The 144,179-nt window shown below is 41.5% G+C and overlaps 6 protein-coding genes across 7 annotated transcripts; all 6 read right to left on the minus strand.

The window, feature by feature from the left end:
• Nucleotides 1-2,606: 2,606 nt before the first annotated feature.
• Nucleotides 2,607-14,912, minus strand: ldlrb (low density lipoprotein receptor b). Its single transcript, XM_070913047.1, has 18 exons — nucleotides 14,821-14,912; nucleotides 10,534-10,659; nucleotides 9,767-9,889; nucleotides 9,090-9,467; nucleotides 8,639-8,761; nucleotides 8,382-8,504; nucleotides 7,970-8,092; nucleotides 7,688-7,816; nucleotides 7,389-7,560; nucleotides 6,979-7,206; nucleotides 6,713-6,831; nucleotides 6,452-6,591; nucleotides 5,984-6,125; nucleotides 5,743-5,895; nucleotides 5,460-5,657; nucleotides 4,609-4,683; nucleotides 4,311-4,471; nucleotides 2,607-4,196 (listed from the first exon to the last, which is right to left on the minus strand). The coding sequence occupies exons 1-18, from the start codon at nucleotides 14,888-14,890 to the stop codon at nucleotides 4,158-4,160; spliced, it is 2,622 nt and encodes an 873-aa protein (XP_070769148.1). The 5' UTR covers nucleotides 14,891-14,912; the 3' UTR covers nucleotides 2,607-4,157.
• A 6,963-nt stretch (nucleotides 14,913-21,875) lies between these two features.
• On the minus strand, nucleotides 21,876-37,661 carry LOC139301721 (transcription activator BRG1). Of its 2 annotated transcripts, none has more exons than XM_070925194.1 (33): nucleotides 37,446-37,661; nucleotides 36,725-36,857; nucleotides 35,371-35,928; nucleotides 35,068-35,166; nucleotides 33,527-33,785; nucleotides 33,176-33,302; nucleotides 32,903-33,076; nucleotides 32,604-32,777; nucleotides 32,332-32,505; nucleotides 32,160-32,207; nucleotides 31,169-31,299; nucleotides 30,912-30,969; nucleotides 30,724-30,833; nucleotides 30,468-30,615; nucleotides 30,208-30,371; nucleotides 30,013-30,079; nucleotides 29,713-29,823; nucleotides 28,951-29,193; nucleotides 28,733-28,846; nucleotides 28,414-28,521; nucleotides 27,768-27,854; nucleotides 27,541-27,587; nucleotides 27,230-27,396; nucleotides 26,884-27,047; nucleotides 26,002-26,262; nucleotides 25,840-25,917; nucleotides 25,490-25,708; nucleotides 25,096-25,358; nucleotides 24,078-24,186; nucleotides 23,772-23,873; nucleotides 23,091-23,223; nucleotides 22,777-22,916; nucleotides 21,876-21,911 (listed from the first exon to the last, which is right to left on the minus strand). In XM_070925194.1, exons 1-33 carry the CDS (start codon nucleotides 37,659-37,661, stop codon nucleotides 21,876-21,878), a joined length of 5,022 nt encoding a protein of 1,673 aa, XP_070781295.1. The 2 variants fall into 2 exon arrangements, with proteins under 2 accessions (XP_070781295.1, XP_070781286.1); XM_070925185.1 differs by having other exon boundaries at nucleotides 25,096-25,378; nucleotides 25,483-25,708.
• Nucleotides 37,662-39,064: 1,403 nt separating this feature from the next.
• On the minus strand, nucleotides 39,065-48,417 carry atg4da (autophagy related 4D, cysteine peptidase a). Its single transcript, XM_070916220.1, has 11 exons — nucleotides 48,253-48,417; nucleotides 46,509-46,779; nucleotides 46,228-46,311; nucleotides 45,662-45,835; nucleotides 44,986-45,337; nucleotides 44,806-44,870; nucleotides 44,523-44,674; nucleotides 44,299-44,377; nucleotides 42,775-42,851; nucleotides 42,503-42,622; nucleotides 39,065-40,430 (listed from the first exon to the last, which is right to left on the minus strand). The coding sequence occupies exons 2-11, from the start codon at nucleotides 46,726-46,728 to the stop codon at nucleotides 40,251-40,253; spliced, it is 1,503 nt and encodes a 500-aa protein (XP_070772321.1). The 5' UTR covers nucleotides 46,729-46,779; nucleotides 48,253-48,417; the 3' UTR covers nucleotides 39,065-40,250.
• A 4,441-nt stretch (nucleotides 48,418-52,858) lies between these two features.
• LOC139290349 (microtubule-associated serine/threonine-protein kinase 1-like) lies at nucleotides 52,859-87,733 on the minus strand. Its single transcript, XM_070912103.1, has 26 exons — nucleotides 87,723-87,733; nucleotides 86,341-86,429; nucleotides 85,165-85,240; nucleotides 84,517-84,589; nucleotides 80,106-80,266; nucleotides 77,506-77,581; nucleotides 74,447-74,656; nucleotides 73,862-73,963; nucleotides 70,182-70,314; nucleotides 68,343-68,410; nucleotides 68,076-68,152; nucleotides 66,607-66,815; nucleotides 65,515-65,653; nucleotides 64,950-65,082; nucleotides 63,141-63,306; nucleotides 62,677-62,778; nucleotides 61,452-61,574; nucleotides 61,194-61,303; nucleotides 59,462-59,625; nucleotides 57,489-57,733; nucleotides 56,938-57,195; nucleotides 56,611-56,843; nucleotides 56,093-56,215; nucleotides 55,602-55,738; nucleotides 54,717-54,904; nucleotides 52,859-54,576 (listed from the first exon to the last, which is right to left on the minus strand). The coding sequence occupies exons 1-26, from the start codon at nucleotides 87,731-87,733 to the stop codon at nucleotides 52,859-52,861; spliced, it is 5,124 nt and encodes a 1,707-aa protein (XP_070768204.1).
• Nucleotides 87,734-130,401: 42,668 nt separating this feature from the next.
• On the minus strand, nucleotides 130,402-134,322 carry rnaseh2a (ribonuclease H2, subunit A). The gene is made up of 9 exons (XM_070923373.1): nucleotides 134,259-134,322; nucleotides 133,829-133,964; nucleotides 133,513-133,584; nucleotides 133,073-133,199; nucleotides 132,890-132,977; nucleotides 132,155-132,292; nucleotides 131,584-131,671; nucleotides 131,062-131,185; nucleotides 130,402-130,691 (listed from the first exon to the last, which is right to left on the minus strand). Exons 2-9 carry the CDS (start codon nucleotides 133,953-133,955, stop codon nucleotides 130,532-130,534), a joined length of 924 nt encoding a protein of 307 aa, XP_070779474.1. The 5' UTR covers nucleotides 133,956-133,964; nucleotides 134,259-134,322; the 3' UTR covers nucleotides 130,402-130,531.
• Nucleotides 134,323-137,708: 3,386 nt separating this feature from the next.
• Nucleotides 137,709-139,552, minus strand: LOC139298855 (transcription factor SOX-10-like). The gene is made up of 4 exons (XM_070921656.1): nucleotides 139,377-139,552; nucleotides 138,691-138,962; nucleotides 138,385-138,499; nucleotides 137,709-138,324 (listed from the first exon to the last, which is right to left on the minus strand). Exons 1-4 carry the CDS (start codon nucleotides 139,535-139,537, stop codon nucleotides 137,709-137,711), a joined length of 1,164 nt encoding a protein of 387 aa, XP_070777757.1. The 5' UTR covers nucleotides 139,538-139,552.
• Nucleotides 139,553-144,179: the final 4,627 nt, after the last annotated feature.

The raw sequence follows: 144,179 nt of genomic DNA on the forward strand, positions 1-144,179 counted from the left end.
AGTGCTAGATTTGGGAATTGATACAGGAAACCCAACAGAGCTGCTTCATCGCCATCATCTTTCACTGATACAGTAGATCCTCCTCAGTTAAGAGTTTATTAAAATAAACAGATTAAGCTTATCAGTTGCGTCCTCCGGCCTCCTGCAGCTGTGATGAGATGCTGTGGCTCAGCTTGTTTGGCCCTTCGGGTTGTCAGGCAGAGACCTAACAGACTATTGTTGTTACCTTATCATCAGGACAGTTGGTGCCTTGTTTGGTAACCTGACAAGGGAATATCCATCCTCCACCCCACCCCCCTCTCCACTGTCAGTTTTTGAGGACACTCCCCTTCGCTTACGAGTCGGTGGTGTGACACACAACTCCACCCTTTGGCTGCCAGCTGGCCAATGACAAGACAGCGGACATACGTAAATAGTGAGGTGAGGAGAGAGATGCCAGAGAGCATACCAGGGGACAGGTGTCATTTGTCACCTGAGCCTCAGGTGCATCTGCTTATTGCCTAATGGGTGTAGCATACAATGATACTCTAATTTGTTGTGTAACCGTCAAAAGGATGGGGCTACTGATGGAAACATAAGACTTCCACTTGGTGGTGGTGGTTGAAATGACCATTATTTCATCAACGTCAAACACAATCAGAAAGTAAAGTGGATGCACAAAACTACAGATACCATTTTCCTTCATCAGATGTGGCGCTGTTGGGCGGAGAGTCCTTTACGCTGGAATGTGGATCCCAGTTCCTGACAGACGACATACCAAAGCTTTGCGGTGAAATAAGCTAATGGCAGTGCATCGTGTCCCTGAACAGGGACTGTCCCTGACGTCAAACCCATCTCCAACACACACACACACAATAAAGACACACTCATGGTATTCAGGCAACCATTGTCTTTCAAAACCAAATGTGTCATGCAAGATTTGTAATTTTTGTAAAAAGAATATTGTTGTCAACTTTCTTTCTGTGAAACAGTTTCTCTGCAGTCATCTCAGCTGCTTCCTTTTATTGTGTAAACTCTCTCTCTCCATGCCAATTATATTATATACAATAATATTGAATTTGGACATATGTGAACTACGTGAATGTTACTCCTTTGCATTGGATCATCAGCTGAAAAGAGTTCGACAATGATCAGCAACCTCTGGCATGAAAATCCTGCTCCTCTAGTGTCTGGGTCATGCGTGCACTCACCTGAAGCATCTACTTACATGATTTACATCTTGCTTTTATTATTATTATTACTCAAAACCCTTCGTTATTACTCATAATGACTCATGAAATCAATATACCTTCCCTTTCTGTTAGGAGTGCTGTATCTTGTTGATAAATCACTTCCCAGTTGCTATTAATGCTTCCAACCCCCACTGCACTCGGATGCACTGTGGCAGACACAGCACTGCTGGGCCTTTTAGTTTAGAGAGAGGAACCATTATTAGGCATGCATTATGGAGGAGGTTTATTAGATTAGTGAGAGGATGTGTGCTGGTTGTTTGCTGTCATGGGTGTTGTTATGCCCGGCTGGTTCAGGAACAAAGAAGGGAGGTCCACACAGTAACAGCTGACGCAAATGAAAAATGTATTAAGGATAACTCAAAATAAGCCAACTAGGAGGCGTAAAAGGCTACACTGAATACAATCAAAACCCAAACAAAACCAAAGTGGGTGCCCAAAAAAAGACTTTGAGAAGGGAGAGAGAGGGAGCCATCTAAAAGGCTCCAAGCAGGTGACGCCAATCCCTCGATGAGATGGGAGGGACCAGACAATCAGGGAGAATCAGGAACGATTCTAACAGCACCCTTATATGGTCCAACATTTCTCTTTCTTAAATGACTTGTGCTGAATTCCACATTAGTGGGGAAATAGGAAGAAATGTTAGGCGGAGAGATCCGAGTCAGGGATTATGAAAACAGAGAAGTAAAGGGAACTATTCATGACATCTTTTCCAAACCCAAAGCCAAGTCAGTTTTAGTCATTTAAAATTTAAAAAAAACAGAACAAAAGCCACCCACTCGTGTCTTAGTAGCAAAAACATCTTTCCCCTTTGATCAGCAGCAATAATGTAGTCATTCTGGGTACTTTCCAATGAACAACTTATAAAAACACGAAACACACATTCATCATTTGCTTCTGTAATTGAACCAAGATTAGGAGTAGAATTCGGAGTTAATTTATAGGTCAAGACACTGTGGACACTTCGAAACTGCCTTCCTGTTGAAACAAAACCAAGCAGCTGATACCAGCAAACATTCAAACGAGAGGAAACTCATTTGCTTATGTTATCTTTGGCACAAGAATATAAAATCCCCCATCATGCGACAACAAATCTGCTCTTTAGACAAAGGCAAAGAAGCACTCATCCACTATGTGTGCATATTAGTTTTGTGTTGCAGATGCAGAGCAATGGCAACGTTTCCAGGCAACGCAAACAGGTTTCACGGACATCCATTGTACTGAGTCTTAGAATAATTAGCTTTGTCAGTGGAGAGCTCTATGAAACATTTTGAGCTGAGATCAGTTTATACCTCATGTCCTAATATAATCTAATCCTCTGGCTTGGATTAGATGAGACGGTGTTTTTTTCAAATTCTCAACAAAGACAAAGACAGGTTGAGATTTTTTTCTTTTATTCAAAAAAGACCAACACAACCAAACAAAAAGCAATGTGCATTAACAAGCAGGCTGTTGAGCATCAATCCTTGTCCATACATACATTTTGCTGTGATGGAGAAGATCTATAGTATGTGCCTTAATCTCACAGTGAAAACAAAAAGTCAGAGGCAAAATAAGTTACGTGATTTGTCACTGAAAATGAAACAAACTATGGTGTATCGAACAAAGACAGCTTCTTCAGTATTTCTCGGCAACATGTAGCACACTGTTGTAAATGACGAGCACTACTCTGCAGTAGTGTCTCATACAGGAGGTCACACACACAAAAACCAAAGGTTTGACTGAACATAAGTTAAATAACAGCTGTACAATGTAAAAGTTAAGACAGGCTTTACTGGAACCAAAACAATTCAGGTTGGTAGTTGCTATTTATAGTATTACTTACAACAATCAAAAACCATCTCTCATATATTTCCATAAATAAATAAAAGAATCTCTTACATATTTACAACATTTCTTGATTAAAATGTACAAATGTAAAAAGGCAACACCAGAGTGAACTTAAAGAGTGTTTTACGAAATATTTACAGAAACTATTTACATTGATACGACAAGTAATCCCCCACAATCACTTTTAATTAACTATCTTCATTTAAAAAAGAACCACTTCTTCATTTTGGTTGACTTCAGAAAACTCAGCAGCTTTTTCATTTGCAATGTAAACCACCTGTGACTCTCCACACTCAGATTCCTTCTTTGAAGATGGGTCACAAAAGGAAAAAAAAATAATAACATGAGAGTACTGATTTAAATGTGACTTACATTTAAGACACACTTTGATGGATGATGGTAAAGACAAACGCCACAAAACGTGCAACTCTGAACCCAGGAGAAGAGAAGGCCGCAGTATAATTATGAAGGCCATCACTGCCTGGGGCTAAAGCTCTATGGCATTAACTACCACAGAAACTGCTTTGGAAGGTAGTCGAGTGAATAAGGCATTTATGTGCCTCCAATAAACCTTACTAAATTGTGAGCGTGGATGCAAGGCACACGAGTCTTAAGACAATATAGATCGGGCTTTTCAAGTTAAACTTGCAGAACTTGTGTTTAGGTAATCAACATACCGAAGCGATGTGTTGGTGTCCAAGTAAGCAAACATCCGAATCGTGTTAAGTAACAGGATGCAATTTTCAGATAGCTTCAAAAGAGTCAAGGCTCTGGGATTAAGAACATCATCTTCTGAAAGCGTGCATTAGTCCTTCATTGTGAAACCATTTTGTGGTCTGTCTAAATAGTGCTCTGCTTTTACGCTCTATTTTGTCAAACTAAAGTTTCAAAGATCTTTTTCTATTTTTTTTTTTCTTTGTTTTTTTTTCAGTTCTTTCTTTAGACTTGGACGGCATGGTGCTGAGGTCAGAAACATAAGCCACAAAATTAGCTCACCAGCGGGGGAAGGGAAGGGGCTGTTAAGCAGCAGCAGTAGAAAAAAATGGCCTTCGTTACTTTATCACTTCAAATTAACCCAGTGTCTTCTTCATCTTTGGGTCATGCAACGTCCATGTCCTCCATGCTCAGCATTTGCCTCTGCAAAAAAAAAGTAACATAAAATAAGCAAAGCTGTAAAACTACATACATAGTCCATTTTTAGAGACTATATCTAATTAACTATAAAGTGACTTGGTATTAAAGTGAAGATACCTGAGGGTAAACGTAGCCGTCAGAGCCGTTCCTGCAGATGTGGAGCTCATCCTCTGTGGTTTTCTGATACACGGGATTGTCAAAGTGGATGGTGTTGGTGTTCTTCAGACGCCAGTGTCTCCATAGCAGCACTGCTCCAAAGACCAGCAGGGACATGACCACTGCAGAAGAGGAGGCAATTTGTTGAGATCAGGGGAAGATTAAACAGCCCATCAGGTTGCATGTGTGAGTGAGTAGAGCAGCCTGTGTGGTTGAGTATTCAACAGAGAGCAATTAAGTGGTGAAATGTGGAACTTACATATTGGAAACACGATGTAGAGAGCGATAGGGTGGGATGAAGGGGCTTCTTCAGGCACGGCTACCAATCTGTTGCCTGAAAAAGAAGAGAATACAATGTTTTCTTGATATAATTCCATAAAGTTAGAAGATCAATACCACTCTTGTCTGCATGGTGAATACTGTATGAAGCTACAGCCAGAAGAGCTTAGCTTAGCAACCAGTGGAGACTCGCTGCGTCCAGCCAAGAAATTGTCCCACACATAACACTATAGCTTAATATTTACTGTATAGACATGAGAGTGACATCAATCTTCTCATATAACTCTCAGCAAGAAAGTGAATAGCAAGAAATTCTGATCAGCTTGGAAGTGTTAAAATTGTATGTCAGGGTATATTAACTGCAGGTAACCATAGCAACAATACTTCACAGTAAGTAGCACAAGATACCTACCTTACCTGGCTACAAACAAAATGAGACTAAGAGTCTACAGCCATGCTTGCTACTCTTTGAGGCTGCACTCAGGCACAGCGGAACTTTGAGCTAAATGCTAACATACTGATGTTTTGCAGGTATAAAGTTTACATTGTTCACCATCTTAATGTAGCGTGTTAGCATCAACGTACAACTGTTTTTCAGGTATTTGGTTATAAATCAAAGAATTGAACAAATAAAATAATTGACCTGATGACGTCATTGCATGAAAAGTCACCAAAGTATATATAAAGTTGTCAATCAATCCAAAGGGGTCAAACCACAGACTGAGCCACGTGTCTGAGGTACATTTTCTAGACTCTGTTCTGTTGCAGGTATTTAGTCACTTCATCAAACACTGCAGTTATCCAGCACTTATCCAGAACCCCTTCCTGTACCTTGAGCAGTGGCGGCAGGCTGCTGTGTGCTCTGTGTGGGCTGGCTGGACGAGGTAGTTGTGGGTTTTTTGGTAGCCCTGGTGGTAGTTGTAGTTGCAGTGGTGAGGACAGACTGCCTGGGCGTTGTAGGTTCAGAGGGAGCTTTGGGTGGGAGAGGTGCGCCAGTTTCGTTTTCAACAGGAGGGGCAATTGAGGCTGCTGGGGAAGTAAACATGAGGGTTACCGTCATGATTGGATGTTATGTTTCAGTTTATTTGTAGTGCCATGTGCAGGGGACACCTACCTGTCACACATTTCCTCATGTCAGGTCCCATGGTCATGTTGTCAGGACAGGCGCAGGTGAATTTAGGAGAGTGCTGGTTGATCAGAGGGGCAGGGAGGCACAGAAACTCACAACCTCCGTTCATACTGTTACTCTCTCTGCACCAGTTTGTGCCTACAAGAGAGAAACATTAGAAATCATTATATGGTGTTGAGTTTGTTGTTTGTTATGATAGCTCTCAGTTCAAGTTATGTTTCTGTACCGATTGGCTGCTTGAGGTTGTGGTACAGTATGATGTCCTCTGGCTGGTCCAGGTCCATTGCCAACACAGTGATGTCCTTCCCTGTCAGGCGGTTGGCACTAAAAACAGCACTGTTGCTCATGTCTGTCCAAAACACTCTCTCCTGTTTAAAAGAGAAATGCAACTTGAGTAATACAGTGTGACAACATTACTTTGTTTTAACTAATGAATTCTTTTGGTGAAGTTTCCTCAAACACGAATGGATTCATTATAAAGACTGATTAAGAATTAGCACCACTGATCCAAATTTAGAGGGAATAAAGTGCACACTCAGCTCTGACTTTATACTTCTAAACCATTTCAGCCGGATAACGCTGAACTAGATTACTGACTGACTGGGAAACCAGGGAGCAGTACATTTCAGCTTTAACAGCTTTAACCTTCAGTGACTTCATTTCCATCTGGGGATACACTGACTCCATCACTAACCTCAAACACAGTCAGAGAGATGGGGTGGGGGAGCTTTTCCTCGCTGAAAATGAGACTTCGTCGTGTCCCTCCGTTCACATCAATGCTGGACAGAGTGTGCAACTTGGAGTCCACCCAGTAGAGACGCTGGTTGACCATATCTGTCCAGAGAGGAAACAAAGACAGAGATATTTGACTGACCATTGCACCTGTGTGCACATTATACAGTTTGAATGGAAGATATAGGTTTCCACTTGGTGCCTCCACAACGTTAATGCTTACCTAGGGTGATGCCATTGGGCCACACGATGTTATCTGATACCAAGGCAACACGATTCGCTCCGTTCAACCCGCTCTTCTCTATCTTGGCCTCCTCGCCCCAGTCTGTCCAGTACATAAAGCTAAAGACGACACAGATAAACTCTTAAAAACAGAAATCATGAGCCTGAAGACAATCAACAAAAAGCTCCAGTGGATCCCAAACTTAAAGTTTTGGCTATTTTATGAGTCAGTCCCACATCTGCAACCTGCCTGAAACGTTCACTTACTTATTTACGGGGTCGACTGTGATGGCTCTGGGCTTCTCCAGATTTTCTGTGATCAGGGTCTTCCTCTTGCCGCCGTCTGTCGTTGCCACGGAGATCGTCTTCAAAATGCTGTCAGTCCAGTAGATGTTGCCATGGATCCAATCCACCGCAATGTCCTCTGGGGCCTCAATCCCACTGCCAATCACTACAGTATGGTGAGTGGAGTTACCGGCCACGTCTATCTTGGAGCTATAGGGATGCAGTCGAGGGTGGAGAGTTTTACTTTAGAGCAATCTTTTTTTACTTTGATTGACATCTTATCAAATGTAGTATACAGACTTTCTGGTGCAACACAAGCCTAATGGTAAGATCTTACTCCCCTCTACTAAACCATCCATGAGCCAGTGACAGATCAACAAAGTCTTTCTAACCTGTAAATTTTCTTCAGAAACAGGTCAGACCAGAAGATCAATTTGTTGGGCATGTCCATGTCCAGAGCCACCGCATTCTTCAGCTGGGGGATCAGACGGACATACTCGCTGCGGTCCACCGTCATCTTCCTCACCTCATGTTTATTGGTGAAGTAGAGGGTGGGCACCGTGCCTGGAGGACACAGCAGAGAAAAGAAGAAAGTTTTTTTTCAGACAGCACAAAAAAAATCTATCGGTCATGCAATCTGTCAATCTGTCAGATGAGGCAGCGACTCTTGAGTCTGCCTTTCAAACATTACCTGATTCAGCCTTGCATGTCTTGCTCGCTGGGTCGATCTCGTAGCCCTTCTCACAATCACACTTGAAGCTGCCGGGCAGGTTGATGCAGATCTGACTGCAAGTGTCCGGTTCAGCGCATTCATCAATGTCTGCAGGTGGAGCAACAGAAGCAAATTGAGAGATAGCAGTTGTCAAATTGGGAGCTTGTCTTACAAAGTTTCTAAAAAATGACCCAAAGTAGGTCACGGTCTACGTCTAAAATAGACTGACTGAATTTCAAATGTCAGAGTCCCTCCTCTCACCTTCACAGGTTTTCTTGTCCATCTTCAGGCTGTATCCAGCAGGGCAGGAGCAGTTGTAGCCAACCTTCAAATCGCTGCAGAGATGGGAGCAGCCGCCGTTTCCGGTCAAACACTCGTTGTTGTCTGTGGAGACGCAGATATACAGAGATTTCAAACAGTATTCATGACAACCATTTTCCTAATGGTAGCTCAAATCAACGGTAGACTCACTCATTCAAACCACAAACTATCTAGGCCAGTCAGCCGAGGCTGCTCAGCTAGCTGTTCCAATATTTTCCAGGCTGTGATGTGGTTTCACTTTTTTTCTTTCTGTGAGCAGCAATGGAGCTGAGTGTATACCCAAACTCTGACACGCTTCATAGTCTGATGATGTTTAGCTACTTGGGTGGATGTAAAATAAGACCTCACTCACTGCACTCTTTGACAGGTTCATCCGACCAGTCCCTGCAGTCTCTCTGTTTGTTGCACACTTTCTCCATGCTGATACACTCCCCGCTGCGACACTTGAACTTGGTGGGGCCTTCACATACATTATCTGTGGAGAAAGAAGAGTATGAATTTAACCATAATCTAATGCTACAAGAGTGCTTTGCAAAGACCTTAAGACTTTTTCCACGGGTCTTAAGGAAGAAATGATTACAAAGAAGATTGAATCTTTGTAAGAGTCACCTCTGTGGCAGCCGATCTCATCACTGAGGTCCCTGCAGTCGGGCCTTCTGTCACACTGGCGGCTGCCATGGATACAGGCACCGTCATTACACTGGAACTCATCTGGACGACAAGTAGGACGACCTAGAAAAAGAAGACAAATGGATGAAAACGAGTGAGAGGAGACAGAGAGAAACAGGAAGAAGAATAAGATGACATAGACTGAGGAGAAAATCATTGCTGACATGATTTGTTGTGGATCTTGTGTCAATATTGATGATACTGAGGATGAGCAGGTGGCCCTGGATGGCAACGGCATATTATATATGCTCAAGCATAAATAGGCTTCATCTGTTAGGCTCTGAGTCCGAGAAGCTTTATCAGAGCAAAATAGGTTTTCAGAAGAGATGGATGGTATGAAGGAATAAAAGGAATAAAAGGAATAAATAACACTCCAAGAAAGCCAACTCACTGCAGTTGACCTCGTCCGATCGATCCAGGCAGTCCATGCCTCCGTCACACCTCCAGCTGCTGTGGATACACTCCCCGTTTGCACACTGGAACTCGTGGACGCCGCAGCGCGCCGCCGTCTTCTCTGGCTCCCGTCCCACGCAGTTCTCCGGCCACTCATCAGACCCGTCAGCACAGTCCTTGTCTCCATCGCAGCGCCACAGGGCCGGCACACACACGGAGTTGTTGCACTGGAAGGAACGAGAGCTGCAGGTGGGTTTGGGGCAGGACGCCTCATCGGAGCCGTCTGAACAGTCGTTGTCCTTGTCGCAAACGAAGGTGGTGGATATACACTGGCCATTGGCACACTGAAACTCGTCAGCCTTGCATTGTTTAGCCGCTGTGGGGAGGGAGAAGAGAGGAGTTAATGTGATGTTACTACTAGAAATGGATCAAATGTGAATTTCACGTCAAAAACAGGGGAGTGGCTTACTGTTATAATAACCTTTTTAACCTTTTTTTATATTTGCTTCTAAATACCACATTTACAAATTTCATCTTTTGCTGCTGAAATAACTGTATTTAATTATATTAACTCTCCTTTAGACACCACCTGATTCCATTCTTTAAAATGCTATTTTTGTAGAACTGTTGAAACTATTGAAAAGTGTGAAATGATTCAATATATATTAAACTTACTGCAGTTTCTCTCGTCAGCCCCGTTGTCACAGTCAGCTTTGCCGTCACAGTGCCAGCCCTCTGGTATACACTGGTTCGTCGGGGCGCCACAGTTGTACTCTGACTGCAGGCAGGTTTTGCTTGCTGAGAAGAGAAACAGGAAATACGACTCAAATGATTTCATGTATTGACAGATAGATAAGGCCCGTGGCTACAATATTGTAAAACTGAACTGTCATTTACTTGTGGGACCTACTGTCTTACATTCTTCCTGAATGTGTTTTTGAATCACTGTTTAACTGCTGGATGATTTTATGTTATGAGCAGGTCAACAGGTAAACCTAATGGTTCTGCGCTTTATTTCTTTCATATCTGGTGTTAATATGATTTTAGTTCATATTTATGTACATTCACATGTAGAGCTGTGACAAGTAGCTGATTAAACTATTAGGAAATTCATTTTCAAGAAATGTATTCACTATTCTGATAATCGATCAATTTTTTACTTGAAGCAAAAATTCCCATTGCTGGTTTCAGCTTCTCAAATGTGCAGGTTTGATGCTTTTCTTTCTTCATGTATGAAAATCTTTGGGCTCTGGTAAATTATAATTTACATTTTCACTACTTTCTTTTATAGACAAAACAATTAATTGAGAAAATCATTGGCAGATTAATCAATAGTTAAAAATTAGTTTGTTAAAAATTAGTTGCAGTCATCTTCACATGTATTAAAGCTTTTTTTTCAAGGTAGACCAAAGTCATAGGTCCTCCGTGATGAAATAACATACCGCAGGTTGCAGGCAGTTCATCAGTTTTATCTCCACAATCGTCGGTTCCATCACAAATCCACTTTCGGGTGATGCACCTCCCATTTCCACACTTAAACTGAGAGGAGCTGCACGTGAAGGCTGCGTCTGTGGATGATAAAAATTACACGGTTCAATTACAGTCAAACTACTGACATTATCAGCATTTACTGCTCAGTTTACACTTTACCATGTAGTAACATGGGCTTGTGTCAACACAAAAAACTGAGGTTAATATTTAACTGAAAATTACACAGAAATATTACAGTTGAAGGCCATTGATGTTTAGACAACTGACAGTTGTGTGAAAACCACACCTTTTACTCTTTGCTTAACTGAAAGGAGATTACCACATTAAGATAACAAAACTTTGTGGCTCCCTGACTCCTGTTAGAACAAGATATGAAGTAATACAACTTTGATGTGAAGTATTTAGACAGCGGAGGCCTATCTTTCTTTACTCCCCCATGACACACACGTAGTCATACCCATACCACACATACGCAAATTAAACTTTACTTTTGGACATTAAAGTCCATATTGCATAAAAAATAAAGAGAAAACAAGAGATAGATAAAAGAGAAAATAATAAACGGAAGAAAAGAGCATAGATACGAGGAAGAAACAAACTGAAAAACACTTTTAACATTAAATATACTAAAGTGTGTTGCGACCTTTTGACCCTGGTTCATTTTGGTCTCAGAGGTCTCGCCCCCGAGATGATCACAACTCAATGAAACCCGCCAGTCGAAGCAAACGAGAGCATCAACATCATGATCAAGTGTGAGTGTGTGAGTGTGTCATCCTCCATCACCTACTGCACTGCCTGTCCCTCCTGTGACCTGGAGGCCAGCGACATGACCGACTATCCCTTTAAGACAATAGCATGGGAGGAGTTGAACAATCACACCACTAGTAGCTGATTGGTCCCAGAGTGACATTCCTCTTAACAGCATCACCACAGTGACCCACAGGCCGAGGCGGAGACTTGAAACACAAGGAAGTCTGTCAACTTCAGTGTGTCGATGAGTGGTGACAGGTGACATAGGGTCTGACTGATTATGAAAAATAGAGGATGCTTTCTCAATACTGGGCTTGCCTCCAAGAGTTAGTGTAGAAACAAAAACAGAAGTGAGAAGTTGAGTCTCATCTTTTGTAATTCTTGGGAATGTTAAGTCGATTCAGGTTTCAGTGATTAGGGGAAAAAGCTGATCTTGGGGAGGCTCGTCCTGTGTACCCCACACGCTTTCAGGGAAACCACAAACACACAAAAAAATGCTCACACACATGGCGGTGGAGGCCAGGCGTGCCGCCAGCCGGGATTCCAGGAATACAGTTTCCAAAGCACACTCCAGCTGTTCCTGGAGATGTGCGGTGACAAATTTACAACAGAATTTAAGAGTTTCTCAGCAACTCCCACTCACTTTTCCCGTCTTGAGAACTGTTCATTCAATACAGTTTTAGGAGACGACACAAAAGTAGGTCAAACGCTGGCACTTCCTGACCTTCAAACTACCGGTGTTTTCATTTTCCACTGCTAATCTTCCACATATGCGTCACGAGCCTCCCAAGAATACTCTTCAGCTGGAGGAGGTTTCTTTTCATTGCTGACAGTAAGTCTCTTCTGTGGTGAAAGGTTCAGGTTTAGTTTGGCTGAAGAAGATAGTTATTTACTGTTTTGTCTTGAGGATCTTTCATTGGAAACAAGCAGAACCAAATGGGCTGCTTGGTAATCCCATGTAGCACTTTTGGTCTCTTTAGCTACTCTGAAAATGCCAAAATCTCATGTCTCAAGTTCAAAAACTACTGCATCTTAATTAGAACAGCGGAAGAAGCTCCGTGCTGCTGGCATTTACCCCTGCAGACAGACGGAGAGCAGAAAAGACCCCAAACCTCAGGTAGAAAGACCTGTTTTTTTGAAGCAGACTGTGCATCAACTGTTCAGATGCTATTTATAACCACAGTGTGAACCTGACAACCAGCGAACCGCCCGGTCATAACACTTCCATGTAAGGCCATTCAAGTACTGCCTCAAACACGCACCAGACTGCTATGATTCACCTCAAACTTTGTGGAAATACTAAACAAATACTCGTTTGGCAGCAGAAACTGGCCGAATGGATGGCAGATACTCTGGAGAGGTTAGACGAGTCGTCATCACAACGCCGCATGACAACAACCCCCCTTTGTGACCACATGTGACTTTGTCGACTAACAATGCATTCCTGTCTTTTCATGGCGCGTGCATGCAGTACACACACAAGAAAAACCTTCAGAAAGAGGTGCGTTTATTGACTCAAACATACACCCAGCAGTTAATAAATAACTAGGATGTAAGTGCATCACGAATACCAACAGCAGTTTGTACTGGTTCAGTAATCTGTTGTAGCTGTATTGTATTGGGTCCACAGTTCACTGTGGTCACTGGGTAATTCAAATGTAAGACTTCATAATGAGGTCAGACAAATCAAACTGCTGCACATGTCCTCTGCAGCTTTCACTTGATGTCAGTATCTTACCCCTTCAGGTATATGTTGACAACGCACAAAGACTTCAATGAATTCAAAGAAGGATGCAAATGTGTGAGTGCCACCAGCCCTGTAATTGTACGGCATGCCACAGAGGTATTTCTAAATGACTGATGGATGAAAGCACAGAGATGTCTTTGTGAGTCACTGCAGTCTTTCCTGCAGTGTATGGCTGTGTCTCATTTCAGGAGTATGCCAATGAATACATTAAACAAACCAGAGCCAGACTTTTAAACAAAGAAGGCACATGTAAATATTTTCCTCTAACCCTCCCGCACACACGCACACACACACACACACACACACACACACACACACACACACACCAGCAGACCTGATGACTGGAAGTGAGTGCCGAGAAGTGGAAAAAAAAGAACCCCGAGGTTTTAATCTGAAAAGCTCTTGGAGGAGAGTTGTGATTATTGGGGGATTACTGGAGTAGCTGGCAGAATGAGGCTGAAGCCTAATTCTCTGCACATTGTTGGCCTTTTAGGGCATTAGGTCCACTCCTTCACCGATCATGTCATTAGTATTAAAAATAAAGGCACATTGTGATAATCAATTTGTGGCCAAACACGCTTCTCTTCGTCTCCAGAAACTGAATGGTGATGACACGAGACTCAAATTAAACAGGGTTTTAATATTGTATAGTTCATTTCAGCAAGAATCAACTGAATATTCTGATCCGTTTCATAGTTAGGGCCCGTCTATGAAGTATAAATACTTCAAATGCATAACTCACCACTACCACTTAATGTTGGCTCATATGTTAAAGCCTATAATTTACTGTATTTATCTCAGAGAAGCCAAAACAGAGCACATCTTTAAAAAGCATGGTTTTCTTTTGACTTGATTTTATATCATCTTCTGTGTGTCTCCTACCTCCCTCTTTCCCCTTTACTTCTTGCAGTAAAGCACTTTGTAATTTCTGTTTCGAAATATGAATGAAATCTATGAATAAAGTTTGCTTGCTCTTGCTTATAAACCTACTTTTCTCCTTTTTTTGAATGTGTATTATGTGTGTATATATGTCTTGTAATTGGGCTGAGGACCTTTATGTGTAATATGACATTTAAAGGGTGTGGAGGGGGGGGTGGGGGGGGTGTAGCTTATAGCTAAAAGAGAACTGCAGATTTTCCTGCATCTCATTTTCTCCAGCGTGCAGCACAGAGAAGGAGGATGCCAACTCGCTGCTGCTTCAGCCTCACCCTTCCTCGTTGACAACCGTTTGTTTCTGCCGATATGAAACTTGACACCGGCAGCACTGGCGAACGCGATTGGCTGTTCGGTTTGCATTCTAAGCCGAAACGAACCAATCACAGCGCGGTGCGTAAATTCCATTCATATGTGCCGCCATAGAAAGCCACACAGCCTTGTTATTACACATATTAGTTTTACATCAGCGTCCTTATCGTAGTTATTGCAAGCACTGGATTTACAGGAGAGCTGAAAGTAAAATTCAGAATGAAGCAAATGTTTCTCATCTAAAAGTCATTCTCATGAGTCACCGGTCATGTTCTCCGCAAGAGCTCATGGAGACATTTAAGTTTGTGAAGCATAAACAAGCCAACATATTCAAATGATGCCAAAACAAATGTAATTCCAATTTATAGTGACGCATAAATATTGATGCATGGAATTTGCCTGATATTTATATGCGCAGCTACAATAACTCGCCAACCCAGACACAGTGGAGCATCCCTCTGTGTGGTGAGAAAAGGTAGGAAATCTCATTTCTTACCTGCTCGAGGCGGGAAATGAATCAGCATCAGCAGACACAGTCCGGTGAGTCCCCTCCACATCCCAAACATGTCCTGTCCTCCTTTGTTTGTCCGTATGTTTGACAGCTAAAGAAGAGTCAGACAGCGAGCAGCACGGGTTTGGAGGAGTGGGCGAGTTCACGGCAGGATCTGTGCGTAAAAAAGGCTCCGGTTCAGACAGCAGAGTCACGCCGCGGCTGTGCGTAAAAGGCGAGTGCAAGCAAAATATTATGGGGTCCGAGTCACATCTGACTATTTTCTATGAGGCTGACAGGAGGGCGGTGCTACAGTAGTGGTGTGATGTTTGAAACTAGACTTGGGCACCGCCGGGGGGAGGAGCCACAGTGTTGCTGTATCACCGTGTGTGTGTGTGTGCGTGTGTCGTCCTTCCATCACCCCTCCATCCGCCCATCTTCCTCCCAAACCGGTGTGTGTGTGTGTGTGTGTGTGTGTGTGTGAGAGAGAGAGAGAGAGAGAGAGAGAGAATGAATGAAAGGAAGTGGGAAAACCTGACAGGCAGAAATAACAAAGGCAGTTCACATCTTCCTGAACATGTATTGATGATAAAGTCTCTGTAAGAAGCTTTCATATTGATGTCACAAGAGAAACGACATGTCATTAGTAACCACAGGCACACCTTTCAGTCAGGACCGCTGTGATGATTTTACATTAGAAAAGGAAAAAGACAGAAACCCTTTGTGGATATGAAACCACATGTGAGCATGTGCTCACACATGGAGAGGCCTCGGTAGCAGCAGGGGTTTGTGGGTAAACTAAAGGGTGATACATCTCCTACTGTAACTTTGTGTGGAGGCAGATCTTTCCCATCAGCTGCCAGAAAACTCTCCCCATATCATTTCTACAGAGTTTTGTTTTTGGTTTACAGAACCCATCAGTACCAGTATATCAGTATAACTTTATTCCAGGCATTACTATTATTAAAAGGTATTAGGTTTGAATAGTTATTAACACATCAATCCTAAGAGTTGGGAAAAAACAAAAATTACACACTAATAAAAAGCATCTGAATTGCTTTTAAGGTGTCTGGATGTTTGACAGTCATCAGCTGCTGTAGCATCGTACATCAATATTGAACAAGAGCGAGAGAGCATTCAAACGTAGGTTATTAGGTTAATCTGTGTCCACAGTCACGGCACTCTGTTCCTCCTCAAAAGGTCATTTGCAAAACAAAATATCATCATTAGTGAGGATGCCAAACATGGCTTGGAAAGATGATAACCTCTACTGTTATTTTAGCAGCGCTGCAGTTCACAGGAATCAATATGAGTTACAGGGAGGCAGATGCATTGTAGTCCAAGATTGTCAGGAGCGAAGGAAGTGATATTCAGCGGGAGGAAGTGCTCTACATCACTGTCTTCTTATCCCTCCCTTTCTGCTGATTTATGTAGCTCCAACAAGATGAATGGAGAATCCAGGTCCCAAGTGTCTTACCTCAGGACAGTGATTCAGTTTTTAACAGTCAGACTGTTTTACATGCAGGGTTCAGTTTGGATCGTGATAAAAACAGTGGGGTGGTACGACTTCACAGGTCGGAAGAGCATTTATTGGATCTATGGTCTTTGTGCTCAGCGTCCGTTTGGTTTGGAGGACACGGCTACGGAAATATTTATGAGGTGAATCAGATGGAGAAGCCGTTTCCATGAGGGGGGTCCTTTGTGTGTGTAGAGAGAGGGGGGGAGGGCCTTGCCTGGCTCCTGGTAGAAGCAAGTAGAAGAGCTGTGGGAGGTATTCCTGGAATGTCGAAATAGCGGCTGGATTGCATATTCTGCAACACCCACCATCACTACACACGCTGTTAACACACCCACAGGAAGGCACGCTGAAAGTGCTGTGTGTGCACTTGGACGGTACATTTGTAACTACACACACGATTTATAAATTAAACTTTCACTGACTTCTCATGAGGGAAGTAACAAGTCAGTCACATGTGAGTCACTCAGATCTTCTCCGTACGGGCTTCAAACTTCTGCCCCTTTTTCTTTATGTTGTATTATCGATGAAAGATTAAAATCTTGTACCTTTAAGTTCAGTAAATTTTGCATTTTCAGATATGTTGAAGGCCTACATCAGTGGAAAAAAAACCTTAATCTGAGAATTATGAAAAGAGATAATAGGCCTTTATTTTGACTTGTCATAGCAGTGAAAGCACACGTTACTAATAACATTAACAATGGTTCTGTTCTATTCGAATGTCCCAATAAGCCATGACAGTGAGACAGCGAGCCAGCATGCACAACACCAGGACCGTGAAACTGAACCGGCTAAATGGAATTCAGCCATCATTAATTTTATTATTTACACCTGTGCTTTTCCTACTGTGACATGTCAAAATGTCTTCAATTTATACTTATCCTCCTAATCGTCCTAATAAACAGTAGTGGTCTGGATTTGAGCCAACATATCTGATCACTCCTATCTACAGTGTTGATCAGCATGTGCGCTGCATTTGCCCTGTCTTAGCACAGATTGGTAGCCTGTTAATAACACTTCATTCTTATTATTACTACACTTTCAATTGCTGAAAAGAAAATGGGAGGTCTGGTGCCAGGCTAACTCATTAGCTCTTCCTCAAATATTCCTCACTTGGAGATGTCCAGTGCAGAAAACACAAGACACAAAATTACATGAGGACTACATACATGTTGGTCTCTACAAATTCAAAGTATAAAGGCAGGCCTTCATAGAGCCTTATCATCAGGAGTTTTGATCATACTCTTGATATCAACACAAACAGACAACAAGACTCGGTGAGACGTACAGAGAGTATTTACTGTACACACTAATACTGACTGCGTGTGCACAGTATGTGTATGTTTTCTGCTCGTCACTATATGTACCCAGCCACGTGAAAGTCATGTCCAGTGTCTCAAGGCCAACAGATTTGATAGGTCTACACACACACACACACACACACACACACACACACACACACACACACTGAGAGGCCTGAAGGACAGTTGTGGTGATAGTGATAGTAATGATAACTACAGTCTAACAGGCATTGATAAAGTTAAAGCCAACACATCAGAAATGTACACAGACACACACACACACACACACACACACGTTCTATGGGAGCATGACTAAATTTTGTTTTTTAAACTCAAGATCTCACATCTATCAGGTAATTCAGGTCTTTTTACGTAAACATTTAAACATTTGTATGTTAAAGAGTATATAAACTTAGCTAAACACTTTTATTCCTGTATAGAAATTCCTCTGAAGTGGCCTCTGCTGCCCACAAACACAGCGTAGTTACAACTTCCTTTAAAAGATCCTTTATTCAATCTATCTGTAGATTTATTGCTGAAACACAGAAATATAAGCGTCATTATGAGGCTAGTAAAAGGAAAACGCTAGTTTCAGTACAAACGTCTGCTGCTGCATGTGTGTGTGATGTTTTATGGACCTCTGGAGCTGCTTCCCTGCCCCCTCCCCTTGGCAGATGTTAACAGCTGGTTTTGAGTTGCTGTAAAGATCTGGGAGTTCCTAGAAATCAGGAAACCGAGTCTGTCCCCCTCCCCCTATTCCCTGCAAGGAGCAAACACTGCGACCCCCAACACAGACCTCACTGTCGAGGTTCTGTTGAAAACCACACACGTGCCAAGTTCCCTCCTCTGGACAGACACTGTACATTCAACATATTTCTCTCTGTGCCAGCCAACACGCTTATAAAATAAACAGAAATATGAGGGGAATAGCAAGGTTGTTTATGTCTTCTGGATAAAGAGTTTCTGTATTCATTTATTCGCACGACCTTTCTGAGTAGTGAGTCGAGGAGGGATGTTGATTTTATATTTTATGTTATGTTGGAGGCCTTGGGAGGGTGGGAATAAGGTCAAGTTGGGCCACAGCAATATCTAAATGCCCAGGAAGTGATTTTATATTGTAGTGTTATAACTTTTCATTGGTGAAAAGATGTAAATTCAGGGACACTGTTGAGGAAAACTGTTTCTTCAGTAAATATATGAGGTTTGAAAAGGTTGTCCCGCTACATAAGGCAGCAGAGTGATGACAGATTGACCTGTGTTTGTATGAGACCTCCTCCTAGTGATCACACGGAGACACTACATCTCATAGATTTAATGAAGACAGAAGTTTGAGTTGTTGAAGGGTTAATTTGGGCCCAAAATTTAAAGCCCAGTCTGCTAAAAGGCTTTTGTTGTACCCAAAAGATTAAAACCAAATCTGATGAGAGTAAAATGAATGTCACAGCTGTATCACTGATATCACTGGTTTAGATTCTTTGTCAGTCACCTCCAGTTATTAAGGATATATCGAATTCATCTGGAGTAATAAAAGAAATCACATGAGGGCTGTAACTAAGTAATGTCTGTTCTGATTAATCTGCTGATTATTTCCGAATTGTATAAAATGCCAGAAAATGGTGAAAAATTCTGATCACAATTTCCCAGAGCCAAAGGCGACATCTTCAAATAGCTTGTTTTTAATGGCCTAACACTCAAATATATTCAGTTTACAATCATATAAGACAAAGAAAAGCAGCAAATTATCACATTTTGGAAGCTGGAACCTGCATGAAAAAAAGTGACTCATTTATCAGTTATCAAAAATAGTTGCCGATTAATTTCCCTGTCAAATGACTGAATCAATTAATCGACTATTTTATTTCAGCACAAACGACAAATGTTCACTTTTACAGTGATTTATTGTTACGTTTTGAGTTCCAGCGACAATGATACAACACAACACAGACAGATCCCAATAATTCAGTGGAGAAAACGTTGATGCTTTGGTTGGATGTTCTTCTCTCTAGTTGCCTACCATAATGAAAAAAAGTACAGTACTGAACTTGCGAGCTGTACACACGTGCACATGATACTCTAAAAAATGCTCTATACAGTATATCCAACACCATATAGCCATGAGGCATTCACAAGCAGAGAGGAGCCACTGTCCCTCTGGTCCTTTGTCTTGAAATCAAAAACATAAAAAGTGCCAAAGTACATCAAACAGTTCTGAAATCCTAAAATCACCACACAACAACTTGAGGAGAAGCAGTTAAAGTTACAGTACTCATTCATGAATTACGACCTCAATTCTTTAAGTCTACAATCAACAGTTATAAGTGCTTATATTGGAAGTGTAACAGGAAAGCAGCAGCAAGGTGGAGCAGGTTGTCTTTATACTGTACCATATATACAATATTGGGAGAGCGACCTGGACTCAACTCCATTAAACCTCAGTCAAATAACTGTGGCGAGTTGCTAAAGAGCTTCTGAGGAGTCTGGAAACACCCTGCACCCACAGCAGGCCGGATTTACAACTCAAACAGTGAGCGCCGGTCACAAATATGTGATGTACACACACACACACGCGCGCACACACACACATACACACACACACCTCGGTAATCACAGTGGCTCCAAAGCGGCTGACTGTCATTACAACATATTGCCACAGCGAAGCAGAGGTGAAACATCAGGTTTGTTTACATGTATGTCCAGAGGGAAGGTAAGGTGGTAGCTCGGTGAAAACACAGCTCTGTCTGAAAACATTTTTCTGTTTACATTCAATGTTGTTTTCCTCACTTTACTGGTTCCCGCCAGTTCTAACTCCTCAGGTTAGTTAAGGACTTGTTTTTGATTAAAATGTGCCTTAAAAATGAGAAAATCTGGATAAATATTAAAGACTGTTTGGGTTATTTGTAATGTCAACACGTTACTTTAAGTCCCCCTATTTAGCATTTGTGAGCAGTATATAAACATTAAATGGTTTATAAAACACTATAATATAGTTGTAAGCAGGTATTGTGTAGCAAGTGTTTATTCATGTAATTGTTAACCGCTATAACTCCCAGAAGTGGAGTCTTATGGGAGTTATAGTATAGTATAGTGAAGGCCGGTGTATAAACAGATAATGAATGACAATATAATATAACGCAGCTGTAATAATATAAAATAAGTCTTCAAGGGAGAATTATAATCACTGTACATTAATAAACACTTATGATGTCCTTATAGCAACCTCCTTGTAGTATGTTATCAACTATTTATTGCATGTTTATATACTGCTTATAAAGCCTAATAGGATGACTTAAAGTAAAGTGTTACTGTTGTAATTGTTGCTCTTAGATTTGGAAATGTAGAATTACACGTCTTCAGGGCATTTGCAGAACATTTTCGAGCCCAAGTTGAGCTGAAAAAGACTAACACTAAGTAAAGACTGATTATGAACATTTAATAGCACAATTATCTTGGTTGAAATTGTCTCAATATATTATACTATTTTGCAATAATTACTGAAATAGGATTCAAAATCTCTTCCAACGGCATTAAAAAGTACCAAAATGACCGCACAGTGTGTGGGAGCTGTGTCTGTAAGTTTGTTGTGATTGTACTTTGGTTCCCGCTCTTTTTACACATTTCACTTGTTGTCCATCAGCAGCTTTTTTAAAACTGAACAATGTGTCTCTTTTTTCTGTCTCCACCATCTTCTGTAATAAATGTGTATTTTGCTGTGTGAAGTCCACAGTGGGCAGCTCTATCGTGTTTGTTCTTATCGCAGCAATGACCATTTGTATTTTGTATCACAATAATACTGTCATATTGATTATTGTCTCATTATTGCCCCAAACTCTCATAAACAGATTTGTTATAATGTTCATTGAAGTAGTGTTTTAATACCTGTAAACTGACAGCATTCTCAGTAAAACTAAAAAGCTCATTTGATGCCTCTGTGTTGAGACTTCTTCAGGCCGAGCCTCAGCAGAGAAACAGAAAACGTTTGACGCAGTGATGTTCGTAGTCCAGTTAACTTGTGTAATTTATATTTCATGTGTACTGTTTCCACGTGATGTCTATGTGACTAATCAAATAATATTTATCTGTTCCTGTATCGACAGTATTGCAAACCTCCCTTCTATTTCAGTCCTATGACATTTGACTGAGGGTGGATGGAGTTGGCAGAGGCGTGTTTTATTTACTGTATATGTGGTGCTTGAGTTGGTGGAATATCCCTTTATGCCCCTTTGTCTCCCATATTACAGTACAGTTCAGGACTCTTCATCAGTGGCACTGGGGGAGTGCTCCTGGAAAAGAGATAAAAGAGAAAACTAGAGAATGTCTAGAATATTTTTTTTTGATCTGCATCCCCACCCGGATGTGAATCAAAACACACCTGAAAAGACTTACTGATGACAATCATAGGAGATGTGTGTCAGGATTTTTATTTATTCAAGAAAGTGAAAAAGTTCAAAAACACCATCTCGCTATGTGAAGAAACTGCTTTAAAATTCCTGAACGGCTCGTTCCTCGTGGCCTAACTTTCTACCAAGTTTAACTGAAATCAGTCAACAGGTTTTTAAGGTATCCTGCAAACCAACAAACAAACAAACAAACAGTTCCTTAAACATAACCTCATTGGCAGGTATAACTAAGGATGAAGAGAACATAGGCTGTAATTTTAATACATTCTGCATGTTGTCTGGTGTCTGCTAAGATCAAGCAGGTAGAAACATATGACTAAGCCAAGAATGGAAAAGATGTGACCTTCCCACTCATCCTTCAATCAATCCCTTCATTAATACCCATTTTTAAAAAGATAAATATTGTCACTACCTGAATGAATATTTTTAACCTGGCTCAGAATCACAGCCTTATAGTTGTTCTGTCAACAGCAAAAACTTCCCACTGTAAACAAAACAGCAGTGTGCATGAATATGGCAGGTAGGTTCATCTGGGTGTTCACCTAAGTGAAGTGTTTGGCTTAACTTACAGGTACACTGGGCAAAACTATGACAGTAGTGTAGTACCCAGGTTGTAAAAAAAGGAAGTTTCCTGTCAAACTGGTTCTTGTAAGGACAGAAAGAAAGACACACACACACACACACACACACACGTGCGCACACACGCGCACACACACGCACACACACACACACACACACAGTGTGTTACCTCTTCCTGTTCATCCTCAGAGTCATCATCACTAACAACAGGTTTGGCTCTGGTGCGTCCTGTTCGTCTGCTGCGTCCCTTCCCTCGATCTCCACCTTTATCCTTCCTCCCCAGACGGATCTTCACTTTCACAGAGCGAGCTGAAGACACACGCACACACGCACACACACACACACACACACACAACATGTCTATGGTACAAATAAAACAACTAAAAAGACTTATGTAAGTATGAAAAAGCATTTTAGTGTTATTGAAAACTTAAATGTCTGTCTCAAGTGAAAGATGGTCAGAGAGAAAAAGAGCCAGTTTACATTCAGACTCTGATCCTTCCTCCGGCTCCTCTTCCTCTTCCTCACTCTCCTCTCCCTCACTTTCCTCCTCCTTCTCGATCTTTTGCCTCAAACTGGTGAACACTGACTGGAGGACGATGGAGTCTTCATATATCTGCTCACATGAGAGATACACGGCAAACGACTGTTTACTATCAACATCATATACATACAGGTAACACTGGCAGAAAAAAATTGCTTTGAGCATCCACAATTTATGTATGATTACTGACATCTAAGAGAAAAACTGAAACAAGTCGTCTGCCATGTGCGATATAGACGACTGCCGGGCCAATCAGCGACAACATGCATCATTTATCCAGTGACGCAGCAGTTATGGCTGAAGTACTGACCTTTATTTAAAGCTTTCTGATCAAGACAATCAGCGTATGTATGACAAAAAGAATACAGTAAAAAAGTATAATGCCTTCAAAGTTTCATCAATCAGACTTTTGCACCGACCCTCCACGTTTCCCAAATATAGGACAAGTAGTGGCTGAGATATGAAAGTAAGACCCCAGTTTTATTTTTCTGTCACGGTAAAAATATATAAAACCAAGGGAGAGGTGTACACACACTACTCTAAGTGAACAGTATACACTGCAACAAGGACAGCAGGTGTTCTTCTGTGTTCATGAGTGAATCCTTTACAGTGAGTCTCACCAGGGATCCCTCCAGGTTGAAGGTCTGAGCGTTTTGGAAGAGCAGCATGACGTCTCTCTCCAGGTCACCCAGACTGCGGTAGCGATGACCTCGAATCCTCTCCTGCAGTGAAGATACAGTGTGTACATTACTTTGCGTATAAGAGAAAGTAACATGCTATGTGTGTCTGTTATAAATAAATCTATCAATTGTCAACACAAGCCACAATTTTTAGGGTTTTCTTGTCGTCTTTTTTAGTTGTATTGGCCATCCATTGCTGTTGCAGTGACCAGTTTACCCCAGAAGAATAATTTCTTCTGATCTCACCTTGATCTTCCTGAAGTCCACGGGCTTGCGAATCAGTTCGTAGTACTCTGGCAGCTCTTTTCGAGAAGGCAGCTGGATGAACACCTCGCTCAGCTGACGCCCGCTGGTGCTGAAGGAAACGATATCAGACAAAACATCTGAAAGCTCCCCATTAGTGATTGAATTCAGCACATCAAAGTTTCTATTCTATTTAAACACTCTGGGTGAGAGATAACTGACCGTCAGTCAGGAACAGTTTTATAACACAGCTCTGTATAACACTTTTATGTATTAATACAAATGTTAACTTTAGCTTCAGAGATCCAGATCCTCTTCTGTTAAATTGTATTATGAAAACCATACACATTAGTTTCTTCACAAACCATAGCCCCGTGTTTTCATGAATGAAAAACTGTCAGCCAATATATAAAACTCAATTAATAAGCTTAATAAGAGTTAAAGCTCTCAGTCTGTAATTGGTATTCACCTCCCTTTCATAGATTGGAGCTTCACCACAGTCCTCAAGGTGCGAACATTAACAAGCATAATTGTTAAAAAAGGCAGAATGTTTTAATATGTGTAAGTACATGTGGAAACAAAGCATTACAGTCCTGCTAGTAGGGGTACAGATAGTTAGCAGGGTTCATTTAACACTATGCTAACGTGAAATTTGATATTGTGTATTATTTAACTTACACACTTTATGCTGAGTAGCATGCCATTGCAAAGTGCAAAATGTATATAAGATGTTGTGAAAATGCATATTTAGCAACTAATTAATAACTTCTACACAAATATAGTGCTTCTTATACTAGTGTCCATGTGTCTGGTGTTTAAATTTGAATTTAAATACATGATTTAATTGAATCTAGTGAGGAGGTGCTGATGCAAAATACTGCAATAAAAGTAACAATAACTTCTCGCTTTTCATTATACTCATTCTGCAGTGAAAATCAGTTAATATGCACCAGACCTACATAATGTGTGTCACTCAAACAGCACTTCATGTGTCTACAGACACACAGCTCATTCCTGCTACCTGTCTTTATACTTGATGACAGCGTCCACAATCTTCCTCATCTTCTTTGTGAGGGCGGGTGGGTTGGGGGAGAGTTTCTCAGCAGGCGGTCGTCCCCTCTTCCTCTGCCTCTTACCATCTTCGTCTTTGTCCCCTCGTCCTCGTCCTCCCGAGGAAGAGGAGGGACCAGGGAGATCCAGGTCGCGGTCCCGCTTCCTCTTGCGGGTCGTCTTTTTGTGACGTACCTCTTCCTCCACCTCCTCCAGTGTGCCCTCCTCAATCGCCTGCACAGGAGAGACACAGACTGAGATTAACATAAAGGTATTCAATCAATGTTATCCTAGCCTTATTTTATATTTTAATTTAATTTGACATCTGTTTCTCAGCTCTGCCCTTTTCCCATGAGGCCAATGACCTTGAGCCACTGCTTCTCGGTCAGCGAATCGCTGTAGTCCACCTCCTTTCGCTGCCGAGAACCTCGTCCAAACATTTTCTCCTCCTCCTCCTCGCAGGTCAGCCGTTCAACCTCAGCATCGTCCTTCATGATCCAAGTGGGCAGCTCGTCCTCCTCCATCAGACGAGGTTTTCGCCGCGGGTTACGGGCATCCTCACGACGCCGGTCTAGGTCCATACGCTGAGGGAGAGAGAGGAAAGAGGGCAAAAAAAACAAAGACATAGAGGATAGGAGAGGATTTTGGTGGAGTTAGGGCTGCAGGTGAAGTGCTTGTACGAGCTATAATTTATCTTCAAAACACAAACACTGACCATAAACTGGTCGAACTCCTCCTCACTCCTGGCAATCATCTGGTTGACCGTCTCGTCATCTGGCACCTCATCCTCCTCCTGAATACAGCAGACACACATTGGCGAGCAGCACATAAGCAAGCACACTCTTTAAAATTGCGTGTCGCTGGTGCTTACACACACATTAATGCGTAGACACACTTCCTGACCCCAGACCTCGTCTTGCTCCTCGTGTTCCAGGATGGCCTGCAGGAAAGCCCTGCGCTCGTGGCTGGAGGACTTCTGATCGAACATGCCGGCCTGGATGACCTTCTGGTCCACGTTCAGTTTGTACTTGGCAGCGGCCAAGATTTTCTCCTCCACACTGTTGACAGTACAGAGACGCAGCACACGTACCTCGTTTTGTTGGCCAATGCGGTGGGCTCTGTCCTGAGCCTGCAGGTCCTGGAGAGGAGATCAGGAAGGAGGAAGAGAATTAGTGTAGGTTCAAATGTTACTCTGAGAAAAGTATGGCTGGAGAACAAGAGCGGGTTTCCCATTGTTTATAGACGAGTAGGCAGAAGTCAATAAGCCGCCAGTACTGCGGTGGCACCCCACTTGTAAACCCGCATGTAACACTGTAGCATAGAAGAACTCTGACATCAACATCATTCAAATAAAGGGTATACAGTTTTAATAGACGGCGAGACTCTTTTCTGGGTTGTGCTGCTGTCAGCTGCTCCAACCCAGAAACTTTTATAAATCTCCAATAAATCCTTGATGTTGACAAAAGACCGACCAGAAACGTTATTTTGTCAGCTGTGTCATTATCAATTTCAGACTAGTGATTTGAGAATGAATAACTTTCACTTCCACATTTACTGTCGGAGGGGGCCTCTGGTGACATTTCTGTTTCACTGTCAGTGTAAAGCAATCTGAGGTCTCTGGGTGTGCTCAGAGGGTGTGGTCTCTATGTTCATGTCTATCCTTATGTGCATGGTAAGTGTCCTGCAGACACTAGCCTCTAACTGCTTGATTTTTGACGAAATGGTGTCTTTTGTAAATGAAATCAAATGCGTATCACACCTGATGTGGGTTCCAGTCCGAGTCAAAAATGACCACAGTGTCGGCAGACTGCAAGTTGAGACCGAGGCCCCCGGCTCTTGTGCTCAGCAGGAAGATAAAGTACTCTGACCCTGGATCATTGAAGGTCTTCAGTAACATTCCTCTATCCTCAGCCTTCGTAGTGCCTGAGATGTTAGGGAGGTGGGAGAAGAGGAGAAAAGCAGAAGTAAAGGAAAAAACGAAGCAAACGAGGCAGAAGGTAAGCAAAAAAAGGGTTATAAAAGGAACAAGATTTCAGGGAAACAATGTGAATAAAGGGCAAATTCACAAACATTTATAATTTTAATATTTAAGTAAACTGTCTCACCATCCAGGCGCAGATACTTGAAGCTGCGATACGCAAAGTAGTCCTCCATGATGGTCATGAGCGAGGTCATCTGACAGAAGAGCAGCACTTTGTGGCTTGTGGCTCTCAGCTTCGGCAGGATTCGATCCAACACCTCAAACTTTCCTGATGCCCGATACAGGTCAGGACTGACGGCAATGTAGGTGGATTGGGTTACAAGGGTTACAGTTTTTGTGGAAGTGTGTGTGTGTGTGTGTGTGTGTGTGTGTGCGCGTGTGTGTGTGTGTGCGTGCGTGTGTGTGACCTTGACCTAAAGTGGAATTAGCACTTACCCCTGGACTATCCCACCAGAGAATCCTAAATGTTCAGAGAAGGATTCCTGCAAAAACAATCACACCTTTATTCTGTAATTTAGTCACATACACAGTCATTCAGTTAGTGGCTTTAGTTTGAAATTAACCTTGTGCTTCAATGTCACTTGTTCCTTATATTCCGACAAATCTTCTATATAAATATGAAACACAGTGAAACAAAGAACTGGAGGCAAAATGTTTTGTACCTCTATTTGCTGGAACATGTAAGGGTGGTTACAGATCTTCCTCAGCTGCATGATGGTGTTCATCAACGTCTTTGTGCCTCCTTTACCCTGGTAAACACAATGTGCACAATGACTGTAAATCACAGTTTTATTCTTTCAGTCAACATTTACTCATAAAGGCTTGTCCAAGGACAGTTATCAATTCTCTCTCTAGAAGTGTTTAAATGTGAGGTCCAAGGACCTGACCTGAGTGAAAATACAACTTCAGCATCAGCAAAAAAAAAGAAGAACCAATTTCATACTCTCATGTCATGCCAGTCACAAGATCTTGTAAGGCAGCTCCATGTGTTATCATATGAATCATCTTTCAAGGTACCTAAACCAAACATTTCCAAACTTTCAAAGCCTTTATCATCACATCTACATTTTAAATGAAAGTTTACAGAATTCCTTTATACCCACAATCAATGTATATTGTCACTTTGTTTATTTTACCAGCTGTTCATATTAACTTTGATTGTACGTTTTGATCATGATTATTTAATGCTTGGTGAGACGAGATATCCAAGCATATTCCTAACCTTGAAAACACATGGGTTAAAATTAAGCATTTTCCAAACTTTCAATACTTTGTACAAACGCTGTGTCAAAGTGTTTCTGCCCTCACCTTCTTGTCTTTCTCTGATCCATCAGTGAGCAGGACCCCCTTGGCCTGCATGTGCCTGTACAGCACCCTCTGAAGAGACGACATGTCACACTTGATCACGTATTCCACCTGCCGGAGAGGAGGGACAGGTTGAATTAATGAAAGAAGTGGACAAAAAGAGAAGTACGAAGGCTCAAAGACATCAGCTGATTCAAGGCTAGAAACAGATCTGCTATCACATTTACCAGCATTGCAAATATTATATTATAAAAAAATATGTGCTTGTCTGTTCTCATGTGTGTATGTTAGTTTATCTGCTGTGTAAGTAGGTGAAACCTGCCTTCTCTGGAAGCTGTGCCTCCACTTCCTTCTTTAATCTGCGTAACAGGAAGGGGCGAAGCACTTTGTGGAGACGACGGATGATCAAGATGGTCTCCTCTTCATTAAGGTCCACCTGGAGAGGAAAAAAAAGACAGTGTACCTTCTGCCTGTTGTCGTCTCTGACTTTAGAAAATGATGGTGAATGTGATGTGGCTACAGCTGAGTCCTTCTCTCCACCTTCTCTCCAGTCATGGCGAAAGGAGCGTTGAACCACTGTTCGAACGTGCTGCAGCTCTTGAAGATGGTGGGCAGGAGGAAGTTTAGCAACGCCCAGAGCTCAGGAAGTTTGTTCTGCAGCGGCGTTCCTGTCAGCAGGACTCGCCGTGGGGCCAGGTAGTGAGTGTTCAGGACCTGGGTCAGCTTACAGTGGTGGTTCTTCATACGGTGGCCCTCGTCCACGACCATGTACTTCCAACGAATCTGGTGAGTAGAGAGGAGAGGAGAGCATTTGGGTAAAGCTACTACTGCACTGCCTTATCGCATCCAAACCAGAAAGTGCTCATATGGAAGATCTCTTGTCCAGTTTGTCCTCATGACCCATGCTGGCTCAGTCCAAAGCCAAAGCCTTGAGCCACCACATGGGGGGAAAAAACTTGCCTGAACTACAACACCCACCTGTCAGCACAGTCAGGAAGCCTACATGACTACATGAGTGCATAGCAGCATGACGGCCACAGAGGACAGTGGGAGACGCGGTATACAGGCGATGTCAGTGTGTGGCAGCACCTAGGAGAAAGCACTGAGACGCAGCAGAGGGGGGCAGTCAGATTGGCCCAAATACCTTTAGAGGACTTTGGGGATTTAGGGATGAGGGAGCCGACAAACAGAAGCACACGAAACCTCAAGCAAAATCAAATGATTAACAAATAAGATGCAGGCATGTGGACATGTGTTTGTGCATGTCCTTCTGCTTGTGTTTGTTTGTACAGGCCATCTCACCTTGGCCAGTACTTGTTTGTCCTTGATGATGTACTCGTAAGTGGTGAGTAAAACGTTAAACTTGCCACTACGCAGTTGGGGGACAAAGGCTCTTCTGGCAGCAGGAGACCCCTGGAAGACAAAAATATTTAAATGACGTATGTAAAACAAAAGAAAAATGTAAAAATAAAGAAAAGTTAATTGAATGTCTAGCAAAAATACAATACAATTAAATATGTTTGTAGAGACACATGTTCTCTCATTTTGTGTTTATGTAAGTAAGAAACATTCAATTTGGGTGGTGTGGCTGCAAAAACTCACCTTGTAAGATACTTTCACAACTGTCGGTGCCCACTTATCAAACTCATACACCCAGTTAGAAAGAGTTCTGTCAATGAGAGACAGCTCAGTTGTCATTCAACTGTCACTCATTTTCTTTATTTCGCAGTGTTTGTTTAAATAACTTCCCTGATGAAGGATATAAAAATTGTCTGTAGTTAATGTGGATTAGCTCACGAGAGGGGTACAATGATGAGGTAGGGTCCATTGAGCCGTTTGTTCTCCATGAGGTACGTGATGAGGGCGATGGTCTGGATGGTTTTTCCCAGACCCATCTCATCGGCCAGGATCCCATTGAGGTTATTGTTGTAGAGGGAAACCAGCCACTCCAGACCTTTAATCTGACAGACAAGGAAGGGAGAAAGTCTAACATGACAAAGCATTTACCTCCGCATGGCAAGTTAGAGAATAGCATTTAATTGATTGTGCTTGTTTACCTGATACTGTTTGAGTTGTCCATTTATTAACAAACTGGACTGTTTCTCCACCTTCTCTGTGACAGCGTGAGCCACAGAATAATAAGACTGCAGCCCACGGGCAAATGCTGCACCGCTATATTCGTCATCCACATCCTGCTTAGCATTTCTGCAGAAGAAACACGTAAGAGTTTTATGCAAACATGGTATAAAGTCAGTTGGTGGACACCTTTTGTGATACCTGACATCCTTTGTAGTACTCCATGTATGCACTCACTCAATGATGTGTCGGACATCCACCTCTGACACGTCCTCGCAGTCAGGATCTGTAATCTTCTTCTTTTCCTCCACCAGAGCAGACGATGGCTGAGGCTCCTCCTCTTCCTCCTGCCAGACAGCTGGTCAGTGACTGGAGCAGTGAATATGAAACTGGCTTCAAACATGTCATGTGTTCAAACAACCCACCTCCTCCTCTTCCTCCTCCTCACTGTCTTCACTGTCTGAGCGGGGAGCCACCTCATAACTGGACAAGATACATGCGTGCTCAAATTCAATTTCAAAATTTTAGGACTGGTGTTTTAGCCACAACGCCGGATTTGGTCTGAATGCAGCCTAAGAGAGTGTTTTTACATTGTTGTATCGGTACTTTTACTTACTTTCTCTCTTTTCCACACACATTTGCATTAACAAGTCACTCTTCCTCTCTCTCCAACCAGTCTCACCCAGGGTTCATCTCCAGCCAGGTCTCCAGCTGTCCAGCTTTAGGGGCGTCCAGTCCTGTCAGGATGTTCCCACTGTCTACATGGATGACCTTCACAGGCAGGTCACTCATCTGACTCGTCTCATCCAGAGGCTGCAGGGGAGGAGGAAAGTTATCTTTTGGACTGGGCTACTGGTCACTGGGCTGAGTTTAAATGCAGGGGAACTGAAATGAGGCAAAGCTTCAGATAGTTAGGCTGTGTGTACAAGTTTAGCTTACATTGATGACAATAATGTTGCTGTTGGACAATTAAACAACCAATAGGTATCAAGCAAACGTCCAAATCAAGATTTACTACAGACTATGCTGTAAATTAACTTTTTACACACATTTTCTTCCCTCTTTGGGATTTTGTTTGACTGTTATTATATTGTTTGCTATTCCAATTATTGTCACCTGTGACAGATGATTTACTTCATAATGGTCCGAATATGTACTCAGGGTTGCAATGGGCTACAGCCAGTGGCTTTAAGTTTGGTCACCTGCATCGATAGCCATTGTTTTGAGATGTGTATATATGATGTGATGTTTGTTAGTGTCACTTTGTGCCTGATGAAAATCTATTTGATCAAATTGTTAGTGAACAATAACAGTGAACAAAAGATTATTGTGGGAGCACAGAGCAGCATGCAGATTCTACTTTTTGCCATGACAACACGAAAAGACAAAACATTACCCCTAGAAGAGTTATGTGAAATTTGATCTATGCTGTGTTTAAAAGGAGGTCTCCATGGAAACCACAGAAAGCAACAAAACTAAATAATCAGGTTTTCATTGCGAACCCAGCATATTCAAAGAGAGACTATATATTTTGAACAAAATCAGTGACTTTTAATACCTACTCTAACTACCTCTTCCTCAGTGGAATATATATACAGTTATCTATACAAGGTTAATAATAATAACATGGTTTTAATGTCTCTGCCATCACTGCGGCTACTGCATCTGCTCACCTCTCCATCAGGGCCCAAGGCAGGAGTCTGACCCTCAGCAATCTCCAACTGCAAGACAAGAAGAAGTTGACTAAAGACCACTGGTGCTGTAGCTCAATGAATAAATTGGTGAAAAATCAGACTTTCTAATATGCAGACTGTTGATGACATTATCCCTCTCCTACTGTTTTACCTTCTTCTTCTTTTTCTTCTTCTTCTTTTTCTCCTTGAGGGCCTGTGCAGCTTTGTGAGCTCTGACCAGCTCGGTGAGGTTGGCGACATACTCGTCAGTTTGCTGCAGCAGGTAGGCCAGCCGCTTATCCTTCTTCTGGTCAATCAGTTTACGATAGCCCTCCTCATCCTCAGCCTGGGAGGACAGACACATATACAGTGTGTGTGGGAAGGTGTGTTTACTGGTAAGTGCGTAATGTGCATGCTTGCGTAAATGTGTCTGTGTTTTCTTACCATAAGCCTCCTCATCCTCTCTTTCTCAATACGCTCATTCTCTTTCTTTTGCTCCCGTTCAGTGTTGGCATGGTAGGTGGCCACAGCTTTGGTCAGTTTCTGCATTTTACCTGTGATGGAACGGTGGTACTCTTTGAAGTCTTTGGCGTGCTGCAGGATGCTGTTGAGGTACTCCTATGTTGGAGTAAAAGTGTGGGTGAAGGACAGAGAGGACAAAACACAGGAGACAAGAGGCGCCAATCAGAAATACCACTCATAATCTTATCGCGGGTAATGTCACAACTGCATTCGTCTTCTACCTGATGTTTCTGCCTGCGTTTGCGCTCTTGCTCAATCTTCTGCTGTTTCTCCAGTTTCTCCGTGATGCGGGCCTCTCGCAGAGACTGACGCTTGCTTCGCTTGTAGGCCTTGGCATCAAGGGCGGTCTCTAGAGCTGTGTCACGACGCATACACACCACCACCTCTTGACGCAGCTGTGGACAGCCACGCACGTAGACAAACATGCATAAATGTGATGTTGTGAAGGTTAAAGGTAAAAGTGAAAATGTGAAGCTTGATGATGTAGTGCATACCTGTCTCTGGAAGTTAAGCAGTCGGAGGGCTTTGAGCTCTATAGTAGCTTTGGTACGTAAATCACCAGCCAGAGAGCCCGGCAGGTTCTCCAGTTCAGCAATTCGATGAGTGATACGAGCCTGTAACCTGAGGGAGCAAACAGTACTGAGTTTCAGTTATTTCTTTAGGTATTATTCATGATTTGTGTGTTTTGATTTCAAATACCTCTGGGAGAAAATTTAGCAAGAAAACAATGCAGCAATGTACTGTTTATGGTACAATATACAGTAACCTTTAGCCTAAAAAAGTTTAATTCTGTTGAAAGTAAATGACATGGAGGAACTGGTGCATCCCCAAAGGCCCTGGTGTACCTGTACTCCCGCTCCTGCAGTATCTCCACTGGGTCGAGGCCGCAGGGTTTCTGAATGGGGGTAATGCGGTTCTGCTTGGCGTGGTAAGGCATCATGGGAGTAGGCTGTGCCGGCTGGCCGGGGGACTGGGTCTGTGGAGGCATTACTGGGGAAGCAGCGGGGGGAACTGAAGGGGGAGCAGGAGAGGGCCGGCCAGTGGGCTGAGGGGGAATCAGCTTTTGGGGTGCATTGGAGGGGGCTGCTGCATTCACCATGGGACCTGGAGGGAAGTGAAGTGAGGGAATAAGGGAAAAGTCAATACCATGCAGCTGTAAATGCTGCTGTGGTCTACAGTACATGATGGCATTACATCAAAGGTTCAAGCTGACATGAATCTTGAGAATTAATACCAATATTCTTGTACAAAGTTGGTGACCGCAAGTGTGCCAGTACATTTTTTTCACAGCAGACATTTTGACATGTCACAGCAGGAAAAGCACAGATGTAACATTAGTGCTGGCTCTGTTTCATTTACGCCATGACAGTGAGACAACACACACAACACCAGGGCTCTGAAACTGAGACATCCAACTGTTATGCAGCCTTTATTAAAGTTATAATTTACACCAGTGATTTTCCTGCTGTGACGTGAGGATTTCCGCTGTGAAAACCTATATTCAATGTATAGAACATTTATCATTTTCATGGAAAAACTGAATAAAGTGTTTCCCCTCTAATTCTGTTATTGGTTGGGTTCAAGAGGCAGCTCAAACAGCATTTAGACTAGAGGACACTGACACATAAAATCTTCTGCTGCACAGGAAGTTGTGCATGTCATGTTTAAAGGTAACCTGTGGAGTTTATAACCACTGGAAGCACTACGGATTAATGTTTTTAATAGTGGGTCCCTGTATTGTTTGTATCCTGAACACCTGATCAATAATGAAAGGCACCAGGAAACGTAGCAATGCACCAACAAAGACAGGGAAGAAGACGGCTAGCAAGTAAACATTAATGTAAACAATGTAGGATTTGAAAAATGGGGAAAAATCTGCTTTCCAAATGTTTTATGAGACATGAAATGCAGTCAACAAGTTTATTAGACCTCAAGGATACACACAATGCGTTTTGGTGAGATCACTGAATGTAAACAGAACTTTAGAGAAAACTCCACAGGGCACCTTCAAGTAATCAAAAATAGTTTGCGAGTAATCAATATTAGGATAAATACTGGAAGATAGAATAATTGTAAGAAGCTGCAGGCAATGAGTGTCTTTATATTACAGTATATTAGGCCAGGGCCATAAACTCTTATCATCTTAATCAAGAAAAGTTGAAATTATGACTTTAATAAAATTAACATACTGTTCTAATCCTTCCAACTGATTAATTCCCTTACCTGGATCAGGGGTAATAACTGGAATTTATATGGACATACCAGCTCTCACTCTCAGCCTCTCTTCCTCTAATATCAGAGCTCGGTTTCTACAAAGGTACTCACACTAGTTCAGCATCAAAAGAGGCTCACAGGTTTCATAAGGTCTTACAGCAGCACAACATACCTTCAGGCCAGGACTTGGGAGGTCCGTTTGGGTTTTGTCCCTGCATCCCAGCTGGAGTACCTGATGGGCCTGGAGGAGGCATGTTGGGACCCATCATGCCTAAAGAAACAAATAAGAACAGATTCTCTGAAGTCTGATGGATCATTTATAACACAGGTCTTTTGAAATATCAGGAGAGGACTGTGGGAGTTGCAGGTAACTGAAGATTCAATGTTACATACAGGTGTAAATTTCTCTTCAATCACCCATCAGACCCATCAGACCCATCAGAGGATATAGCTTGGTATTCCCATGCATGCTCACCATGAGCTCGACTGTAGCCTGAGCCCATTGGCCCAGGACCTGGTCCTGCTAGTCCACCTCCTGGCCCACCTCCAGCTCCAGGAGCCAGGTTGGGCATGGACTGCTGCTGCTGCATCCCAGGCATCGGCCTCTTCCCTTGGACAGCCATCTGAAGGTGGTCTGGCAGGGGCTGTCCCCGGGCCAGCATCTTATAAGCCATGATCTGGGCTCTGAGTTGGTGTAGCTGGTTCTGGTTGAAGGGAGTAGGGCCACCGGGGCCACCAGGACCAATCGGGCCAGTAGGGCCTCCAGATTCAAGGCCAGATCCAAGGCTGGGGACACTAGGGCCAAGACTGGGTCCGGGGCTGGGTCCCGGGCCGGAGCTACCTGGAGGGCCAGACCGATTATTGGGACCCAGAGTGTGTTGATCTCCACTGGGGCCATCTAAAGGTGTAGAGGCAGAGCCGGGACCACCAGAGGAGGAGGAAGAAGAGGATGATGGCATAAGAGGTCCAGAGGGAGGACCATTTGAAGGGACAGGACTGGAGTGGTCAGAACCACCTAATGGAGAGTGGTAACCTGGAAGGCACAGACAGAAAGACAGACAGGTGGATGAAAGAGGTGCTGGGTGGGTGCTTTCATGGAGTTCTGTCGTCACTGTTGCCAGCGGACACATGATCCCTGCAAAACTACAAAATGACTTGACACTTCAGTTTTTGTGGTTCGTATTAAACAAACGAGACATAGCGTTGGTGAGCTTTAGGGATGCTGGTATTTTGGACAGTGCCTGGGTAGCTGTTTCCCCATTTCCACTCTTTATTGTAAGCTGCTGGCTGTAGCTTCATATTTACCATACAGACATGAGAGTGGTATCAATCCTCTCATCTAACTCTGAATAAGCTGATATCCCAAAATATCAAAAGTATTCCTTTAACAAGCCTGCAGCATAGCCGGATAAACAATGAGTTATTCCCTATTCATATCCCACCAGTCTGTTATTTCATAATGTTTTTAACTCTGATTCACAATGCTAAGCCTGTCTGTCTGACCGTCCGTCTTGTTTCATTCCCTGTACCTCTTTATCTCTTCCTTATAGCATGCAGATGACAAGCTACAAAGCTGCTACCTGACTGTTAAAACTTCCTTTGTGTGAACTAGACTGATCTGTGGCACTGTATGATTTTCAGTATTTTGATATTAAAAGAAACACTTTAAACCGTTTGAAAACAATGGCTCACGGTTCAGTCCATAGCTTGTGACAGCAGAGACACTCCCTATGAGCCAGACAACAGAAGTGTTACACATATAAGAACAAGTCTTACACAATGTTGGAAAGGATGAAATTGCTTAAGATAAGTCTACGTAGCATGCCTACCTTGCGAGTGTTGGTCTAGAGGACTGGGTGGGGGGCCCATACCACTGTGCCCGCCCTGTCTCATGGACAGTCCCTTCATCTGACTGAAGCGGCTCTCCTCACTCATGCTCTTCTCATGCATGCTCTCCATGGGCTGTGGGACAAATCAGACAATGTTATTAGGTAGGTGCAGCTGCAAATGTAATATAGTTCCGCAAGGGGAAAAAGCACATTAAAATAAATAATGAAGCAGTAATAATATCACATCAAATGAGCACATGTCAAGTAGACTGCATTGTGAATAATATGGGAAAGGAGTTTTCAACATGTATAGATTTGATATGCAGCTGCAGGTATTCACAGGTATGCATATCAAGCCAAGCCAGTATGTGTTACAATGTGCCAGTGTCAGCATGTGTTAGGAATTTCCATTAGGAAACGCTAGAGCCATAATTAAAATGTCCTTAACTTTCTTATACACAGAAGAAAAGGAGATAATGAATTGAAAAGTGAAAGTGCAGTCATACACATAAGTCCACAGTTGATCAGGTTTTATGTTTTGCTCCATATAGCTTCATGGTACTGTCAGCAGATGATCCCCTTTCTGTGTGAATGTGATGTTTAAACTCCTTAATATGCATTAATAACTCTAAATCTGTGGGTATGGATTTAAAAAACAACTCTCTGTTGGTCTCAGTGGTGGTGTGTCTCAGTGGGACGTTGGGTGTTTATACGTCCTTACTTTGTGCAGAGGGTGCATGCTGTCCTGGCCGTATCCAGAGGGCCCTGGCTGGGAGTGTCCAGAGGATGGAGGGCCAGGGCTGGGGCCCATCATACTGTGAGAGGAGCCTGGTGAGGGCCCGGGGCTGGGGCCCAGCATGGCCCCAGGGGAGGGACCCGGACCAGGGGAAGGACCTGGGCGAGGGGTGCCTCCCATGGGCGGATCTGGCGTTGACATCGCCCTGGATCTCCTGCTCCTGGATGAGCAGCAGGGACCTGATAGAAAGGAGAGAGATGACAAAGAGAAAGTGTGAGGGAGTGACAGATGGGAGGAAAAAAAATCTTCTCAAATCTCAAAATTCCCAAGTGAGGCAATCTAATGAGCAAAGATGAAGCGATTTGATATGACAAAACTTAAATATAACTCAAACTCTATTAAACTCAAAAATATCTTGACTGTGAAGCCTTCAACAATGCTTTTCTGATGAATGAAGTGGGTGCACAATCTTTGCAGGATTGGGTGAATTTAGTCCAACGACTGTCAGATGAAGACTCTCCTTTCTCCTGCTGCGCTGCACCAAATCACCCGTTGCGCGCATATGCAGTTACAGCTGCAGGGTCTACCACTGCACTTGAACTGAGCACGGGGAAATACTGTAAATTATGCTCATGAGCCCATGCTACTGAGAATGTCCTCACTCAGACCATGAAAGGGTGTCTCGTTAAATATAAAAAAGGGGAATGGCGGACTGTGCTTATGCGACTGACCTACCCGCATCAACAGGACAGGCGGTCCTGGGTGAATTTCTGCGGTGCCGAGTTTATATTAGCGGGAGGTAAAATAAGACGCAGCGGTTGTCGCAATTAGTCCACTCACCCTCTTTGTAATCTACCTTCAAGCGTTGATTTGTTTCACCGACGTGGCTCGAGCGCCCCCTCCACCGCTCCTATGACCGAATGTCTAGTCACGGCTGTCAGGCAGCGCGCATGCGTGCGCAGCGACAGCCAGGCTTTATTCACACTGGGCATGAAGTCTGGATGTAGGCTTATTCAGTGTTTGTAAACAGTCTTTTACAGGTATACTCAAGTGTTGGTTTTATTATACACCTGAAAGAATATAAGGATACGAGTCTGCAAGTTCCATCATGCTTAAGTCAAGCCTTTCAAAAACAAAATACTTTAAATAATAATCAAATCTTAACTTTTCTTGTTCGATTCAATAATTTGTTTCATTAATTAGTACGCATTAGACTGTTAGATCATGATGAATTTGGGTTCAGGAACCGAGTAATGGCAATTATTGTAAATGAATGGTAAAGCATAAAGAATACAGTAAATACAAATAAATTAATACAAATAATGAATAAAATCATCAATCAAATATGACACATTTTGAACAAAAGCAATAAAACTATCAAGACAATATTTTTCAGAAATGCTAGAGTTAATCAAAGGTTTGAGGGCTTGTTTTTACAATTTAAGTACTATAGTATTATTAAATATACACTATAGTATAGTACATTTTGAAGACGAACATTGCAATTTTGTCTAAGAATAAACAGTCAGTGCTTCTTCTGCAACAGAGTAAATATCTTTCAAAATGCAAATCTATTAAGTGTGAGATACGAGTAAAATGTGATTCCAGTGTTTGAAGTTTAATCAGGACATCAAACCAAATAACAGTAGTAGTGCAAGTTGCAGTAGTAGCCTTCACGTGAAAAAGGGACAAACGAAACAAAAATGACACTGCAACAGAAGCATGAAGATCAAAAACTCAGACAAACATTCAGCTTGGGCCGGTCTTATTGACTGTAAAACTTTGCAAAGGAAAACCCAGAACCTGAACTGCTCTGGGTTTTACTTTGCAAATGTATCCAGATAACTTTATAACACTGCGTCATGGGACAAGCCACAGTTTACCAGGTAAAGATACACATCCATCTCTAACTGAACTGATCATTTGTCTTGAGCAGCTCTTTAAGAGATTTCTGAGAGTGTTTTGTATTCTTAATAATCCATAATGTAGAGCCAACTCTTGAGGGAGATCAAGGCCCTGGTCATCTGTGTGATATTCTAGCCAGCCTGAAACTCGAGAATGAATGTACAGCTGCCCAAGATGCTCTTGGAAGTATATGAAATCTCTGTGAAACGCAACGCAATACATCAGAACACTTATTAAAGACAAAACTAATAAACTTCACTAAACCCGCCATCACTCACATACAAACACACATTCATGAACCTGATAAATAACTGTAAAGAATGAAAAATAAAAAGGAGATGCACAGCAGGTGGTATATAATACAAGTCAAGAATAATATCAGGTACGCCCCCCCCCCCTCACCTGACCAGTGACCTAATTAAATATCATGTAGACCACACATCTCCCTCAGTGTGTCCAGTTCACACCAGGACGAAAACACAGTAGTTGAGTGTAATTGTACTTTAAAGCGCTTGATTTTACCCATACATGCTCGACTTTGAGGCTTTTCAGGTGTCATAAAGTGAATCAAGAATACTTCAAGTACTTGAAACATTTCTAACCATGATCCATTTTGAAATCATGCCTTTGCTCAGTAAAATAATGCCCCAGCCAAGTACCCATCAATGCCTGTTAGCTTATAATACCCATCCACACAAAAAGGTGATGACAGAAGCCACATAGTTTTTATTTCCGTTGACCAGTGAAGGCGATAAAGCACAAAAGCGTCATGTCCACCTTGCAGCTGCACCATCAACAGAATCAAGTCCTTCCCTTTGAAAGGAAACGAGGTGTCCTCTTCTGACCCCTATTGGCGAGAGCTGAGAGAGCATCCTCCTCAGTGCCTTACAGGAAGACAAACTCATCACTGTTTCTTCTGTTGTTACTCCTGCCCAGTTTGCCCGGGGGCAGAATGTGGGCTGCAGGTCCACTGTTATTGCTGCTGTGACCCTCGAGTCCATAATCCTGACCCTGGCCCTCTACGAAGGTAAAGATGGGGTACTTCTCCTTCGATGATGACAGGGCCTGCGAGGACAACGAAACCTGGTCAACATAAACTGTCCTACAACACTACAGAACATCTCACAAGCAGACGGATTGAGGGAAAAATGTCATGTCAAGACAGCGCATGAATATCTCAATATCAAATCAAGTCTTTTTATTTTGTTTGTGAGCCAAAGTTAAAACTAGAGCTGGAACCAATGATTATTTTCATTATCAATTAATCTGTCCATTACTTTCACAATTAGTTGCCGTCTTCAAATTGCTTGTTTTATGGTCGACCCGCAGTACGTCAAGCAAAGAATATTCAATTTACAAGATATAAAAGAAAGAAAAGCAGCAAATGTAACTTCTTAAAGAATAGGTTCACGTCAAGAGGGGGTGGGATTGACCTCTCATTCAGGAAATAAAGTCTGTTAATAATACAAGCAGCAGAGAAGGAAGGATGCTGCAGTGAGAGTAAGGACAACGACAGAGTTTAATGACGGTAAAATCTTTGATAAGAACCTGAATAATATACAACTTTGTGGACCGCTGTTGTTAGCCCGCTAGCCCTGCTAGCTCCTGCAGGTTATGTTTACAACCCTACCAACAATATTTCCTAGCCTCACCACACAAATTAATTTTGGCGAATTGTGGACTGATTGCGGCTTAATGGGCTGCAGGTGAGCCACTCTGATTGGCTGAGTGAATTGCGTGAATCATTCACTGTGACCCTGTCCGTGGAAATACAGCAGGCTGAGTCAGAGGCTTCTTTTAAATCTACGCTTAAAACGTACTTTTATCGTAGCGCCTTCACTTGATTTCATCTGATTCTAGTTTCTAATTCTGTTTACTGGTTTTGCCATTTTAAATGTGTTTATGTGGTTTGTTTCATACTTTTATTGCTTTATGTTTTTATGTGTTTCTATGTTATAATGTATGTGTTCCAGCCTGAGCTTAGGTAGGAGAGAGTCTTTTTGTTTACTTTTTGTTTTGAACAGGTAATTCTAGGTTGATTAACTTTAGATTTGTTATTTTGCTCTTAGCCCACCCTGAATCCAAAGTGTCCCTTCATAGTTGTGAGAAATAAATACTTTGTAATCTTGCTGTAATCCTTGTTGCTGGTGGTTCTTAGCTGGGAAGAGGAGAGTGTCATTTTTATATTGCGCCTAAGTTTCCCATTTGCTGGGTCGAAACACCCATATCAACACTGAAACAAGTTTTTCTTGCTGTAATTATTCCTCTATGACCATTAAAATCCACAGTCCTCCTTCTGTACATTTAAATGTTTACTGAACTGAATATAAGGCTTCAGCAGACTGGAACATACCCACTTGATTTAATTATCCCAAAGTTAGTGTTTTAAGCACCACATTTATGTTTTTCTCCCCCCCATCTATTCAAGAGTGGTCTTTTAATTTGAGAGCATGACTTATTGATTTCACGTCCAGATTTTGAAATGCTTTTCCTCAAAACACTGCCCTCACACACAAACAGCCCCTGCTTGTGCTTAGATTTGCTTTGCTTCTGCTGCTCAAACTGTACGCTTGCACTCAATTTGCACTCTATTGTTGCTTGCACAGATTTCCTGCATTTTGAGGGAAAACATAAAATCTGAACGTGAAATCAATAAGTCATGCTCACAAATTTAAAGACCACGCTCTTGAATAAAGATAGGAAGAAAAGCCCCATAAAAATTCCCTCTTTGCTTTTCTGTGGACAGTATTTTCTTACAGAGCTGCAGTGGAGGGAGAGTTACACAGAGAGGACATTTTGTACTAATTTAAGTTTGGGAGATATCCGCTTGGCTAACTCAAACCTCATATTAGCTTCAGATAAACTTAAGAATGCATTTCACAAACAAGGACTGTGGATTTTGTCCCCCATCACTTACATTGGAGGCGCAATGAAAAGGGATCTCTTAATGGCCAGTGTGAACAAGAGGAATGATTTCATTGAGCAAAACCTGTTTAAATGTACATACGAACACAAAGAAAATCGTGATCCTATCCTTAAACAGAATGGGAAGTAGGAGGTGAAATTTTATGTTCTCTTCTGTTCTTCTTATTAAATGCTATAGAGTGAGACTGTGGGAAAAGGGTGTAAAAACTCACCTCACTGACAGCTGAACATAGAGACTCAAAGTCCTTCTTGGTCTTGGCGTAAAAGCCGATAGTGCAGCTGGGATCCATGCGGTTGAAGGGCATCTTTTTGGGAGAGCTACAGTGGAACGACTGGAGCGTGACAGAACGAGAGAGAGGTCACACAATAAAGGTTCAATAAAAGTTCATGACAGGACATATAACCCTAACCCAAGTCCAATATGATCTGAGAAAAAGAGATAAAAAGCCAGCCAGAGTGGAGTGAGACAAATAGTGCAACCAACCTCCAGTGAGAAGTTAACTTGTGAGACATCCACCACAGGCTGGCAGTAGTGAGGGTCCAGATACAGCAGCTGCTCGTCTAATAGACAGGAAGAGGAATTAAAACACATTATTAAAAGTATAAAATCACCAACTGCCAAGTCCCCACAACAGATGAATGGCTCAGTCATATATTTGCTGTTTCCCTATTCTTAGATCTTGTTCCCTGTGACCAAAGCAGCAGCTGCCATTGTTGAGTGATGCTAATGCCAAGTGCCATAAGCTGCACTTTCCTTCACAATCATTAGATGCTGACACCAAAAACATCTACCACTGTATTCAAATCTCTTACAATAATAATGTCTTTCTGCAGCAAGGTTTAGTTTCTACTAAACCTTTTTCACTTCGTCTATTGTGTGTCTTGTTGATGATTTTCAGGGGAAAATCAATGATTAGCAAGAAGTATATTTTGGGGAGTGTTGGTTGACAGGGTTGAATCACAGGCAGCGGTCACACTGTCTGGGTTTTTGCTTTACACGACTCGTATATGAAATAATTAGATAAGGTGTCTTATTAACATTTTAAAACAGGTCTGTGTGCACCCCACAGTGAGCAAACATTTGAAGGAGTGTTTGCTGTACTGAACTGAACTGCAGGAACTGTTCTGGCAGTGTATGTAACAGAGAAAACTCAAGTGTGTCCTCATATACGAGAGTAGCAGATGAGGTGAAGTTTTCCTCACTTGTTTCTGATTGTCATTAAACTTTAAAGCGTATTATTGTGCTTATACCATGGTCATTTGGTAGACCATGTTTAAATCATTGTACTAAGGCTGATCGTAGTCAGTTTAACACATGGATAGGAAAGACTAACACAGTATCACCATCATGCAACCACCGATTCAAAGATTGTTGCGCTGGGAAAGATGCACCACTAGAAAAAGTAGTAGGGAGCGGTCAGAAATATGAAAAAGAGAGCTGGGGGAAAACAGAGGAATCTAAAGAACAGTATATGTGACACAAAAGGATTGTGAAAGGTTTAATCCGCCTGTTCACACACAAGGACATTTCAATTGAGGTATTTTGAAATGAAGAATTTGTATTTTGGTGGAGCCATTATAATGACTATGACAAAAAAAGACCTCTGTATAAACACAACTACAGTCATATGAGGTGGTTGCAGTTTGGTTGTTCCACCGTGGCTTCTTTCAGCCCTGCATCAACAGACTCCTGATGATCACACTGCCGTAAGCACAGGAGTGTTTCTCTGCTGATGTTTACCTAGCCTAAGTTTTCAGTTAACCAACCCTTGAAACGGGAGTCAAGCATGAGACGAACAGGAGCGACTTGATTAAAGGGAGGTAGTAGTAGGAGTGCAACATGTTCAATGATTCCTGATAATACAACAAGTTCCTGTCTAAGGTAGATAGTGCTAAAAAGGTTGGCTACTCTACAGTCCTGGCTCTTGCATGCAGTATCCAAAGAACACAACATCCTTATTACCGTTTTATTTAATTTTTAAAAAAGCAAGAAGAGGCTGGTTCTCACCTTGGAAGCCAATGAAGTAAAGTGAATGCTTCGGTTTGCCCCCGATGATTCCAATACAACAATCCAGCTTCAGGATGTTCTGGAAATGAACACAACAAGTTGTCAATGTGAGTTCAGAGATATGAGAGAGAACTTAAGTTAGGCAACACAATTCCATAGCAAATGTTACTCTGGGGAATACAGAAGGGTCGACGGATGGGTAGCGTGAAGTAGAATATTCAGACCTTGACACATTCGATGTAGGACGGGTTGAGGGCCTCCCCTCCCAGCCGTACAGGCACCAGTATGATAACAGACTTCCAGGCTTGGCTGGACGGATCAGGGGGAGTCTGGCTTAGTGACAGGTCACATAGATTCACCACATCCTCTTTGTACACTGCAGTGCACAGACGCATGAAAATACATGCAGGGAGGTTAGGTTTTATTTCCAAAGGAGTACATGTTGGAGCAAAGCAACAAGCATACTGATACCTCTGAACTGAACTCTCACTGTCTGTTCAATCTCACCTGTACAATCCTGAGCCACATATACAGCCAGGTTGTGGACCGCAGATGTTTTGGCCACCGCTTTCCTGAAAGAAAGAAAGAAAAAAAGGATTCATAATTCCAATCAATGCTGAAATGTGTCAACTATGTAAATCATTTAACAAAATAGTAAAGCCTTGCGTGTAAAAACAAAGCCCTTACCGTAGTATGTGTGCCACTATAGAGGGGCCATACCAGTCTCCAGCCTTCTTCCCTGAACTTTTGCCGATTTCCACCAGCTGGTGAACCCCAAAAGGTGCAGGGGGCTGATCCCCGAACCAGGTGAGCAACCTGTGGTGGATGGGCTCCGCCTGCCTGTCCCTCGCAGACTCAGGTCTCTTTTTCTGGCTGCATTTGGGTGCCTGATCACCTGGCAGGGACTTTTCGGGGGTGTTGGACCCTCGTGGAGAGCCAAAGGAGGGGATGGGGACCCCTCCAGCCCGGGCTGGGGAACGCGGTCTGAACACCTCAAAGTCCACATCGGTTAGCTGCTGAGCATCTGGCCAAGCCCAATCTACAGAATACAAAAAGGCAGGCACTTAGCAAATTTCTTCAGTCTTCAGCTTTAAAACAACCAGAGAGTAAACATATTTTGAATGCCATACTTTTAGCATGGACACACAATGAATGAATTTTTTATAAAAAGACAGAATGAGACAGAGCAGAAGAGAAGCCATGAGACAGAAAAACACTGTCTGTGATGAAAAGAAACAGAAATAAAACAGGATAAGTAATTCATAGAAAATATGTGACAAAAGGGGAGAGATAAACAGTATTAATATTTTACAACAATTTCAGTGGGTGAAGGTAAGTCTGTGTGCGTGCCTGAGAGACAAACCTCTGGGCATCAAATGGACCAGGAGCCCCTGTGCCAGCAGCATCTGCCCACTGCGCAGCATGCAGCCCCAGCCACAGTCTGTGGTCCAGGTGGAGCCCTCCAGCTGAGGGAACTCCCTCCTGTAGGTCAGCCAAATCCTGGACATAAAAGCCAGACGAAACCGCTCCACCTCGTCTGAGAGGAGGAGAAGGGGTAGAGGACAAGACAGAGAAAAAGAAACAGAACCTGAGGGAGAGCTCTTACATTGTGTTGATTCAAACAAACAACTGATTGTGAATCTTATCCCAGGTTTATCTGACATGAGGAAGATCAGTTTACATGTCTGTGAAATAAAAGCGACAGGGAAAGCATTTTTGGTCTACTGCTTTATGTTCTCTGATGTAAACCCAGCAACTTTTCAAACGGAAAAGGGTTTACACCACTGTGGTTAACCAGAACACACATCACTACAACACCTGGGGTCTGCTCTACATGACGTCTCTATTTCTAGAGCAGAAATACAGTATCTGCGCTGACAGGCACTTTTGATGAGAAGGAGATTAACCTTTAGGTTTGTGTGAGCTTACCTTCACTGTTGAGCAGATAGGAGTGTCCCAGGACAGTGACTGGCGATACCTTGTTGAAGGAGGTTTTGGACTTAACAGTCCAACCTACAGAAAGAGGAGCAGGGAAGATGGAAGTTGGCAAAGAAGCCATTGAAGAGAGCTGATTGAGGCTTTGTCAGACGTTTATAAATGTTATTTTGCAACATGTTGAGTTGACCATAAAATACAAATCTTGCCAGACTTCATCACATATATACACAAACACAAACACACCCACATACTCTTCTTTCAAGAGTACAAACCATATTTGACATTGTTCCATGCTGACATCAGTTTGGCTTTCAGTTTGTCCATCTCGTCAGGCTCTCCGGTTGCCTCCTTGCTGGGATCTGAAGTCTGTGGCAGCCTGAGACCAAAGCTTCCCTGCCGTTCCAGGGGCTGCTGCCTCCGGCTCTCCGCCAGCTCATCCTGCATCACTCCCCCTATGTACTGCGCTGCGCTGGGAGAAACGGAGTTCATCATGCCCCTGAGCCCTCAGAGCTGGACTCTGGTGCTCCTCATTACAACACAGAACTGTTGGGGGGGGAAGACAAAGAGAAAAACCGTAAGAGATTGGGTAAATTATTGACTGTTGAGTTCATATTCTTCACTCTGCCTGAAACTCTCACTTAGTACACTTAATATTTACTCAGTATTATGTGTTTTAATATGTAACCTTATATTGGCTAATATTTGTTTCTCCATTTTGTCATTTTACCATTCCTACTTCATCCTGCTGTATATAACACATACTGCATGTCTGTCTATCATGTAAGAGGTATCCTCCTCCGCTCAAGATCAGTATTAGATGGTGCTGTCATGCAGCAACTTTATGTTGTTGTCTCCAGAAGGCAATCAACTTTAAATTCAAGAGGACATAGTAGAAAGGTTGATTCAGTTAGGATTCATTGATCTAGACATTCTTGTTCTCACTTTTTTATGAAGTTGTTACTGAGAGGGTGACCGACCAAGTTAAAGACTGATGTTATAGATTAACTTGTAGAAATTCTGTTTTCTTGGCTGTGAGATTTAAGTACAAACTACTGAATTGTTGACGTGCATGCTACACAAAACCATCAAATCACATGACAACTGAGTATGCCCCACCTGCTGATGAAGACCGAAAGATGGTTGACAGGAGAGATGAAAAGATCAAATAGTCGTATAGTCGATTGGCACAATGTTTAACATTTGCTGCTTTTTATTAATTTTCTATGAGAGTAACCTGAAAAAAAGCTAGTAAGTAGACCTTCAAGTCAAGATTATTTTGATAAACTATATTTCAAAGGCTATGTTGCATACTGTTAAATTCACATGGTTTTTATCATACTGTAAAAGGAAAGCGGCACTACAACCAGTGAGGCAAAACAAGTCCTCACTTCCTGAAAAACTATAACTAAATACAACACTGTCAGTGTAAACTTAAGTCTGTCTGTGAACTACTGATTTCACAATGCACACAACACAAAGGAAAGCACCAGGTGACTTTTCCACCCTGCCCTGAAACTGATGAGTAGCAGTTTCAACAGGGAACAGCAGCGCTGTGTGTAGTCACTGATTGCACAGTTGGGAACATTTTTGTGAGAAAAAAAAAACCCATCATGTGATTAGCATTTGACAACCAGCATGTCGGGCTTTTTCAGTGTCTGTGAAAGTCATCTGATTATGGTGGCTGTCATCATTTATTACTGTTGATCAAGCTGTCAAACACCTAATGCAATTACTCACTGCAGGAAAGAAATGTATCTGTCACGACACTAGTAATGTTTTTTTTTTTATACGTCGCAGGACCGCAAATAAATCAACAGACTTTATGACCAACATCCTCACAGTAATTTTAATGTATTTGTCTTGTCCCTCGACGTAAATACAATACAATAAAGAAGATATGTTTCTTCTAACACAACATATAAGCTTACTAATCAAGTGAGCGCCGTACCCGTGCGCCTCCTTTAAACATAGTTAAGTCACCTAAAATTACAGATTCACCAGCTAACAACTACGTACCTGCTGTAAAAGCCGGTTACGCTGGTCGGTACCTTGTAGTAGGTTGAATCATGTCAGCGATTTCCTCTCTCTTCACTCACGACTGCAGTCTTCACAGATTAATTCAGTGTACTAGCTTGCCAAAGCTAGCTAACAGTTAGCTAGCTTAACCCCGGCGTTAGCTACCTAGCATTCAAGCCGGACTGAACAAAGAGCTTAATGACTTTCAAACAAAACACAGCTGATGTCAGTAAGGTACGCGTTCCTCCATTCAACAAACGAGCTCATTTGTACACACTGTAGCTAAAATATTCCAGTACATAGCAGGGTTTGCTTCCCTGACCAGCCACCGCTTTAGCATCTCCCTTTGACAGCAGAGGCCATCTACTTCCTGTTGTCCTTTCCTGACACAACGCTATTGGTTGAAGTAATCGTTGTGGGAAAGCTGATTGGATAACAATCGATTAATAAACGATAGCAGTGTGCTATTGGTTAATATTAACTCTTAGAGTTATATAATCTGTAACCTAGGTTACAAATCATGTGATAGTAAATAGATATATGCATTTGTTTAGATGTATGTATGCTTCCTAATGTCAGTGACAGGTGCTACATTTGTTCAATATTTTTAATGAATGTTAAATGAAAAAAGATTTTATATACACGTTTAAAATGAATAGGCCTTTTTCACGTTTTAACTTGTTATAACAGCAAAAACACAGGTTCAAGGAATGATATTCATTATTGCTCTCTTTGATTGAGTTGTCTCATTTTTTTTTCTCTTTTTTTGTCATGTCCCCCTAAGGACGTCAAACAAAGGAGTAATGTTTAATTTGTGCAAATAAAAACTGCATGTTAAATTTTACAAATTTTACAAGAGACACAATGACTCTCATCCTATATAAAAAGTCAAACCAAGAGGAAAAGCATTTCCATGTTTTGGATTTGACTGACATGTTAATGATCATTCATTTCTTCTCTGTTAAAAATCTGTCCATCTTGTATCTTTTTCTCAGCAGGCATTTTGACTCGTCACAGGAAAAAGCACAGGTGCTACTAAAAGCATTAAGGATGGCTTCTTTACAGCAAATATTGCAATGCAGCAACTAATAATGTTACGAGTTACAACTGACTTTGAGAAGTCTAAATCCAATGGAAAAAAGGCTCTATTATTATTATTTCCTCTTCTGGTTTTCCTCCTTGCCCGCCCCCTTGTTGGGATGTAAGCCATGTAAGTGAGCCAGATGGACACCAGGGTCCTGGAACAGATCAACCTAAATGGAATACAGCCACAGTCTATGTTGTTAGTTACAGCTGCTGTGACGTACATTTTTCTGCTATGAAAATGGTCTATTAATTTATGATTACCTGCATGCATATTGTAACCAAAATACTGTCTATTGTGATAAGATTATATGAGGGTTTCTGAAGGGTTTCTTTATTACAGATTACAGTCAAAAAAGAGAGCGAGGTGGCAAATTTTGGAACAAATCTCAGATTTTTATTCCACATACTGCACTTCAGGTGTCTGCATTTGAATCACATCTATCACAAACAAAAATGCCCCATGGTACAAATAAATACACTTTCAGTGAACAGAGAATTGTGGAATGTTTTTATATGTGGATTTTTGTGTTCATTTGTAGAATCCATATTTGTTTACAGTATTTTTTTTTTCTTTTTCTTCGAAGTAACTTATAAACAATACCAGCAAATTAAGATTTTTCTTTCAAATAAAGTGCATTTCTACTACTCTCTCTGTCAATCACAAAAAAGAAAAAAGAAATTCTCAAACATGTAACACTAGTAAAGACACCACTGATTGGGAAAAGGCCTGAAAGTGGGCATAATAGCTGTATAAGATTACATTACAGTCAGTTTTCTTAATCAGGTGATCAGTGCTGACCCAATTTATTACATCAATATATAAAAGAACTGCTTCCTATCAGTAGAATATATAAGACAGTATATTCAAAAATGTTAATCCCTATTCCAGAAGATATAATTAACAGTCACGTGAAGAACACAACAACAGAAGAGGAATAAATTCATGTTTCAAGTGTTCATTTGATGATTACTGCAAATATTTTGTCATTAGAAACATAAATGCATATTCAGTAACCCTATGGCTAATAACATCCATTCTGCAGTATTTTGGTGGTCTTGGCTTCGTCACAGAAACTCTCACTCCAGCGGGTTATTGATGAACATTTTATGGAAACATGTTTTAAGGTGGATATTTTGAACCACTGGAGGGCAGTAGAGTACCATGCCAAATAGAAAAACTCAAAAAAGTGGTTGCTGCATGTACTGCAAGGGACTTAAAAATCATTGGTACACCCTCAAACATTATTAGAGTGGAGGATGGATTGCTAACAGAATCATTCTCAAAAATTAAATAGATTAAAATCAATTCATATTGCATTAAAGATGCATTAAGAAATGTTTTTATATTAATGACTGGTTGTGTACTGCCACAAAATAAAACTTATACCACAATAATCACTTTCCCACTTCGTAGCTCTTCGTAGCTTTTAGCCACTTCCAGCTCATTGTTTTGTTTTTTTCAGACAAATAAAACCAAAACAATGCTGTCAGCTGATGTAAAGCAACGAGCAACCGCTCCCAGCACAACTGCACACAAAGCAAACTTGAACATTTAGCAAGTTAAAACTGTTGTTTGAGAGTAAAGTTCAAGAAAATACATTTCAGTCTTTGAACTTCTGCCTTGGTGTCAAGTTGCTGTTGTTGGCTGAATCAGTTTACATTTGCAGAGCTTAGAAGAATCAAAGTCATTTTAATCAAATCGCTGTCAGAAAGTGACGTTTAACAACGCATCGAATCAAAAATTGATTAAATTGTTTAACCCCTTATTTCTGATCAAGACCGTAAATCAACCAGTATCAGTATAGTGACAGCAGTCCTCACACATGACTGTCAGTGGTTTGCATAAGATTATGTACACTGGAAGGTTACTGAGAGTGAACTACTAAGGAGATGAATAAGACCAGAGGGAGAAAATTAAGTTGTTTGTCCTGTGAGCATTTTATCCTTCTCAACACTGTTGCTGAGATCATTGATTCAAATGCCTTTATCAGTATGTTACATAGCAAAATGAGACATTAATCAATCTTGACTACCTAGCTTTTAGTACCTAAAAACACAGTCTTTCTGATTATACTGTGGATACCCTTGTTTTTACAGAAACAGGTTCATTGTGATATACTGTGCCATGCCCACGTCCACAAAACCTACCTCAGCTATAGAGCCCTTTAACAAATTACAGTATGCTACATCCATGACGGTCTGCTTTTCCTGTTTAGGCTCAAAACAACACATGGGTTCACTGTATATGTGCTTCTAATTAGTTTTTACAGACTATATCATCACTGTGCCTGTGTGATTTCTTAATAAAGTAGCAGAGAACTCAGAAAAAGCATGTTCCTGGCTCCTAACTGCTGTCTGTTTATTTCCAGTTTGGTTTATGTCATGACCCTTGCTGAGTCAACCGAGTGTAATTACCCCCCCCCCCCACACACACACACACACACACACACTTCTTAACTCACTCGTAATCATACTCATGTCCTAATTCATGGACCACAGGGGTAAGGATTTAAATGCATGAAGATCAGCTGCTGACACTGCTGCCTCCTGTGGCAATGTGAGGGTGTGTGCATGGGTGTGTGTGTGTGTGTGTGTGTGTTAGTGTGTAGGCTGCAGTCAGGAGCCAAAGGAAAAAATGGCCGTGGTAGCCCTCCTGTGAAGGGGAGATAAGCGCTGAGCCTGAGCTCTGTCAACCTCGCTTTCCTCTGCAGCAGGACACAGACTTCAAGAATCACCAGAAATAGACCCAAGGTGGCTTCGCGCGCACACACACACACACACACACACACACACACACACACACACACACACACACAAAAACATGCACACACATACAATCCCCTGCGACAGACAGAGCTTGATGTGACATCCACTGATAGAGTGCCCGCTTTGCCTTTGTCTGACCGTGCACAACAACTCAGTAAACTGCTGGATGAAGAAGAAATTAGCTTAATCATCTTGTTCCTTGTTTACCCATTGTAGCCAAACTGAGGCTGCGTGTCATTCATGTTGTTTGATGCAAATATTACAGTTTGACTGTGCCTCAGCTCATCCACATGTTTCTTTGTCTTGTTTGATAAGCAGTAAAAGAACAAAGGGCTGGTTGAAAGACAAAATAGAGTGACTGGATTTGGTATTCACAGTATTCAGCATGTTTTGATCGGTAAAGCACTTTTTGACCTTTTTGTAACCTATAATACATGTACAGTACATACCATATGACATGCGTTCACATAGACCCACACACATATACGTCTGATAAAGTGTTCCACATTACATTAAGAGTCTTCTTATTAAATACTTTATAATAGAAAATCAACAGATAATGCACCTTTACAGTATATTATTTTACTCCTGGTTTAAGTTAGAATCAGTCAATGATTGGAATCAATAAATAACATTTTATATACTCTGAAACTGGAATGTACATTGTTTGTAAGTGCTTGACTCCTGTTGCATTGTTCTTCCAAAAAGGCATCTTTTTTTTTTAAATAAAGTCCCATTTAGGGACCCCATGGGGTCACATTTTAGGCAGGCTGCTACCTGTCGCAGCCTTCTCTAGCGGTGAACCAACAGGACTTTGGGTCACCACAGCAGCCCCAACAACCACTCGACCTCCAGCAGGATTGTCAGACTTTCCTGCAGCGCCTCCCTGCTTCTCCTCCGCTGTCTTAGTCTGCTGGTCTTTGCTCTTGGCCCCCTCCTGGGAGCCAAGCTTTATTGGCCCGAGGACGTTTTTGGCCACAGTGGTCAGCTGGCTGACGAAGCTCGTCTTTTCGCCGGGGGAGACAGGACGCGACTTACAGAGGGAAGGTCCGCAGAGGGAGGGGGTGACGGCAGTCGGGGAGGGAGAGGGGGAAGGCGAATGCTCTTCCACCACCTCCAGGCGACATTTGTCCTCCCAGTCAAGAGTTCCCCGGTAGCAGTTTACAGGCCCAAGTCCCTGCCTCACCTTGCCCAGCGAGAGCGGCTGCCCGTGAGGGGGGACGACGGGAGCGAGAACGCGAGCTGGGAGTTTGGGGCTTTTGGAGCCGAGGTCTGGAGTCCTCGAGTCACTGCTCTCCACTCCAGTCTTTCTCATGCTGTCCCCCATACCTGATGGTTTAAAGGTTTTGCTCATATTCAGAGGACCTGCTGTCACTGCCGCGTTGATGCAGATGGATTTATCTGGAGTAGAAGCAGAGCTCCTGGTGAAGGCAGCACCAGGTAAACCAGACCTACTCTTGTTGTTTCCTTCCTGCTTTGGATCAGTTCTGCCCCTCAGCTGCTCCTGGGGATCTTTACTATTAGATAACACACTTTTGGCTGCCTTGTGGTCTTGATGTTTTGGAGTTAAGTCTGCCAGACTCTTTTCAGGCCCCTTCTGACCACCTAGACTTCCTGTTGTTTTGGTAGGGGTACTAGGAGTTGTAGCTTTAGTGGTTTCTGCACTGAGTCTGGAGCTTGGGCCAGCCTGCGAGCTCAAGGGCAGCTCACTTGTATGAGGTCTTCTTGTTAAGGATGACTGGGATAGTGTTGCTCCAACCCGACTCAATCTCTCCAGGACTGTCGCGGTATCAGTCTCCCTCTCTTTCTCCCTCTCCCTCCCTCTCTCCCTCTCTTCCCTCTCCCTCCCGGCCAGCAGTGTTTCCCTGCTAAGCGGGGACTCCTGTCTTCCTAGTCTCCTCACAGGCTTCAGGACACCGGTCTCTGGGGAAGTAGAGGATGAGGGCAGGGGTGGAGGATTAGGAGGCAAATTTTCCCCTTCTGTCTCCAGCAAGCTCTGGAGCCCGAGCTCACAGAGGAAGGCATCCTTACGGTACTCAGAGTGCTGCACCTCCAAGCTGTGCTTCCTCAGCGGACCCCCCAGCCCTCCGGTAGAACTGGACTGGGTCAGAGGCGAGCCCAGCTTCTCTGCTGACTGCACCCGTTTGAGAAGAGGTGATCGAGGGGGTTCAGCACTCTTGGGCCTGGGACGGACCACTGGCGGCGAGGAGTGGAGCTTGACAGGGAAAGACTGGGTGGTGTTGGAGCTCCCCACGGTGTGGCCAGGCAAGGGTGGTGGCGAAGACTGGGTAGGGGAGGGTGTGTGGGCCAGCGGGGACAGGGGGATGTTACCTGCAGACTTACAACGGGCAGAGCGATACTGACGGTGGAGTTTAGGGGAGAGGCCGTGCAGGGAGCTGGGCCTCATGTGCTGAGACGGAGCAGGGGAGTTTGGAGTGCTGGAGGCGGGAGAGCTGCTCTGGGATGAAGCACCTAAAGGAACACACACAGCAGAAAACATCAATTAAGATATACAGTATCCCTGAGGAAAAGGCACAATTTGGATTGAAAGATAAAGAGAATTTTGGCTATTTGAACACTTGAATGTGCATTGGTTATTTCCAGTGTCCTACCCAGGTATGAGGGCTCAGGGGTGGGCCGGTAGCCCTGAGTCGGGGACCGGGCAGACAGGCTGTGAGTTGGGGAGCCAGGAAGACTCTCACTGGAGGACAGAGAGCGATTCAAAGAGGACAGGCTGCGGCTGGTGTGCAGCAGGTTGGACTGCTTTGTGATCTTCCGGAACAAGGAGTTACGCTTCTTACTGCAGGTGGACAAAGAAATAGAAAGATTTGAAATGGGATTAACATATACGCGCACAATACACATTAATCTGTTAATAAATGTGACTATAAAAAAAGAACTATACCAGGGGTTACCATTTTCCAAAGCACACAAAAAGTTTTTTCAAATGCATTTTTTGCATGTTATGTTTTGTCTAGTTACAATGAGAATCAACCTGCAGAAACAGGATACTTTATTTTGTTTTGAAAACTTGTAGTTGCATTCAAGGATGCTGAAACATCTGACATTTTAGGCTCAACTACCGAGTAGCATGAAATTCATGAGCTAAGCAGTTGGAAAATCAAATCCAGCAGACGTTGAAGAATAATTTAAATTTGGCCTTAGTGTCAAATGTTGACTTGTAAAATAACTGACAAAGGACTGGAAACTAATGGCTTTGGATTGCATGAAACTTAAGAAAACTATGTTACGCATAGAAAATGGTCAGCAGTAATGTAAAGTATATAGTGTTTGTAATTGATGGGCTCAAATGTGCAAAACCACTGTCCCTAGGATTGGGATTCTCACCAGATAAACACAGATGTAGTCAAAGACAGAGTTACTCTACATATTGCACTGTATGTAAGACAATACAGACAAACACCTTTACTACTGTATTTTAGTTAATGAGAACATCAGATCAGTAACACTGTCATTGCAGGTGCATAAGCTCCTACCTGTCCTGGCCGTCCTTGCCCATGGTCCTCTTGTTTCTTCGAGCCATCTTACACTTGTAGCTGGCCTTGCGGGCAGGACCCACTTTAATGGAGGTGTTCTCAAAAGGCGTGGTTGTCACCGTCACCTTGTTTCCACTCTGTACGGATCAATGCCATGAAAAGATTTCTACACTGATGCTTACAATTATCCACTGTCAAGCTTATTTACCTACAGAAATCTGACCAGCAAAATGTTACATTTATTTACAGAATTAATTAGCAAACTCAATGTGTATTTGGAATAATTAAAGAGCCAATAAGCTCAGAGTTACATGGAGCTGCAAGCACTTTTTCTAAGTACATGAAAAGCCTTCCCTTGAAATTGATAACTTATGCCTATCTTTATAAATAGATAACTAAGTGACCTTTTGTTGGCAGAAATAGAAGAATTACACAGAAATATTGATATTACAAATATACGATGGAGTATGAATAAGCCTACTGCGGCCTACCTTGAGGATGAGCTCTACCACTTCAGTGTGGACCAGACCATGGACAGGCTCCCCGTTGACATGGGTGATGAGGTCACCGGCACACAGGCCGGCTTCCTGGGCAGGGCCTCTGTCCTCCACATGCTGCCAATTCACACAAAAAAGTTCATAACAGGGAAAAATCCATTACATGTAAGCATCCAGAGTACAGTATTTCAATCTTAGACAGTAATTTGAAAAACTGACAACAACAGATACTAAAATGAGCCTGAACTTCTTCAGCTCAGATGGTCTACATTTGTGTATGGTAAGATTAGAGGAAAGCATGAATTATTTTCCTTTTAGTTTGGCTATAAATAATATTAGTATATGTTTGTTATTATAGGAAAAGTATAACAGGAAGAGAAATAACCCCCAAACTGAATTGAATCAACTCCTGAACAGTTTCTTTTCACATTCAAAAGTTACAGCACAAGCCATCCCTCTTTATGCAAGGTCAAAACATCTCCAAATAGTACATACTACTACAAGCTTCTTACCCAAACAATGTGATGTACGCTGTAGATATCACTGTCTCCAATGTAGACCCTGATGGCCCTGAGAGTAAAGCCGTACTTCTTTCCGGAGCGATGGATGGTGATGGGAGAACGCAGCGCGCTGACTGCAGGGCAGAAATCTCTGCTGGGTGAAGAGTCACGGGACGAGGGGTTGGAGGAGAAAGAGTGGGGAGACATGGGGCTGGCCAGCGGAGAGAAGCCGCCATGCTGCTCCACTGCAGGCAGGCAGGGAGTAAGGAGTGTATTAGAATTAGTGTGCCACAAAGTAATATTTCCAAAAGGATTTCATTGTTTCCTTGTGCCTCTCACCTGATGGTATGATGACAGACAGGGCCGTGGCAGAGGCTGACTTGATGACCTTGTTTCCAGGTCTGGAGTTGCGTTTCTCTCCATCACCAGACAAATGCTGATGGCGAGCCCGGCGGAGGACCAGGTCATTGGTGGCCCGAGGCCCCAGGGGGTCATACAGAGGAGTCATCACATCACGACCGGCTGCTGCAGGACCTGGGGATAATGTGGTGATGGCTGTGGTAACTCCCGGGGTCTCTCCATGTCTAGGGGATTTGTCTGTGAGAATGTAGAGTCAGGTGGAAATTATAGTTATTTCAGTTTAAAGTAGCATTTAGAGGTGAAAATATCAATGTTAAGAATTGTTCAGCTGCCCACTCACTCAGCAGTAACCATCTAATAAGGTATTACAGGTTGCTTTTTCACCTCCTCCGCTCTTACCCCCCTTGCTTTCTCTGTCTGATTTATTCTTTATCACTTTCCCTATTGCCCTCTCGCTTGTTTCCTCTGCTTCTCCCTTTCTACCCTCATAACCTTTCACTACCTCAAGAGACTTCCCCCTGCTAACACACCTGCTCCGTTGATCTCCTTCAAACTGTTCCTCTGCTCCAGGAGGCTCGGTGAGGGGACACTGGTCCCATCCAGTGAGGTTCCACGGACCTTGATGGGCACCTGGCGGGACAGGAAGTCTGGCTCACCGTCTAGAGGTGAGGCAAAACGATGTGTATCCATCAGTGCAGAGAAGCGTCGGCGAGCACCAAGGGGAGGGCTTGCATCCCCGTCCATGTAGAGGGACTCTGAACAAGACAGGCGCTTCCTGCAAGAGAAGGACACAGAATATATTAAGATAATGCAAACAGCGACTTCTCTGTAAGAATCCATTATCCAACAAGATGAAGAGTCAAGTGCTTTGCGCTAAATGCTAATGTCGGCATGTTACCATGCTCACAATGCTGATATGTAAGTAAGCATGGGACCAATTATTATTTTGACCTGATGATGGTGCTAGATGAAAAGTGAAGGGATCACCAAAGTTATTACAATTCATGGGGGGACATGAAGGTCTGTACCAAATTTCATGGCAATCCATCCAATACTTGTCAAGACATTTCATATCTGAACCTCATGGTTGCCCTAGAAGACGTCAGGGGATCCCCAAACTAAACACGATCCATCCTCTGGGGACCGTGAGTATCTGTGCATAACGGCATAGCAATCCATCCAATAGCTATTGAGTTATTTCAATCAAAACCAAAGTGGTGAACCGACCGATTGGCATCGCCATCAGATATGCTCCAATGCGCGGCAAAGGCAGGATAGAAGAAGACTTGTAAAAAAAAGTTGGATTCAAAATCGGCTTTGCTACACCTCAAGGATTCACACAATGTGTCTTGGTGAGAAACTCTGAATGTAAATATAACTTTTCTTTGTTTAAAAGAAAACTCTGAAGGTCACCTTTAATTAAATAAATTAATGGATGTAATGAGCTATAGCCGAAAAGTAATCATAGCTGGCAAGATACTGATAATTCATACTTGATATGGAAGAGGGAAAATCCAATATGTAAGGTAATAGATGAGCCACCTTCACCTTATTAAATTTTCTAACTATTATGATTGCAGAATGTACAAATGACTGATTTTATTTTACATATGAATGTAGAGGGATTGAAATCCAGACACATGCCTCCTAAAGATTGAGGTGAAATCGAGTTATGTGGAGTAATGGAAATCGGTTTCTGCTGTATGCTCTCAATCAGAAATGTGTCAGTTAATAATGTGTAGTCTGGACCCAGCAGGTCGTGGTGTTTGTAAGCAACTTCTAAGCATGTCGAGCAGAGCAACAGAGCAGAATTATGTTTATTGAATCTAGATCCCCGGATGAGAGTACATTTTTCATTTAGGTGCAAGCTATTGAGAGGCAACTTTAATTTTCAATCCAATCTGAATAATCAGAATCAGACAGATGTTGACGATAACAGGAGACGATCAAAGAATTCGTGTCTGTTAAAGGGTACAAATAGTATTAAAGCACCTGTATTCAATAGTCCTAAAATTATCAGTAATTATCCTTTTGTGTAACTTAATTAGAAAATGACACACTGGATTTGAGTGAGACAAGCAGCTCAATGCATTATTGCATTATTTATCCACAAATCATGAAAAAAACTGAGACATCAGAGACATATTGGGTTTCTGTGAGACATGTGAACCAGCCATCCAACTCCACTTTCCTAGTTTCCAAACTTTGTAGAGGTGGGATCCGTTGCCTGTTGCTGACTCAAAGTGAGTGTGAACTCTTGCACAAAGTTTTTTTTATCCAAGAAGTGTCAGAATTGGTGTCAGCAAGACAGAAAGCAGTTATTCAGGAACACTGGGAGACGTGACAGCTAGGCTGGTGAAAGAGAAAAAACCCTCAGGAAACCACCTTCTGAACACAAACGGTCCTATCTTACCCAAGTGTACAGAGCACCCCACCTCACTTACATACAAGAATCACCAACATGCCTCTAAAACCCGCTCCTTCAACAATGCCCACTACTCACATCTCGGGAGACCCAGTCCTCCAGCTCTTGTCTCTCATGCTGAAGCTGCCCAGGCTCTCTCTCTTGGTCACCTTGTCCTCCCGCGGGCCCTTGTGCTCCCGCCGGGACACAGAGGTCGTGGCTTTCTGCTCCAGCTGAGACAGATGCTCCATGCTGCTGTACACCTGCAGGGGGACACAGTCAGATCAATAATCATTAGGTTTGTTAGCAGTTATTAACAGCTCAAGGAAAATGTAGCTGTGAGTGGGGGTTACAGCTACTGTGTACACTTGTTTGCTGTAATTATTTATATTTATGAGGTTGATATTAACTTTACAATAAAACATATATATATATATATATATACACATACACACATACATATATATACACATACACACACACACACACACACACACACACACATATATATATATCTCAGGCAATTGTTGTTATGCACCACTTTATATGATGATTCTCTTCAGTTAAGTTCAGATATATGTAGTGTAAAAACACAAGTCCATTGAAGACATTAGAAGTGCAGGAACTATTCATGCAATGCAGAATATAATAACAGGCTCATAAAAGTAATTATATATTCTGTATTAGAAGTAATGTTTATGTTTATTCAATGTTTATTATAAACCTAACTTTCAGAAACGTGTACCTCTGACCAGTGGGGAGGAATACAACTGAATAAAATAGGAGTACAACTGCATATGTGAAAAAGTTAAAGCCTTTCGTGAACTTGAGAAGCTGAAACAAGCGAATTTCTGGCATTTTGCTTAAAAAATGAATCAAGTGATTAATTATGAAAATAACTGAATTGAAGTGAGTTGAGTAATTCGTTTTCTATCATCAACTAGTCATTGCAGCTCTCCTTCAATAAATTATAACGAATCAAATACGTGTGTGTTCACTGTAGACCTCATTATGTGTGTGTATTCAGAAGAGGTCTTTGTGCACCTGCTTTGCTCGAGCGAGGCCACTCAACAGCCCTCAACTGCAACTTCAAATACATCTCAAATTTAACTGAAGTTGGGCCCTCAATGAGGCACTTTCCAGTTTTCTGAAGAGCTCCTTCAAGACTTCACAACCCAAACATGAGAGGGATGGACCAGGTGAAAGACAGAAGAGAGAAGGCAGACGGAAAGACAGTGCAAGTGAGAGAGAGAGAGAGAGAGAGAGGATGGAAGTGGGAGAGTCGAGAGAGGGAAAAAAGACAGCATGAGGTGAGAAAATCCCACCCGAGAGGAAAAGTGTGACAGAAATAACACGTTGCCACACTGAGAGAGAGAGTCACGGTTCAGAAATAAAAGAGATTTCGCTGTGGAAAGGTTAAATAAGGATGAAAGATTGTCTGGGTCATTAAACACACATCTGTAGAAGGGCAGAGCGAGGCCTCGGCATCAAAGACCTCTGAGATGCTTAAAATAGAAACTGGAGACAAGAGCAATAAGAATGAATGGTTAAAACAGCCCAGTAAGACTTTCTGTGTCCAGCCTCCAGTTGCTGCTCTCTGTACAGGAAGACCTCATTTTATCTAAGACTCTTTTCTCCTTCCTCATCAAACCCTGTCAAGTAATCTCAAGTGCCAAGTGACAACATATAACAGGTAACACTGGAGCACAATGGGATGAATTTTAAAGTAGCTTATACCGCTACAACACAGTGAGACAAAAACAGAGTAAAATGGCAGAGAGGGTAAGAGAGAGATGAAAGAGAAGATGGCGGCAGACAGACAAAGTCAGACCTTGCTGAAGCGAGGAGAACAGGACGAGAACTGTCTGATCTCTACAGGCTCGTCGTCATTGGTGTCATCCTCGTCGTACGTATTGATGTGATGATAACGATCCGAGCGAGCTGGCAGGGAAGGGAGAGAGGAGATAAAATACACGAGCAGTCAGTTCTACAGAAAATGTGTGTGTCAGAAAATGATTGTACAGCCCATGAACCTAATACTGATGCAACTGCTGTACTTTACAGACACATAAATCCAAAGGAGACGCACTATCAAAGTAGCTGGTGTCCTCCTCCGACTCCAGGTGAGGGATGAACTCTGCCTTCTGTCTCAGCAAACTGTTCCAGTCCAGCTCTGTGAAGAACGAGTGCTGCTTCACCTCAAACGCTCCACCTGGTGCCACATTCAAAATACAGTGTGGATGAACACATATACTTAAAGGTGCTTAAATTCATATTTTTATATTAACAGACATGTATGTGAAAGGTGTTAGAAAATCATCATCCCACTCTGCAGTTCCCCTCAGCTCAACAGAGTGTTTTAGCGACTTTCAGCTCATCACTGCTGTCATCAGTGTAGTTTTCAGACGTATCAGGCAGCTGTTTTCAGAGAAAAGGCTCTAAAAACCCACTGTACACCACCTGCCCTTCACTGAACACCGAACAGACAAAGTTAGCAACTAGCTGGTGAACATAGTGGAGCACTTTGGAGCACTAAAGAGAACTAGAGAGAAACAGATGTTTCCTTCAGGAGTTGGTGGAGACCAAAACAGAGCTAATAGGAGAGTAAATATTGGAATACATTCATTACGTGGCAAGAAACGCGACTCCAATTAAATGCTGCTCCATGTCTGCTCGATATGTAAATTGTCTTTGCTGACACTTAATAAGGTGTTTTTATGGCAACGTTGTGTTTACCCCCCCCCCCCCCCCGGTCATAAAGGTTTAAACAAAAATAAAATCTAAAGTTGTATATCTGCGTTCCAACCCTCACCTATGGTCACAAGCTTGGCTAGTGACTGAAAAAATTTGATTGCGGATACTAGTGGCTGAAATGAGTCTCCTCTGAGACCACCTCAATGAGCCAGTTGAGGTGGTTCAGGCATCTGATCGTCCTCCTGGGCGCCTCCCTTTGGAGGTTTCCCAAGCATGACCAACTGGTAGGAGACCCCGGAGTAGATCCAGAACACGCTGGAGAGATTATATATCTCATCTCGCATGGGAACAGCTCGGGATGCTCCAGGAGGAGCTGGAAGACGTTTCTGGGGAGAGGGACGTCTCGACTAACTTGCTTAGCCTGCTGCCACCACAACCCGACCCCGGGTAAACAGCGGAGAATGAATGGACGGATAAAGTCGTATTTGTGGAGTGCTGAGTTCATTTCATGGTGTGACTTAATTGATTTTAACCTAATGTAACCTCTAAACATTCCTAATACCAACGCAAAATGGGTGCAGATCAGAGCTCTGATAGCAAGTAAATGCAAAACTTAGTACCTGTACCCAACCTCACAAGAGGGTTGGTCTGCAACAGGGCAGAGATGAGGTCTTGGGAATCAGCAGGCAAGGCGTCATCACCTTCTGGCCAAACTATATCGTCTAACAGAGACAACAAAGAGAGAGCAAAAGGTCAGAGTAACAAGAAAGAAATTGCTAAAAAAAACTACTATATCTGGAGCAGTACTCACACTCACACTCACTCACGCTGCATCACATGATTGTAATACATGCTATTGAATAGTATATAAGAATGATAACACTTTACTGAGCGTTAAAGCATACATAACTTTGTGGTAGTCTAAAATTGTGTAGTACGCTTACTATGAACCACTTACTATAAAGAAAGACAACGAATAACCGAGCTGAATGAAAATACTTTATGGCTTCTGTGGTTTGCTTTTAATTGCTAAAAATGTAACTTCAAAAAAGAGTAAGCAGGAAGTCTAATACTATTTTCTTACCTGTGATGACCTGTCCAAACAGCTGCTCTGGAGTATCTCCAAAGAAAGGCACGCAGCCCACCAGGAACTCATACAGGATGATGCCCATGGCCCACCAATCCACCGGCTTTCCATAGCCCTGGCGGAGAATCACCTCTGGAGCGATGTACTCGGGAGTGCCACATACCTGAGTGATGGAGAGAAGGTGGAAGCAAGAGACCAACTTGTTATAGTGCATTCATCATTGGCCATTTTCCTCAAATATTCGTTAAAGGTCTCCTCCAGACATGTTGAAAATGCTCTGCATTATATAATGGTTTGTGTCAGATATAGTTTTTCCAAAATAAAAGTTCAATGAACTTGATAAAAAACTCCTAAAAGCATGTCAAATATATATATATATATATATATATATATATATATATATAACATTGTTCATTTCAAAAGTTTAACTACTGAACAGAAGACATCTCCAACTTCATTGGAGTCGATTCTTTTTCAAGGTTTCAAGTTTCCACATCACTTTAACACAGAGACTTTCCCCCCTTCATCGGATAAATGTGAAAACAACCTTCTAATGTCAAACTCTGCTCACACATCATTCTGCACAATAAGCAACACACATTGTTTGAGTGGAGGGGGACTTTGAATAGTCAGATCACAAAAAAACCCAATTTTTTTCACTTACCCCCAGGGGTATCTAGCCACTCAGATTTATCTGAGATTGAGAATTCTGCCACCGTGCGAAAACAAACTGTTTGCACCTTTGCAGATATGGATGCAGAACAATGTCACAATTATTTAGGCTGACGAGTAACTAAAAACAGTGCAAACAGACCATGGTTGAGTTTCAAATGTTATTTCTTTAATGTTGTAAGCACCAAAAAATTGTTATTAATAAAATGAATTTCCTTAGTGTGGCGGCAGAAGTCTCAGAGGCAGAGATTTCAAAACATCAGGAAATAAAACTGAAATTATTTCCATGGCTAAATTCCACTTGAAGTGAGAAGTAGTTTTCTTTTCTGTTTTTGTGACTTGGACAAACCAGCCCTTTAATGCTGGAGGCAGTGAAATGGAAATCTATCTCCTCTGTTCTGTCTTTTACATCCATCATTGATGAGCTGTCATTCTAATAATCATACTGTACAGCATGCAGCTCAGTAATGATGTGCTGTTCAGGAGATCTGAAAGTGTATACAAGATGTATGCACGAGTGTTAGTGTGTGTCTGCGTGTGGGAATGGTTACACATGTCTTACACAACAGACACATCATTACTGAGTGAATGAGAAACACTCCCCTAATCAGACGCTCCGCTAGAAACATGAAAAACAAAGCACTGGTCTGTTTCATCCGCAGATGTGAGTTGATTATTGGCAGACAAACAGATGCCTGCTTCCACCCAGAAGAGCTGGAGGACACGCGGGCCAATCTGACTGATTATGACTGGTTTAATTCAGAGCATAAACAATAACTGTAATTGCAAAATGGGATTGTGATGGAGATGGAGAGCATTAATGACTCACTCATTCAGACGACACAGGAAGCACTGTAATGTGATGTCTTTATTTGGAGATTATTGATTTTGCCGGATGACTTGGCAGGTTGACACACATGGCTGGAGAAGACTAAAAGATGCTGTGAATGCCAGTCGCCTGCTCATCCACCATACATCCGATCTTCACTCATTTTGAATGACTCACACCTCATTCATTCGGCTGCTACTGAAATGTTTCAGACTTTCTTCTTTTATAATGTACTGATAAAGTACTGAAACGAATGTCCGAACACCTTCCATAAATGCTGCTATAAGGTTACAGGTGCTTCTTACCTGCTTATCCAGGAACTCTCTGGCATCTTTCTCAATGTGTCCCTCATACAGGTTGGTGGTGAGGCTCATTAGACCCATCTTTGACAAGCCAAAGTCTGTGAGCTTGATGTGTCCCATGGAGGTGATCAGTAGACTACGTGGAGAGAGAAAACAGGCAATTTGACTTTTCAAGTTCAACTTCTGGCATACTGCAGTAAAATCCAGATATAATGGAGTATGTGGTTATTTTGAAAGTCGTGGTCACGGGATGTCGTTTGTTGTTGTCAATGGTTTGCCATTCTCAGGAGAGCAGATCTTACATAATACTCCAGCGGGAAGAGTGGAGATAGGGACACATGAGAGTGGCGTGCTGCATTCTGTAACCTGGTTTAGTTTCTGTCTGCATCTATTTGTTAACCTGAATGAACTGAAACCACTCTGTTCACCAGCTCGTTGCTAACTTTGCAGTCGGGTGATAATTCTCTGTGAGTCTGTCACCACGAGCGACCCCTTTCACATTACACACAGCCATTTGATCCAATGTGAATAATAAAAAATATTGATTAGTGCAGCTTTAAACACTCACTTGTCAGGTTTGAGGTCTCTATGGACGATACCATAGTTGTGCAGGTATTCCAGGGCTAAAACTGTCTCTGCAAAGTACATCCTCGCCAGCTCCACAGGCAGAGCCCCGATGTTCTTCAGCAACGTGGCACAATCACCACCTGAGAACACAGAAACACCACCAGTTATTGTTGTAAGTGTGAGTGGATTTATTCTTGCTTGAGAAATGTTGAATATAAGTTATTCAGAAGTCTGCAGGATGACGTAACTTAATCCTCTGATGAGACAGAATAGCATCAAACATGTGATTCATAATAATAGTATTCCTATTTTTGTGATGTACCTGTGCTTATGAATGGGCATGAACATTTAATTTGTTATGTTTCTGTTTCTTTTTTTGGCTTGTAATCCACCTTTTGCACCCACTAAACCATGTTTGGCAGTGTCATCACATGAGTCACTCACGACTGCCCTTCATGCCTCAGTGTGTGCACCAACATAAGAGCTGCAGCAGCCACAGACACCCTCCAGAAGATTCTGCACAACTGGAGAGGAAGATGAGTAGAGCTGGAGCAGCAGAGTGAATCTACTGACCTTGTTGGACTTTCATGGTCAAGAATCACTGTGATAGTGAAATAAGAGTCTCATCTGACTGAGAGATTATACTCCATCCTATCGCTTTCATTGTCTGAATCTGAGCATCATCATTTATCCTTTAAGGTCACCATCACTACAAGCAAAAAGTAGTTAAAACTGCTAAGGTCAGGGCCACAGCACCCTGACAAAAGATTAAAAAAAAAACAACTGTGTCTGATTCAGTGAGGATGATTGAAGCTAGAGGTCAGGACATTGGGTAGTTAGCTCAGGAAATAGAAGCCAGAGAAAAAAGGCTGACAAATGTTGCTGCTACAAACCTGATAGAAACCTGACCTAACGTTCCCTCAGACACCTGACAAAGAAAAAGGAAGGAAGGGTAAAAGGAACAGGAAAAGACCAAGCCACCCATTCAGAGTGGCCTCATAAATCATAAACGTCTTTTCCATTTGAGTCCACCCTTGGTGTACTAAAAGCCTGCAAGTAGTCTGCCAACAAAAACCTAATCCGACTCCCTTACCCTCAACATATTCCATGACCATGCACAGATGCCTCCTCGTCTCGAAGGAACAGAACATGGAGACGACAAACGGGTTCTCTGCGAAGGTGAGGATGTCCCTCTCTACGAACGCCTGCTGGATCTGGTTCCTCAGGATCAGATTCTGCTTGTTGATCTTCTTCATGGCAAAACGCTGACGTGTCTCCCTGTGGCGCACCAGGTAGACAGCGCTGGAGAGATGGCAAGAGAGAAGAGCCAAGAGTGAGGAAAGACAGCAGGGGGAGACCATTATGGAGGGTATTGTATAATGTAAAGGATATTCCATCTGCTTGTAGAATTTCACACTGTGGATATTAAGACTTAAAAACCCCGGGACACAATGTCAAGCCCCAAGCTACTAACCTTTGAGTTTTTCTAATCCTGAACTGAAATTTTGAGGCCTAACTAAGAAATATCCCTTTTTGCTTACATGGGCAGATAATGGGGGAATAATGCTGGATTCACTGTTGCAATTCTCTCCTTTCTGAGATACCCAAGCCAACTTTAGATAAACTGAAGATCTATATAATGCAGCAACATGTGCACTGATTAAGACCAAAAGGAGACCACATGTTATTTTATTGTAAAATCCCTACTGACTGCTTGTCAGTTGTAGAGTACATTTTAAGTTTACGCCACTGGCTTTCAAATCATTCAAGAAAACACCTTTTTTTTCCCCCCTTAAAATTCCTTCAGATGTTGGTGCTTTAATTATTCTCTGTGCCAGGATGAAGGACAGGAAGACTGCTTTTGGTGTCTATATTAGTTATTTAGTGTTGTCAAGCCAAATAAATTATCCATCCCACATGGGATTACACATATTGGTGGGTTCTCATGTTTTAGTGTGTTATGTATGTTACATTTCCACTGATCAGAATAGTAATATGTTTTTAGTCAGGCTTCTTTCATTCATTATTATTATTATTACAGTGTTACAGTAGTATTATTACGGTAGTTTTATTCCAGTTTCCACTCTAGTGTTGCATCTTTTATTGATATTTTTTTATCAGTTCTTCATCAGAATCAGAATCAGAAACTGTTTATTGCCAAGTAACATACATTACAAGGAATTTGCTGAATAATTAAAGCACCAACATCTGAAGGAATTTTAAGGGGGAAAAAAAAAAGGTGTTTTCTTGAATGATTTGAAAGCCAGTGGCGTAAACTTAAAATGTACTCTACAACTGACAAGCAGTCAGTAGGGATTTTACAATAAATTTCATGTGTCAAAATTTCATGACACACATTAAATCTTGCAGGAAAACCACTGTGTGATATTGAGCATGAATGTTGACCTTGGAAACAGTAGTTTGAACAACAAATCTTAACTCGAGGCGGATTGAGGTTAAGTTGAGATTCTTTACTTGTTCAGAACAAAACATAATAATATAATAGTTTCATTGGATTTGATTTATTTTCTATGTGGGGTCAATGAGGTTTCCATTACTTACCCATAAGCTCCATTGCTGATCAGTTTGATGCTCTGAAAATCTTCTTCACTCGGTGGCTTGATGGCTCTCCCTTTTCCCTGGTGACACATTCAACATTTTAAAACTATAAAGGCGGTTTAAATGATGAATGCTCAAATGTCATTGTGTCTTTGATGATTTTGATAGCTGTGTGTGTGCGTGTGTTTGAATGGTTGTGTGTGTATATGTAGTCATTTTGTATGTGAATGCATGTAAACACAGATCTGTCTGTGTTTATTTGCTCTTCACCTCTGCTGAGTCATCAGTCTCTGGAGTATGTGGACCCTCACTGTCATAGCTGTCAAGGCTCACGATTTCTGTTGAGAAACATGTTAGTTAACAAGCAAACCTGGTGTCAAAATGAAAAGAGAGAGTTCTTCATGCTAAAACACCAGGCCTCCCACACTGCTGTGAACAGATAACACATTTGCAGCTGCTCAGACATCTTTAACAAAACAGCTATTCAAGTTTCAAAACAGCTGAAAGGCGTGTCAGATCACAGAAAGAAAAACACAAGAATTAAAATAGCTTCTTCCTATTAATTTTTCTTTTCTCCGTCAGCTCTCCCTCCCTCTCACTTTGTACTTCCTCCATCCTTGAGCAGCACTGGCAGCTAATTCTCAGTGTTCTTCCACTCTTGAATGTGACAGCTGCTAGAATACATTGATTACAGCATTGTTTTGTTTAAGTAGGGAAATAATTGAATGATAATTAACTTTGCAAAGCGTTTACAAAGCCGCTCTGTAGATGTTAACATCATGTAAAATAAAAGTCACTGAGTTGACAATCGTATATTCAGTCGGTTTCTGTTTGACGCTGAAAACAACTGATCTTGTCTCTGTGAGGAGCCAAGAAGAGAAACAAGAGTGTGAAAGTGTGGACGTGCAAGCAGCTACGTGGGTGTGCATGTGTGTCTATGTATGACAATGTAGGTGCAAAAGAAACTGCAAGATCAAGATATCAAGTGGCACATTGTTAGCAGAGATTAACTGAGACAGACCAAGTAGGTTCATATTTGTCATGAATTCAGAAATAAAACCGCGGCGGTTTATTGTGAAAAGTCATTCTGGGCCATTAACCCATCAGCTAATGAACAGCTCCTGATGGATTAGACTGAGCAGATGTGAATTAAAGCTGTGAGTTTGAGGGACGAGTTTGAGCCACGATGATTAATGAAAGACAGCAAAGTCACCGCACCACCAGCCAGCTAAAGATCCAGCCAGTCCAAACTCTACATCTCGAACATCCTCATGCTGAACATCCAGAAAAGCTGATTGATAGTTTAAAGCAGGGCAACACCCCCTGTCAACCCCTGGGGTGCACATTTTTGTCTGTATGTCCACAGGTTTTCAACACACGGCAAATATCAGTATATCATAGTATATATAATTATTATTTGTCTTAGTTAGATTATGGGCATAATCATGCTCTGAGTTTTGGAACTACAGTTCCCATAATTTGGGGGCTTTGGTGGATGTAAACAGAAAGTATAAAGTTGCCAGTCAGTTAGTCAGCTGTGTGCTACAACTTTTTTCCATTTTTTTTTTTCCTTTATTTCTTTGCATTTTGGCAGATTGGCACCATTAAGAGTATTAGCAGAATTAGCTATTAGCAGTTCCTGTTTGCAACGTACCCATGAACGTACAGATAACTATCACCGGATTACTTAAATACTAAAGAAAACTTCTGGAAAAGTTCTGGAGTTATAAGGGCCATCTTCTTCTTCTTTTCCTAGAATTTCGAAGCGGATTTATGGACATTTATTTTCGACATAATGGCATCCTCAGGAAGTGTAAATCGCACTAATCTATAAGTGTGTGTATCATGGCTGTATGTAAAAACTTTTAGTTGTGAATGTTTACGTAAATTGCCATACTTTTTCTCATCTAACTCTTGGAAACAAAGTGGATAAGTGCATTTCCCAAAATGTTCCAAAAAATTCCTTTAAGTGTTTTTTTGATTTGTTTGAATTCAACACAAGACCACTGTTAACTCCTCAGTCTAAAAATACCAGTCTCTTTTTCTTTGTCTACAGGGAACCAGACATGTCTAACAGAGAGCATTGCAGCAAATGGAAAACTCTGTTACCCTCCAGTGGGTCTCTGGTCAGCCCCAACTGGCCGATGATGTATCGTGGGATGTCTGCCTTCATCAGTTGTCCCTCCTTGGCGTGGTCCTCCGCTGCCTCCAGCAGATGGTAAAACTCTTCAGGGTTGAACTCCTGGATCATTGGAGGAAAAAAAAAATTGAAGTGCCAAAGAAAGCTACAATATAAATGCATCTTAAAGCTTAAACTGCCGCAGCTGAAGATCTTCCATCAGTCAAAAGACTGAATTCAAAATGTAGTATTCAGATGTACCTCCAAAGGTACTGCAGCAGGAGCCAAAGTAACACGGTGAACACAAGGTATTGTGTGCAGCACAGCAAAATTATCACTGCTTATTTAACATTCAGCACTATAAAACACTATTTTTTTTAGTCTTAACACCTTTAGAAAGGTTTGAAGACTAACGATGGATATACTGTATATATCATCTCTACAAGTAAATTCACAAAACTTTAATCAGCTCCTGTCAACACACGAGATAACTGTCACTCTAACAAATCATCAAGACAAAGTTACAAGGGACTGAACGATTTTAAATGACTGCACTGCTGATTAAGACTGGTTACCTGTATGTAACTCATAATTATAAAAGACTTGCATGATATTTTGCACAAAATGATGATGGTATCACGATATAGGTGTTATTGTGAGTCAACTGTCTACTAGAAATAATAATATATTTGGAAGTGAAGAGTAAATATATCCAAGTGGCGTCTTCAAATTGCTTGTTTTAACGACCAGCAGTCAAATTTCAATTTACTATCACAGAAGACTAAAAAACTAATACCACATTTGAGTAGCTGGAACCGGTAATGTTTGGGGCATTTTAAAGAACTTAAAAGATTGATCAATTACCAAAACTGCCGATTAATTTGATCTCGGTTGACAAATCAAGTAATTGACTAATCATTTCGGCTCTAACAGTATTTATTGCCTGTCCCAATAATTAAATGATCGCAGATATATCGGTGTCGGTATATATGTCGACCGACAAGTGACAAGACAAGAAATTGCAGTTCAGAAATGCCAAACTAGGTTTGAGGTCATTTAGAAACAGTCTCACCATTACATCGTTTGTCAAAGAGAGAGAACTGACAAATGTCCCAGTCAGTACGTATATTGATCACCATCAAAAAAAATCTATGGGATCCGTATCCAAGATTGTTTGTTTATGTTATGTGTTTGTGTTTTAAATCATTTAATCGGCCAATATAATGTTATCAGAATTTTTATCTGTGCCAATGTAATGATAACATATTACAAGAAAATGTATCACAGTATATCAAAATATTGATTTTTTTTTCCAACCCTACGGCTGGGTATTAAACCATGATGACTAACTTCCTACTTAGCAGTGACAAAGAGATGTGATAACAGCTGACAAAGGTCACTGAACTGATGTTGTATTGTGTCACAACGCAGACATGTATCAAAGTCATTCCAACTTAAAATCACAAAACTAGAATTTACTTCAACCTGCTGCAAATTCATGACACAAACACCAGTATGGGGCTGTCAAACAAACACAATCAGTGTTAATACACCTCCCAACTTTAAATTGCTTTCTTGAAACATCCTTTTTCCAATGAAACAGCCTTTTGTGGTGTCCTGTGGGATTCAGTTTCATTCCTTTTGGTGGAATAACATTTTGATTAGAAAGTAGAGCCTGGGGCAGCCGGGATCATTTCCTTCCTCCCCTGCTCACTCATATCTGCTCCCTTCGACCAGAGAAAAAAAAGAGAGAGTACGGAGAGGGGGAATTAACCTGCCTCTCTGATAGCTTGCTGGGCTCCGGGATAATATTCTTGCAGCTAACAGCCTACTGACTGTGTGACATTTTCTCCAAATCAGACCTCGCAACTGACTTGAATGCTAAATGAACTCAACGGCCGTGGACAACATTTTTTCTGTGTGTGTGTGTGTGTCTTCTCCTCTCTATCCTAAGGGCCATGAGGATCTTAAGTCCCCTCCACATCCTGCCTGACCCTATCGACCTCTTCAGACGGTCGCCTTGGCAACGGAAAGATGAGCTGGGAGGGTTTGGAGGAGGGACAGCGCCAATGACGAACACGTAACGCCATCAATCAGTGAGCTGATATCCACGTATGGATAATCCTCCAGTGTATACAGAGAGGCTTGTTAGTAGTAAGTTGAAGTTATGTGCTCTATGTATCAACATGCCAAGGACACGGCTCCATCTCCCAGCTGCTGAGAAGACCGACAAGTAGTGGAGGTGGAGAGAATATTTGAATTAAGTTGGAAAAATATCCTGCGGCGATAAGCGTGTACTCTGTGCAGCATGTCTGATGTAGTGAATGACACAGCTTAAACAAAACCATGACCTCTATGGCATAATGCCATATATCCATACATCAACATCTCATATATCAAGAATGCTGAAGGTGAAACTACATTTACTGGGGTACATCAGCAGCCATTTCTGAATGCAAGGGGACGTAATAAATACTGGCTTTGATTTGAATGCAGCCACGTCGACCGATCCTTTAATGCTATCAAGTCTTTTGCAATCCTTTTAGATTCGCGTTGCTTCCATCCACGGTATGTCCCGTTTGGTATTGTTTTGAAATGTTGTTACTAGATGACAAATCATCCCTAAGCCTTCCTGCTCATAAAACAGTTTTGTTCACAGGCTTAAAAGGGCACTCAAACAATTTATTGCTGCATTTCCATAAAGTCGGGGACTCACAAGAAACAGATAAAAAAAAAAGAATGGTCAAAGTCGAAGCCTCAGACAAATCCTGACTGTTAGTCCCAAAAATGCTGGATCCTTTATTTCTCATAAATAAATGCAATGTTTTTTTTCAAACCCCACACCTCCACTTTATAACGCAGGCTTTATGTTAAACATTTTAAGTCTCAAGCCCAACCCTGAGGACATATATTATATGCAGTTACTCTCTGTTACTAATGCTTTGTGTTTATTTCCTTCTTTTCTCATGTTTAAAAATACTAGAGGGGGAATATGATGTGATGATATTCTCAATTTTACTTTCATAGACCAGCCACCAGCCATGGGGTTAAAGGCATGAGGGGAAGGTGGGTACTAGCATTGGGTCTATATTTGTGTTGCTAATTTGCAGTAATTGAAGGTTTTTGTTTTCTATATCTAAGACAGAGATGTGGGCACACCTTGGCTCTGTTTTTAATGAGATTATTTCATGCAGGTATGTTATTATGGACAGTATGTTCCTTGTAGGAGTGTATAAATAAATCTCCTTTATATCAAATCCCTGTGCCCCCACCAAACCAGACATGTCACAAAGAAGAAAAAAAGATATAACCCTAAGCCTTCCTGCTTTGACACAAGTAAAACAAATACAACGTAAAAGATAAAAAAAAAAAAAGCCTTAAACTCGGTATCTGTTTTACGAGTGACAGCACAGCTTCTTAGAAATCCTGTGTTTCATCACTTCAGACTGAACAGGAGACAGCCTGCCCCACTTCTGCTCATCCTTTAATGCCATTTCAGTGTGAAGAAGTCGACCCTCTGTCTCCATGTAGGAGGACAGGAGTCTTTCCCAGCAGATGAAGCAGGACACACTCAGAAACAACAGGTCCCGTCACTTGATTCAATAAGTCCGTATCGGTGTGTGTCGACCGTCTCTGAGGTTAACAAAACAAAACAGACTGAGGAACTCACCAAACACTCGAGGAGCCTGGCTGGACGAGATATGATGATGAAGAGCTTTTTCACCAGCTCAATGACGAAGGTGAGCTCCGAACTCTCTGAGCGCTCATAAGCCTGATAGTGAGGGAGAGACAGATAGTGTCAGTTAGAGATGTGTTAGATCTGAGGCTCAAGACATCACTTTACTTTGCTCTCCACCTCTACGACTAAGTATTCAGCTCAAAGCATCAATACCATACTGTATAAAATACTCGTACAAGTACAAGTAAAAGCTACATTCAAATTTTTACTTACTAAGATAAAGTACAGAATTATTAGCAACAAAACCTACTTCCAGTAATGTCGTAGCCAAAGTTTGAGATTTTAACTACTTTATTTACGGTTGTAGTTATTACTTGACAATGTGTAATTTTTAAAAGTCCTTCTGTGTAAAATCTAACTAGTATGTGTCAGATAAATGTAGTGGAGTAGAAGAATAAAGCTGCATAAAATGGTAATACTCAAGTAAAGTACAAATACCTCAGAATTACTTAAGTACTTAAGTACTTAAGTACAGTACTTGAGTAAATGTACTCTCCACCACTGGTCACAACTCACGTCATGCAGCAGCTTCTCCAGGTTCTCCTGCAGTTCACAGAAGTAGACGCTGGTAATGAGGCCCTCGCGTGATTTGGTCAGGCAGTCCCTGGACAGCTCAGCTACCTGGTGGTGGATAAAGCTGAGGACCCCATCGGCCAGTGGCAGAACACTCTCTGGGGAGTAGTTGTGGATGAACTCTGCCAGCCTCTCCTCCATCTGAGCTGTGGCCTAATTGAGTACAAGACGGTGGTTAACAGTCAGTTACTATCATGTTGTCAGGCTGGAGTTGAGAAGATAAGAGAAGACAACACCTTGACTACTTCTTCTGTCTGTGTGGCATGTGCGGTGTGTGCTACGGCTGTCAGCTGACGCAAGTGATGTGACACTATGTGACTCGACCGCTGTTTGTTGCACTTAAGGGTCTCGATTTTTTTGTCTACTTGTGGCAGCGTTGACATATCGTCAGCTTTTAAGTTGATATGGCGAGCTTGCTAGCAAAAAGTTGCTGACACATCCAGCAGTTATGGAACAACATTATCATTCATTTGGAGTCGTGTTTCTGTATACAACTGATGAACATAAGTCCAATATTCACTCTACTTTTAGCTCTGTTTTTGGTCTCTACCAACTTATGAGGAAGCTTTTTCACTGAAAAACAAAACAATAAAGTTGTGGGCCGGACAGCAACACAGTGAGCTGAAACTGACTATGAATCTCTGTAAAGCCGAGGGGAGCTGCAGGTTCAGGTAATAATTTTCTGTAGGTTCAGCAACCTCTTTCAAATTGGCATTTTATTCATTATTATTATTATAAATAGATAGATTATAGCACTGGACAAAGAATATATAATGTGAAAAAGCACTGAGGCAGTCTACACGCTGACTAAGTCTGCTATAGCGAGAGTTACCAACTTGTTTAATAAACAATAACCTGTCAAATTATCAAAATGTATTCTCCATTAAGCTTCCATTAAATCCCTATTTCAGGTATGTAACTGCTAATTATTCTCCTCATAATGACGGTGAGGATGCAGAAATGTTGAGCCTTCATTCACAACAGTGTGCAGTAGTATGTGGGGAGACTCGTTAGCGCTGCTTCACAATGCATTACTGTGAATGAACAGAGGATGATGGTGTATGTATGTGTGTATGTGTGTGTGTGTGTGTGTGTATGTGTGCAGGCAGGTGTTTGAGGAAACCTGCTTGCAGAGTGACATACATTTCCTGTCGTACACTTCCCAGTTCACAGAGATAGCTGGCTCCCTCAGACATTGAGCCATGTATCCATGTCTCAGTATATAATGCATACAGACCGGTTTAAGAGATTATGTTACAGATTGATTACATGTTGGCCTGGAGCAAGATATGTGATCTAATTTTGTGCTCTTGATCAATGACTCACAGGTCTAGTATCTCAGACATCGGCGTCCTCCAGGAGTTTTCACACATTGCAGAGTCAACAGCTTATCAAGAACGGTGAAATAAAATCTAGGTGGCAGCCCTCTGACTGAAAGCTGTCTGTATGTTGGAGCTCAGGAGGGAGAATAGTCAGCTTTGTTCAATGTAACAAGGGTGCCGAAATACAGAGATAACAGCTGGGTACAACAGAAGTGTGCATGAGGGAATCTCTGAAAACAGGGATTGTTGGTTGTCGGTTGTGCTAAAACTCAGAAACTGCTATAAAACAACACATATCACCAAATTCACCCTGTCTGATATTTGTGTGTAGATATATAATGTTCTTTGTCGCATCATTTTAACGGCGCAGCATTTCTAATCATTCTTGTTGACTATGTGTGTGCCCGTTGTCTGCCATCTTCCAAATAGATACTTCCATCATGTACCGTCACATCAAGAGATGTTGGTTCATTCTAACAGCCTGTAAAATGTCTGATATGAAACCTTTGGGAGGTAAAGTTTGCAACATATAATGTGCTGCCACAAACATCTTCAGGGCCTGTGTGATCTCAAGATCCGAGTCAAACTGTGGACATTGATTTATGTGGTATGCGCGCTAACAACTGACACCCCCTTCACTACTTACATTCAGACTCATGTGGTGTTGTGACTCCTGAGTGTCTGCATGCTGGGATAATAACACTGCCTGGCTCATCACTGAAGCCCAATCTCACTATGACTGAGCTGCTTCTTGTTGAAGGAAAACACTTTTAGAAAAAGTTGTTGATCTTATGGCGATTGGGGCATTTTTCTGCAGGTCTGTCCTTCATCACATCATGATACTACTCTAGTGTAGCTCCAGGCATTAGACATCTCCACAGTGATGTCTTGCTAGCTTATATCATTTTGCAGGTGGTCATATCCCTCCAACTGATGCAAAATGCAGCAGCCTTTCTGATCCTCACCTTGCCCGAACACCCACTGCTACGCTCCCTACTTTAGCTTCCTGTAGTGGCATACATCAGATTCAAGTCCCTGATGTTAGTCTACAAAGCCAAGACTGTACTGGCACCTGTCTACTTCCCAGGCTATGGGGAAACCTTTTCACTCTTGCAAGAACTGCCTGATCTACCGTTCGCATGAAGCTCTCCTCTCGCAAACATGACACTGTTCTCTGTTCTTGCAGTCATTTGCACTGGATCCCAGTGGAGATCAGGACTGCAGAAACCTGCACATCCTCCAACAAACCTAAGTATTTACCCAATGTTTTATTTGTCCTCCACAGATCCAACCTTTTGTGTTCAATATCCAACCAAACCCGTTCGGAAGTAACTTGGAGCGCCGTTTCCAAATCACGCACCAAAAACTTGTTTCACAGTAGAAGTAAGAAGCTGGTCCTGCCAGTGAGGCAGCCATTGGAAAATAATGTAGTGTAGACTACAGTTCCAGGGAATGATTTTTAGTTTGTTTACTAGTTGTTCTGGATACATGTTCCCCCTGTGGCACTTCACATATCTTTTAATAAATAATAATAAAAAGTAATGTGCGTTGCTCTGGAAAAAACTATCTACTAAATGTTTTCAATGTAAATATCAATTAGTGTCGCTAAAGTGGCGGCCACAGACTTGAATTTGATGTGTGCACAGTTTACACTTGTGTATTTGTTTGTATGAGGCTGACCTTGGGGAAGCGCTCCTTGTAGACATGGTTCATCATCACTATTTCATTGTCATAGCAGGATGGAGAGCGCCCCGGGCTGAAGAGAGACAAACACAGAGAGCAGGAGTGTAATATACAGCCCTGACTGAGAAAATCAAAGAAGGCAGCAGCGAGCAAAACAGAGAGTGAGGGGAGGCAGACGGTGAGGCAGAGATATGCAATTCTGTATTATTCACTTGAATGAAGGAATAATCCACTGCTTCCCCACATGTCCGTCCTGTCTGTATATTACGCTAATCCACCGATCAGATATTCAGTACATTCAGTTTAGTTTCTCTAATGGATCCGGTGTCCTCCTGCACGTCACGTAACTCTCCTCCATCGTACGTCAGACCAGCATGAACACATGAAGAGTCACATGTACACTTTCCAACACACACACATGCACAGATGTAAGGCAAAGCAAAAATCAACGTGTGCCAGAAGAAAAAGCCCCAAAACTGAAAAAAAAAAAAAAAAAAGCTTTCATCTCATAGCAACTCATACAGTACAGAACTAGACATTCACGAAAACAAAAGCATATTATGAAAGGATGTCTTGTGGGCAAACACAATATAGTTTAGCTTCACAGAAAGATGTGGCATGAATAGTGATAATGAGGTGTGTCAAGGTACACAATAAAGGCATTCTGTGTACTGAAGCCACGAGAAAGGATATTATCTAGGGCAGCGACTGCTGAGGAGCTTAATATGAAAACTGAATACTGATTAGAAATGACGTGTTGTATGTAGTTGGGGCATGTTGCAACCAGAGGGGGGGCTATAATAGGTGTGGTTGGAGGGAGTGTACACCAGAGACTTCTGCTAATACAGAAACTGCTGCACTCTGGGGGCGGGGAGGCTTAAAGCACTGGAGGGTGGACTGATACTGATACAACACTAGTGGTGGAAAGATACTACATGTAAGGACATTTACTCAAGTACTGTACTATAATTTGGAGGTACTTGTACTTTCCTTGAGTATTTCCATTTGGTGCCTGGTCCATCTGCTACTTTCAACTTCTACTCCAATACTCTTAAGAGGTTAATATTGTACTTTTTATTACACTACATTTGCATGTAAAGATTTTACACACAAAACATGCGATCAGCTTATAAACTATGCTGCCATAGATGTATCTAAGTAGTAATAAATCAAGGGTAAAGCTGGTGTTATTTTACATTTTTCTCAACAAATCTCATAAAAAGACCTGAAACCATAATCAATTAGTGCGTCCCTCCAACTATAACTTTCCAACCAACATTCATTTCACTGAAGACATAAATCTTCCAAAAAAAAGACCCAAATATATACTTTCATTTTAAAAAGGTTCAGTAAACAGCATGGCACTGTAGTTATTAGCAAACATTAATTAAACAGGAGTAAAGAGCACATTTGTTGGGGACTGTTTTCAGCTGCGGATGAATACACATTTGATGCTCTACTGAGTGTTTACAGCAGCAGGATCAGCCAGTGCAACAGTGAGGCTCATTAAAGTATTTTTAATAGTTTTTGGACAACATTGGAGGCCTCTGGCAGAGGAATAAATAGATACACAGACAGTATGTGTTAATATGATCGATTATTTGCTGGTTTTGGTCTTTTCATGTGATTTGTTGACAAAAATATAGAATATCACTGGATTTAATATTGGCTCCACATTGATCTACTACAACATAAAGATGTCACTTATCAGTAATAATCCAATATAATCTACAGCATAATAATATATATAATGAGTACTTTTATTTTACTTCAAGTACATTTTGCTAGTAATATTGGATAATTGGTACTTTTACTTAGTTAAATGATCTGATAACTTATTCCACAACTGCTTATTAGTATATAGTAATACTATTATAATCTAATAAAAGTGAGGGTAAATCCAGAAACATTAGCAAGCACAGCACACACCTCGAAGATGAGAAACCTGAAGATAATAGCGTACATTATGAGCAGGAAATATGCTTTTACTTTCAATTAGCCTCATTTTATGAAATAAGAGCAGACCAATTGAGTCCCTCCTTTCATTGAATGGCAGAAAAAGAAGCATTCAACAGCAGTGACACACACACAGAAGGTGAATTATACAAGGTAAGAAACAAAAGGCTTGTGCTCTAAATAAATGATTGAGAGCCCTCTGCATCTGTTCATGAAAGAATGAAGTTGTTCCTGCACTCTAATTAAGGATTCCCTTTCATGATGTTAAAGAGCAGCTTAACGTCTTTTCATAAAAGCTTGCCATGTTGAATTTTGGTTACTTTTGTTTATTATTCTTTACCAGATGATCTCCACAAATCTACTACTTGCAAATACGGCTTTGAGCAATGTTGTTTGGTGTCACTAATGCAGCCATAAAACAACCTGAGGGTTTATTATTTTTAATAAACCCTCATTTTTTTGTGTAAATGGAAAAGACTGGGGGCTACTTCCTGCTACTAGAAGAAACCATCACCAAAGTCCTTATATGGCTTCTGCTCTCGGGGACAAATTGCATGTAAGAAACCTGAATCAAAGTGGCTGGTGGGGGGGGTCTTCATTTGCTAAAACTGTCTTTTGCAGATGACCTGCCCTGCTCTCACCTGAGGCTTCGAGAGCGAGGCCGGACGTGAGGCGAGCGCCGGCCCCCGTCATCGTCTGTGATGCTCTCGGTGCTGCCAAAGTGCTTGGACAGGAAGTGCAACTCGTCCATGGTCGGCTGGAAGGGCAGCTGGTGCAGACGCTCCTGGGATGAGCTGGATGACTGGAGAGAGACATGAAAAAGACACAAGGTTAAAATGTGAACTGCTCTTTGTTAGATCTACAGCCGCAACATCAATAGTTTAAAAATAGATAATCAGTGATGGAGAAATCAAAAACGACAAACGGCAATAACACTTTAATCGAAATGGTGACAACAAGAGAAGAGAAGAGAAGAGAGCACAAGGTGTACTATGATGTGAGTGGGCGGAGAGAACTGAAACAAAGAAGCGACTAACTTAAAAGAACAAGGAGGGAAAAGAGAGAGGTGGAGAAACAAGAAAAATATCCAGAAGGAGTTGGTGTAGGAGGGCAAAACAGAATAATGTGGACTGAAAACCAGAGCAAAAAGACTGCAGGGAATGAAAGAGTCACTCCACCTAAAAGTTGTCTGCTGCTTTAAGTGTCTGTTGCCTCGGGGGGGGTTAATGACAGCGCTATTCGGTCTTAAACAAAAGACTTTTCTTCAGCGCAGGAGGGAAAAACCAGCCTGGATCAATGGGAGGCTTAATGAACACATATCCCAATGGGACACCATGGTTGGCTTTGGCCACACAACGATTTCTGCTATAAAAATCCATTAGAAAACTGCTTTCAGGTCTCAAGCCACTTGCAAGCTGCAGAAAAGCACTGAAATGATGATGTTGTGAATGCAACGAGTCCAGTCAACAGAATCAATTAAGAAGTTCCCTGGAGACGCACAGAGAGCTTGGAGGAAAATGCCACTGGATATGATGGTTGTCAGAGATGAAAACTATCTCATATCTGTCTACCTCCTTTCATGCAGTCACAGGGTGCGTCTCAATTCACTTAATGGCGTCCAGATTTCCTTCACTTGCGTTTTAGTCCCTCCCACATGAAGACGCGACGGGAGATGTAAGGAAAAGGATTCAAGGAGACACGTTTTTAGAGAAACGAGATGTCCTTTCCTCTTTTCTGATGATGGTGGCATCACCTGCCTGTCAGCTTCAACAGCTCTGTAGTCTCTTTTGATGCCTTGAAGGTTGTATTTGCATATACATGTACTGCCCGAAAAATACAATGATAAGGGTGCAGTTACTATTTCCAGCGTTTATTTTCCATATTTCCTCGATGCTGAATGCACATGAGCCATTTCTTTTTAAAGCTAATTTTATTAATTATTTGTATCTGCATACATTTTTTTTTTGGCAAAGTGGAAATTCTACAGTTCGTAGACTATTTCACTTTAAAATATATTTTCTGGGACTTTCAGCATCACCTGTGAAGTGTAATGGAAATGACATTAATAGAAAATGTGTTCATTATTGAAAGATGACAGACTCTCCACCTCTTCCTGACTATAACAGATGATGTATCCAGGTGAAAAGGAGAAATGACAGATCGTGGAAAGAAACGCCTTTCTGATGAATGATTAAAGCTGTTTATGGTTCCCTTGTTTATCAGACCTACAGTTAACACAGATCAGCTATTTTTAACTAGATGGTGAATTGAGATAACTGAGCTTAATATGACACCTGGGTTGAATTTGTCCTGGTATAAAACTGTGTTGTTGTGGTGAAGCAGTGTCAAAGCAGCCTGATCAACTGCAGCATCCAGTACCAGTAACAGATTCCCAACAGTCCCCCAGTCCCCACAGTTTTCATCACCTGTAAGGTTTCATCCTTCGAACTTCCTCCATCTCTCCTCCACTTTCAACTGTTTACACTTAGAACTTTTTCTGCAGCTTTTCTGCTATAAATTAGTTTCATATCTACCTCTCCATATAGGAAAGTCCTCCACGCACACACACATCTCCTCCTTTCATCTGCTCTGTTCAGTATGCAAGGGTCCCGCTGTAACTAATCAAGCGAGTAATGGACCATGTACGAACCAGCAGACTACTGAAACCTGACGGGATTGTGTGTGGGGGGGGGGGGGGGGGGGTTGATGGAGGTGGAGAGGAGTATGGAGAGACTGAGAAACCATCTCCAACCTCATCTACCAGTAAAAAGAGATCAATCAGTCGCCTGCAGCCTATGTCTCTGTATACAGTGTGTGCTGCTGTGAGGAGACGCACGAGAGGCAGTCAATGAAAGAAATGATGTGTGAAAAAAGCAGCAAACACGCAGAGGAAGTGATTGTGCTCAGGACGGCACACAAATTAATCAGGGAGTGGATTATGAGTCAACACCTTGCCTCCACCTGAGCGTCACAAACATTAAGGTCCATTTCTCAAATGGACTATTTACCAAATGGGCCTTGGCAGTGTTCATTTCTCTGAGTAGTCTCTTATGCTTCAAACGTCTTTCACTCAGACAAAAGTGAACATTGTTGTTGTCTCTCCGCTTGCTTCAAAACACGTTTCATTTCCACCTACACTGGCTTTTATTTGTCTCTGCTGCTCCTCTTTCTTGATAGACAGAGAAATAGTTACTGGAACAGTTTGCGACTGCAAGGCAGAAATACAGATTGATTACATTTCATTTCCATTATCCCCGCTCCGCTTATTTCAGAAAGGCCAAGCCATCAGCTGCAGATAAATCAGGTCGATCATATCTTAGCAACTGATTCGTTATTTTTAGTTCTGCTTTACATGTGATGCATGTTCTTCAGCACTAAAAGGCACTGAAATAATCATCTGAGACTTGAGAGCAGCAAACTACAAAGTCAAAGAACACAGGGGCATAAGTGTGTTTGTGTGTGCGTGGCATTTAGCTGTGAGTGCCGCATGTAATCATTTCAAAGCGTAACGAAACAAAAGTAGAACACGCAACTTTAGAAAAATTAATTTACAAGCGGAACAGCACGCGCTGATTTTATGCATGAAAATATATGCAAATAAATTCTTTGAGTAAGTTACATATTCATGCAAAGGATACAAAATCCACGTCATCAATTTAGCAATGGAGGAAAAATCTAAAATGCAGCTTTGTGTGTTGATTTCAGGACTTGCGCAGCTAAATTGTCAAGAGAAGAAAAATTTTAAAGTCATTACTTTTCTCCTGTGTCTCTGGTAAAAGTGGAAATGAAAGAAAAAGCAGTGTTTGATCCTTATGAGTTTTCACGCTATGAAGAGGAGAAACATGAAGGAGTTTCTCTGTGAAAACAGCATAACCATCAACAGAAGCCTCCCAGTTTACTTCAGGGGACTTTTCAGGAGGCTGCTGCTGCACTGTGGTGTCCTGTTTGATAGCCACAAGTTTTGAATTACAAGGACACACTTAGTCAGCTCTATCCCGCATTCTAGAGAGCACAAGGTGCAGTGGCTGCTGCAGTAATAATACTCGATGGACGAAGGAAAGCCACGGCAACTGTAGTCACATCTGTGGTATAGACAGTCATGTTGGTGACCTTGTAAAGAGAGAAACACACACCTATTCTGATTGAGGCTCTTCAAATGTTACAAAACATTGATTTGGCAGATGTCTTTTGTCCAAAACAACTCACTTTCTGTCACATAACACATCCACTAGGAACAATTTGGGGTTCAGTGTTTTGCTCAAGGACACTTTGACTCGATGAATCAAGACACCAACCTTACGATTAATGACCAACCCGCTCCACCACCTGAGCTACAGCCGCCTCGTGTGGACATGTTGGAGGCCTTGGCAATGAAGGATAAATAATCTGCGCTTATAGAGTGTTTTTCAACCTCAGCAGCACAAAGTGCTCAACAATTTGCCTCTCATTCACACACACACAGACAACATGGTGGTGGAGCTGCCGATGCAATGCGCTGGCCTAGCAATCGGAGTAATGACTCTATGGCTCCATGTTCAGGTTGACTTTTCACTGATCTGAAATATCTGTCACATAAGCTTCATAATATATCAGTCAAATGATGATTAGAGATGAACCTATGCGATAAGCAGAATTGACATCTGCGCCGATACTGATTTAATCAAGTGGATTGGGACATACACACATTTATTACAGTTAAATTAAGTGTTTCAGCTATCAGTTACATGCATTTAGTCACAGTGTTTTGGTGCCACAGCAGCCACTGGCCTCATGTTACCTTATAAACAAATTCCAATGAGCTCCACACAGTTTAACACTCTAACTTTGATCAAACTTAACAATAGTGTTGGATTGGAAATCTGTATATGATTGTTGTGGAAGTCAGATGACTGACGTATCAGGAGGGAAAAGTTTGAATTGGTGCATCCCAAGTGATGATGGTCTTCTGTCCTCAAGACAAGATCTCCCAAAACGCTGATGAATAAATCTAAAATTAAATGATTACATAGGAGCTATGAGTGTGTGTGGCTTTCTTCTTCCTCTTAAACTTACTGTTGAACTGGGTGTGTTGGTGCCATATCCTGAGGAAGGCAGAGAAGCCAAGGACCATCTACGACCATCAGCCCTGAGGAAAAAAGAAAGGAAGATTAAAAAAAGTGGAAAAGGGAGAACATATGTTGGAGTCAAACTGTTTTCTCTGTCACTTTCAACAGCCAGAACTCCAATATCAGTTTCTATTTTAGTCTCTCCAAACAACACAATCGGCAGTTATACTAAAGCAATTCCACCACCTTCACTTCAATCTATCCAATTACACTTGTGCTCCGTTTATTCCTCTCTTCCCTCAGGCCTTCTCCAGCCGTCCCTGAGTCTGACACTTCCTCTCAGTGAGTGATGAGGGATACACTTTTGGGCAAAGTCCTGGCACCTCGCCTCATTCATCTCGGCCTCCTGTCACGCTTCTGTCACACGGACAGCGTAGGACAAAGACAGGGCAGAGGCATGCAGGTTCATTTTGCATGTTTGTGTGTGTGAGAGTGGGTGTGTTCCCTGCAGAGTTTCACTGTGTGTGTGTGTGTGTGTGTGTGTGTGTGTGTGTGTGTGTGTGTGTGAGCGTAAAAATAATCCTATCTCACTCAACTTCTTCGCACTGCTCTTCGCATGTGTGACTTATTGTGTGAATAAAGGAGGGATGCCAACCTGCGAGAAGAGGCGAAGGAAAAGTGGGCCGGTCCGCTTGGCGAGAAGTTGCGCGGGCTGTCCAACGGACTGCTTCCTATTAAAATACATATGGACACAGAAACAGGAAACATATACACTGTGAGGTATTGATCCTGTCGTGCAGTATTAAAGATTAAGTTAGAGAGCAATTTAACAGCAGCTGAATATTTTGTTCTTGCTGAGATCTAGTGCCAAACATTTTTATACCACGGCACCTCTCCACACAGGTTCGGCTGTCTCAGACTGTTTCTGAGGGCTAAGACGTTTTGCTAGATGCCGGAAAGCATATTGCGTTACTGTGACAACTGGCACCTGTGAGCTCTCATGTCATCAGTTGCAGCATAACTGCACATTTAATTTTATTTTAGTTTTGAATACAGTAATTCCAGCGTTTGTTGCTTGTTTTGATATGTTTGAATAATGTGACATAAAAATGTAGTTAAAGAAGATGCATCATTTTTTAATCTGGTGAAACGTTATTGAATGTGCAATAAAAATGTAAATGAAAATGGGAACTCTTAAATTCTCACCTTGCTGCAGTGATGTCACAGCGTACTGACACACACTGGAGTACACTTCTACATCACTGCCACCAGGGAAGAATTTAAATAATGGAGGAGATTTTCAGTTGGTGTCAAGTTGATCTTTAAGGCTAATTGTTTTCTTTCAGTTTTTTATTATTATTATTATTATTATTATTATCATTATTATTATTATAATAATTATTATTATTAGTTTTACAAATTTTCAGCAAAAAATACCTAAATTTCATGTAAATCTTAAACCTACTCTCATTTTGTGCCCAATGCACCCAAAATCTGTTGTATTTCCTGCTGCAAGAAGACACTGACTACTGCAATATTTAACTCTGTCCTCTTGAGACAAACATAACTCAAAAGAAGTGTTAAAAACAGTGAGCTACTCATTACAACATGCAGCACAGTCCCACTTAGTGAGTGAAAAACGAGAACTACTTAAACTACAGGGTGGCTATGCAGCAAATGCCACTTTTAAAGTCCACTTTTTGTGTGTATGTATATATGTTTTTTATATATAATACAGCTAAATTGTCAAAAAAAAAAAAAAAAATAGATATAGTGAGCCCAAAATACGGTTTAATCATGCACTCCATGTCTATAACTTTTATATACTGACCTATGTGTCCTGGCAGTGGAGAGTGCGGCCGTGGCAGCGTGGGAGATGTACTGGTCAGGATGAGGCTTTTCCGGTTACTGGTTCTGCAACTGGAACATATAAGAGAACAAAGAGCACGTCAATATTTGTCTTCATTATATTTAAGGCTCCATCGATACCAGACAGATGATAGCTGGCGCACACACACACACACACACACACACACACACACACACACACACACACACACACACACCTTATAGTAGCTTATAGTACAGTATGTGTGGGTGTTAGTGTGTACGCCTTTTATCTTGAGTACAGTATGTCTCTGTGTGTGCGTGCATGTGGCAGGCCATAACACAATACTTTATTGACGTCCACCCACCCCCAGGGGAGAGCGACAAAGCAACAGATTTTTAATTTCCTCCATGTCCAGCCCCACAACGGCCGCATGAAATATAATGGCAGGAGTGATGAGACAATGGAGGGACAGATGGAGAGGAAGAAAAGGACCGGGGAGGACAGGTATAGACCATAATGAAGAACTGAAATGACTGAACTATAAAGGCTTCACTCGGGCTCACACCACTGCATGTGTCTTCACACACACACACACACACACACACACACACACACACACACACACACACACACACACACACACACTGAGAGATGCACGAGGGTTGTTGTCTTACATAACAGCTCGTAAAGTGGGAAGTGGATTTTTCAGGTGTTATTTTCATGTGTGGATTAGGTTTGCTCACAGGCCTTTCGTGCTCGTCTGTGTGCTTCGCTGGAGTGCCTGTCAGACCAGATTTTGCAGAGCTGAGCCACATTTGAGAAACAATACAAGTTTGCTCCACGTTGCATCAGCCAGCACGCTGCTCTACATCTGTGCAGGAAGTGCAGCAAATCACCCGAAAACAAAAACAAAAAAAACGCACAGTCACACAACACACACTGGTTGTTTGATGTATCTCCCTCGATCTATAATCTATATTCCCATCTTGCAGTCCTCCCACATCCTTCCTCCCTCCCTTACAGTATCTCTCCCTCCTTTTGATGTGAGTCTTCAGCAGTTGTTTCTAGCACTCTGAGACATCAAACCCCTGGCAGGATTTTATCGGTGGCAGCGCGCCTCTGTGGGCGCCAGCTGAGGGAGAGCTTGTACTCAACCTTGCAGAACAGAGGAGGATCATATTGAAATATTTAAGGGAAATGCATTAGCTTTGGTCGGAGGGCTGGAAGCGGCTTAACGCTGTCCTTTCGCTGCAGCACTCAGAAGATGAGAACAGAGGAGAAGGGCGAGGGAGAGAGGAGAAAAAAAAAAAGAATAAGACAAAAAAGTGAAGAGACTGGAAGTGCCTTCAGTATATTCCTCTGATTGCCTTTCTGTGTCCTACTTCTCCGCCATAGTTATGCTCTCCAACCTGCCTGCAATCGTCTTTCCTTTCACCCCGCTCCTTAACCTGTAGGCTCTCAAATCCACATTTTCATTGCTGCTCTTCCTCAATCAAAAGCTGACTCACTTGAGTATACGGTAGTCAAGCTTCACTCCAGAACATATTCTTAGCTTTTGATTCATGATTCATCGCATCCACAGCAGCTCGACTCTACCAGCGCATCGTCAAACGGCAGTGAGTCACTTTTAGGTGGAGTGTCTAATGTTTCAAACCGCATATTACAGGGAAAGGGATTTAATCTTACCTGCCTCGTTTCTGTGACTCTTTTCTTAGTGCTTATTATTTTCAGTCTCAATAAGTCCCTTCACCATCTTTTGATACCTCACCACTTGTGTGTTTCTCCTGCATTTTTTTCCATTTTCCTCTATATCCTGCTTTATTCTCATACTGCGTGCTCCTTCTTCGAAATTAACTCTCTGAATGATGAATAATTGAAATGTGGGAAGTCAAGAAAACTCATTCTTCTTCCCTTCTAACTCCCCTTTTTAGGGTTATAGAGTCGACTGAACCATTAAAGGCAGTAACAGAATGAAAACCCAGCAGGGCAAAGCAATCTAATCTTCCCATAAAGCCAGAAGTCTCTTGCAGCCACTATGCTTTATTACATTGTTATCTTAAATGAATGCTGCAAAAGGGCATCTTGCCCAAAGCATTTGTACTGTAAAAAAAAAAAAAAAAAAAGGTTAAATAGGAGTGCTGCTCTTTAGTCTATACTCCAGCAGCCAGGCACATATTTATCAGCAGTAAAGGTCACATTAGAGTCCTGTTACTTGTTTTCCTGCAAAAGCTATGAGGAGGACATACGATAGCAGCAGGGGGGAGAGGAGGGCAGAAACATCCATCTGTGGATGCTCCAACTTTGTTATATATCTGTTGTATTCCAGTGTATGCTGTTATTTTGGGATGATTTGTACTCACCCTCTCTCAACCTGCTTTTTTGATTTTGGCTTCAGTCAGTAATTTACTAAAGTTCAAACAGTGACTTTGGGCAAACCCCCCAAAAAGGCATGAATTTACATTTTAGACATGGGGTTTACAATACTGAGAGTAGTGACAATTATACCATCTACTCAACACAGTGCCTTGTGGCTACATAGCAAAGCGGTCTATTGGAATTAATTTTGTAGGTTAGATTAATTAATAAATGGTTGACAAATTAAAGGAAAAACCAATACAGTGTCATATTAAACCTGCCTGAATTGATCTTTTTTGGCCGTTTAGGAGAAACTGTGAACAAAACATTGACACGTTATCATCTTATCATGTTGGTATGGCGAAGAATTAGTTGCAGTTGCCTATTTACACATCCAGCAACATTAGGGGTCATTTGGAGACATGTTTGTGTCCCCCTGACGAATGGACGTCCAGTATTCACTCTCATCTCAGATAAATTTTGGTCTCTACCAGCTGCTGAAGGAAATATCTGTCTCTTTAGCTGCTAAATGCTCCACTATGTTCACCAGCTAGTCGCTAACTGCTCTGGAGGGCAACTGCAGAGTCTGGTGATAATTCTCTGTGGCTCCACCACTATTTTCCCTATGAGGCCCTCTCAGATCTGTTTTCTCCCTTTTGTTCTTCCATTTTATTATTTTTCTCATCAGAAATAGTAATTTGATCCATTGTTAATGTAAAAATGACCATGTCTCCAGTCTCTCAATTCTACTGAAGATATTCCCTCATTTGGCATTCTGATGATGGTAGTGGAGAGCATGCTGGGCATTTCTATATATGTCACTGAGCAAAACAGTATGCTGCTTGATTGTATTGTCACGACACAAGTAGTACCGAAGTGCCATGTAGTATATACATTGTTGCGTTTCTCCACTCTTTAAGACACATGTTTCGTTTAACTCATAAATGTACAAAATAAAATAATATAGAAAAAAAGTGCATATACATGTGGAACAAAGGGAGATGCACATAACAAATTACGGTGCAACGCATGAATTTAAGTGCAGATTACCGGTAACTATGTTATAAGCAAATTAAAGAAACCGTACAGAAAGATGCATGATGATGTTACAATATGACAACATTATACATATAAGAAACTATTATCGTAGTAACTGGCGATATTTTGTATACTTTGTCCATATTTCTCTCAGACTATTCTTCCTTCTTTAACTGAAAGGCAGAAAGGCAGGACTATATATTTAAGGAGAAGTTCATATTAACCTCTCTTGTCCTGTCTTGTTCCCTGTCTTGCCCTGAAATCCTGGCCACATAATTAGCAGTCACAGTGGTGGCAGTCAGTGAAGGTTACAGCACAGGAGCTATAGGAGGCTGTAAAGGATTATAAGTAACATGCTGCAGATTCACTTGACTGGGAAAGCAAAAAGATAAGAGAGGTGGGAATGTGTTGGTAGTGGAGGGCAAAATGTGTGGGTGTGTGTGTGTGTGTGTGTGTGTGTGTGTGTGTGTGTGTGTCTTCGTATGTGTAAATGTGACTTTAAATCACTCTGTCACGGTTATGGTCTTGCAGCCGGGGCTCATCCTGCCTCAATCTGGTTAAGAAGGTGTGTGTGTGTGTGTGTGTGAGTGTGTGTGTGTGTGTGTGTGTGTGTGTGTGTGTGTGTGTGTGTGTGTGTGTGTGTATGCATGTGTGTGAGATAGAAACAGTTTGGTATGCTGCACATTGCCATCTTTGAATCATAAATCTAAAGCTGTCTTTGTGTTTTGTGTTCAAATACAAACACACACTGAGTTTACAGCCAAACAATCCTGCACTGTATCATCCACAACCTCCTCTGTTTTCAGGCAGATGGTGATATTTGGATTCATTCAGTCATCCACTTGCGAATAAATGAATTTTGAACAGAAAACTGGAGCTTTACTGAAAAACGTGACACTTTCCTTTTAAATATTCAAATACATTCAGATCCAATTGGTTAATAAAGAACAAATTCTGTCTCTGTCCATGATGATTTGACCGAGATGAAGAAAGATGAGGAGCAAGCAGAGAGGGAAGAGGAATGCACACGGTTGCCATAGCAACACATTTAGAGTCACACTCAAAGGAAGCAAACGGTGACATCTCCAACTGTTTTCTTTTTTTTTTTTTCACCAGAGCACACAGTGACCAACAGACAACTTGAGTTAAACAAACAGAATAATGAAAGTGAGCATCAGACTGAATCAGCTCCGATCAAAGGCCAGTAAATCCAGAATATATGATCTCACCCTGCAGTGAACAACAACACCGTGTGAGTCAGTGTCTGTTGATATGGCTGAGCCAAACAGTGTTTGTGTGTTTTTATGTGCACGCCAGTCTTATAATCCATCATAATCCATTGTGTAATCCATCATGCAGGCTCAATCTGTGTGTGACGGAGGAGTAGTGGTGAGGCGCGTGGTGCTGTCAGTCAGACAGAGTGTGATTCATTGGGGTCAACGGTGCATGCTGCTATTGTGTGGGCCTCTGTTGACGGACACCAGAGTTGATGAGAAAGCTGCGAGCGAGAAACAACTTTTAATATGTGAGAGAGAAACAAAGTCTGTGTGATGAGATCAGTTGTGTCTGGCCGAGTCTGTCAAAAGGTGCAAAGTAAATCAATGTTTATTCTGTTAGTTTTGCAGGACGCGGGAGGTTTTTGCATCCAGGTGGTCTCAAGAAACACCTCCAGAATGACAAACAGTGACAGGAGAGAGAACATCATCGTCATAATGAGAAACGTTAGTATTTTGCAGCACAAATTGATCATATAGAATGTACTGAATGTAAAATGTTCAGTGTCAACCTGTTTCATTTGTTTTTCCTACAAAATCTGCTCCTGGCCACTGAGGCGTTTTTTCCCCCCGTTTTTAGGGTTATGTTTTGGCAACTCAAAGAACTTTTCTGAGTTCAGAAAAAGATTGTGAAGTTAAAGTTCACACTGATTTGAAGCACAAGATGAGGCACCTATCTTTACAGCTGCTTTAATCAAAACTTTCATATTAACAATCAAATGGCCAGGTATCATGTGAAAGGTGTCGCTTGTAGAGACGAAGCCACAGAGTCTGCAGTTTCCTTCACTTTCTCGAGCGTTTTTGCATCTTTCAGCTGATTGTTTTGGTTTCGTCGTTACTGTTCAACCACCCCCGATATCTGCTCAGCACCAGACAGCAGACACAGGCAGTTAGCTATTAGCTGGTGAACATTTAGGAGTTTGTGGAGACCAAAAACAGAGCTACAAGGAGAGTGAATATTGGATGAGACGCCAGACGTGAACGTCTCCAGTTCTGTGCTTTGTATGCTCAACCATCCCAACCCAACCTTCTCATTATGATCCTGGCAGCAATTACAATTCCTCCAAATCTATCTGGCAAAGCAAATAAGTAGTATACCAAGGCATTTTGTAGGTGACAGGGTTGTATAGTGACACAGCAACGTTAAGAGGATAATATAAACAGACAATGTCAACTGTGACCAACAGAGACACAGACAGAGCTGAAACCACAAACACAGACACACAGATGTGACAGCCAACAACCCCTGCCAGTGTCTCCCTGCTCCCAATAACGAAACCCAGGGCTGTCACTGGCTACAGCGCTCCGGTCAGCCCGCTGTGGGGAGGTCAGAGGTTAAATCTGTGGTAATGACTCGTGCAGAAGCTTTGACGAGCAATTATCCCCCTGCAAGCCCTCGGCTGGCACTGGGCCATTAGTCTCTCACACACACACACACACACACACGCTGACACTCATGGAAAAACACAAACGCACAAAGTGTTGGTCCCCTAACGCTGCCCCAAAACTGTCCCAAACTGTCTACACTCATTACAGCAATAAAAGTAATACAAATAATATCGCTTGGATACAGGTCCTTAAAACTACACATTTCATGCTTCCCTGGTACTGATACACTCTCTCAGCTGTAAGTTATGAGTTAGGATGGAACAAGTGCATAAAGTACCCATCCAGTAATAAAAACAGGCTACGGCTGCTTAATTACAATTCTGGTCCTTTACGATAGCATTGTACTCACCAAGGTAATTGCTGGGAGCTGGGAACACAACAACGCTGCTACAACAAGAAACACGAGCGTTCAGACAACCAGAGAAGTTGTAAACAAGCCAACAGTTTACAAGATTATCTAAACCACTATATTTGGAGATAAAACTGAAAGAGAGTACACCTGAAATATTGGTAAGAATCTCTCATTCACATGTGCACTCAACTACAGCAGATACGTTAGGTCAAAGTTGACACAGGAAGTCAGTCTGTAAACTTTGATGAGGTTTACAATGGATGGTAATAAATTCGTTGTTTGCCTGTTTAAAACCAGACTGATGGTCTGACTGCTCATGTTTCTTGCCCTGTCTGACATTTTTTTGGCAATGTCATCACGTACTTAGATCTCAGCAATCAACTTGATAAGTACAATGAACAACAATGAAACAAAAATAAGACCAGCTGATGAACTGTAATGATCCTTTAAGACTAAAACAGACTTCCATGTAAAAATACCATACTCATACCAAGCTGAATCACAAAAGAACAAATCTCCTTTGTGATATTGTTATAGATTTGGTTTCAAAGACAGGGATTATTCTGAAATATTCTTGTATTTTTCAGTGGAAAATTGTAACTGAAAATGGAAGTTAATCTGTAAATACATTTAAACATCATTCTCAGTACGAACAAACCCATTTTACTTGTATCATATGGTATTATTTTTCTTTAAATAAAAACCTCTATCACAAACTGCCAATCTTCCATCATAAATAGTAGTTATCAATAACAGAATGTAATTTCAATCTATTTCTTTGACCCTTCCTTATTATTTCCTAAATGACTTCTCATGAGGGGGCTGTCCCTGTCTCTGCTCCTCCTGTGAAGCTCTGTTCACAAACAGAAAGGCTTCTGACGGGTTTATATTATAGCCAGACGGCTGAGCGCATTCATTATAACGGATGATCACTGATAAGAACACAGCAGCTCCGACCGATTCAACAGAACAACTCCACATTACGCAAAAATCAATTAAAGGAATGAGCCGATTCAGAATGAAGACACTAGCGGCCTGATAGCACATCGTGAGAGGACGTTTAACTGTCTGGCATAGGATGTTATGGACGCAGGCAACAACGTGTGTGTTTCTCAGTGTGTGTATGTTGTGTGTGTGTGTGTGTGTGTGTGCTGTTGGAACTGATTATCCATTTGCATGCACATGTGAGCCTGTGACAGGTGTGAGCGAGCACTTGTGCATGCTTAATGTGTTTTACCTAGCAGATTATTAACTGTGTGTGTGTGTGTGTGTGTGTGTGTGTGTGTGTGTGTGTGTGTATGTGCGCGTGTTGTCTGTCAGTCAGTAGTGTCATCTTCTGCTCTAAGTGCTGACTCACAGGGCACAGAGGACACCAGACCCCCCTGACGTTACACCATCGACCCATCCAGGGTCACTTCCTGTCAGGTGGCATCTCTCTCTCTCTCTCTCTCTCTCTCTCTCTCTCTCTCTCTCTCTCTGTCTCTCTCTCTGTCTCTCCCTCAGGACCTCTTAAAGGTGAGTGCATGTTTACAACAGTGGGAAATGGACGGGATAAAATGCTACCTCTTTAAAAAGCTTTATGGACCAACAGGCTGGTCCCTGTTAGTGCATCCTATTACGCAACATCCGCTGTTCTTACTGCCAGTGTCTGACAACATCCGCCAGGAACTAGATGGATCCCAAACTCTGGAAAGTGGCCAAATCAAGCCACGTGGGCCGATTTATCAAGCATGAGGCATTCAGATGGAGATTGAGGGGATGACTGAGTGATGCTGACAGGCAGCAGATGAAAGCAAACAGGTGATGTAAAAAAAAAGAGAGAAGAGGATGGGAGAAAAGATGAGGATGAAACTAGGAGAACATACGACAGGACCGTCTTGGTGTTAGGGGTTGCTGCAGGGGTTAGACACAAGGCTTTCTTGTTGCTATGCAATGCAGTACAGAGAGACATAAATAGAGGCTTTTGCTGTTATTCCAGATGAAAGAGAGGCTAAGCATGGGGGGAAAAAAATGATGACAAAGCCGACCAAAAAAGTAACAACCATAGCTTCACAGTTTCACAAGAGAGAAACATTGTTGTTAATGAATGAAGATGAGAAGAGAAAGGCAGAGAAAGGAGGTCGCAGAAAAAAATGAAATGCTGACTGAGTCATTTGAGCATGTTAGAAAAATAGCAATAACTTCAATTCATACTGTGACTAAGGGGCGATTCTCAGTTTACAATAGGACTTGGTGTTCAATAAATAATAAAAAGGTAGTATGTTTTGTTGTGACTCTTAAGCACATTAACACTCATTATGTAATGAGCTGTTAAGTAAGCTTGCTGTATGATTGATTAAAAAGCTACCCGATTGCCTAAATTACTCACCAGTTTGGTGGCTGATAAACATGCTGGCTGACAGTCAGACTGTATTTCTGGCTGAACTAGTGACTAACTATCTCGCCTGGCTAGCTGATTTCATCATGGACTGACTAAGTGGCTGACAGATAAATTAGTTCTCACCGAAGTCTGTCAGGGCCTGAAGCTGTGATGTAAATTGAATGAAAGAGGAGACCAGCTTCAGTCGACACGCCACAGAGTCATCTCACATCTGAACAGGTTGACTTGGATTTGTCATTTCAATATCTGACATCTTCTTTTTCTTGATTTATGTGTACAGAAAGTGATAAAAGGGAATAGTTCGACATTTTGCAAAATACACTTATTCACTTTCTTGCTGAGAGTTAGCTGAGAACATCGATACCACTCTCCTGTCTGTGCGCTAAGTATTAAGCGGGAGCCAGGAAGTGATTAGCCTAGCTTAGCATAACGATTGTAAACAGGGGTAACAGCTAGTTGGCTCTGTGTAAAGTAAAATATACACCTACCAGCACATCTAAAGCAAACAGAACATATTTTGTTTGTTAAAATATGTACACAAACAGAATTGGGGGAGTTTTGTGCTGAAGCGATTTCTTGACGAACCACAGCAGGACACAATGACTTCATGGAGTTTTGTCTTTCTGTTTTTGAGCAGATTAAACTAACGAGATACACAGTGTCATTATTGAGCTTCAGGGGTGCTTTGGACAGAGCCAGGCTAGCCATTTCCTCCTGCTTCCAGTGTTTATGCTAAGCTAAGCTAATTGTCTGCAGGCTCTAGTTTCATACTTAACGGACAGACATGAGGGTGGCATCGATCTTCTCATCTAACTCTCATCAAGAATGTGAATAAACTGAATGTTGACATATTCCTTTAAGACCTACCCTATTTTTCTATTTGAGAATGGAAGTTCGTTCTTGACCTTCAGATCAGTATGTTTGAAAAACATAAGTTGCCATCCCAACGCCACGCTTAGGTAAGGTGATGACACCTGAACCGGTTACATTCGTCAATGAAGACAGTGACGCAAGGCTGAAAGCCCAGAGAAGGCTAGGAAGTGGACCTTGACTTATTATTTTGTCACACCGATGTTTCTATTATTTGTGCAAGTAAAGCCGAGATATTGTCTGGTTTAATTACTTGGTTTTGGTCTCTACACTGCTCAAACCCACAGGTTAACCAGGTTTGATATGATGATGATATAAAAGTACAACCCCTCCTGAGCCACAGCCCTCCTGACAGGTTAAAACGAGTTACAGCCCAGCTGAGCTCCCTGGTTAATGATTAAATGTGACAGAAAAATGTGATTTGTGTTCAGTAACGTGGTATCCAAAGACTCACTGGTCTGAAACACACCACGGTCGAGGCACAGCGCATAAATACACCACAACAGGACACAATAAACATCCAGACGTCTATTTTAGTCGCATCACTTCTCTGCGGCTGAAGGTGTTGTCAGATGTCCTCTAAAGGTGTGAAAGTGTATCCTCAGGCAGAGTGATGCAGCAGGAAGTTGTGGCAGTGCAAAGACTTGTCTGGATCTTTCTGCATGTGTCTCTATCAGTCTCTCGTCTGCTGGTTTCCTGTTTGTCTGCAATAGTCTCTCCACCTTGTGTTCGTCTGCCGGTGGCTGTTGCTCTCTGCAGTTACTGTACGTGGAGGCCTGAGAGGCGTCCTGAATCATGACATTTCACTTTGTTCCCACCGAGACCTTATTCACAGCAAATGATCCGTAGCTATCACCTCATAAAGAATAAAACACTTCCTTCAGTGAGCGGTACTCATTTGCATGAGTGGAGAGTCTTGCTGCATGTCTAATAGACATTAAAAGTGATTTAATGTGATTATGGACAATGCATATGGATTCACACGCAAGTGAGGCCACAGCTTCTATCTCTTAGAAGAGCGTTAGAATAGAGATGGCAGTAGGACACTTAACTCAATATAACGTCTGGCGTAATACGACTATACTTTAAACTATGACACTAATGGTTTTAAACAAGCTTTAAGGATAAGCTGAATGATTCAACTGTTCCAATGAACAGCTTTGACATTTTGGGACCAGATGATTATTTACTGTGTGGTTTGCATGACGTAATGCTTGGTTTGAAAGCTCTATGATAACTTAAAGACAGAAGACAATCACATTATACAATAAACAAGCATGTGTTGTCTGATGATTTGTTGAGAAACAAATGTTGAGTGGTAACAACATTGTTTTCATAATTTCTGTAGTTTTGCACTACAATTTTTCCCCAATGTACTATCAGTAGGCGTGCAACTTTAACGACTATTTTCGTTCTACCAGTAACGATTGTTGTTGACCTATAAAATTTCCCAATGCCCCCAGTTGACTTATTCAAATTGCAAAGTTTTATCCGGCTACTAGTCTATATTTTCAGTTTATTGTAAGACTGGGAAAACTAGCATCAGAGGTTGAGAAGATAGAACCAGTACATTTGTGGCATTTCTGCTCACAAAAATGACTATAGATAAAATGATTACTCAATGCGGCCAATTAACTTTCTGTTGATCAACAAATTGATCAATCAACTAATCATTTCAGCTCTACTATCCAGTACATTCGTAAGGTTAAGCTAAATGTTTTTGCTACATCATCCAGGAGTCAAATAAAAATTAAAAACTTAACTAAAGAATTTTAGAGTTTCAACATGTACATTAATCAATGAAAGGATAAATTATCGAGTGGGTGTGACAAATATCCCAGCAAGAAGAAATCTCACTGGTCTTCGCTGGATGTAGTTTGCTCTGTAAGTCAATTGACCAAACTACTGTTTCCAAGGTCAAATGTTCAAACTATTTGCAGGAAGAGAATGTGCCAACTGCTCTTCTTCTTAAACTTTAATTACACTTATAAATAATTCTGCATATTAGGAATCAATATTCAGAAAGGCGGTTACTGCATAAATTGTTCATGCTCACATTAGCAACTCACACTAGACACTGTTACATCATATCTTCATATGAAAAGTTTGAACAGTGTCTGTATAAATCAAATAAGCTGCCTTAAAAATAATTACATCAACCTAAATGCACAACCTGAAAATGACCTCTAAGCAGATTTATCTGTTATTTCAGGAGACTGAATTCCATCCACATGCACTTCATGTTGCCAGGTTGTCTTCCCACACACGTCTCTATATGAGATGTTGTGTTATCGTGTCACTGCAATATCAAAGATAAAACCACAAACAGTCTGTGTGTTTTGGTTAAGTCCAGCCTGAACACCAGCCAGTAACAGATGGTGCTGTCATGGTAGAAACAACAGGAGTAGAGCATGGAGAGGAGTTTTCATTTTCTAGAGTATCTTTCACTGTACAGCTCCTTCATTAAAAAAGACCAGCCGAGCAACGCAGCTGCTCAGATATACAGTATGTACATGTGTGCTTCTTGCATCTGGTGCTGGTAGGAGGTAGATAAACATGTTCCTGTCTGACAAAGCACCGTCATTTAGTAACCTCTGAAAGCCGATGATTGTGTACTTCATCGTAACTACGGTTCATTTGTTGATGCCAAAGTAGATCATTGTGGTACCTACTTACGAGCTATCAGGTTCATCGTCATAATGTATGTTGCACTGAAGCTTAAATACCCTGAATTACCTGTCACAAAGATGACTGCGACCTCCACATTTGGTAGATGTGTACAAAATGAGACTAGCAGCAGTGTGAGAGTTGTTTTTGTGAAACTATTATATATTCGCTGTAGTGTTATTATAATAGATATCATCAATAAAAACAATCTGTTACGCCATGAGTCAAGGAAAGAGAGTATTTAGACTAAATCTCAAAATGTATTTTTATGATAAATACGCTGAATTACAGTTTTCTCTTTGCTTCACATGTGAAAAATGAACATTAACAATATGTACTGCGCGTGAGTGGGATGATGTGTTTGTTTGTGAGTGGGATCACTGTACACTGAAACAATATGTATGAGTGGGATAATACTGTATGTACTGTGTGTGAGTGAGATAAACATGCACGCTCATGTCCTTGGCAAGAAAAAACACTAAGACCTCATCCAGCTTCAGTCCCTCAACGCTCCTCCTGTTTCTCGGCCTCTTGTTCATGATCTCAAAAGCCAAAACAACAAAACAAAAAGGAGTTTACCTCCAAGTGCAAAGAACAAGTGAGAGGGGAGGAAGTAGACAAACAGATTGATAAACTGAGAGTGTATCGTCATGGGCTCAGTTAACCCCGGTGGACTACTCTTAAATGTAGGCTGAGACACTACCTCAGGCTCTGCCTTTCATCCCATCCCGCTCTCTTCTTCCTGTGGCTCTACTGCTTCCTCTGTCTCGTGCCTCTTGTTCTCTCTCTCTCTCTTACTCACTCCTTTTTACTGTCTTCCTTTAGCTCAATCTGTTTGGGAGTGGGCACAAAGCATTATCTCTCTTAATTGCCACAGCCAGCCAAGAAAACTCAACATGCACAGATGAAGCAATGCACACACACACACACACACAGAGAGAGAGAGAGAGAGAGAGAGAGAGAGAGAGAGAGAGCACAAGAATGAAAAAGTAGAATTAAAGAAATATCATGGATAAATGATCTGAGGATATTTATAACCCAGAATTAGGGCTGGGTATTGTTTGAAAAATGTTCCCTGCTCGTACTGATACAACAACAGAGTTTCATCACCGACACTAACAAATAATACCTTTTTTTTAATACCTTACTTTGAGAAATGGAAAAAGATTTCTTCTACAAAACCCATACAACCCCCAATACAACTGTCCTGCAATAAACCCCACCTTCATGAAGGTTAGTGTTTAGAGAGGTGTTGAGAGTCATTTTGGTGGATGTTGTCTGTGGTGCTGTTGAACTGTATTGCATTATACAGAGGGGTGTTTCTATATTTTGAGGGAAATGATCAGGACTATCTGAGTTTCACCAGACATTCGATATTAACTTTCAGTATGTGACACTCGATGCTCACATTTTGGTCACTACCAAATAAGTTTTGAGGTTCGGTAGCCCAATTTAATATTGTCACTAACAAGCACTTACTCACATAAACATACACAACTAAACAACAATACAGAGTCAGGCAGTGCTCATCATGCCTAGTGCTGAAATGATGAGTCAATTAATAGACAGCAATTTTGATCATCAAGTCATTTATCACAACAAAAATACCATCCATTTGCTGGTTTTAGCCTCTCAAATGTGAGGAAATTCTATTTTCTCTGTTTGATATCTTTGTAAATTGAACACATTTCGGCACAACAGATTTTGACAAAATAAGCAATTTGTGCTCTGAGAGATAGTGATCTGCATTTTTGACTATTTTCTGACCAAACAACTTTTCAATTTATTATAAAAATAATCAAGCGATAGTGAAAATAATCGTTAGTTGTAGTCCCACCAATACTACCAACGTAATAACCCTCTACACATGTGGAGTATATTACGTCACATACACACTCATGAACAAATTCACACACGTGAAACAGACTCTTACCAGGCACCAGCAAACACACATGTACAGGCTCATAAGCAAACACACCCTTAAACAAACATTCTCATGCACACACACACACACACACACACACACACACACACACACACACACACACACACATCCTCTCTCATAAACACACACACTCTGCATGGTGGCTGACAGTCAGAGAGGCTTTATTCTTGTTCATATACAGAATATCCTGCTGTTCATTCCCTGCACAGTGGGAGCAACGGTGAAGACTCAGACTAATCCCCCTGTGATCAGATGAGATGAGGACGGCTAAAATGAAGCACCGCAGGAGGGACTGAAGGGTCTGCACAGATTATACATTAGGGAGAGGAGAGGAGAGGAGAGGCGAGGAGAGCAGAGGAGAGGAGAGGCGAGGAAGGGTGAATGAGGATGAGAGGGAGAAATTAGTCACAGGGAAGAACTGAGGAAAACAGAAACAAGGAAAATGTAAGCCTGGAGAGGAAAAGATGGAGGACAGATAGGTGACGTTATGGGACAGATAACATAAGCAAGAGAGAAGGTGGATAAGAGAAGAAGAGGTGAAGAGGAAGGGAGGAAAAAGAGCGAGGACTTGTGCCAAGCAGACAGCATTACAGTACTGCCCACTGTTGGCTCTCCGCTGCATAAGCACTCCCTGGACACTGACAATAATGCCTTCACTTCATAATGCTATCTCTGGCACACAGGCTACCAGCCAAGCGCATACATGTCTTCCAGTGTATGTGTGTGTGTGTGTGTGTGTGTGTGTGTGTGTGTGTGTGTGTGTTTGTGCATATACATGTGTGCGAAAGAGTGAGACATCACTAGCCATAATCTAAAGCAGGCTAAATCCTTGTGCACATGTGCATCACTACAATAAAGCTCAACAAGGTTATAAATAAATACAAATCCAGCAAACACACACACACACACACACACACACACACACACACATGTATAAGCAGACAAAACCTCAATGTACTTTAAAAGACATACAGGCATATACTTATCAGATGTAAAAACATACTGCACAAAATCACATTACATATCCACACACGCATGTAAAGACATCAAATACATACACACACACACACACACACACGGGCACACACAAACATATTGCTGGAGCTAAATGGAGACAGGGAGACAACTGTGAGACAGCATGAAAGCTGGCAGGGATGACGGAAACATCATGGAAAAACACAACACCCTCCTCCGATGAATCAACACACACGAACAACAGCAGGGCACCACACCGGTCACAAAGACTGCACGGAGACAGATTGTTGCCGTTTACCTTTTTGTGCGTCGAAACATGTTGCTAGCAGCGGAGGCTGTGTTGGCAGATGAACATGAGAGCAGCTGAGCCTCCACACATACACACACAGAAATAAACACACACACACACACACACAGGCAGTCAAGAGGCAGCGATTACGCTCCACGCCGGCATGTCAGCCTCCTCTGGCCAGTTAAACACACACACACACACTCACCGATGTCTCGCCGCGACTCTATACACGTGAGTGTGCATGCAAGAGTGTATGCAAGAGTGAGATTAAATGATTAGAAAGATTTGGAAATGTCAGCCATGTCACAGACGGAGGAAACAAGAGAATGAGAGGCAGAGAAAGAGGAAAGGAAGAGGACGAGATGGAGAGAGGGAACAGGCTGCAGAGCATCCCTCTCAGAAGGAGAGAGGATTGTGGGGCTGCTCTCAAGGGTACCGTGCCAAGCCAGGAAGTGTAGAGCGACAGAGCGAGGAGGTGGAGGAGGGGGGGGCAGAGAGAGAGAGAGAGAGAGAGAGAGAGAGAGAGAGAGAGAGGAAAAAGGGAAAGGGGAGGAGGGTCAATGCAGGTAGATACAGTGTGAATGAGGGAGAGAAACAGCATGTGGGAGAAGCAAGCGAGAATGCAAGAAAGAGAGTGAAAGCCAATCAGAGGTGGAGAGATGAGAGAGCAGTGAAGTGAAGACTAATGTGAATGACAAGACAGAGGGGGAGGGTTGGTTTTCACCTGTGAGAGTTATTCTGTGCGTTATAACCTGCTCATCACCACGATTATACTGGTACTGATGTTATTAAGAAAACAGGTCGTTAAAGAATAAGGGTGGTGACATTCTATATTTTTGTAATGTTCAACAAATCCCTTAAACCAACAATGAATTAATCTAAGCCTGATATAGTTCAGTCCTCTGTGCCATTGTAGACCTCAATTGTCCAAAAGCTATTAAAGGATCAGGCTGGAAAAATTCTGTTTTGTTATTGTCAATAAACCCCATGAAAAGACCAAAACCAACAGTGCATTAGTCTCTCTATCAATGCTTTCGGACTTCCCCAAGCTGTATGCGGCTCTCAGCCCAAAGCCCATTGATTCTTACTGAAGACGTAAACCTTCACCCAATGCTTCCAGTTTAAAAAAAAAAAAAAAAAAAAGAGTCTGTCTTTATTTCCTATAGCAGCTGGGCACTGTTTTCAGCTGCTATTTTCCAGCAGCAGGATGGCGTCTGTGGGATCGACTAAAAACAAACTACAGTGTACAGTGTCACCCAGTGCAACAGTGTGACTGGTGTTTTTAATCGTTTTTGGACAACAATGGAGGTCTGTGGCACAGAGGAATGAACTATAGATCCGGCTTTGGCTACGCAGACTACCCAGGGAATTGTTAGTAGTCCTTTCATGGGATTTGTTGATAATGAGAAATATATAAAATAGCAGACTTAACCTTTAAAAACACATCAGTAAACCCCACCGTTGCACATGTGACATGTTCCTTTGTTATGATGAAAATGGGCACCAGCTTATTTTGAGTTGATCCCAGAGACACCGTTCTTTTGCTGTAAATACTCACTAGAGCAGCAAATGTTTATTAATTCGCACCTGAAAATAGTCCCCAACAAATGCACCATTTTCCCCTGTTTATGTAATATTTGCTAAAAACTACTGTGCCAGCTGCTTTAGGAAATTACTGAAAAATGAAACTACATATTCGCAATGACGTTTTTAAAATTTACATTTTCAGCAGGAATCAATGTGCTTGGGGCACAGACAGGATAGGAAGTAAGACTACTAAGTAAGTACTGACAGATGGACTAACACACTATTGGTTTTGGGGTTTTAATGGGGTTTATTGGCAGTAAGATGATCAGCCTTATCTTTTAAAATGCACAGAGAGACACACACAGGCACAGTTCTATTTTTCTATGTAAAATGCCACATTGGATGAGCTCTGGCATCGTCTATTTGTCCTAGATATCACAGGAGCTGCTCTGCAATGCCCAGCCAAGAGAGATGTCATTTCTCTCTCTCCGTCTGTGTGTGTGTGTGTGTGTGTGTGTGTGTGTGTGTGTGTGTGTGTGTGTGTGTGTGTGTGTGCGCACGCCCTCCCTCCTTCCCTTTGAAACAAATCCACCAAATGTTAAAGCTGACGTGGGGTGACAGTTGCACAGTAGTGCTGAGGGGAGTAATTCAATAATGGATGCTGTCTCTAATGTGGGAGTCTGGATGGATAAAATATACATGGGAGAGAAGAGACGGGGGAGGAGGAGGGGGAGGAGGGAGGGAGTAAGAGGGGGCGTGATATCACTGAAACACAGTGGGGGGTCACAGACAGGGATGGGCAGCATGATATCATATAGATGACATGGTGTGTGTTTTTGAGTGTAATGTGGGAGTTTTTTTCTCTCAGGCTTTTCTGAAGCACATTTGACCTCTCAGGGTTTCAGTATTTGGTAACCTGTTTGTCCTTCATGTCACTTTATCCTCATTCTGCTCAGTCATTATGGCCATAGTAGAAGACTCCAGCTCCACCCACAGGATGATGTGTGTGTAGAAAAACCCATGGGGGGGAGGGGGGATTGCTGAGAGAGCTGACCGTGAGCCTCCAGCTCCAGTGTCTCCTTCATGTCATGCTGTGACATCTGCCACCCCGCCACACTGGTCAGAGGTCGGGGACAAAACACACCCGATGACAGCAGTCAGGGACACACATGCAAGCTGCACACTGGATCACTGACACACACACACACATACACACACACACACACACACACACACAAAAGCATGTGGCCAAACCGAGTAAGGCAGTAAATTGTAATTACACATGGATACAGACGCACGTACACACTAAATACCCCTGGCATGTAAAAGCTAGCATCATCAGGCTATTGCTCCCTGACGACAGTACCCCTGCAGAGTAAGATGCATACGGAATATTAAACAGACAACTACACACACGGATAAAAAAACAAAGTTAAATAAAAGCACGGGGAATTAAAGCCATGCTTCAAATTTACAACATCCTGAACTGCCAGCACCCTCAGTGCAGCAATAACAGTTTACATGACAAACATTCACATTCTGCTCACAGAGAAGAGAAGTGGTCAAGCCGAAAGTAGAGTGAAATAAAAAAAGTATGGCTCTGGACTACAGCAATTTCAGAAAAATGTCAAGGATTTCAACATTCAAAGTGATGACGGCAAAGTGTAAGCATTTTGTGAAAAATTACACCCCCCTCCATGTTCAAAGGCATTTTTGAGCTGACATAAGACACTTTTCCAAATTCTGCCTGATTTGTGAAGTGCTTTTAGCAGCAGCAGCCAGCTACGGTTTTCCAAATCCAACTTTAAGAGTAGATGAGAAAATTCACAATTTATTCCAGGGGGACATTGTCGAATAGCAATTAAGATGTAGCAAAAGACACGCTGCCAGAGACAAACGCTTCACATTTTCATGGCGAATACAGAGAAAAAGAGAAGGAGAGAGGGATGTGAGTAAATAAGTGACAAACAGTATGAGAGTGGTAAGTAAGAGTAAGAGTGGTGAGTTTCATTTCAGCACCATAGACAGAGACTCAAATACTACAACAAGAGCATCAGGTGTATTAAAAGACAACATAAGTTTTGGTTGCATATTTAACATTTTTCCTGCCATAATTGTTGAATGTAACAGTTTTACACGCGTGTAACACAAATGAAGATATTTTAATCAGTTTTGTCAAACCTCTCAGGATCATTCAATCCCATCTTTCCTGAGTGGCACATAAAACGACTCCAGAGGTTTTTAATTCAGTCGCTAAATGTAGCCCATCTCTGTGGAGAAGCCAATCATGTTTTGTGAAGCTGCTGCCACACGATGTTAATATCTGCCTTTAAAGTTGACATTTTAAAGGAATTTCATTCAACAGCCCCATAAGAGCTGAAATGAGGCAAGAGAGGGTCTCTTCATTGTACTTTCTGCTTATGATTTCCACGTTTTCATCAACAACAATAAAAAGGACCTCTCACTCATTTTTTTGTATTTTAAAAGTATGCTGAATTAGCTATTAGCCTTTCCTGCAATGTATCCATAAATGTACAGACAATTATCACTGGACTACTTTGATACTGAAGAAAACATGATGATTCTCAGGCAAGTTCTGGTGACATAAGGCAAATCTATTTTTCATGATTTCTAAGGAGATTTACGGACGTTTATTCACATCAGAGATAACGATATCCTCTGAAAGTGTAAGTCACACTGAATCTTCAGATATATGTGTCATGTTTGTGTGTTCAGATTTGAGTTATGGCTCCGAAAAGTATGAATGAAGTATGAATTTTGATACAAATTGCGGCAACTGGAATTCTTCTTGGAATTCAGCGTCTTTGCTTCACAGTTTGGAAACCTCTGGTCTGTGGAAATGTATTGTACATAGCTTTACAACTTTATTTATTTATTTATTTAATTATTTGTTATTTTCTATGTATAGTATGTATCTGGTCTGTTTCTTTTGCTGCTGTAATGCCACATTTCCCTCCTGGGGATGAATTCAATTTTACCTTAATTAGCTAAACTGCCTTCTGCAATCTGAATCCAGTCAGAGTCAATCGAATCAAGTCAACAGACAAATAAAACACCTTCACCACCTATAGTCTGAATAACTCCTTTCTCTTTGTAGGACTAACAATTAACTTAAAGCAAAGTCAAAGCACGAAATGAGGAAACCATCCAATGATTTTTCAAGTCTGTCCCAAAACAATACTCCCAAGGCCAATTGAAAGAGAACCTATCCTTTAATAAAGCACTGTCTGCATTGAACATTTGACGGCTTAACTCATGCGTGTCACACATCATGTACTGCTTTATTCTCCCCTCTCAACCTCCTCGCCTTCCCACAACCACGCAGGGCATTGAGGTCACAGCACGGCTCTCCTGCTGCTGAACTTTCATTGCACAGCTCACTGGTGCAACAGATTGACGCTCTGAGAGTGAAAGGGCTACCGCAAAGCTGGAACATGCTGCAGTCTGAAGACAAGGCTCCCACTGAAAAAAAATCACTTGACCGTGACTTCCTATAACAAAGCTGGACAGATTCCAAGTGCTAAAGGTGCTCAAGGTCGTCCCGGGATCCATATTCTTCATATATGTTTACAATCCATCTATAATTTTATCATCCCGACTTCCCGTACTGTAATTTTACGATGTAGATCTATTCGTCCTGGGGGAGGGATCCCTCCTCTGTTGCTCCTCCTGAGCTTTCTTCGATTTTTTCCCCATTGAGAGGGTTTTTTTTTTTTTCCTTATCCAAATCGAGGGTGAAGGATAGAGGGTGTCGTATGCTGCGCAGATTGTAAAGTGCCTTGAGGAACATTTGTGATTTGTGATATTGGACTACAGTATATAAGCAGAATTGACTTGACTTGACTAAAACATGTTATTCCTCCCTGACATGTGTATGTCTTTCAGTGCGGAAATCACGTCTGGTTTACATAATATCAAGCAGCAAAACGATTGATTCTGGCATATTAAGTCATAGCACAATAGTGTCATATATTTAAGAATCCCTATATATAGATATTGTCTCAGTTTTCCAGTTAATTAATACAATTCAAACAACTCTTAAAAGTCCACCAAATTTCAGAAATTCCATGAGCAGTGGAAACACAAATATTCATGTTCACACATCGCACACAGCAAACAAACTCACCTGTATTTTGGAGAATGGTGCACACATAAACTGGAGACTGTATCTCAAAACATGTATAAATCCAGAAATACACACAGAGACAAAAAGAAATGTGTAAATGTGAACTTACCTGCTACTTTTCCGGGGCAGAGGTAGATCCTTCTGGGGAGAAAGAAAAAAAGAAATGAGGGGGAGAGCAGACAGATTAGCCTGATTACACATCATGCAATTTGTTACTGCAGGACTCACTTTTTATAGGACTGTGGGAAAGATGATAATGTACTGTAAGTGTGGTGATGAAATACATATTAGCATAATAATTCTTGTAATCTCTCATTATAAACACTGGAAACAGCAACAGTTCAGTTAAGGACTGAAACAGATTAAACTAATTATACTGACATGTCTTATTACTTAATGAAGAACGGGATTTCATGAAAAACCTTTATAATTACTCAACTTCTTGTCGTATTTATTTAATTTGGCATGTGTGTTCTATTTTTATCTCCTCATGTATTTCACTGCTCTTGTTTTTATGCTTCACTATAAAGCACTTTGACGGGATATAGACAGGCCATGTATAAATCAAATTCATGAGATACACTCCCACGTCTGTTTGTATGCAGCACAAATTGATTTCTTGAGTTATCACAGAAGAAATACATTTAAGTAGTAAAACGTTATTTTTCAAATGCTTGATGTGAAGAGTGAAACTTTAAATGTGATGTTTGAGTGTGACAGACATCATAAGGCCATATCATTTTCGTTTTCTCCTACACAGTTGTCTTAATCTTGTGGTTCCCTACTTGTTCATCTTATATGACCCGTTAAAATGAAGCAATATGTACTTATGTGGCCCCTCGTCACAAATGATTGTCTTAGTGTGGACATGAGAGTGAGTCTTTCCTTAATATATCGTTTCATTTGAAGGTTTTTTTACTGCCCTGCAGAGGTGAAATTATCCAGTATTTTACACAAATATTGTAGGAATGTGAGAAAAAATAAACACCCAAAATAATAAAAAGGTCTCTTTCTTTCCCTTTAATGGTTTTGAGATTACTCTGATTCATCCTGGGACCCCTTTAACAGTCCCGACCTCCAGGTTGAGAACCCCTGCCTTAATCTTCATTCACTGCAACTGCCGACATTATCTTATATTACACAATTCTGATATCTGCATCCTAAATAATTGCTGCGAGACCATCAAACCTTGACAGATTTACTTGAAAAATACCCAAAAGTATGTTGGACCACATTTGTCAAAAGTTCGTAAAACAATCAAGACATGTGTCTTTTTCAAACAGCATTATGCCAAGTATGTATGAAACTTATTTTAATAAGCAAAATTATGAATAACAGCTACTTTTTGCCGTCAAATACGTTTATCGCTTTGCTTGGACCCCACCAATAATCATGCATCTTACAGTTAAACCAAAGCTTCATCATTAGCATATAATGCTAGCATCCCATACAGATAACAGGGTTCAGCATAAAACTGAAAGAAGGTAAAACTTGTAAATCACAATGTCAAGATATAACAGCGTTGAGCTGCAATCACACAAGAAGCTGCTGCATCAAATGTAAGAACACTGTAACCTTCCAAAGAGAGTAGAACAAGAAATTCCTGATGGACACTGTGGTTTAGAAAATAAACAATATAGTCAAATGTTCTGATAATAAAACTGTTCTAACAGTAGCGTAGGATGAGATTAATCTATAGCCAATTTTGTGATTTCTCTGTTAATGTCTAGTGTAAGTGGAAACCAGTTTGAAAACTGATCCCTGCTAAGTGCTCAGAGACTTCAGAGCTTCAGGAACCACCAGGTTGAGTGGAGCCAAAGTCAATTTAAAAAATGTTGCCGCTATATTTATGACATTGGGAAACAACAGCAAGGACTCTGATGTGATTAGGATCTACTGGGATGAATCTGTGTGGTGCTTGTTGCCCATCTATTCCCACTTTGATCGGCTTAGGTACCATCAGGTTACCGCCAATTTCTATTGTCAGCCTGTCCTGCGCTGCTTATCAAGCTATTTTCTACGGCCCAGTGGCTCTGCTAAAAAGATATTATCATGTGTTTCTTTTCTCTCAGGGGAGGCTGAATGACACGGAGCCATGTCAAAGAAATGAAAGGAATCCAAGCGACAAACCACACCAGGGTCAGAAGTTGAAAACAGACCCAAACGTGAGAGGGGAATAAGTGGAAATAATAAGAGACTGTAATTGGGTTTCCAGAGAAGGATTTCATCCTGTTAGACAGGGGCAGTCCTGAAATGTCTCTCTCTCTCTCACACACACACACACACACACACACACACACACACACACACAGTCTATCTCTTTGTCTTTGTATAAGTAAACAAGCATTACAAAACCCAAATAAAGCCGAGCTGATGAAACATGACTTGACAGCTGGAGCTCTCATCTCCAAACAGTCTCAAAACAAGCTTACTACCCAAACTCACTCGATTTACTTTCCAGCACTGTGAGACACTAATGCTTGCACTTAATAAAAAAAACTATGGGGAGAAAACGAGGAGTAGAGACCCTACTAGGCTGCAAGATGCATTGCAATAAGTCAGAACCTGTTTCTCACGTTGAAGTGCAGGAGTGACCGAGTGTGTCGGTGAACAAACTGGTGTATTAAAGGAATAGTTCTACATTTTGAAAATTACACTTATTCTCTTTCGTTTGGCGAGAGCTAGATGACAATATTGATACAGCTCTCTTGTCTGTGTGTTAAGTATGGAGGAGGCAATTAGCTTAGCTTAGCATAAAGACTGGAAGCAGAGGGAAACAGCGCGCCTGGCTCTCAATGTTCAAAATTCTGCCAACCGCCACCTCTAAAGCTCACTGATGAACACTTTGTATCTTGTTTGTTTAATCTGTACACAAACAGATACGTAAAAATGACAATTTGTGGTTTTAGAGGGGGTTATGTGCTGTTACTATTACTACTGTTCAGCTTCTCCGCTGGTTGCCTGATTAGCCAAGAAATTGTTAGTAGACATAACTACAAACTGTTATTTTTACATTTCTGTTTAAAGACAGATGAAACAAACAAGATATAATGTGTTAATTAGTGAGCTTTAGAGGCGCTGTTACTGTAGTCATATTTTTTTTACCTTTGGGCAGAGAAAGGCTAGCTGTTTCCCACTGTTTTCAGTCTTTATGAAGCTAAGCTAATCATCTCCTGGCTGTAGCTTCATATTTAGCGTTAGAGACATGAGAGTAGAATCATCTCATCTAACTCTCTTACAGAAAGCAAATATTTCTTATTTCCTAAAACGTCAAACTCATCGATTAACATGGAAAATTGAAATACACATATGTGACGGTGGCCTGGCAGCATTTATCGGTTCAGAGGTGAAAAGAGTGATCGCTTTATTTTATTCAATGGGAGTGACATCACCCATAGTGAGCTCTCTTTCTGGGACAGCTAATGAGTTACATCACTAAGAGGAAGTGAGCTCGGCCAGGGTGACTCAGAGAGTGCCCGCAGGAGTCTTATATACCGTACTGTGTGTGTGTGTGTGTGTGTGTGTGTGTGTGTGATGGTATGGGGTGATAGGGGTGGCTAATGGATAAAACCCCAACACCTGCTCCCTCTCACTGTCCTTGTTCAATAGACAGCAGCTACTGTACGTGTTGTTGCCATGTTACTGGTCACTCCAGCATTTCTTACAATATTCTCCTCAATTTCAAGTGTCCATGACAACCTGTGAAAGTTCCCAGTAATATCCACTTTGGTGAAAAATATGTGCCGCAAGAATAAAGTTACGAGATCAGAGGTCAGAATGTAACAAGAGTGCAGTACAAAGAGAGGTTTCAAAGACTGGAAATTCCTTTTTTAGAACATTTCAACCACTAACAAGCGACTTTTCGGTGAAATCCAAATAAGGCCTCCAAATCTCTAAGAAGGCGTTATATTCTTTCCTACAACAAAATGTGATCTTTTCAAGAGTGACACAACTGTTCATTTCTAACCATCTTGCTATAGGGAGAGGTTGCAATACACTTTATGGCAGCTATTTTACAGGTTCTTTGGAGATTCCTCTACATTTGTACTAATGTTTCTAATAAACACTGGGTCCAAAGGGAGATTAGTTCCTGTAATTTTTGCCTGTCTTACAGACATCATGCCAGAAAGAAAGGACTAATAAAAACCAGGTACAATGCAGAGAAGGGCCTTCCCCAAATCTGAAACACATTTATGAAGCTTCTGCGGTGTAAAATAGCGTTGCTCGACACAAGTCTGACCTGAGTCTGATTCCCATCTCCCACGAGATTCCGAGAGTCCCATTTTTGGACTTTTCATCAATAAAGAATGCAATCTTGCAATAAATCTGTGAGCGGATCTCTCATGAAGCAAACTAATGTTTTATTTATGAAGCACTGGTGCCAAATATTTGCAAGCTCCAACTTTTCAAACTTGGGAATTTGTGGATTTTCTCTGGTTTATATCATTGAATGTTGCCTTGAACTTTAAGGAACTCATGATGGACATTTTATAGACTGAACAATTAATGGATTCATCGAAGACATTTTTTTTAACCTCTGTTTCAGTTCCTGCAGATTGATCATCTGTGGCTCACTTTTACACCTCAGAGTGCAGCTACAATCCTAAAATATGTGTGTAATCATATTTATATTGTATCTAATTTATTTTTAAACATTTCCATTTTATCTAAAGAAACAACTGCCAGTTTTGGCCATTTTATAAAATCATCGTAGCTGATCTTGACATGTAGAAGACAGATAAGAGAGGCTAGTAGTTAAGTTAATAAGGACTTACACACTGTAAGAAAAGCACATGATGTGACATGATAGAAATATAACAAGAATCACAGGCCTGGATGATGCTTATATGTGGTTGTTCATCATTAAAAACCATTTCCTGTTTTCATCCTCACACCTCAACACACACACACACACGAAACCACACAGCGCTAACAGCACACTGCATCGATATCTGCCTGAGGGAAAATAAGTGGAAATAGTAGGTGTGATTACGCCCCAATCGGCTACCAACCCCCTGCACACACACATACACACACACACACACACACACACCAGTTCACTTACACTGCCCTGGGAGTTTTCCATTTCAACTGAGGATATGTCACAGCTAAATACTAAGCTCTCTCCAAGTTAAACAAAAAATCAAGAGTAAGAAAATGTTACAAAAAAGCAAATATTTTATCTCAAAGCAGCATTAAATAAGTGGTTTTGCAGACATAAGGTAGCATGGACAAACTCACAGATGTCTGCACACACAAACACCTTCTTGGCACATTTAATCCATTATGCTACAAGTAACTGCTAATTATTCACATTCTTCTCGGCCGCTACGCTTTGTTGCAAAAGAGGCCGTTCAAAACAGATTAAAATATTAGACAACTTTCTCTGCCTGACAAGTGAAGAAAGGGTGTCCATTTTTCTTTTTTTTGGTTTATATTTACCCAAGGACAAACCGAAGGCCAACTGGAAACCAAAGAAAAGGAAAATGTTAATATGCTGCTGCTCTGGGCAGAGTCATGAGGCTTCTGTTCTGTTTCTGCTGCCAAAACTGACAGCAGATTGTGAGGCAAATGTCACGCAGTGTAACCTTCGGTTTAATAGTTTTACTTAAAAGCTTTGAATTCACTGGCCATTACACCAAATAATCTAATGTCTCATTGACTCACACTCTTGACCTATTACTTTCTTGTTTCACCGGATCTAGTTTCCAGCTTTAATATAATATATTTTTTCCTCACCTGGTCCATTTTTGCCTGTTTTGGGGATTAAGCTGGGCTCAAGCTTTTGTGCTTTATAGGCGTCTGGCACGATGATTCAAGCCCAGTTAAAGTAGTTCAAATATTTGAAGGTATTCCCAAATATTTCTGGCCCAGATCTGTTGCTTTGATGTACACTTTGCTCTCTCCGTACAAAACCTACCCTTTCTGAATAATACTGACATCAGAAGAACGTGGCGAGGGAGAACAAAGCAGTGGGCACGGCCGTGAGTGACAGGACTTGGCAAAGAGAGCTGGATCTTCTGTAGTGATCACACTCTTATCCCTTGTGCTTAGCATATTGGAAATGGGCACACTGCCCAGAACAAAATATTGGACAAATTATGCAAGTGTGTGTATGTGTATGTGTGTGTGTGTGTGTGTGTGTGTGTGTGTGTGTGAGTGGCGTACTCCATACTCCTACAACAGAGAGGGGTGAGACTCATCGTATGACTTGTGTTTGTTAGTGTGTGTGTGTACGAGCATATGGGTTAAGTGTAAGTACGCGCACACACACACCTACAACTGCTCGGGACGGCAGGATCATCTTCACTTCAAAAGAAAACGACTCATCGACACAAACTCTGGATGGTGCCACAGATCACGATCACTGTAGTTGATCTAGTTTCTAGCAAAGTCCACTCTTCTGTGATTGATTAAATGTTTTGGATGTGTACAGTCAATAACTGTCAAATAAAAGCAAAAATGCCCAAATTTAACCTTAAACAAAAGAAAAAGGGAAGAAGCCAGAAAAAAAAAACAGCAAGAAAAAATCTAAGTCGCTCTGGATAAAAACATCTGCTGAATGAATATACTGCTTTGCAATGTCATTTATTTCCTCTGTAATGACAATGACAACCCCCATGCCAAATGTCATGCCCTCAAAATGGTGTGCTGTTGTGCCACGTGGAGCTGCTAGAATGAGAGGGTGAAAGGAGGTGGAGGAGGGAGGTGAGAAATGGGGAGACACAGAGAGAAAGATGGGTGGATGAAGGAAGTGATGGAGGTCAAAGAGAACTGAGTGATAAATAAAAGAGAAGGTTACTGTGGAGACAAATGGAGAGAGACGGAGGGTAGAACGAGACTTGAGCATGACAGCAGGACGGATCACTCAGGATACTAGTGACTGCGGGTGGCCATGAAGGAGACTTTCCTCCCATCAGTCGTTTCAGCAAGTGCCCCAAAATGACATGTTTACGCTGAAGTGACAAAGCCTTCTCGCAGCCGTAGGAATCATTATTCTTATTAAGGAGGAAGTCAGGTGACATTGTTATAGAGCGACAAAGTCTGTGTAGGGAGGAGGGCCAACAAAACATCGGACTTAAACACGTGAGTTGGCTGTCCGTTTCCTGTTTCCATACTGTTTCCAAATGGTTTGGGTTAAAATGGACACAGTTAATGAAACATTGTGGTTCGGGTTAAAATGACTACTTTGTTAAGGTTAGGGGACCTTCATCGTCATGGTTACAATAATAACCACATGGTTATGGTTCAGAAACAATAGGTTAAAAGAAACCAACGTCGACTGTCAGAAGGAATCAGGAAACAAACAAATAAAGTCTGATGTTTTTTGATCCATCCATCCATCCACCCTGAGCTCCTCCCTACGAAGACTTTGTCGCTCTATAATAATGTCGCCTGACTTCCTCCTTTGTTCCCGTCATAATTCCTGTGGCCAATAGACGGCTTTGTCACTTGAATGTGAACAAGCGATCAATGCTGTTTGTTCCAGGGTGCCTCACTATCGACTGTCCGATGAAAGCAAAAATAAATAGGTACATAAATAGAGACGTTTTAGACACAGTGTCTCCTTTACATTTCTTGTCCACCAGAGAGCACTGACAAGTTGTAAAATGTCCCTCTAAGTACATATCTTCACAATTCTTTAATAGCCAAATGTAAGGAATACTTGTGTTGTTGTAAATGTTTATGTTATGTATTAGAAAATGAATACTGTCCAATACTATATCACTATCACAACTCTCAAATATCAATACAGTATCAGTATTGGTCTTAGACATCCAGTATCAGTCAGATTTTACTGTCAAGTACTGAGAAGTCGACAACAGACGCTCCAGATCATTCCTTTATGTACTTTTTTTATAGTCACAGGTTCTTCCGTTTTAGTCAAATATTGCCTAATATTTGGTAATTTTATGACTCTTTACTTCTGTCCAGTTTGTGTTTGTGTTAAGACAACGTTGAACATAAGCATTCAATAGGTTTGTTTTTGTTAAATTCATGAATGAGAAAGGAAAAAACGTGATTGTACTCATTTATGAAAGCAGATGGTTTCAGTATTGAACAATTCAAATGATTTTCAGCTCTACCTTAGTTTGAGCCCTAATTATTCTCAGTGTCCACACTCATGGATGAACACTACAGTAATGTGTATGAAACACAAACATATCACACACACACACACACACACACACACCATCCTTTCTCTTCCTCCCTCCTCTGTCTCTCTGGTGTGAAAGTAGATCCAGGCAGTAAAGGGATCCAGATATTATAATAGCTACTTAAATGGGGTCTACTGTAGCCCACAGCTGCTGCCTGCCTCAGGTCTATGCTGCCCCCCTTCCTCCTCCTCCTCCTCCTGGCCTCCAGCCCTTTCAGCCCCTCCTGCTGCTGGTGGTTGGTCTTCCTCCCTGAGGGCACACAGGGCTGTTAGGCCACCATTAGTCCTCCTAATGGGCCCAACAACTGCGCCACATCCTCAGCATTTAGACCTCCTCTGTCTGAGATATGGATATCGACCACTTCAATGGAAGTGGAGAGCAGGGGCAGGGGGTCGGAGTCGATTTGATATGTACATATGGGCATGAGCGTTATGCACAAACACACAGAAACACACACAAGATGCTCGGTGAAGCCACAGTACAGTCAACTGAATGGAAGGACACATACACACTAACGTGCCCTCAGCATCTGACTAAAATCAAAAAGTTTGACTCACCATCACTTACACTCCTTGTTAGTGAATGTGTCTCTTTATGGGTGTGTTCCTGATTTAAGTTGGGCAGAAAGTCCACGTTGGCTGAGTGTGTGTTTCTGCATTACATTTAAAACTTTTCTGTTCACGTCTAATCGTCTCCCGTCCCCCTGCCAGGGGGGACTGACAGTGTTCATATTCATGTCTACATTTCAGCTACAATTAACTTCTGAGAAAATACTTCAATCAGAGGGACTACTGAGCTCAGCAGAGTAACTGAATGTCTTCTAATTTACACACTGAACCCAGACTTTCATTTCAGCATACCACTATTCCTGAGTTGGATTTTTTCCTTCTTTAATTTTACGTTAACAAAGCCCCACAAAACCCACAGCACACAAAAAAACTGCATGTGTCATCTGAAAATCTTTACCTGTGGGATGAATGAGACCTGCGCCTGAGATCAGCAATGATGTACGAGTAACAGCACAACTCCTGTAGACAAGACATCTCCAAAGAAGCTTATTTATTTATTTGTATTTATAAATTTATGTATTGTAGAGCTGAAACAATTAGTTGTTACAGTTGTTTAATCAAGCAAAAAATGGCAAATATCCTCTGATCAAATGTGAAGATTTGATGCTTTTAGTCTTGTAGTCTTATAGACTATAGAATATCTGAATTTTGGATAGTTGGCCCGACTATACAAGTCTACAAGCACACACTGGACAAACTACTGTAGCTCTCCCTGCACTTTTAACAGCTATAGACAGGCAACGATTATCAAAAGCCTCCGTCTAAATGTCGCTACGATGCAGTTGACATCTTCAACAAACTGTTCAATAAGTACAATTCCACAAAGGTAGAGCTGGTAGAGGTAGCAGGTAGTCTAGGGACCATTTCATTCAAAGGAATACAAGACTAAGTCCATCAAAGACAGGCATTTATCGTAACATCTTTAATTTAGTGTCTGCTTTAATCCACCAGGCCTTACAATAGCAGTCCAGCACCTGTAGCAGTGGAAACTCTCAGCGTTCTAACAACTGAACAACAATATTTGTGCACAAAAATCATCCAAATCCGCTTGTCTATATTTCATAAATGATGAGCAATCATCTACAGCGGAATATCTTGGCACGATGTGCAGCAGAGTATTTTACTATAAATTAATTCACGAGGAAGCAGAGAGGGACTGGCAGACAATGGCCCTGCATAGTAAGCTTCGCCTTGCCTCACTTGATTCATTTCACACAAGCAGCCAACACACACACACACACACGAGGAAAGCCTCGAAGGAAGCATTAAACCAGTGCCTTCCCGTGTCTGCCATAATGTACAAGATATGGGCTAAGTGACTTGCCTACATCCTGCAAATGTAACAGAATAATCTTCTTGGTGCTGCCTTTCATACAAGTTATTCCAAAGCTTTATTGGGTCAATACGTTAAGGAAGTTTGTGTACTGTCTATGTTTTTAATATCTCTGGATGTATTAGGCCATTGTGGACAATGCTGCAGATCAATGAGCTGGACTGCATCATGGAAATATTTGATTAATAATCTTATTTTTTTTTTTTAAATCCATATCCGGTTTCTCGCTTGATTTTCCAGAAATGTTACTATATCATGTATATTTTGATATTGCGAGACAAAACATATACATATAAGTATGTTGCCCATTCTTATCTGAAGCGTTGCTGTTTTGTGCAGTCTACTAAATCAACTGACTCCACCTTGCTTTTAGGTCTAAAAGTGTAACCTTTTTATGATCTGGTGCCTTTTCATACTACCTTGTTAAACAATCTCATGGGCTTACACTTCCTATGGTTGGAGATCTCTTTTGAAGTGCACATAGGTTAAACTATGTCTGCATGTATATTAAATTAAATCAAAGTGCAATTGGTAACATTGGCTGTATTTACTTACACCCCTTTATATCTATGTGTGGACAAAGAACCACCATATGTCACATTAAATCTCCTTCAAAGACTATGTGCCAGTATTGGTGATTGTGAAAATGTTCTCAACACTTATTCTGAATATAAAAAGACATGTGGCCTGTGTTCTGTGGGAGATCATCTTCACTGACTGTAAAGCATTCATGCAATATACTTTTTTTTCTGATATGATCCTCATGTGGTAACAAAAGGGGGTAAAGGGTTCTCACCTGCAGCCTCCGTCTTCGGATGATCCCCGAATCATCCATGGCGCGTGTCCGGGTTCACACCTGTCAGAGGGTCTCGTGGCTCCCGTGGTTTCCAGGTGACTGGGCGAGAACAAGCCCCACTCTCGCGTGAATTTCAGCGAGCCAGCACGGCTTGTGAAATCACTACTACACCTTACATCATTTACCGGCAGAAAATCAGCTAATATCCGCTCATTTTCTGAGAGCGAATTGGTGCTTTTATGTGTCAGTGTGGCAAATAATAGCACGCGGGTTACACTGAGATTTAAGCGTTATCTTCTCTCGCGTTACAACCCCCCAAAAAAAACTACACTGTCAAATAGGACCAAAGTATTAAAAAAAGTGCCGCTCTTGTGCTCGACCCCAGCCGACATCCCTTTCTGGCAGAGACTGACAGACACTCCTGACTAGGCTGCTCTGTGGTGGGGAACTGCTGAATAAGCGGGAGGCTGCACGGTGGGACCAGCGTGCACTGCGTGAACAGAAGTCCAGCTGAGAGACAGAGAAGAACAGCCCAGACTGTCAGCCCGACGGTTATCACACCACAGATTAGATAAACCAAACAAGTTTGCACACATCTTCACCGCAAGATCATCCGGTGCGAATCAAAACAAAATCTTCACAGCTACAAGTAAGCTCATTGCACCAGCAACAGCCCAAAATCAATTCAACTGACTGTCACCCTTTAAAAAACATACTTCTATTTCAACGATCCCCTGCAAGCCTACAAACCACTTCGCCGCAGCGATCCGCTCGCATGTTACAGGAGTCCACAGACAGCCACATCCTAACACAGTCTATGTGCTGAGAAGGCACCAGTGCATGCATGTGCACACGGACTTCATTGCATGCATATTGCTACACAACTACAAATATGGATTATGTGACACATCCACACGCTGTCAGAGCTTCTGTGCATTAAAAAAAGGCGAGATCAATGAGAATCTGCAGCGACTCTGTACGTCCCTCTGGTGAAAGATACACACACACACACACACACACACATCGGCGCTGAAAGCAGGTCGATAACTTCACGTTTTCGTCCTCTGGTTGGCAGATTTGTCCGTTTTCGGCGCTCTCGCAGGTAAACGATGAGTTCACCTGGTTCTTCTCTGGTGTAACGTTGCTTTTCTCGCGAAAAATTAATCAGTGGTTGCAACACAGGCTCCGCTCCATCCTCAGCTCCTACCACCCACTTCCTACTACCAGATGACGTTTAACCCTTCGGCGACCAGAGGCTTCGCGTTTATCAGCCCCTGTGTGAAAGTGGGTTTTCAAGCCAACAAGAGTTCATCTACACACAAAGTTCAGGTGCATCAAGCCGAAAAAAGTTGCAAAACTGTTTCACATTTCGAAGGCAAGTCTTGAAAATAATGGCATCATTTATGAAGGGTTTTGCATATGAGGTAGAGCTGAAGCAATTAGTCGATTAATCGATTAGTCAATCATGGTTTCAGTCATTTTTCCAGGCACAAATAGTGAAAGAATGCGACGCATTCTCAGGTTCCAGCTCGGCAGGATTTGCTGCTTATCATAAAAACTAGTCAAATATTAAATATCTTTGGGTTTTGGACTTTAGATCAGACAAGACATTTGAAGACGTCACAGTGTGCTCTGTGAAGTTCTGATTTGCATTTTTTTTGACATTCACAGACATTTATTACATTCAGTCGTAAATGATTAATCCATTCATGAAAACAATGAAAGGCAGATTAATCGCTAATGAAAATGATTGTTAGTTGCAGCCCGAATATGATATATACCATGAGATGACACAGAATTTCAACTGTGCCATTTATCCTTTAGTGTCTCGAGTTGTGTTAGGCCGTTGTGATGCTGCAAACCAATCAGCAGGAGTGTTTGATGGCAATATCATGTGTATGAACAACCTTCATTTGTCCGGTTTTTAACTATATGATATGAGCCATTATCTTTGAGTTACTTAGTTACTTCAAAGTGCTTTGTCAAGATGTGTTTTGATGCTGTTTTGTCTTCCCATAGACTGTGCGTGTGCCCACATAAATGATGTTGTCTAACTGAATTAACAGTCAACACAGGCTGCTGTCATGCTTCCTTTGCTATTCCAATGAAAAATGGCATCAAGCATTATGCATTATTCAACATTCACACCTGTCACACATGGGAATCACTGCCACATAACATTTCACAGCTCCTCACCCTTCAGTTACTTGCATCCCTGATCCAAATGTTAATGAATGAACGCTGGCACAGAAGCAAATTCCCACCATGGTGATTTTAGAGAGAAAGATCTTGTGTGCTGTTGACATATTAACTGGAACTGCACGTCTTCTGCACGTGTAATGTTCATGCCAAGTGAACCATCCCATCCCCACTGACTCTGCCAACAGATGTAGATGAATCGTCAATAAAATGAATGCATTCCCTGATCAATACTGAGGACACCACTGAGCAGCTGTAATCACTGACTATATACTGAGACATTTAAGGGCAAAGTCCACCGTTGTGTTCACACAACGAGGTGCGTTTGTCGGGATGATGTTTCACTGTTAAACATTCTCGCAAGAAAGAAAGAAATGTTGGTCAAAGGTGGCTGGTGGGACGGATCAATGTGGAGAGAGACAAACACACAAGGCTCCAGCTCCAGGACGGAGGGACACAAGAGGGACACTTAGTGGCTTTTAGCATTGTGGCCTTAATGTTCCCCCCCGTCTCTCTGAGCAGACGGAGCTGGCAGGCTTTAGTCCCTCTCACGATGTGATTTACTGCTGACAGGTCACTCTGGGTTCAACCTCAGCACCCCACCACCACTCCAAGTCTCTCACTCTCAACCGCACATATGTACAAGGAAAGCTCCTTCATCTAATGGTGTAACAAAGCCGTATATTTTGTTAAAAAGAGGGCCGTTGATGGTTCCAGAGCTGCAGTGATTATTTTCATCATCAGTTAATCTGCAGATTATGTGATTAATATCTGAATAAATACCCATCACAATTTCTCAGAGCCCAAGATGAGGTCATGAAATTGCTTGTTTTGTCAAATCAACAGTCCAATATCAATTTATTATCATACATGCTCACTTTTGAGAAGCTGGACACAAAAATGCTATATTAAAATATATATATTTCTTTGTATTGTGATATTTTGATATTATTAATTGATTATGAAAACATAATGAAGTAGACAGTACAGATCATGCTGAGCCTGTTTCTCCAATGGCATCTGTATTTGCATGAAAATCATGACAAAAAAAAGCATCAGTGGCCAAGATGTCCTAAACTTTAGTCTCTCAGTCAATCTCCAAAAGCACTGCCTACATATCCCATGATGCAACTCAAGAGTGTCTTTCATTGCCTCCTAAATTCCCACTTGTAAAGCAATCTTTATATTAAAAAAGAATTTAAGCCTCAAGCCCAAGCTGAGATAGCAAAAAAGTAAGTGCTTTTTATAAACTTTGGAAAACTCCCTCCAGAGCCGCAGAGGACATTATAAATGTGCTCCCACAGGCTGAGTAGTACTCCTTCAGACCAATAAAACTGAAATGTATCTGTAAAATCAGTGGCGTGAACTACACTTAAGCCATGAATAATTGTTATAAGACTATGTGTTTTGGTGAAATGATCATTTATTTAGTGTTGGATACATTTAAATCGATAAATGACCTATTGCAACAGTCCACACATTCTTGCAATAATCAGATGTTAATTCTTGAGTGAGAATTCACTGCCTAAAGGGTTTTTATGACACTACATAAACCTCCTATAACTAATAATGTATGGGTGTTTTAAATGTGTCAATGTCTAATGGCTGTTTACAAAGCTTGTCCACCCTGTCTATAATGCGCTGGGGAACCTGTCAGCAGGAACCAGGTAAAATATATTAAAGTATACATATTAATCATGTTGGCATTGGCCTTTTTTAAAGCTTATGCGTATCTAATACTAAAGCAGCAAAGCATTAAAATAAACTGGAACCCGGGCTAAATGTGCCTCGGTGTCAGCAGGTGAAAAATTATGTTTCGTGGAGTGACCCAGTTAGCAGCTTGTCTGACTGCTCTAGCACATTTAGCCTATGCTGCTTTTCTTATTAATATTAAATAATTAATGAAGGCACATGAATTTTACATCTTTTTTTGTTCATTAGGTGCTGTGAGAATTGGGGAGGGGAGGACGCAGCAGCAGCGTAGAAACCTGACATGGCACAGTTTCAACAGACAACAGACTTTTTTCCTTTTGCTCTGTGCAAAAGCTCTCAAAAATGATGTCACCCTTTTTCAGAGGATGCCCCGAGGGAGGTCGCATGGGGTCAGCTCTCTGCAGCCAAAAGCTTGGCAGGGATGGGATTTGGAATATGCTTGTGCGATCCCATTTCCTGTCCTGGTAAGCCTGTCTCACAAGAGCCACGTCAGCTCACATCTCTTCATAGACTGCAAGTGCCTCCCCCTGCATTCACATCCGCTGTGTGTGTGTGTGTGTGTGTGTGTGTGTGTGTGTGTGTGTGTGTGTGTGTGTGTGCGTGCGTGCGTGTGTGTGTGTGTGTGTGCAGGTTGATGAAAGGAGTCAGCATTCGCCCCACAGACACAAACTGTAACATTTTAGGTGAAAGCCCTCCCCTCGTGGTTAATCACATCAACCACTATGTGTGTAGGTGCTTTTAGGACATACAAGGAGAATAGAAAATATATAAAATACCTGTAAAATTCAATACAATCTAGTCTAATATCCCTAATAGCAACTAACAAGTACTTTCCTTAGTGATTGATCTGCCAATTGTTTTCTCAATTAATTAAGTGATAGTTTAGTCTGTCAAAAGTCACTAAATAGAAAAAACAACTCTCAATTTCCCAAAATATATAATTTACGATCAGTGTAAGAAAACCAGAAAATATTCACATTGGAGACACTGGAACCAGTGAATTTTGCCATTTTAAATTATTTAGACGATTATGACGTCAGTTATCAGATTGATTAAATGTTTCTTTCTATCAGCACAGTATAAATCATATTCAATGCATAACAGCAACAGTGCTTCCTTTGACAAAATAACTAATTTAGCCATTTGAAAGAAGCTCCAGCAAATTGAGCGGTGGTGTTAGTTTGTTTCTGTTGTTGTGATCATTCACATGTAGGTAAGTGCTGATTTCCACATCTCTTCTATAGCTGACTAGCTGCTGCTAATTGGCATTCAAGCTAATATGACTTGTGAGTGTGTGAAGAGGAGCAGTGTTTACATTGTTCTACCTGTAGGTTTTTAATTGCCAACTTGCTGCTGTTTACTTTGTTCAGTGATCTAATACAACAGCATTACATTCAGTACATTAATTCAGGAGCCATGACTCATACTGCATAAACCCTTTAACAGCACAGTCTATATCGTAACCACTACAAAACTATTCTTTCAGTCTGATTGCTCTTCTTAAGTACAATATTTAGAGAATCATATATGAGGCAACAATAATTCATTTGATCTCTATTCCCTATGTCTTTTATCTTTTATCCCCAAACTTTCCACTTACATCTCCTTTTTATCCTCCCCCTATTGTCACCCTCACTTATCCATCAACTCTCTCTCTTGTTCCTTGTCCCGCAAATCTGCTTCCTTAAAACCCCCTGCACCTCCTACCTCCTCCTCCTCCTCCTCCTCTCAGCTCCCACCTTCTCCTCATTTCTAGCTCTGTCTGTCTAGAAGTGGGTCACAGACTACAGCTGTGCTAAAAGCCTCGTCTGGGAAGAGGAGCTTCTCTAAATAAAACACTATATGATCAGCAGTCCCGGGGGTGCCTCGTCATACATACATAAACATAACAAAGATGGAGAGAAGAGGGGAAGGAGTTCAAGAGGGAGAGATAATGTATATGCAACTTGGTTGGTTAAGTGGCTTTTTGGCCTTGTTGTCTCCATAAAGATGGAAAGCAATTTCCGCTTGCGTGTATTATAGATATATATATTAATGATCAAAGCTTTTAATCACAAACAAATCTTTCAATGGAGGTACTCACAAGTGTCACATCAGTCATAGTGAAGTTTTTCATGTGATCTGTAGGTTTGTACTTTTGATCTATGTGAAACTTAAGAGCATAAAGTGCCTACTGTGAAGTACTGTGTGAAATCTGTTCAGCCACCAGCAGTTGGTTTCAGTCGAACATTCTGTTGCTATAGCAACACCTACTGGCACAGTTCCATTGCTAGCAGTTTAACTGACATTGTTACATCCACCATTTTGTCAGATCTGTGACCAAGCAAATATTGACAGGCATCTTTTATTTACTCTGTAGGCAGGCTACTCTTTTTACATTATAGCTGTTTTGTAATTGTTGATTTGTGATTCGTTTGTTGCTAAGCAGGCTAGCCATTATATTAGCTTTTTAAGGCTAATGCGTCGCTAATCCAACATTCTAGGTAACTGGCAATTCTAAACTTACTGTTGGGCTAACTGTGACTTGCTTACTCACTGTGTTGTGTTTCCCATGTTGTATTTCACTGGTGATACTGTTTCTTTCTGGTATGAAGCACAATCTAACTCATTTGACAATCAGTCTATACTTTTTCCTCTACATGTTTCCTCGTTACTGTATTTGGTACGCCAGCGGCATGGCTAAAAATTAATTAGTACAGCCCCCTGAGGATGAAGCCGAATGACTTTAGTGATGTATTAATAGTAATATATTTTCTTATGTTTGAGATAAGCTTGTGTGATTGAACACTTGGATCAGTACCTCTATCTGGCAGTCACATCTTTTGTGCCCACGTTCGCGGTGCTGATTACATGCAAAGTGCCATTTCTCCCACTAAGTCAAGCCACTATGCTGTCTGTGTGTAGTTTTAGTTAAATGATATTATGGGCTCTTGAATGTACAAAATGTTTCTCACATTAGGGGCAACATATTAATATTTCTGTAACGTCTAACCTAATGAACATCCATATGTGGAAATGTAATTAAAAAGTACCCCCTGGTATATAGCCCTAACCTAGGGATGTCTGCTTCAATAAAACATACAGGATGCATTAATACAGACGAGATACAAGCACCAACAGGCAGTAACATGGAAAAGATGTAATATTGTGAAATTGAAGTTGAGTGACACCTTTACAGCTGAGGTACAGACAGCTTGTCATATAGTATGCTAGCACCTGTTTATATATATATATATATATAGTGACTTTTCCATGGTGCAGAGCTGATACTGACTGTCCTTTTTTTAAAATAGTGCATCAAAAGAGACCAATGCAAGAGATATACAGTAATTGCTTTTTAAAATCAAAGACTGCTTAAAAGTTAATATTAGCTTGCTCTATTGCAACCTAAAAGTCTTCCACTCATGTGCTGAAATTTTGATATGGCAAAAAAATAGAGCAGTTTTTATTTTGAGGCAATAGGGACACCATGTGGAAAGCATCTGCTATTTCAGTGAAATGAGCCACCATATGTTGAATGGGCCTAGAGAAAAATGTGAGGGCCCCTGAGGGGGCTCGTCAAAGATAATTTGATCTGAGGTCCAGGTACAACAGAGACTGTGGAAACCAGTTCACACAGATAAGAAGCAGCTTTAGATCAGACTGCTCTATTTGGACCAGAAGCTGTGAGAATACACATATGTGACACAGTGAAGACGTAATGATGGCCGTGTGAGTTATAATACGTGATGATTTATGAGGAAATTTCTGAATGATCTTTACATCTGAACCCAGGAAGATTTGATGTTAAAGAATCCCTGACAGAGCCAGCGTGAAATGCCAAGTGGAAATTTCTGCAGTTTAATGAAGAAATCCTCAAAGGTCACTTACACAGATGATGGCATTTACAAAATACATCTGATACGTTTAATAAGATGGTGCAGATTGTCTTTGATTTTCTACTGAACGAACATAATCAGCGACATTATCTTGACTTTTTTAACTACAAGGTCATTAGCTAGTAATGTTCTATACTGTACAATAAATCATTTATACCCTAAATGTATGTATTTGTTTATTGTTTTCTAGACTGTATGGACTATAATAGACTGTCCCATGCAACACATCATTTTTGCACTTTCATGCCTCTGGATCATATTTACAAAATCTGAGGATCAGTCCTGATATCAATAATAACTTCATTAAGCAATTATTGCTTGAATTGATATATGGGTGAACACATCAAGCACACCTACCACAAACACCCTGTGTGTGTCTAATGAGTATGGTCAGTGTTTTTGTACAGTTAGGGAGTATAGATATGACTCAAAAGGGGAAAAAAGAACACTTAACTCCAATATGCCACTAATATTTATTCCTTGTAATTTTCTCTGACTCATAATTGTAGCATCTCGCACCACAACAACTGTCTCGCTGCCACACAGTCATTCATGAAAGCTTTCTGTGTCAGTAGTGGAAAAGAACCAACACAATCCAATTAGCACCATTAAAGAGATGCCATGAAAAGAAACTGGGACTATGTGTAACAACCCCAGGGATTAAAGACCAGGTGACCTGGGTCATGGTGAGGAGGAGCTGTCCTCAGTGCTGAAAACTGTACAAATCACAGCTGACAGGACAAGTCGACGGTCTTTTTTTTAGTGGATACATGGAAATTCCACTAAGTTCTTGTGTTATTTAAGTTTTCACACAACATATTTCAACACGTACAGTTTTGTAAAATGAAGCTGTAGAAAACAACAAAAACTAAATTTGGTTTGGTTTCAAAGAATTTTAACACACTAATAATACAAATACTACAGATAAAAAGTAGAGCTGCTGTTTCAATAAAGTTACAGCATATGATAGTTTGTGATAAGAGTGCAACTAATGATTTTTTTCTTTTACTTTCAATCAATCTGTTTTAAGTGTTTTAGGTCCGATACAGACTCTGATCATGAACACTACACGTTACATTAACGTAAAGTCTCCACATCTGACTCAATGCGTTACATTAACGCATATCTTTTGTATAATTATCTCTGTACATTGCACATATACTTCATACTGTGAACATTCTTCCATTTTATAATTATGATTCTTGACTTCTGCAGAACTTTTCATTTTTATTTTCTCTTCTTTTCTATGTTTCTATGTCAAATTCCTTGTATGTGAAAACCTACTTGCCAATAAACCTGATTCTGAAATGGCCCATTCCTAATTCTCAGGGTCTAAGGTCATCTTAAAATGTCTTTTTTTGTAAGACTAACAGTCCAAAAGCCCAACACTGTTCTATACACAGTGATATAAAACAGATAAGGAGCAAATTGTGTCATTTGAGAAGCTTGAACCAGAAGATGTTTTGCAATCAGAATCAGAAATACTTTATTGATCCCTGGGGGGAAATTATACAGTACCGGTGCTCCCATTCAAGGCTAGGAAGTAGCATAAATTTAGAAATAAGAGTATGTACAAAAATAAGATATGTGAAAAAAGTGGAATATATATATATATACACACACACAATAACAATGTATATGTATGTATTGCACTGTTTAAAGAATAAGTAATGAGGTAGTATATGGCAGGTGAAGTAGTATTATCAAAACAGCTGCTGATTCATTTCATGTGTTGATATGAGGAGTGCCATTCAATGTTATCTCCTTGTTTGTCTCCTTAACTGTAGAGAAACATACCACAGTGTTTACAATATGTAACACTTTGAAAATATGTGAGGAGAATAAAGATATGGGCTTTTAGAAAGAAATGTTGGCTAAATGAGGACAGATGACTTATAATTTCTTTATACAATATATTAAAACTACATCAATATAAAGTATTGAATATTAAACTATGTCCTTGGTTGGAGACAATCTTTATTGTATAATTGTCGCGTACTGTTTCTTAATGAGATGTTCTCAGCCTGGATCTTTGATTGATCTTCTTTTCTGTCTACTCTCTTATCTCATCTAAGGGAACAAACAGTACGTGCTCAGAGAAATACAGTAGTCTTGGATAATAGTCTGCAGTGACTCATTCTGGCATCAACTGCAGCTCGTAAGCGACGGAAAAAAACAAACTAGCTGCCAAATATTAGCAGCTTCTAATCTGCTTCCCCTCATGTGCACGGTGGTCGTTATTATCTGCTAAAACTGGGATATTTATTTGCCTTTATTTGTGAGATATCTTTTTTTCTGTTATTTTGAGATACTAACTAAAAGTGCAGAATGTATTGAAAGCACATTAAAGGAATAACGAGCTTTCTTTTCAATGGATAAGAAGAGAAAGAGCATTGAAAATAACACGTGAAGGCGAAGGTTGAACTGCGTACCTCTCGTCTGTGGCGTGACAATGTCATCATTGTTTATGCCCTTTCCTAATAACATTGACTGTTTGCTTCTATCGCTAAAACGTCTCCATTCATTCCCTATGGAACAAAGACAGGGTGATCTAAATGAAATTAAAGTTGACAGTCTTACGCTGAAATAGATCACCACCTTAGTCCGCTGCAGCCACGGGTTAACTATTTTTAATCCCATTGACGCAGTAGGAGACCGGGCCACTTAGAGGGATTAGATGAGGAGCCTGGGGAGGTTATAAATGGACGTAAAGGAAAGGATCAGAAGAGGACTCGACGTGTTGGTCAGGACAGATAGATCCAGACACCTCCTGCTGAGGCGGCGGCAGACCCCACGCCTGACCTCCAGAGACCAGCTTGTGGACTTCAGCTTCAGCAGCATCCAGAACCATGGAGCCCGTGGCCCCGACTGTGACCGCCGCTGCAGCCTTCGACAGAGACACTTTCCCCAGGAGACCCCTGAGATTTACCCCCAGAGGAGCGTCGTCTCATTTTGTGGGGACCTCAATTGTGATCCTGTCTTCGTTTGCGGTCTCCACTTTAGCTATGAACTGTGGGAAGAGGATCCAAGAGTCTAGACACAAACCCAACGCGAACTAGCGACGGTGGACAGATATGCCTTGATTTTCTAGTTAACATCCGTCAGGCTGGGCGAGTCAATGCAGTATTTATTTTTCTGATGATATGACGGACACCCCTTCTTAACCAGCTGCCTGTTGTGTTCCCGTGGCAAAATGTGACGTGTGTAAATGTCATGCGTGAAGTTTCTTGTGTGTTGAAGTGTTGGCCTGAAGGAAAAACCCTGGAGAGTCGGAGGAGGATGAAGCTCTCAGGGGATGTGAGACAGATCAACAGCACTGCTGCGATTTCTGAGAAGACAAGCGTTTGGCAGCCATCTCGAGATCAATCTGTGCCACATCAAAGATGCTTTGTTGGGTTGATACAGATTAAGTTGTGGTATTTAAAGAGGGGAACAGTATGCAGTAATACCATCAAACCTCATCATCCTTTTTACCTCATACTTGTAGTGAGCAGTCTCAGCATGTAAAGCTGGAAAACTGGAGATAGTAGGATTTATTTGCTGGTGGTTCAGGGACAGTTATTCAAATGTGATCCTTTCTTGTCAGTTATAGTATATCAACTTTGTGAACATGATGTCAACTAAAATTTGAATAAAAACAAACCTTAATTTGAAAGAAAAGCAAGACTTCCCAGTTTTCCTACAAGGCCTGGATAACTGAATACTGTCAAGTACTCAAAGCTGCCACTGAAAGCTTACTTACCTTCTTAAATTATTCTTTGATTAGGCAGTTTCTGATTTTAATCAGCATTTAATATTTGTATTTTACCTGGGCAATGTTCTTGTGTGGTTGTTTGTTTAAAAGAGGTTTTGTAGTAAAACATGTTTGTATTCCTTGTCTTGGTATCAGGTATCACAGATACCCAGGATAACTAATTATAAGCAATAGCCTTAAAACAGTGCTGTAGCCTAAACAATGTGATACACCTGGAGAGAGACTATGATTTCAGTGCATGTGGAACAAGATGAGTGGTTTTCTTTCTGCAGTTGTCATATTATGGTGGATATTTAGGAGACAATGTTTTTCAAACCTCCGGCCTGTTTTGTTATATTGCCAGCAGATCTTGTTTCTTCTTCCACATGTATGGTGTAGAATTTTAAAACAAAAAGGCTATTAAAAAGCAAAACATGAGTTTTAAACATTAACTTTATGTATTAAAAAAAACAGGTACAAACAGGAAAAATAAAGACATATTTTCATTATAATTCTGCATTGGTGATACAAACATAACGTGTTTTCTGAGTGTGTGTGTGTGTGTGTGTGTGTGTGTGTGTGTCCTCTCCTGTGTTGTCTTCAGAGTGTGTTGAGGCTCTTCAGCCTCCGCTCAGCGAAGAAGCGGTGTGCCTGGGGGGTCGAGTTTTGGTCTGATGCCGCTGATGCACTTAAGTACGACAACATGGACTTGTTTTTCTGCCGCTGCGCAGCCTTCTCCCCATCTTCCTCATCATCATCCCTGAGGACAGATTTAAAAAAACAAGCCTGGTTTTTACACTGAGATTAGCGCTCGTCTCTTAAAATGATTTACACAAACATTAAGCGTGACCTGGAAATCAAAGGGGTTTGTGGTTTTCACACACCAACACAACATGCAAGTATATTTATCTACAACACAAACCAAAGACATTTTCAAAAGTATTTATGTCAAGTTTTATGGCTTCTACAGATTTGGAAAAAAGTTGGAAAATATTTTACTACTTTTAGCAAATTCTACATGAAATCATGTTTTAACGCTGGATTTCAATGGTATTCTTCTTTAACTCTTTAAATCAACCTCTGCTTTTATACATCCAAGGACTTCGGTCAAAGGTTTGAAGGCTCTTTACCAGTGGACAGTCACACCCTTGCTGTCCATCAGGGTTTGGGCAGTGCTCCAGCTAAATCGGACAAACTGAGGGTAGCCGAACACTGGGTCTAGATACTTCAGCATCCACACTTTAGTCTTGGGGTCTGAAAATGCAGGGGAAAAAATCTGTCTCAGTATCAGTTTATCTACATGCATCGATAACCATCTTAGTCTTCTTAAGGTAATGTTACTAGTATGGCTTTAGCAGTAAAGAGGTCACTGAGTCCGTCACACTATGGTGAGCGCAAATGATACACCGGAGCCGCCTGCGTTTTTTAAATCAGTTTCCTGGGAACAATTTGGTTTCGGCCTGTAACGAACTGGCTCCAAACCGGGTATGAACCAAACTGTGACTTCTGTGTACTGTTACACCCCAAGTTAGCAGTGACAGAGATTTAAAAAAAAAACAAAAAAAAAGGAATGCCTGATAATAGTGTACGTGCACTCAACTGTTGATATTATTAAGTATATTATTATAACAGCTGTTGATTGTTTCTGTTACCATTGGGGTAACCTGAGCCGTAGTCTGTGTCCACCTCTCCCAGGTCCTCAGCAAAGTTCCAGCCCTTTACGACACGATCCCTGGCCACCTGAAAATCAGCAGATGGCATCAGAAAAACTACTTACAACCTTAAAATGTGGCAAATGTCGGCTCTATAATCCCAAATTAAGGCCACTGCAGTAACAAGGACGTCCATGTAAGCAGTCATGACAACTGTGAAGATGACTACGCTGTTTGAAGAGAAAAAAAAAGGAAGACAAGCACACTTATCTCCCACTCCTCAATACACGAGCAGTATGTATTCAGCTGACTAGAGAAACTCCCACTCAAGAGAAGATGGCTGATGACTGTTCAGACATGTTTTACATGTTCAAATGTACTTCCTTCATCTAAAGGAATAGACATATGAAACGAAAAAACAAAAAACCTATTTCACTATTCCCAGCACAAGATCAACTTCTTTCAATAAAGACTCAACCTTCTGGAGGTACAGTAATATGGAGCTAACAAACGGCAATAATCAGGAATGTGAATGGCATGAGAAAGATCCAGTTGGCTGGTGGTCACTAACCTTCGCACAGATACTGGCTGCACTGACGACGGGGAAGAGGGAGTCGGCCTTTGGCCTCACAGTCACCTCGATGCCCGGGAACCGCTTCGAGAGTTTCTCCTCATACTTCTCTGCTGGGCCGACTGTGTCCACAAATACCTGCAGAAATCACAGAGGTGGAGGAGGGCAGTTCAAGTAAGACAGGAAAGAACAAAGAGAAAAGAAGGAAGAGTGAGAATGAGAATATGTTGTCTCATGTTGAATGTTTTTATCTTGAATCAGTTGCATGTATCCATGAATTTCAGTCACAGCGCTGTACATAAAGAGCACACAATTCACAGAAGCTGTAAAACATAAACACAGTTCAATAACCAGCATTGCTATGTCTTGGTCAAAAGGCAATGCTCTTAAAGTAACAGGCACATTCTCAAACACAATGAAGCTGCAAGTTGGTGATTTATTACAATTAGATTCCCTGTAACATGTTAACACGTGTGTTATCAGTTGGACCTGACCCAAAACTGACACAGAAAACCCAACATAAAACCTGGTTTGTGTGGGTCTGCCTGGATGACAAGAGTACGCGTCAAGTTCTGAAATCCATCTTCTATTGAAAGGCACTCTGCAGAACTACATTAAGGCATAGTGTGTGTGTGTGTGTATACTGTAGGCACAGCAGAAAATATGCACTTGACAATACAACAAAAGCATCAGCTGTGCACCTTTATATTGAATATGAATGACTTGTTTACAAACCTCTTTGAGCTGTACTCCACTGTCCAAGGCAAACTGTACAAGATCAATTGCTGTATCATGTGAAAGAGCGTTCAGGTTGTATTTTGTCCTAACAAAAGCAGACATTTTATTAGGATGTGAATCTAAAACACAGTTTATGAAAAAACAAGTCTCTATGTGTATGATGCTGTATGTGCCAAATACCTCTGTAACATGCAGGTAGAGATCGTGTTGGGTGAGAGAATCTGCAGAGCCCAGCCTACATAACTTCTGGCTTCATCCAGTTTACGGAAAAGATTCTCTCTTTCTGCTTCTGTTAGAGTCTTTGAATCTGATTAGGGAGTGACAAATAGCATGAATTAGTTTTAAAATGCAAGAATGTAATAATACTGAGGATGTAATGAAGGATTTGATTTACCACAGTCAGTAAAAAAAAGACTATGTATTGCTTATTTTTCTTATTTATTTGCAGATGGAATCATAACTACTTGAACAAAGAAAGAGATGAATTGGCAAATGTCACATTTTCTTAGGTTCCTCACTAAGATAGCAGCGATGATGAGTTCAAAGCATCACGCTGAGAGAGAAGCTGAGAAAGACTGTGCAACATCCTTCTCAGCTGTCATCTACAGAAAAAGCATTACCTGCCACTTTTGAGTCCTTCAGCTCCTGCTTTTTGGAAATTGGACAGAAACATATTCCATACACCATGGGCCCTAGATCACAACACATGAATACTGTAAGTATATGAACCTCATGCCACACCATGCAGTAAGTGCTAAAATAAATGAGCAATGCATTCAAACCGTGACAGACAATAAATCATTACCTCCATGATAAATCATGGATGACTGCAGAACAGAAGATGCAAGGATGCAGTCTTATTACAACACTATAAAGGTTTAGATTACAAAGATAGTTATTAAGATATTATTATAGTATATAATAATAACAGCATACCCAGCACAGGCCCCCTTCCTGCCTCGTCAATGCCCAAACAGCAGTCCTCTGTCAGGCACACATCAGGGATCTGAGAAGCCAGTCGGCAGCTGACCGAGTTGTCAGTTTCAAAGGGGCTGAGGTCCATGACAGCTGGCTGAGAGGACAACCGACACTAATTCAATATATATCTCATCAAGTCTTACTCAACGTACAACTCTATCTTCAGCCCGGAAACAAGGTGACTACATCGCGTTTCAGGGCGTCACTACAACTCCCGACAACCTGCCATGTTAGCTACACAAATAACGGACACACAGCTCTGGTACAGTATTATTATGTTGCAGACGAACTCAAACGTTAGCTGAATGCTACACGAAGTTTATGCTGCTGCGAGGATACATTGAAGTGTCATATATCCTCATTAATCATGAATAAAGTTCATTTTTACCTGTTTAGACGGTGACAGAACACTTCAGAAGTTTCGTGTTGTGTTTCTGTCCGCTGCAGATTTGGCGCCCCTGGAATGACGTCACATGCGTCTTCTTCTTCTTCTTCTTCTTCTTCTTCTTCTTCTTCTTCTTCTTTAAATGTTGAGGTGCGTTACCGCCACCAGTTGGTCTGGAGTCTGACCTGGAAATTTACAGCCCACCTAAATCCTGTTATCTGGTCTTTTTACATACGTGTGTCCTACTTTCAGTCTGATGCAGAGCCTGTGACATGCTATCCCCAGAAGTACTGGGAGTACTTCTATGAGTAAAAGTTTAAATACCACAATACTCACAAGTAAAAGTCATTCAAAGTAGCACTAAAATTATAAAAAGCTACAATATTCTATATATTATTATATATTGAATTGTTGTTAGTGATTCATCAACATGTAAACATAAGGTTAATGTTGCAGCTGGTCTAAAGCTAATTTGAACTATTTTATATACTGTTGATACGATAAATCTATAACATGCATGTGCATCATATTTTAAAAGATGAGCTTATGTTTTGTGTGTACAATCTTAATCTACAAAGTAACTCACAACTTCAGCTGTAAAATAGATATAGTGGAGTAAAACGTAAAATGTTTTCCTCTGAAATGTAGCAGAAGAAGTAAGATGAAGCAGAAAACTACAGTGATTGAGTCAATGTGCTAATTACTTTCCGCCCCTGGTAGTCCAAAGATGGATTTCAAACAAACAACAATCCTTATTTTGACTTATTCATTTCACCTAGTCTTTACTTTTTTTGTATTGTATTTATTTATCAGGGAGAGATCATATTAATCAACAGGCCACCCCTTGTCATATGTGTCAAATGGTCCTACGTGCTAAGATGATGAGTTGGTAATCTGGTCCTGAAAACAGATCAACACTAGAAATTTACTTTCCAGCAACATAAGTTGCTGTGGTGTGTTTTCAATGTTTACATCCTTGTTAATTTCCCCAGATTCAAAACCTTTTTGTCGGTCATAAATCCCAGATGTCCATAGGGTTTATTTTCAGTGTAATCATTTATATATTTTCCAGTCACCAATACACAGTTTTATGCAATTAAAGGTTTATTTCTGTTATTTGCCAAGAGGTCGACCTAAAGCTGGAACCACAGCAGTTGAAGTTTTGTCCTGTTTGATATTTTGATCTTACTAGCTCCTTAACTAGTTTCTATCTTTCTCACCACATTATCTCTTTTCTTTCCTTGCTCACAACATGATTCTAACACTGTTTGTGTATCGCCTGATTAGTTTAATTAATCCAAGTTCTCTGAGTGCCACCCTGTGTTACTTTCAAACATAAACAGCTTTCCTCAGGTTTGGACTGCTCTATGAATAGTTTACCTTCACTTTTCTCCTTAAATTAATGTCATTTCTCGCCCCTCATTTTGGATATTGGCACCTTTTTTTCTTTTCGCAAAAGATCCCCACGTCTATCATCATCTTTGTTTTGCATCTCCCTCCAACACAATGCCAGTACAATGAACTTGACATTTTGATTCTGGGTGCCCGCTGAATGGGTTTTGAACAGCAGCTGAGTGTGGAGGCAGGGAGGGAGCCTCAGGTGGAGAGGAGAGGGCAGAGTGAAAGGAAAGCCATGTACAAAAGTCCAAGTGTACGCCGGTTACTGAGCTGAAATTGGCCTTGCCTCTGGCTCTTTACACCCACCCCTTCTCTCTCTTTCTGTCCCTCTCCCTTGCTGAATGGCTCTCTTTGTCTTTCTCAGTAACACGCAGTCCCCAGCCGATTAAATGTGGGGAATTAGTAGTCAATTTTAGCCTACCACACACACAAACACACTAAACAGCTTAGGCTGGTGGGGCACTGATTGTGTTGTTATTACAGTTCACACGTCAGCAGCGTGTTTTTAATTTCTTTTTTTTTCACCTTTCACTTGCTAACTGCTACATGTGTTATCTCTGAACCATCGCTGCTGCATAAAATAACACACAGGATATTCTTTCTTTTTTTTTATAAATAAATTGATTTAATAGATGACAACAATAATATTTCAACATTGCTTTTTCTTGTATGGAAGCAAAATACTCAAGTGAATGTATAGCAAACACTTTACAAAACTATCCAGAATTATACAAAATGGAAGAAGCAAAGGTGTGACACACAATGCATTATTACTTACATAAAAATAATAACTACATGGTAAGACGGTCAGTATAAAATGATAAAGTATGCATCACGTAATAAAGGTGAAGCCTGTGGTAATGACCATTATTCACATTGCTGCACGCACCCATTGCTGAAGAGGAAAAGGGCTATTTGGGCACACCATAGGAAAAAACTATAAGAACAAAAACATGCTTTTGGCCTACATGCAGTGCAGAACGGTTGTACATGTGATTCTAATCCTTAAGTAGGACCCAAAGCTGGCCAATTATCTGAGAAGATTTGGTTGAGACTTTGTACTTATAGATTTTAACTCAGTTATTGGATAAATCAGATGTGAATCAGCAAAATGTTAGGCACTTAAAAAGCAAAAAGGAAGACTGAAGTGGAGGTTTACTGCTCTGAAATTCTGAATACCTTCAGCAATATTTTATCAGGTATCCAGAGTCGTATTTCTCCTTTACTATTGGCACAAAATGACTAGAGTTGAGGTAAGTGTCCAAGACTGAGTGATAAGCTGAAATACATCTTGAAGAGCTCTCTTTCCCTCTCTTTTTCCCATTTTTTCCCCTTAAATGCTTAATTCTTCAGTTCAGTGAAGTCAATGTTATGAAAGGACAGAAATATAGAGTGTGCTATCTACAAAGAAAAAAGGTTGCAATTATCCTTTTCTGGCCACGAAGAAACGACCCCAGGGACCATCTTACTGAAACAAAACACGCTTTTCCCAAAAGCAGTGGTGCAGATGTATTAGTGTAATATCAAATCAGTCACAATAAAGTTACACCCTAGGATATCAACAAGGACAATAAACTTACTACTCATATAAAATAACACAGTAACATCAAAAACATCTGCTTTAGTTTGGTTAATAAAATCTGATTATGTCAGTCTGAACCCGTCGTTTCTGGGCCAAATCAGAGTCACACGTCAATGCAACATCTGTTCACTCTCAGTGTCTCACTCTTGTATACACACTTGCTGTACATCCCGACTTATAAATTTATGATGGCACACGTTTGTTAAAGTTTATTTAATTCTTGATTGGCTGTTGACCCATGATTCACACTTTATATTGTGTGAGTTTGTGGCTGGTTCTTTTTTTTTTTTTTACTGTGTAAGGCCCCCGTGGATGCGTTTTGCATTATATTGGCTAAAAAAGTAAAAACCTCTAATATAACATCAATATGGCACGGGCACACACACACACACACACACACACACACAGATCCACACGCTCACGCAGATCCACTCACACACTTCCCATATTTCCCTCTGCTCAGCTGGTCTCCCTCAAGGTCTTGTGAGTGTGGTGTAAACAGGCTGCTCCCAGTGTGTGGGGCTGTGAGAGGGGGCCACGCTGGAGGGGTCTCCTATGGTAGTGTACAGAGGCCTCTGTGTAGGGCCCATGTAGGAGAAGGCTGAGTACAGCCCTGGGGCCTGGCTGGAGTGGGCATAGTACGCCCCGGGGGCCTGGTGCTCTCCGTACTCAAACTGAGCCCTGGAGGCCAGCGAGGGGAAAGCGGAGCCATAGTGAGGGAGGCTGAGCGGGGTGTAGGTGACGTGGGTGCCTGAGGAGGGAGAGGACGAAGCCTCGGCGTAGTGGCTCCCGGACACAGACTCGCTCTTGATCTGGGCCTTGGAGGGGTCGGAGGAAGACGGAGAGGCCTGAGGCTGCTGCTGCTGCTGTTTGGAGAGCCAGGCGGAGTGCCCACTAGCAGCAGCCAGGGCGTAGGCGTAAGACGAGGCCGAGGATCCAGCTGCAGAGGCCCCGGTTGCACTCTGCGGGTGGCCGTTTGGAGGAAGGTACTGATCAAACTCGTTCACGTCAAACGGCTCAATGTTGGACATCACCTCGTGGCTGATCTCGCCGATGTCCATGGTGCCAAAGTCGATGTGGGGTTTAGCGCTCGATGATGATGGACCACCGGATGCCCCTTCAGCTCCCACCCCGAGGGCTCCCCTGGACCCCCCTGATCCTCCAGCCGCTCCTGCTGCCCCCTCCCTCTTGGCATCTGACAGTTTCCCAGACTGGAGCTCTGTCTTTGGGGTGGTGGGGGGCGTGGGTGGGCTGTGACCCTGACCTAGAGGAAAGAGGAGAAGGGACAACATGGTCAGGTGAACTTTGACATCAGGTACTTTGTGTCTCCTTTTAGTGCTGCTTTGATTTGGGAAGTGTGGGTCAAACTACTTTTTCTTGACCAAATATCTCTTGAAATATCAAAATAAAATGTATGATTATTAAGTCCAGACTCGGCACCTGTGAGCCACCTACCAGCAGGATGGTGGTGGTGATGGTGGTGGTGGTGCAGGTCACTCAGGGGGGACCCAGCTCCGCCGTTGTGCTCCAGATGCAGGGTCTTATAGTGTGACTGGGAGTGGCTGGCCTCCCCTTCCCCCTGGCTATCGGACTCACTAGCAGGCGCTAGTTTGCCGTTTTTGCGTCTCCGGGGCTGGTACTTGTACTCAGGGTAGTCCTTCTTGTGCTGTTTCCTCAGCCTCTCCGCCTCCTCGATGAATGGCCTCTTGTCACTCTCGTTCAGCAGCCTGGGGGGGGGGGGAGAAAAACAAGGATAGATTTTAGTCTTGTTAATGTGAAAGTATTTTCTGAGAATAGGTCTGAAAATGATAAATATTGTCTCATTTAACCCCGTGTGTAATGGATAAATAAAGATGAGGGTAAAACTCGGCATTTAGGCTATAAACCTAGATTTAGTACATGTTGTACAGTAAATATCATATTAAAGGAACACAACTAAAAAAAACCACAAAGTTTATTTCTGTTTCTAGGTGTTTTCCTTGTTTACAATCACCAATTTGAGCTTAATATTTTGCCAACTTTTACATTTGAGTTCAGGATTTAGCCTACACCCCCACTTATCCTTTACGTATAGACGACACAGGAAATGTGCCACTGTATGGCCACACTGTTCTTTTCTGGGACAACCGCCCCATACAAACCTCCACAGCTTTCCCAGGGTCTTGCTGAGCTCCGCGTTGTGCAGGTGGGGGTACTGGTCGGCCAGTTTCCTCCTCGCCGCTTGCGCCCACACCATGAAGGCGTTCATGGGCCTCTTTACGTGGGGCTTCGATTTGTTTCCGTTGTTTACGCGCACCGGCATGGGCACAAGTGTCCAGTCATATCCGTCCAGCACCTGACTGACCGCCTCCCTGATACCGATCGGGAAGCGGTCTTCCTCCTCCTCTGATTTGGCTCCGGATCTGCCTCCGTCCTCCCCGCTGCCATCCCCGACACAGAGCGCTGACAGCTGCTGCGGCGGCCCGGTCAGAGGTGAGTCCTGGCCGGGTGGCGCTCCGGGTTGAGTCGGTGACAGTGAGTGACCATCATCTGACCCTCCGGGACTCAGCTCCGCCTCGGACAGGCTGTGCTCCTCGCCGGACATTTTGTTTTACTTTCAACTAATGACAAGACAACCCTCGAATGCAAAATGTGTTTTAGACAGAGTCCAAACTATTCAGTGTAATTAAATCGTTTTAATTGAATGCGATGTCTGGAGTCTACGACGATCCCAGTTACTGCTGACTCTTCTCAGCCAAAGCCATGCTGCTGCGTAAAAGTGTCCAAATCCTTTCCACCGCCGCCTGGAAATCCGTTTCGGCAAAAGCAGTTACACCTAAAAATCATATCAAGTATAACAGAAACTATTCAGTACAAATAAGTCAACAAATTATTATTTGAGTTTTCCTGTGAATCAAACATGCCCAGGTTTACTTCAAGCTACACAGGTTAAGAAATTTAGCAAAACTAAACATGACCATATAACGGCCAAAACTGCACCTTTAGCCAATAATAATAATAATAATAGTAATAATAATAATCATAATAATATTTGGACGAAGGAACCGCATCCAGAAAATTTATATTCGGCCGATAGAACATTTTCACCAAAGCCAAATTAACGCTGAATCTCTTTCAATAAAAAAATAATGGCACATGAATACTGATGTGAAATATCCCCTTTTATCTATTAAATTTAGTTTTAAAAAATTACATAACTTACCAGTTTAGATGTCCAGTGGTTCAACATGGGAGTGTGTGTGGCTGACTGTAGAGCCGATGAATAGCTGCTCTGTGTGGCAACACCGGAGCTTAAAGAGCGCCTTGTGAGACGGACTGGGAGGGAAAAAAAGTGATTGAAAGTGGAAAACATTCCCAGAGAGGCAGCATTCCAGCACACAGTCAGCCCCGCCCCCCGGCACCATGCCGCGCTCCGATTGGTCCTCTAATTATCCAGCGGCTCTGTGATTGGACGAGAGCAATACACTGTTAATGCCCGTCTGTCCGTCAGTGCAACATTTCCAACAGAGAAGAGGTGAGATTTTACATCGGAGTGGCTTAAATGACTCTACAGTGCGCCCATTTAGAAGCAGGAGAAGGCCAGCTTTGTTGGACGTGTTGACATGTTATATCAAACAAATAAACAATCATGAGGAGAGTTATTGCTTCGTGTGGTCAAGTTCCTCCAAAAAAACCCAAACAAACCAACCCCTGAATTGTAAAGTTCAGCTCTGATTTAACCGGATTCAGTTTGATGCAGGAAATAAAGCTCACAATTTTGAGTTTCAATCTTTGTGATAAAAAAAAATCTTGTAAAAGTTATCTGAGAGATGAATGGCCTATGGGATCATATTTTTAAAAGAAAATACATACAAAATAATTAATCCTGTTTGTGGGAAATGCTTTTTCAATCTGACCCAAAACAAACGTATAATCTTTTAGAAATAAAAGTAGATTGTCATTACCCTGGCCTGCAAGCATTATTAATGAAATTATCAGTTAATGCAACTTTAAAAAAGAAAAAAAGAAAAAAGGTTTTAATTAGAAAGGGTTGGCTCAGCAAAAGTGGGCCACTTTTTTGTAAATGTGCTGAATCACTATAACGAATATTCACTAACTCAGATGATGTTTTTGTGAAATGCTACAACGCTTCTTAACACGCTCGTGTAAAGTTGTGAAGACAATCGATTTCTGTTTAAAAGCTACAGACTCTCAAATCCAACAAGCCCCCCTTTTCTCCTCATTCAGGGTTTTCAGGTTTAGTGCGACAGCTGGTCTGTTAAAGAGGGACACTGATCCACAGTACATCACCTCCTTTAGATAATTCAATATGTCTTCTATAACCACAGAAGTTGTTTTTGTTTTTCAAAATAACTCCAACCATTTACAGCCTACTACAACAACTGATAATCACTAACCTTTTGGTAATATCATAAACACATCTTGAGCCACCTCATCAGTCATTATTTATTTGACAAATGAATTATTGAAGATATTGCAGAAATACAGCATTCAGCTTGCTTAGACAAGTGTTCTGCTAATGATAGTGCTCAAAATAAAAACTAAAGATGACATTGTGCATTTTTATATTCGTGACTTTCATAAAATACTATGTAGCCGGCCAACTTATGTTTACTTCAAAACGTTCATATTTTTTAGTTTTTCCAATTGATTTGCCTGGTTCAGTTTCCCTGAACACATGACAACCAATCAGCCTCTCTTTGACGTTTAGCCACGCCCACCGTGATGATGTCACACAGAGAAAAATGACTGTTGAGTGACAAGTCGTGCTGTGGCAAGATTTTAGGATAATAAAAAAATGTATTAGTTCCATTAAGTAAAGTGGCAAAAAGATGACGCTTAAATGTCCCACTTTGGCTGAACTGGTAAGTCATTAGATTAGTTTTAGAAATCACCAGTCTGACTTTAAAGACCAACTTTAACTGAAATGCAGATCGATGTGAAATCGTTTAATTCGAGCAATACCAGATTAATGTATCAATGGTGAAATGTAATAGTCTAATCAAGCTGATATCTGATTTAAAAAAAACAAAAAAACTGCTGAAAGAATTGAAAACATGAAGGCTGGAGATAAAAAGATGTTGTTCAGTCTGACTCATCATTGAAAGACTTTTCTGAAAACAAATACGTACAAAATAATAAGTTCCCTTTTATCATCTAAATCAAACGACCAATCAATACAAGCCTTTTTAATTGTCTCCGCTCGTGTTTTTGTGCGTCAAGAGAGACTGTAGCAGTAAAAACTGTAGCAGCTTTACACGTTAAAGCGCGGCCTGATGGGAAGGAAGAGAATCAGCTTCAGCAGCATCTGATGCACCCGGACACACGGACACACACACACACACACACACACACACACACACACACACACACCAAATGAATGCAACAATAACCCCTGTGTGTCCGTTGCCTCTCATGTTGAGCCTGACTCTCGGTTTTCTCCCTCTCTCTCTCCGCTCTCTCTTTGCTCTCTTTGTCTGCATCTCAGGTGAATTGTGGCCATGTGATCAAACGCCCAAGCCTCTATCCATTAACCCTCGTAAATGAAAAAAATGGGGGAACAAAAAGCAGTTTTGTGCTGCAAACATGGAAAAAATTGATAACAGAGAGCGATGTGTGCGTCGTTCTCCCCCTTATGTCCGAGCATAGACACCAGTGGCGCACACATAGAAAATACTCTGCAGCAGACGGGACACTTGGATCTCTCTGTTTCTCCCGCTGCGACACTTTTCTGTCTCTAAATACTCTCTGCAGCAGCTGGATGTGGGCCTCGGAGGTGCTGATGGTAGGGGGCTGTTTGGGGATGAAGGGGGTGATGGGTTGGTGGTGGTGCTGGTGGTGTTGGTGGGGGGGCAGAGGGAAGGGAGGGGGGGGGGGGGGGACACCTAACCTGCATCCTGCACCCCACCGACCAGCCAGGGACACTGGGATCCTGCATGAGGCCTCCGAGGCTTTTGAAGTGAGTGTTTCTGTCTGTCTGGGACTGCTGCTTTTGTTTTTTGGCAGGAAAGCGTTTGAAAATGTGCGCCTCGCTTCGGAGTTTCTTCATTAGGTTGTAGCCTTCAGACCGGAGGGCGCGAAGAACCTGTGGTTTTACGGAGAGTGTTTAGTTAGTGCAGCTGGGTGTGCATGGCCCCCCAGGGAGTCTGTCAGACAGGGCAAGGTGGTTTTTATGTCGCCAGTGTGTCCTTAGTGAAAAACATCCATCGCAAAATGTAATAATCGAATTTACCTCTTAATATGTTGTCAATGTTGCATTTTTATCTGTAAGATATCGAGTTAAAAATAGATTTATACTATAAAATCCTTATACAAGATCCTGTATATTCTCAATAGTGACTTATTGATAACTTCAGCATAAGATGTTAGGCGTCTTAATATTGAACTAATGTGTTGTAATGGAGTGACTTTAACGAGTCCGTGACATTATCATTTCTTATCGCCTCATTATTGAGTTTATATAATGCCGAATTGCGGAGGATTAAACTGTTTTTATTTCCCGTGGTGGTTGCTGTGTAGTTGCTGCAAAATGTCTACTTTGCTTTTCTTTCAAAATTGTATTTTACAATTATGCTGTAGTGGTTCCGTTTCATAAATTAGTTTTGTTGGTGGTATTGGAAAATAAAGAAAGTTTATGGAAAAAGAGATTTGAAAAGTTAAGTGTTGGATTATCTTAACATTTTTGAAAAAATGAAAACTATAATATATATGTGTAATATATAACTTGTATTCAGGCCAAATTCTTTTTTTCATAATAATGTGCGCTCAAAAATGTACATGTTTGGAACTGAAACAAAATAATAAAACGAACTTTTCATAAACATTTTGTTTCTTCAAACGGACTGCAAAAAATGAAAACTGTAGATATAAAAACTTTTCATCATATTATGTATGCGTTTATATTATTATTATTATTATTATTATTATTATGTACTTAATATGCA

Source organism: Enoplosus armatus, chromosome 2 (genome assembly GCF_043641665.1).
Source record: "Enoplosus armatus isolate fEnoArm2 chromosome 2, fEnoArm2.hap1, whole genome shotgun sequence".
In the NCBI taxonomy this organism is placed as follows: domain Eukaryota; kingdom Metazoa; phylum Chordata; class Actinopteri; order Centrarchiformes; family Enoplosidae; genus Enoplosus; species Enoplosus armatus.

Excerpts from the sequence above, each read along its gene's own strand:
- ldlrb (XM_070913047.1), bottom strand. The coding sequence starts at position 14,890 with ATGTTTGGGATGTGGAGGGGACTCACCGGACTGTGTCTGCTGATGCTG. Across the intron at positions 10,660-14,820 it reads TCATTTCCCGCCTCGAGCAG|ACGCAGCCTTCACGTGCAGC; the intron begins GTAAGAAATGAG and ends TATCATCCACAG. Across the intron at positions 7,817-7,969 it reads GGACAAGAAAACCTGTGAAG|ACATTGATGAATGCGCTGAA; the intron begins GTGAGAGGAGGG and ends CTCCACCTGCAG.
- LOC139301721 (XM_070925185.1), bottom strand. The coding sequence starts at position 37,661 with ATGTCAACGCCAGATCCGCCCATGGGAGGCACCCCTCGCCCAGGTCCT. Across the intron at positions 27,855-28,413 it reads GATCAGAGAAAGACAAGAAG|GGTAAAGGAGGCACAAAGAC; the intron begins GTGAGGGCAGAA and ends TGTGTTTACCAG. Across the intron at positions 24,187-25,095 it reads GTCATCAAGTATAAAGACAG|CACCAGCGGGCGTCAGCTGA; the intron begins GTAGCAGGAATG and ends CGTTTCCTTCAG.
- atg4da (XM_070916220.1), bottom strand. The coding sequence starts at position 46,728 with ATGATGAACTCCGTTTCTCCCAGCGCAGCGCAGTACATAGGGGGAGTG. Across the intron at positions 45,338-45,661 it reads GGTCCATTTGATGCCCAGAG|ATTGGGCTTGGCCAGATGCT; the intron begins GTTTGTCTCTCA and ends TGTATTCTGTAG. Across the intron at positions 42,852-44,298 it reads TTACTTCATTGGCTTCCAAG|ACGAGCAGCTGCTGTATCTG; the intron begins GTGAGAACCAGC and ends CCTGTCTATTAG.
- LOC139290349 (XM_070912103.1), bottom strand. Across the intron at positions 80,267-84,516 it reads CCAACACACCCAGTTCAACA|TCATCCAGCTCATCCCAGGA; the intron begins GTAAGTTTAAGA and ends GTCTCTCTCCAG. Across the intron at positions 55,739-56,092 it reads TGGTAGAGCTCATCCTCAAG|AGTGGAAACAAGGTGACGGT; the intron begins GTAGGCCGCAGT and ends TGATCCGTACAG.
- rnaseh2a (XM_070923373.1), bottom strand. The coding sequence starts at position 133,955 with ATGGACCTCAGCCCCTTTGAAACTGACAACTCGGTCAGCTGCCGACTG. Across the intron at positions 132,978-133,072 it reads TCTACCTGCATGTTACAGAG|GACAAAATACAACCTGAACG; the intron begins GTATTTGGCACA and ends TGCTTTTGTTAG. Across the intron at positions 130,692-131,061 it reads AAGGGTGTGACTGTCCACTG|GGATGATGATGAGGAAGATG; the intron begins GTAAAGAGCCTT and ends ATCTGTCCTCAG.
- LOC139298855 (XM_070921656.1), bottom strand. The coding sequence starts at position 139,537 with ATGCCGGTGCGCGTAAACAACGGAAACAAATCGAAGCCCCACGTAAAG. Across the intron at positions 138,963-139,376 it reads ACCCTGGGAAAGCTGTGGAG|GCTGCTGAACGAGAGTGACA; the intron begins GTTTGTATGGGG and ends CCCCCCCCCCAG. Across the intron at positions 138,325-138,384 it reads GCGGCTGGAGGATCAGGGGG|CGCTAAACCCCACATCGACT; the intron begins GTCCAGGGGAGC and ends ATCATCATCGAG.